At 33.5% G+C, this 144,179-nt stretch overlaps 1 protein-coding gene across 1 annotated transcript; it reads right to left on the minus strand.

Annotated features, from left to right (window-relative positions):
- Nucleotides 1-20,462: 20,462 nt before the first annotated feature.
- Nucleotides 20,463-114,554, minus strand: St8sia4 (ST8 alpha-N-acetyl-neuraminide alpha-2,8-sialyltransferase 4). Its single transcript, XM_047556582.1, is given in 6 exon segments — nucleotides 20,463-24,622; nucleotides 67,837-68,130; nucleotides 100,277-100,534; nucleotides 108,191-108,322; nucleotides 114,153-114,439; nucleotides 114,441-114,554. Coding segments are annotated over 6 exon segments (1,368 nt in total). The 3' UTR covers nucleotides 20,463-24,339.
- Between the last annotated feature and the right edge of the window lie 29,625 nt (nucleotides 114,555-144,179).

Consider the following 144,179-nt stretch of genomic DNA (forward strand, 5'->3'; position numbering starts at 1 on the left):
GAACTTTTTCTATTTTATTGAATTCTTATATCAGCATTAATTTAAGGGAGAGAGGAATGCTTTTAGTAAGTTTAATAGCAACTAGTTGTTTGTTGTTATGGACTGAATATGTGTCCCTCCCAAATTCATATGTTGAAGCCCCAAACTGCCATGTGATGATAGTAGTAGGAAATTAGCTCATGAGGGTGGAGCTTTCATAAATGGAATTAACACCCTTATAAAAGGGACCCTGAGAACTCCCTCTTTCTCTCTCCCTCTCTCTCTTCCATGTGAGGATACAGCAAAAAAGACATCAGTCTGCAAATCAGGAAGGGGGTCCTTACCAAATACTGGATCCGCTGCTTTGATTTCGGACATCTCAGGCTCCAGACAGGTAAGAAACTGATGTCCATGTTTAAGTCACACAGTCTATGGTATTCTGTTCTAGCATCATGAACTAACTAGTCATTATTTTTCTCAGCTACTCTATTAAAAATAAACTATGAAAAAGTAAGAGAAAATAAAAATCATACTGAAGCAAATTACAAGATAATCTAAGCTATGCTATTCATATTAAATAATGCATGTAATGTCTCTGACTTATTTGGACAAATATGGCAAATCACTCAACATCTCCTTGTCCTTAGTGTATCTTGCTGGACGTGAAATGCTAATCCTTATGTTATTTGGAGTACTTACTGTTAATATTTCCAACTAATATCATAAATACTGATAACATGTTTTGATCTATACATAAAAATGGCAGACACCAATAGAGAACATTTTTTATATTCTCATATGAATGCAGACATGAATGTTATTATTAAAAAATTGAATCCTTGCAAAAACAACTAGTAAATATTTGAGAAATTTCTATATACTTCCCGAATTCCTGACCGCCATCATTTCTCTCAGACCTGATAAAAGTGTCCATTTCTTTGAGTGTATTTAAACTCTTCTCTTTGGTTTCCCTAACATATTTTTTTAAAAGTTCACTGGCCCTGTATTCAACAACTCCTTGGTAAGTTCTTGTGAATTTGTCCTTGGTTTTTCTCCTACTGAAACACACTTTCATCTTCTGTTTTGGGTCTTCTTTGCCCTTCTGCTCCATAAATGCTGACCTGTGTCAAATTTCCATTCTTTTTCTACGCTTTCGCCTTCATATATTTTATATGGCTTCAAATTTTACTACTAAGTTGTAGATTTTTAAACTCATTGCTTTAACAGCGAGCCTCTCTTAAGATTTCTAGTTAAAGTTTCAATTCCCCATCCATAGGCTCTATTTATGCCTCCTATGTATTATTTCTAGCTTCCAAATTTTTCTAATCATTTCTACTTGGGATATATTTTTTCCTTGGTGTATTTGCCTTCAGATTCCTCCCTTGAATACCAACTACCTCTCTAATTTAAATATCTCAGCTCCAAATCAATATATTTAACTGACACCTTAATAGTTCTACATTAATGTCAAAAAGTTACAGCAACTAAACTCATACACAGAACTTTTGCTTTATGTCTCTCTCAATCTGACCTTTATCTATTATTCTTTGTCTCCACGAACTATATCATTTTGCACAGTATTTCACAAACCAAACACATAGACTTTCTCTTTGCATTACCCACATTGGCAGTCCAAGTCAACCACACAACTGATTTAATTAAAGCTACCATTATTTTTCTTTGTATCACCACACAACTTCCTATTTTCTCCAAACAGGCATTTTACTTTTCTTCTTTCCTCTGTTTTCTTCAATGCAACTAGAGCAAATCCTCATTTTCTTTATTTGTCTGAAATTGTATGTATTCTTAAAATCTTAGAGTTTGAAGAAATATTCTGAAGAATATTTGAAGAATATTTCTTCAAACTCTTCCATGATTCCCACTAGCCCTGAAATGATATTTTAGTTTTTAAAGTAGCAGTGTGATGGAAAGTGTATATGCTTTACTTATACCCACTAAACAGGGAAATCTAAGGCTTAAAAACAGAAATGATGTGCCTGAAGTCACCTATCTAGTTGGTAACATCAGGGCTGTGAAACCAAATTTATGTCACTTAAAATTAATCCTTGTCTAGATTGCTATGTTCAGTCTGGCTTCTTAACATTAATGTTACACAGTGATACTCATCTTATACTTCCATTCACTCATATTCCCACCTGAAGTAGAAACTCCTTGAGAGAGTAACCAGTGCTTCATTCACTCATGAACAAGTGCTCTTGTCCTAAGACCTGGGAATACTGTGCAGACAAATCAGATTAAGTAAATAGCAATTTCCAGCATAAAACATGACTTTTGGATGATCCTAATAATAATTAATAGACTAGGAATATAATCTACTTTTATTTTAACATTACTAATAATCTTTTCCAGATATTACCCTTCTTGAGTTCAGTCATTGTAATCTTGGAAAGTAACTTTTAGTTGTTTGTGATATAATTCAGGTTTTGAAGACACAAAGAAATATCCCTATAAAATACTCAGAGATGCAAGTAATTTTTGCAGATCCTTTAATATGCTATATAAGATTCAAAATAGATGGTACATTTAACAGTACACATTATAGATATTATCAGACTAAATTCTGAAGCAATTAAATAAATGGATGTCAGTATTTGTGAGATAATGGGCACAACTTTATTGTGAATAATGGAAGGTAGGTTCAATGACTCAAATGTTCAATAGAAAGCACTCTTGTTAAGATATGACATAATATAACCTTATGGGTATTCAGGATGACCTAAGGGGCTTTTCCTTTTCCCTTTGTCCATGGGAAGATAGAACAGATAAGATGATTTCAGTATTAGGGGAAAATAAATGTGTGTAAATAAGTCAAGTGTACTTGATATATCTGGACCATGAATCTGTCTAAGAATCTGAGTATATCTTCAATGGCTAAATCACCCATGCTTCACAAGTTTCATTATGTAAAAAAAAAAAAAAAAAAAAAAGAGTCAGTGCTTGCCAAGCAATTAGTATAGCTATGCTGTCAGTGTGTCATTAGTGGACACCTGTCTGAAGCGATCTGCCTGTCTGGGCCACAAGTGTGCTTGATTGTGCCATATGGCCAGACCATTAGAGTATCTCAATTGGTCACTGTATTTGGGAGATATGTTTGCCTGAAGTCATCAGTAAGTTCTTTTCCTGCCAGATGTTGACTATGCCTTTGTATCTTGAGATAAAAGTGAGTAGACTCTCTGGTGTCCAACTAGAATTTGGCTTGCACCACATAAGCACTATGACTGATATGACCACTCCAGTCACGTAGAGAAATTGCTAAATTCTCACAGCAAAAGGAATCAGCACCCTTACATCCAGTCTGTATCCCAGATCTCCTAAGAACAGGATTATAAGTCACCATCAACAGAGAGGTGATGGTTTTAAAATCAAAGGGTAATCAGGACAGTGACACACTCCTGTAATCCCAGAAGCTCATGAGGCTGAGGCACAAGGATTCCAAGTTCAAGGACAGCCTCAGCAACTTAATGAGACCCTGTCTCCAAAAATAAAAATAAAAAGGACTGTGAATGTAGTTTAGTGATAAAGCACTCCTGGGTTCAATCCCCAGTACAAAATAAATAATAATAATAATAAGCAAAAGGTAGATTCATCAGTCTTAACTTTAAATTTGCCTCTGTGTGAGAATTGAGTAGTGGCTGTATGAAGACCTGCACAAAGGATCTTATCATTTTCTAGGCAAGAGATTATAGTATCATGAATTATTAGAATGGCAAAAGGATTGGTGAGAATTTTATGTATTCAATAGGTATTTAGAATTGCAATGAATGATATTTGATTGAAGGGACTGAATAAAACAGATGACTCAGTCTTGGTTTGAGTAAGTGGGTGGATGATGCAACCATTTAAGACAGGAAATATTAAAAGAAGGAAAGGAGGAGAAAGAGTGGGAGAGTGTTCAAGTATGTACATTCCCTAAGTAGGCAGTTATTTATCAAAGCCTTGAAGTGAAGAGACAGTGTTGGGTTGAAAGATCAACTTTATTTCTGTTTTCAGTGCCCAAGGTTTAAACAGGGGTCTGGAACACACTAGGCAAGTTCTCTACCCCTGAGCTATATTCCTAGGCATATCAGTTTTTAAAGATATTGGTATAAAGAGGATACCATCAAAGACATAGAAATGGAAGGGAGTGCCCACAGAGAATACAAAGCATGAGAATAGAGGAGGGGAATTATCTTGTCTGTAGTTTGTGACTGGCACGGTGTAACCTGCATGTTCTCGGTACTCATCAAATCTCAAATTAAAATGTGATAAAAGGTGAATAAATGCCTCTAACTTTAAAAATCTTTTCAGAGCAAAGACAGATTTTCACATATTAAAAATGTCAAATTTGACATCAGCTTCCAATCAAATAGTCTTTCCCTGATATGCAGCATTTCAGGGGGATGGCCTAACTTCTTGCTATGGCTTTAAGGTAAGGGCACTTAAAATCTTTCCCCTTGACCTCAGCTAGAAGATCCTGGGGAAATAGGATCTTCTAGGCCTCTAGGAGGGGCCACTCAGAGAAAATATGTCCTATTAAAAATATAAGCTTATGATAGACTAATTATTTAATTTTACTAAGAGCTTACTGAGTATATGAGTACCTGAGGAAATCCTCTACTTTTTGAACACTGGAGTGGAGATTGAGAAAAATAGAAAGAAGAAATCAAAATTCCTGGAAGACAGAAGAAAATTAAATTATGTGTGACAGAAATGACAAGTTAGTTAGGTCCCTCAGACTTGAAAAACGTTAATCCTTGCATTTGAGCTATTCATCTTTTAGTGTTATTGATATTTTTATTATAAGAATGAATCTCTTTAATTAGAATCCAATGCTTCATTGCACATCAATTTTAATCACAATTCCTATTACCTACATGTTAAGTATTTTAAAATGCTAGAAACTATTCTTTGAAATCTGTCAGGTTTATATGTCGTCTCAGGAAATTTGTGTCTTGCTAGTTGTTCCATCTGGGATAATCACATCCTCCCCACGTGATAGTAACCTTTCTGACCTGATTATGCCACAGATGTCCTCCTTCAAGAAACAGTCTGTCCCTAAAGCATGGCTAAGGAGTGTGTCTGAGATACACCACCTATTGAAGATGGGTTTTCCTCAGTGAATTCACCTGCTTATCTCTCAATCTCGCAAGTGCACTGAAGTACAACCCTGAAATGGTAGGTGACATTCTGCTGCTCATTGTATTTTCACACAATGCAGCCTTTGATCATGTTGTCACTTCACATGAAGAGACTCAGGTAGAGAGTGCGTTGACTTCTGCTGTGTTCTCAGAAACGAACAAAGGTGCTCTCTCTGGGAGAGTCAGATCTTGAATTTTCTGACCTGATGGAGCAATATTTCACCTGACCACAAAGCTACCATACACTCCATACTTTCCATTTGCCTTTAGACTTGCTTAAACACATTCATAGACCAGAATGAGCAATAGAAAAAAAAAGTGTGGTAGGTGAAATACAGTCCTTTTCACACTGCCCCTTTTATTATTGTGTTATAAAAACCCAGGCTTAAAATAGATTGAGGTAGATTTATCTTTTAATGAAAATCGCTGGGAGATTTGAAGTCAAATATTCTTATCTTTTGCTCATGTCTCCAGTGCAGAGCTGACCTTGCAGTACCATCCTAGAGGGAGCTAACATGATTATTGCAGACTGACTTCCTTCAGAAGGGATACTTAAAAGAAACAATGGAGCCAACATGCCTCTTTTAAGGCTCTATTGTCTGAGGCTGTGCAAGTCAGCTACTCCAGAGAGCAAGGGCAGAAAAGTTCAGGGGCATTGTGCAAAACAGAAAGGAGTAAGTTCTCAGGACATTGTTAGGAAGCTGGCCTCAAGTGCTCAAGAGGCCATCTGCAGCACTTGTGCGGTGACTTCAGTGGTAATGTGAACTGAAGGCTGGAGGCAGGATGGGTCTGTGTCACACACCACACAAAGTACATTTCCACTTCCTCCACGCTACACAATGGGAGAGGCACAACAGTGGAGTCTTTGCAGAAAGCAACATAAATGGCTCTTTCTGTAATCATTGTGGTCTCAGGCACTGGAAAGGTGTTCTCAGAAATCTGTGTAGGATAAGAGTAATTTTACTCATTGTTTAGTTTTTCTTCCTAAATAGATCAAGGAAATAACAATTTTATGCTTTTTTGTTTGTTTGTTTTTAGAACTTTCTTGCATACTGTTATGTACAACTAATTAGAAAAATAATTTTTAAAAAGTCTACGGATGTAAAAAAATGAATTTCAAATAGAAATTTATAATATTTATAAATATTTATAATAGAGAAGAGTGTGATTATTGATCTTGAGACAAATGATGGGTCTATTATGTGCTTTTGTGTATTTTTATTTTTTCATAAATTCTACATATTTCTTTTTAAAAGATGTATTTATATAAACTATCACATGTGGTTTTTCATTAAAGATATAAAGAAGTAAACAAGGTAAGGACATTCAAGGAAATATTTATTTCCAGCTGGCATTTAATAAATATCTGCAAAAAATTAAATTGGGGAAAAACAGTAATGAGAAATTGCTGTCAAATAATGGTAGCAGTTTGCCTAAATAGGCTCAACATGAACAAGAATTCTCTTAATCAAAATTAGAAATAGATGGGGGCATTTTAATGATTTTTCCAAAAACTGCATAGCTCTTAGAAGTAATTCTTTTCCAGGATGAATGGGTCATAGAATAACTAGAATGATATGTATATGCTATGCAGAACACAATTAATAACACACTGATTTCTGAACTTCATGAAATGGAGAAGCAGTCAGTGTATCTGGTAGTAAATACAATTCTATCAGTCACAATGGACTGTTTTATATTTGCTGTAAATTACTATAAAATCACCTTAGTGTAAATTAATTCCATGTTCAAAGGTCAAAGCATACCTAAAAAATTTATTAGGACAAGTACATTTTAAGGTACTTAAATAACACTTAAATAACAGTGTCAATGAAATTGTATGCTACTTAGCATTTTAAGGAATTTTGTAAGTTGGTGAAACAAATATATCTGCTATAAAAATATGTTTATCTGGAACTTACTCTTTGTAGTACAATCTACCCATTACCATCACTTCCTGCTCAGCTTTTTCAGTGATTCACAGAACCACTTAGCATCCAAGGAATTGCCTTGTATCTATATATGGTTTTAAGTAGTATGGTAATTTTAGCAATAATAATTACTCCAAACTGTGTGCATAAATAACTTTCCATTTATTTATTGTCATTTTATTGTCCACTTTAATTTCTTTCATTAATGTTTCATAGATCTCAGAGCACAAATTTTCATCTCCCTGGTTGAATTTATTCCTAAGTGTTTCTTTTTTTAAATGCTATTATAAATGGGATTCTTTTCTTCATTACTATTTTTGCTAGGTTGTTATTTGTGTATAAAAATTCCACAGACTTTTGTATGCTGATTTTATATTTGGTAAATTTTCTCCATTTATTTATTAGATCTAGCAGGTTTTGGGTGAACATTTGACTGATGGAAAGTGTGGGGTCATATGGAATGTGGGAGCTACCATGCAAGTGTCCAAAGCCAGATCCATGATGGATCACTTAAGTCTTACTCTTTAGGAAAATCTGGAGACAATGGAAGGGCAGTGACAGCTCAGAACAAGGAGACTAGTATTTCTTGCCCCCTGAACTGCAGAGGCCTGAATTTTATGAAGAGGTATTGCCAGGAGCCCTTCTTTCCTGGCACTGCTTTATTCAGTATGTACAAGCAGAGTCTGTCTCATACAGGAGTCCATGATGTGCACTTCGGATCTAATTATATGTGTTATGGGTCATTTGCAGGTGGTTTCTTTCTATCTTTCTTTATTTATTTGTTCGTTTCTTCTTTTTTCTTTCTTTCTTTTTTTTTCCTGTCATTATTGAAAGTAAAGGAGATTAGATTTAAATACACTGTGAAATTTTTTCTATCTTTTCATGATGCCTGAATGTGACCAATGCCAGACTACTCCATAGGAAGATAACCAGTCTAATAGAGGCATATACTTTTTTAGGACTTTGTAATTAATTTTCTTACAAATGGATAAACACATCCTGAAGACATTTTGCTTTCTTCCAATTATTTTACAACATAATAGTGTTACTATTTTTATTATATATGACAAGTGCTATAATATCCTGTGGTCAAGGTCTCTAAAAAATTTACTTATTGTCTGACTAGAGTTAACTTGTTTTCCTGTCTCTAGTTTCAAAGATTTTCTTTGTGGATGATCTGGTATTATTTACCAATAATGCTTGTCATCAAAGTATCTTAAGTTCCTATGATCAAATTTGGGTTGTAGTAATTTGTGGTATTCCAACTAACTAATGGTGCATTAAATAAATAGTTAAGCGACTTATGTTGAGAATACAGATGTGACAGACAGAAAGGTTCCGGTCAATACCACTTGATAGTTAATAATTAGTGCATTTGCACCTTATTATTATATAATATACTAAATTTAAAATACAATAAGCATAAGATGATTTCAAACTTCAAGCACTTTCAACATTAACTTCCTTTTGATTTTTTTGTTTGTTTTTTATAGAACCAAAGACATCATAAATTATAAGACACTTCATCCTTTGGGTGAAATGGAAACATAACAAAACTTCCAGTTAATCTTTCAACAGTTCCTATGTTGTCTGATTTAACACCTCTAATGTTAAATTATTTGAATATTTATGCCTTGGAGTTGATAAAACACAGTGATTAAATTATTCATCCAAATAAAGGTATCATGAACCTACTTATATGCTAGGTGTTGTGATAAGCAGCCTGGTCATAAAGGGTTGAACTAATAAAATCCAACTTATGCCCCTAAACTATTAACAACTATGAAATATACAATTAAATAAGTAATAATAATAGAATTGTTCCCAGAATTCTAAAGAGGCAATGTAGACTGATGGTTCAGCTAAGACTCAAATGTTAAATAGATGCTATCTAGATAACATGGGAAATGGGGTATCAAGAGGGATGTTCTAATAGAAATAGATCAGAGGCAATAGAAAATGGATGGTGAACTTAATAGTTTAAAAAACAAAAAGTAGTATGGCTAAAACATGCTGGTTGGCCCTGATGAAGTTTAGGACACACTACCTCAAAATATGGCACCTTGGCATTTGAGAACACATTAGAAGCAGAGCAAGAAAGCAACTCTCCTTTCTCTCACTTTTCTTCTCTGAATCAAAAAACCTAGGAGAGTCATTCTGATTTCTCCTGCCTTTTTCTCTTGAAACAGATCATAAGACCTTATTCGGCAGGTACTCAGAGGAAAATAACATTCTTACATCTTAAAATACAGGTCTACAGAGAAGAATCTGAACCAATAGGTTGTACTGTGTCCTTCAGATCCCCACTCTCAATCTATCACCATTAAATCACACATTTTGTATAATCATGCTTTCCCGTGACTGATCACATATCATTAAACCTAAGTATAAAATATACAGGTTTCCCTGTTTCTTTGAGTCTTTATTTCTAAACACTCTTATGGCATGTAAAACATTTATTATACAATTTGCATACAGTTTCTCTCTTGTTAATTTGTCTTTCTTATAGTGGTCTCAGCCATGAACGTACCAATCAGTGAGGGACAGTAACCTTTATTCTCCTCTAGCCCACAAAGTTTAAGCATGAAGAAATGCAATGAAATATATGAGAGGACAGAAATACCTGAGGGATTAATGGAAAAGTATAAGAGAAAACTACATTTAGATCTATAATAGCTATCATTTAATACAGTCAGAGTCCTTGTCACCCTGAGAGCATTTTCTCCTTCAAATACCCTAATTCCTTTAGAGGCAATGGTTTTAAAGATTTGTGGCAAGGGAAAATGTTTACCTGGAGGATCAACCTGTAATTAACAGAACTTTTTGACTTGAGATATACAGGTGTGCACACGAAGTACGTCTTGCTACATGCAGAGAAACTAGCTTTGCGGCTGAAAAGTTGGAGCCTGGTTCATTTCTGAGAATTATTCTTTATTTGAATATTTAAAAGAAAACACTTTGGAATATATACTCATATAATGGGATCCTGGATAATGGTGAAAATGTATGAAATGGTGATACATGCATCAAGATAAAAATAGACCACACATGTCATAGTAAGAGAAATCTAGTACTAAAAAAATATGGTATAATTCTACTTTTATTGAGCTTAAACCCATTCAAAGTAAATCACATATCATTTAATAATATAAAAATGTTTATAAAGATTTCATGGAAAATTCAAGAGCCCTTATTGTATTTTGCTATAAATATGTTAATATGCTAATATTTCTGTATTCTATTTGTTTTGAGAAATGAGAGTCTTTCAACCATTTTAATATCTAGTATACTCTGCATATCACAAAATTATTTTCACATTTAAAATTATTTTCTATAAATTATTAGATCTCAGCACTTTGAAGTGTCAGAATCTGTGGGAGTGTAATTACTCTCTTCAGTTAACAGATGAAACAAAAATCAGAGATTTGGCCTTAAATGAGAAAGGGAGCCAAGACTAAGCCTTTTGCCTTATTATAACCATCATCCTTGGCCTACATAGACATAACCTGGTTACAGGATATAAAATTTCTTCTACAATTTATCAAAGAAGGAATGTGTTGAATTGTGCCACCATGTCATTAGCCTTATGTTGCTATAGAACACTATAAATGTAGTTCAGAAAAATTAAAAAATTCAATATTTGGCAAGACTTGTAACAGAATCTCATTTTTTCCCTGGGGGTAAGACTATGATTTGACATAACAAGTTCCTTTGGTTGAAAGTTTCCTTTTTTGAAGTTAAGCATTCCTTTATTTAGATGGTCAAATACTGGACTTGCTCAGCTTTCTCTGCCTTCTCAGTGCAGAAGAATGTCTGTGTTGTTGGCGTTAATTCTCTGAGAGTCCTTTTATCTTTCCTGTTACTCTTCAAATGCCTATTAAGTCACATTTATTTTTTTTACCTTATCTTTTCTCTAGAGCTTCAACTATTGATCCTAACAGTAGTCACTCAGTTCTAGTATCCTTACACTTACTATTTCCCCTATGCCTGTCACCTAACCATCTGAATTTATAGTTGTCACTTGTAACAGCTCAAAACCATTTAAACCAGTAGGTGTCTGTTTCACCTAGCAACATTGGTTAAATGAATTCCTCATTTCCAAATAGGTGTCATCATATTACTTGATTTTTCTGCCACCTTCAGCATTCCCACGAGTTGAATTTTCTTGAAACATACACTGTAATAGAATTTTTTAAGTTGGGTTTTTATTAGGGATTAATATCTGTGAACTAGATGGAGAAGACAATGACCGGGCAGAAGATGTGCGAGTTGGCTTTTCATGGAGGGTCAGAGGTGGTATGTTGCAGGCTCCAAAAGACTGAGGCAGCCCTGTCCCTGTGAACTGGTTAGTGACAGCACACATGGCCTCTCTCTTGGACTGACTCTGCTCACTGCCTGCAGCATTCCTGAGCAGATGTTTCACGTTCCTGGCATCTCTAACATCTTTAGGTCTTCATTCCAACTTTAATTACACTCTCACAGCTTCATGCTTCACATGCTTATGGCCTGCCTGCTTCCAACCGTGACGCACATTGCTTTACTTCACAGGACTATCTTTAAAACTTGGGTGCAAGAATCTGACCCAGTAACATTCATTCCTTGTGCCTACAAAACCAGGACCACACGGATGATGCCATGGTCTACTGCCAGCAGTAATAATAACTTGACCCACTTGGACCATGGCTGCAACAGCTTCTGAGTTCCTGCATAGTTGAATATTGTGAAAGAAATCCTGGGAAACAACTATCTCGATGATCCTATGTGCCCGACCAGGTGTTCTCAAAGAAAGCCTCACAAATCAGTTTTTACTTTTACATCCTTGAGCCTGAAGTTGGTAGAGTTGGACCAAGTTCTGAGGAGTCCTCAAGACATCTTTCCTATTGTCTCTGTAAAAAAAGTACTTATTTTCCCTGTAATGATACTAATCTTTTCAGCAATCACCCCTTCCTTGGCCCCAATTGTACAAGTGCTATTCTGGTCAAACTGCAAATCTTTCAAATATTTTTGCTATTCTTCTTGCTTCCAATTCTCACAGTAAACTTGACTAAAAACTTCCCACAATATCCATGCCACAACCTGGAAGCAGTACTTCCTTGAAATGTCCCCCACCAAATAAATTTGTCTATAAATTTTAAATTTGGCCTCATACAAAGTCTCAGGACATAGACAAAATGGGGACAAAAAAACCCTCCAGTCCAATTCTCCAGTCCATTCCCATCTAAAACCTTACAAGTACAGTCTTACTTACCTGCAGTTCTATCAGCATTCTGGTTGTCTGAGCCCCACCAGAATTGTCCATTAAGCTCCACTTACAGAATTCTAAGGATTATCTAGCCTGAGTCTCCAAACATTTCCAAACTCTTTCTGCAACCAGTTCCAAAGACTCATGAACCACAGGATGATATATTATTCCAGCAACAACCTCACTTCTCAGTACCAATGTTCTGTGTTAGTCACCTTTTCGAGATGAAAATATCAGACAGACAACTTAAATGAGAAAAAGTTTATTTGGAATCATGTCATGGTTTCTGAAGTTTCAGTGCATTGTTAACAGTCTCTATTGCTTTGGTCATGGAAGAAGATGTATACAGAGGAAAGCTGCTTACCTGGTAGCAGCCCCAAAGTAGAGAGAGATGTAGAGAGACACTAGGGGCAGGAGGAAAGGACCAGAGACAACATGTACCCCTCCAGGGCATGTCCCTGTAACCTGCTTCCACCAACCATACCTCACCACATAGTTTTCACCACCGTCCAGTAGCCCATTAATATATCAATGGATTCATCCACTGATGTTGTCATCTCATTTCCCAAAAGCTCCACCTTTGACTATCTGATGCTTTCAATACCAAGCCTTCAACACATGAAACTTTGTGGGACACTTCAGATTCAAATATAACAGAAAGGAAAGTCAAAATCTGTAAGAGATCCTCTGCTTATCCTATGGAACAGAAAGGGAACTCTAGAACTATCATCTAGCACAGTGGTCTCATATCAAGATATGGTCTCATAACTCAAGATAGTGGAACCTTTATATACTTACCTCAATTCATCCTTGAATGTGAGATGTTCTGATATTGCAGTGACTCTGAACAAGGCAGGTCTTTTAAGCTGAGGTAAACTCTAAAGTATTGGTGACCAAATCTGTCTGGTACAGCTGAGATAACATATCCCATGTCCTCCACAAAGATGAATATTCAGTTCTGTCATTCTCTTGAATTCCAGACTCATATTTCCTACTATCATCTATTTTTTTGGGGGGGTGGTTTATATCGGGGATTGAAATCAGGGGCACTTGACCACTGAACCACATCCCCAGTCCTATTTTGTGTTTTATTTAGAAACAGGGTCTCACTGAGTTGCTTAGTGCTTTGTTTTTGCTGAGGTAGGCTTTAAACTTGCCATCCTCCTGCCTCAGCCTCCCCGGCTGCTGGGATTACAGACATGCACCACCATGCCTGGCTCCTACTATCATCTTGATGTCTTCATTTTTCTAGAATTCTCAGGACAAAATCTGAAGCAGCGCCATTGATTAATCTTTAGCATGACCCAGGTGCAGTCCTGTGGGACAGCACTCACGGGAAATCTTCACAGTAAACAGTTAGTGGTATTCTTGGTCATTAAATTTATATTGAAGTAGCAAATTAATTTTTACCAGTTAGTTATATAGGGATATAAAGAGACAATGATTGGGGGGAGGCAACTGTGGAGTATTGTATGTAGATGTATAAGAAATAGAGCTCAACATTTTTGGATTATTTTGTGTTTCAAAATAATGTCTTATAGAGAAACTCTAAGGAGGAGGAAAATCTCAACCACTGGGTGGACAAGATGGCTTATTCTGATAAATGTCAGTCAGCTTATGTCTCAACTACTATGCTGTCTGTATAATGGGTTCACCAACAGGTTGTCTAAGGTGGCAGGGTCTATGCATGGAATCAATAGTATGAATTCCCTTTTATTAAATCTGATTAGTGACTGCCACTGCTGAATGGACAAATGACAGTTGCAAACTAACTGTATTTAGCCCTCTGGAAATATGACTGACCTCCAGCAAGTTGGTGAATTGGTTATGAATTGGAATTAATGGTGAGACCATGCTTATGCAAGTAATTCACTGGAAGGACAAAATCAAACTGCTCTATACTACTTTGCTTCCCTTGACCTCAACTATGATATCAGCCACTGATTCAGCAAACAAAATTGTGTAGATGGTATCTCATGTCTCTTAACAATGATTGAATGATTTTAAATACATAGTAAGGGATACCCTCCAGGAAGTAACTTAAAATTTACATGTAGAACCCAGAAGTTGAGAGATTGAATGACTTGTTGGGAAATTCTCAATTGAGGATAAGGTCTGATGGGTAATAACTTCAATCTTTCATCCCTTGTATTTTTAGGTCCACATCACCTGGCTCTTCAGTCCAGGTAAGATTGAATACCCATTATTCACAGAAATTGTCAATTTGAAACACATCTCTATGTAGGCTTTCTATCCTTTCCTATTATACTTTGCCTGGTTCCTCACTGCTTCTTCCAAGGAACATTTGCCAATTTCCATGTAAATTCCTTCAAATGGTGTTTTAAGAGTAACCTACAATAAGAAATAAGTATGCACACTTTTCTATGAATAGATTACTTGATTTTTCTTCTTCCATGTGTCCATATATCTACCAACATTTACAAAAGATCAAAATAGATAAGACTTTTAGAGGGGCAAAGAGAGAAGAAAAAGATTAAAGAAAAGTCTTCCAGAAGCACATTTTGGAGAAGAATATAAAAGGGGAATTCTACAGAGGAGAGACAAGTAATATTAGAAGGTTTCCAAATAATATTTTGAACATTTTGGCAGTTTGATTTGAAGGTTGTTGGAATCATACTAAAAGAAAACTTTCAAGAAACAACTTGTTATTTAGAATCAAGTACAAGACATTTTCTTTTACGGGGCATTCCTTTAAGCTAGTAACACAAAGTAAATATTAAGACAGTGATATTTGGCAGTAGAGGTATTACACAATGGATAATTTCCGAAGTACTCATTTAATTGGTTTTGGTGCAAAGTCCTTGGCTTAGAGTAAACTTCAGTTTTATTTAAACTTGTAATTCAGCAATAAATCTGAGAATTTATGGTCAGGATGGATGGTAGTGATTTCCATAAGTAGAGAATGTAGGGTTTTTCAATTTTCTTGAATAATAAAACTTTTAAAACTCTAATATTTAGATTAATAAATAAATATACATGGTTTCTACTATTTGGGTTTTGTGTTAATAAAATATTATTTTTCTTATTACTAGGATATTGTTTTTCTTGATTCTATCATCCAGCTACAAATATGCCCTGCTTCACCCATGTCATCTGCTCAGGATATTTCAAGATTCCAGAGTAGGTATCAGTGCAATTTATCAGAAAAGATGGTGCCATTCCACCAGACTCAGATCTTTCCTGAAATACTTCTGTTTCATGTCCTGACAAATCTTCTGCTGAATTCATTCAAGGATGATCAGAGGTCCTCTGTTGCTTGTTATCCCAACAACTGAAATAAGGCTCATAGATATAAATATTGCTTGCTCCTATTGTGTATGTGTCATAAATTGTTAATGAATAAGTATTAAGTTTAATATGTCCTTTAAAACTCAGTTCAGCAGCCACTGGTCTGAAGATGTTTTCTTGACTACACATTTGTAAAGACCAAAATTGATGGTTCCATCCACCAGTATCTTTTATATTCCTGGATATCTGGAACCACTAAGAGTAAAAAACTTGTCACCAAATGGTATTTTAAAAATTTCTTATACAGGTCATCCTTTAAATTTTGACAACCATGAAAAAAGGCATTCCAAATGTTTAATATTAGTAGGTAGTATCACTTGTATTACTTTATATATGTTGAATAAGTATAATTACTTTATAAGATGAATAAATTTTAAATTTTGTATGCCATCAAGATTTGCCAATACATGCATACAGCATTAGTTTATAAACTCAAAAAAGAGAAATATGTTTTAAGGATCTATAGAATTAAGTGAAATGAATGCATAAGTAAAGGCCTGGTATTTTTGATAAATAGGAGAACCAAAACTACAAATAAAGACAATTATTCAAACATCATACAAGAACACTAACTCAAATTACACTGATAACCACAGAAAAACAGAAAGGATCTTTTTCTCTTACTAAAGCTCATATTTTATCTTTAAAGAGCTAAGTAAATGTGTCTTAAAGTAAAATAAACTTCCTTTTTTTATAATTTATTTATTTTGATTCATTGTAAACAAATGGGGTACAACTTGTTTCTCTGATTGTACATGAAGTAAAGTAGTACCATTTGTGTAATCATACATATATGTAGGGTAATGATGTTTGTCTCATTCTGTTATTTTTCCTTCACCACACCCCTCCCACCCCTCTTTTTCCTCTATACACAATCCGTCCTTCCTTCAGGAGAGACTTTAGCAATGTTTCAACATATATTACAGTGTCAATATCCAAGAGTTGAACTTGCACTTACTCTGTTACTGTTCTATTCCTGAGAAAAAATGATCTGTTGGCCTTATACCCAACCATAGAGATTAACTAATGTAGAATACAAAGCAGCATAACTCCAGTGGTCTCGATCTTTCCTGGAAAACATCTGCTACCAGCTGAGTGTGTTTACATTTTGGCAGCCCTGGCAGATGTGCTAGTAGTCAGCCCATCTGCATGGCATTGGGAGACTGGGGCTAAGGAGGGCAGACAGCAATGAGCGAGCTTACTACCGTATGCTGAGTTGTTCCAGAAAGTGAAAATTAGTACCTCAAAGCAATTTTTTTTTTCTTCCTGTGCTAGTACTGACTTAAAGCTAACTGATTTATGTGTATTGCCTAGAATGAGCAATAGTGTTTAGCAGTGGGGACTTTATTAGAAATGTAGTCATGGTAAGATCAATATTTTAGACAAGTGAGTAATTGTTTCTACAAAAAATATAAAATGTTTGGAGAATAAATGTCAATTTTAATATTTTCCATATTTGTAAATATTATTCAGTCTATGGGAAAAGAAAACACTGAGTAAAATAAGTATCACTTTTTGCAAGTGAAGCTCTTATTTTGCTCTCTTCTTGCATTTTTGTTATATTTAGAAGTATTATCCAAAGCATGTTCTTTAAAAATTATTTTCCTACCTAATACAAAAGTTAGAAAAAATTTCAAGAGGAAGATAAATAGAGTTGTCATTTACTGAACACATTTTTTTCTGGAACATCATGAATTGCTACACTTTTTCTTTTACTGAAATATTTTACATTATTGATGGAGTCAGAAATCAACAATTTGGAAAATGTAAATACATAAATAAATAAGTAGTTATATATTTACATTGATATTTAATTCTTTCACACAGTGTAGTTATTGGAATTCTAGAAATTACACAACTAAGTGACTGAAATATTTTCCCTTACAGGGGAAATCATTAAACTGTCCCCTTAATTTGAAAATTAGGCACCTCCCATAACTAGGAAGAGAGAGAAATCCCAGTTTAAAAAGAAATCAATATCAAATTGATGAGCTTAGTCATCTTCAGAAGTTTAACCTTAGAGATTTCTATAAAGAGTTTCTAATGGAGATGAATGAAACCCTCAAATTCAAGCAAAATGTTTGATAGGAACTTCAACTTTACAGTGACTGTAATATAAAGAATTTTGTGATACATAAAATAAGATTCTAACTCAATGGAAATCCAGCATGCATAAAAAAACATATATCAAGAGTTTGGAGCAAGAAATGGCAGTATTTATCCAGCATTGTTCAGGGGAGAGACATTGACCTGGAAGGCATATATATTCTCATCATTAAAAATAATTGTGCTGGGGCTGGGGATATAGCTCAGTTGGTACAGTGTTTGCCTTGCAAGCACAAAACCCTGGGTTCAATCCTCAGTATCGCAATAAAATAAAATAAAATAAAATAATTGTGCTGTTTGAGACAGTGATCATTAATATTTTTCCAAGTCTAAGTTACATGTTCTTTCTATATATGTACCTATACTTCTCATCTGTGCTCATTAAATAATAATATCTTCAGTAACAGTTTCCCAGGGAAATTCTTACCAGTTAAGAGAAGGCAGCATCAAATGTGACTGTTAAGAGGATGGGCCCTGAAGTCAGGGGGCTCCAGTTTTGGCTGTCTCCCTTTTGAGCTGTGTGACCTCAAACAAATCATATAACCTCTCCCTTAATCTTATCCATAAAATTGGGATACTTGCAGCACTCCTGTCATAGGCTTCTTATTGAAATTAAATCATTCCTACATATAAAGAATTCAGAATACAACTGGTCAGAGTGTGAACAATTTCAGTTTTGTTAAAATAGGAGAGTTGTGAATTGGTCTCATAAAATTTTGGATTATCATGAGCGTGTAGTCAGTCTATTTTACACTAACAGTATAAACCTTAATACATCAAATTACATTGATTTAGTTACTTGGAACTAACAAAATTTCTTCAAAAACTTAGAAAGGCTTATTTCAATACATTGGCAGAATTTGTGCTTAATAAAATGAACGCAAATTATTTTGTATTGTAATACCTGTATTTTAAATTTATACAAACAAATATGGGAACAAGGAAATTTATTTTTATACAATGCAATAACAATAAATATATTATAAGGAAAATGTTTGCCTAGTTTTTAATTCCAGGAAAAAATTGCAAAAAAATGCTGTATGATTACACTTCTTAAAATATGTATTGAAGATGTAATTCATTTTGTTGTTCTTCAAAAATTTAATTTTGTAACTGTCCTACTCTCAGAGTTTGCAGTGTACAATAGTGTCTTTTTAATCCCTAAAAGTATTTTGAATTGTGTGAGAAAATGTCATTCATTTGGAAAGCCTGTTGAACAACAGCAGACTATAGAGAAAGATTATAGCAAATCTAGCCACAATCTCAGAGAAAAACAAACCTAAATCTATTCAAAAGAATAAATATTTGGGGACTGGTGGTGTGGTTCAGTAGTAGAGTGCTTTCCTAGCATTGCATGAGGCACTGAGTTTGATCCCTGACAACACAAAAATAAATAAATAAATATTGTATACAATATTTGACAGTAGGAAAAATAATTTTTAGTATTGTTTTTGGGGGGTTACTGGAGATGGAATTCAGAGGTCAATCCCACCCCCCCGGTGCTTTTTACTTTTTATTTTGAGACAGGGACTTGCTAAATTGCTCAGGCTGGCCTTGAATTTGAGATCCTCTTGCCTCATTCTTCCAAGTAGCTGGGATTACAAACCTGCGCCACCATATTCAGTTTAACATTGCTTTTTTGAAAACTAATTGAAAGTGACCAAAACTCACCAAAATCCTGAAAGATGTTCTGAAACATCAGTAAATGGAGTTCTACATGATGAGCTCTGATCATACTCCAAGAACAGAGAGGAACTGTCCATTGTTTATGGATCTTTGAAGGTAAAACATAATAACACACATATAAAAATAACATCTATGCTAATTTATCATTATTAATAGTTTCTTATTGGTCTATAAGCAAGTTTCAAAATTACAAAATACTGAAAGAGACCTCATGAAATTAGTTAAAATATTCTTTAGGATACAGTGTAGCAAATGAAAACATGGATGGGCAAATATGAAAAGCCATGAAAGAAGATTTAAGTATGCAGTCGTTCAAAAACATCCCACAGAAGGCCAACTGCAAAGAGTAGCAATTTGCAGATGAAATCACAAAAAGGGCAGTCCAAGAATATATGTATAAGGGATCATTGCCCTCTTCGGCCCTGAATCTGAAATGACTCAGTTACTTTAGTCAGTAGAGTATAATTTGGATATAAATGAATATCGTTTTTGTAATGCTCCATTCCCAAAACCACAAACAAAATGTACTATACAAAAAATTGTTAAGGATTTTCTGATGTTCGTGTTTCTACTGGTCTTATTCATATTCCCATGCACAAACCTTGATATAAAATGTTTAACCTAATTATTGATGACTGTGGCTGAAGGGAAAGGAAGACAAAAGCATCAATAAAAGATTATTAAAAATGATCACTCAATATTTACATATCAAGTGGACACAAGGGCTTGAATATAAGAAGCAAGAGAAAAATTGAAAAAAGGGAATTTAATTTATTTTACAATTTTACAAATGGTGAAACAATAATACCCAGTTGTTATACACAGATGATAGGAAAACAGTGTTGAACAGAATGAACCTGACAGAAAAAATCCTATCTCTTAATTCCACAAATAAATGATCTAAGAAATACTCAGTGGCAATTATCCTGTGCAGCAATGCTATCTCTGTAAACTGATATTTTTTCCTGCTATATACATTTGAAACACTTGTGCTTTTGCCTACACAAAGAAACAGTATCTATTAAAAGGTGCTACTTAAATGAGAAACACAAGGCCTGGAGTCACAATCTGAAAACTGCAATTCAAATACACTGCCAGCTTGAAGACCTTTTTCTTTTCTTTTTTTTCTTTTTCTTTTTTTTTTTGTTTTTGTTTTTGTTTTCATTTTTAAAAAGATTTGGACACACTAGTCCCTTATTTTAACTTTAGGTATGAACACAGATTTCAGTTTTAAAGTAGGTCTCTCTTAAAGCAGATTAGTTACTGAAGTCTCAAAAGAACTTCTTTATTCCCAAGTGGTCTAATATCTCCAGGGTTGTTCACAGTGCAGACCCTGAAGATGTTAATATAACACAAATCTAGTGTGTAAGTTTTACAGACTCAGTGTGTATACACACAAATACACATATATAACATTGTATATATGTTTCACACATATCTATTTGTACTATATAGATATACCTATAGCACATATATAATAAAATATCTATTTCTAGGTGGGCTTTATTGGGATTTTTAAAAACACAAACAATAACCCTCACTGAATTGTTTAAAACATTGATATATTGATAATGTTTGATGGGGAAACTTCCAAACTTGTAGCGATAACAACTAACTATACATAACTCTTCCCACACCCCTTCCACAATTACAGATAGTCCTTATGATAACCACATGAAAACAATTCTTTCATGAACCAAATACAACATTATGTGTATTATGACTAACTGAGTCAATTAGAAATAAATTACTTTGTTCACCCTTTTCCTGTATAGTAGCTTAGTAACGAGTTGGTATGTACACTACCCCTAGCATTATTTAAATTAATCACTTCTATAAGCATATATGTAAAAATTCCCATTAACAATTGATATACAATTCATATGATATACAATACATGAAGACATTTGAATGCCCAGCACCTTCTTTCAGTTAGAAAATCTTCCACAGTAGTTTCATCAGTCCTGTGGGCTTAATCATTAGATGTGCCCAGAAAATCTATTACTGACTCACTTGTTATTTCAGCAAATTAACATTAACTATAGAACAGGCTGGGTAATAATGATGAAATATTTCCATGGCCTATTCATGTCAACAGCACAGTAACACCATGTTACCTAAATGACAGGAGTATTTCACAATCAGCTGCCTGAGCATTGCCAGGTACAGGGTTAAATCATGAAAAACAAGTAAAAAACTTAAAGCTGTAAATGTAAGATAGTTTCAAAAGAAAAAAAACCCAGTATTTCAAGTATATATTTATAATTTGATTTTGCTCTGATCCCATATGCCCCCTTGTTGGTTAAATCTCAACTCTTTGTTAGTCTTGCTGTTAGTCTTCAATGATCTCCTTGCCTTATCCTTATAAGAAGGCCACAGTAGATATTGAAGGGGGAAGGCAGATGGATAGGTATATACAATAGGGAATGGAATACACTTGTGCATTTGCCTTCTTTGAACACTAAATACCTTTAATTGAATTCTTTCTTGAGTATTGAAAGTTCCCTGAGATGAACAAAAATAGTCTCAGTCAATACTGAAGCCCTTTTTTTTATGGTGAACATTTTCAGAACTGGGCAAGTATTTAGAGAACAGAAAGAGTAGGGTAACAAAGCAGAGTGAAGAAGCTAAAAAGGCACTACCCAATACATCTATGAGATAAACATTAATGCACAGAACAGTGAATGGCTGAAATATGTTGGCTGTGGCCTTAAAATTATTTAAGTACATTTGTTGAAAATGCAGTAAAAATGGCAAGGTACCTTGCTGTTACTTTTTAAGACATACTTTGAATGAACATCAAGTTGGATTTTACCTGTAAGGATTTACTTGTGACTTCTAGACTTCTATTGAATTCAAGTTAAAGACTACTGAAACAATTTATTATGTGCAAACCGTCCAAACTGAGATTCAATTCTACTTTTCATTTATTAAATAAGTCATACTTTATGAAAAGATTCTACTTTTCATTTGTTAGATAAATCATGCTTTTCAAGTTTATCTTCAAAACATGTGCATTTTTTAAAAAAGTTTCAGTAGATAAGAGATTGAATGATAAAACTACATTAAAGTTCTATTCATTTTTAGCTATGAATCTCCCATATGTGGTCCATTTTGCTTTCCTGGGGACACATGGATCCTAAGAAAATATAGTCTTCTGTATCCCAAAGTTCTACCTTGTTTTTTATAACAGTAACATATCATTAAAAATATTAAGAACTATACTACTCTGAATATCCTATACCATAATAGCATGAATATACATATATATTTGTGTATATATATATATATATATATATTATTCATGCTTTTATTCATTTCTCACATTGCCTTCCTAAGACAAAAACAAAACAAACATATTCCTCATGCTATTTCTTCTTTCCTCAGTGCCTTCCCCAAGAAACAAGAAGTCATATAAGTTAGTTCATGCCAAAGAAGAAGTGAGAACACAGTGTTTCTGCTTTCTGAAGAAACAATTTACCATCAGAATTACCTACCAGTGTAGTATAAGTTATAAGAAAACTAACTCACTGACCCATTCTGTTATATATTATGCTGTTTTAAATCACCTTATGAAAAACTTTAGTTTCTTTAAAAACGCATTCAGAGAGAATGTGATTAAATTTGCAGAAAACTAGTGGTCAATTGAATTCATTTTAAGTGCAAAACGCTGATGCAGTTTCATTGTTAAACCTCTTAACATTAATCATCTCTGCTATGAAAATGTTCTATTAATCATGTTATTTTTGCACTAAGTATGATACAAAGAGCATATCAATCTTTGTCTTTGAATCATAGGGGAATATTAAAGAGCTAGAAGTCACATTTCAGCTATATCAAACATTTATTCTAAAGGGCAAAATGTTTCCACACATTCATTACTAAATGAAGAAGGTATGGAAGATTTCCCTCCAATAAAAATAAAGTTTGACTTTGGAAATTTTAAAATATTTAGAGATAATTTTCCTGTTAGTAGCATAATAATATATTCATCTTAATAATGTATTATCTTCATGAAAGGAGAATGGTATGTTGTGTAGAAACACGAGTATAATCTTTGGTACCTAAAGTGCTTTTTTTTTTTTTTTTTCCTGCTAATTTTACCATTTCAGATGACCTGGAACATCTTTCCTTTAAAATGGTCCAGTAATACTGAGTGGTACAGTTTAGCTGGTACCTTCTACACCACTGGAAATTAATTTGGAGGTTTAGAGTTGTGCAAAATAAAACTTAAAAAAATAAAAACTGTGTGATTGTTCTTTAAAATTATGAGAACATTAGAAATGATTACTTGACATTTATTTTTTTCATTCATATGTATTTCCCATTTCTGTTTCTCAGAAAGGATTTCTGAGCATCCCAATACCTAAATCAAAAGAGACTTCAGAAGACCCCCCCATGCTCCCCCCCAAAAAATCTAAAAACACAAACAAAAACATAACATTCATGATCAGACTCAGAGTCCTGACTGAAGGCATTCTTTTGAGTTGTCTAATCTTACGGATTTCACTGCTCAAATTGTTCCATCTTGATTTCTGCTGATAAGAACGATTTAATTTCCCAAGGGCTGAGTTGTGTTCCTGGGTTCTCTTCTCATGTGCTTTGCGTTGCAGCGGCAGCCCAAAAGTGATGAACATATTTGCTTTGCTAATTAATGACAAATGCATTGTTTGATCTTGTAAACACTACTGATTATACATTCAAACTGTATTCTTAGTGGAAGTGGCACTTACTAGGACCCTTGAAGTCAAAATGTTTAATTTTTAGAGCACTTTGCAGGTATTTCATCAGCTGGTAGTGGATTTCACATGAATTTCCTTTATCAGTCTTTCAGTTAATTGGTGAATGCTGAAACCCAGACTTGTTTGGGATCCTGTTTTCAAATCTTCAGAAGCATCTTCATAAAAGAAGTGCATATTCAGTTTGCTTGTATGTTTTAAAATGTGCTTTATTGCTTTATACACTTCCCTGTTGTCAATTTTAGAGCTCCTCTATTATGTAGCACATTTAATGTTTTGAATTCTAATGGCATTCTGTGAGGACTCGCATTGGAAAAGTACCTATATTTTAAGTCATCGTAGTAATGATATTTGACAGCTTTTCCATTTAAATCCTTAGGGAATGGCCAGAATCCATACAGGTGAATTTCATCACAGAATCTTGTGGCAAGTGTATACATGAGGAGTCCTGTGCTGGGTCTTTTTATGGGAACTTTGTTTGTTAGCCAGTAACTGGAAGGAAAAAAAAAAAAAAAAAAAAAAAAAAACACAACAGAAGAGTTTAGAGAGAGAGGCAACATATTCTACAGCAAGTAAATACTACATAGAAAATTTTAAAAGCACCCCAGAGACTAATATTTTGAATGATTACTGAAAAAAAGTAGCATTTTAAACATTTAGAAATTGTATACTCTTATTCTACGGTTTCTTTATTTTCTTGCTTATTTCAATGTGCCTATTCTAGTTAGAGAATCTAAAATGTAGGTAAGCATTATTCTAAAATCTCACATACAAAATGAATTACTAGCAAACAATATACTGAATAGAATCTTGTCAGGGTTAAATCTAACTGGGAATATGCAAATGATTGGGTAGAGATTAATCCTCCTAGAAAAAACAATTTGAAACTATCACCTATATATTTCAACATATCTAAAAACCCAATCAAATAAATGCTTTGTGTGCATTAGGCCAACTGACTTTTCTAACTCCAATTATAAAAATCACACTTTAATAAAGCATACTAAAGCAAATTAAAAATATTTCTTCAGTTGAAGTCAAAATAACAAAAATACAAATAAAGCAGTAGAATAACTAATAAAATACTATACCACAGTTTAACATCTTGTAAATGTAGGTAAAATGTATTTCAATGTTGATAAATATTTTATAGTATCCATTTATGGAGGCAAAAAATTCAAAATATTCAGATCCATTACTTATACTAAACTTTATTGGCCTATAAAGCATGCAAACTCCCAAGTTAATCATCACTTCTGGAAGGCAGGGGGTTTCCAGTATTTCTTGGTATATTCATTTTCTTAAAGATAGTCACTAATGTGAAAACAGTTGAAAGGGGAAGAGTATGGATTTTCACTTACTTCAAAAGTTGACTACTTGCAAATACAACAAACTCAATATACACTTTTTAAAAATTTTCATTTTCACTGTTATCTCTTATGTGGGGAAATATATATCCTGCATACAAATATAAGTGGAGGAAAACATTAGATCCTGGTCATTGCTATATTTCATATACTTTGATTTCACATAAAATTCTTTATCTAGTTTTAAAAAAATTCTTATGAAGTTTACCAAAGGAACTTCGTATTGAATAAGGAAACTTTTGAAAAGTCATTTCACACCAATTGCTTATAAAAATATTTTCAAACCTCACCTGAAACATCCCAAACAGGGAGAACATATTTAGTCATCATGATACTCTTTTTTATAAAGCCATGTATTCCAAACAGGATTGACTTTACACATTTTCCATTTCTTTCTCATTTGAGAATGCAATGGACTAAATATTCTGAGCTCTGAAAAATGCCTTATGAAACTTTTGTTTTCACAATTGTTTTGAGAAAGCTTGTTCTCAGTAAAGATTTATAAGAAATGTTTAAAAATTTTCTTATCTAATGGCAGCTGAAGTTAAAATCACGAAAACCACAGACAGCAATTTCATGCAAGGAGCATAGTTAAGGTCCAGTTTGAAGACTTTGAAGAAACTAATGTGGGTAGAAGATCCCCTGGCACTGAAACATGTTCTTAACATGAAACTATTATAGGTAAGTTTTACCAAAGTAATTTGTGTATGGTTATAAACGTCCTGTGATGAAGTTGGTTAGTTAAAAAAGGCATCCATTTATAAATTTGTAAGTTAAGCTAAGTCATTTCAAATGCAAAAAATAAACATGATTATTTGATTATTAACAACATGAAATATCAATCATTGAAAATAATCTGGCAGTATGAGAGTTATGCTGAATTATTTCTTTTCTTTTCTTTTTCTTTCTTTCTTTTTTTTTTTTTTTTTCCTTTTTGATACTAGGGATTGAACTCAAAGACACTCCATCACTGAGCCACATCCCCAGTCCTATTTTGTATTTTATTTAGAGACAGGGTCTCACAGAGTTACTTAGCGCTTCGCTTTTGCTGAGGCTGACTTTGAGCCGGAGATCCTCCTGCCTCAGCCTCCCAAGCTGCTGGGATTACGTGTGTGCACCACTGTGCCTAGCTATGCTTAATTATTTCTAAAGGGGGAAAACAAACAAACAAACACTATTAGCAGGAAATAATATGGTTCTTCATTACTTGCATGGAACTCTAAGGTCTTACTATCATTAAATGATTTCCATTTCTTAATTTTACATATTTCCTACAAGTCCTCGTAACCATGGATGGATACTGACAAACAACAAAGCAACTTTTACACAGAATACAAAATGGTAACTGCAATGACAGAAAGAAATATTCAAAGCAAAGTGTTCATTTAAATTTTTCACACCAGTTTCAGAAATGTGCAATCACTCAGCCTTTTTTGGTCCATGGCATCTTATTAGATATCACAATCACAAAACCGGTAAAATGTCTTGGAAATGAAACTCTGGGGGCAAAGCATCCTATTTGAAAAAAACACATAGAGGAACTTTAGAAACTTGGAGTACTGTTCCAAATGTACCGATCTGTACATTTAATACAGGAGATAAATTAATCCAGCTTTAGAAACACTAACATAAGGAGAAAGTGAATTTTATGATGCTTGGCATGCAGTAATTTGTATGATTTCAATGTGAATCACTCTAATTCGGTGAAAGTGTTCTAATTTTAATCTCAAATTTATATATTTTATCTGGTTTAAAATTTAGCAATGTTTCAGCAAATAATTTAGCCATATAAGTATCAATTTTACGTAAATTGGTTTTGGAATTATTAAATCAATGTAGGTTTCCTGTAGATAATTTGAAGAAGAAAAGAAATGTATGAAGACAATTATTACCCATAATACAACCAGTAGAGATAATTGCTGCTATGGCATCTCTTTCATTTCACTTTTCCAGCTGATTTGGATCTTACTATGTATTCTATTCATTCATTGACATATAAGGATATTTTTCATCACTATGCAGTTTGATTTCTGGTATTATTGCCTTCCTTTCCCTCTCCCTTCTCTCTTTCTGCCCCCTCCTTCTTCCTTCCTTTCTTCTTTCCTTCTACCCTTCTCTTTTGCTTTATTATTATGAGTCACTCCTACTGGATGAAACAAATTTGCTTTGAATTTTGTGTGTAAATTGAACATTTGTAACTTTTTTATAAGTGTGGTATCCTCTATAGATCTTACTATTCCCAGCATGGAATCTGTGTACTTGCTAAGCCAGAAGTCTCATCTATTCTTCCTCCAATGTAATAATTGTAGTTCTTCCTTCAAACAAACTCAAACCTTGAAATGCTCTACCTACCAAATCATTGTGCATTAGAAGACCATGTTTATGGTCCGAAAACAAGGGTTTGGATCTGTCATGTGATGGCTGTTGGTCCTTGGAAAAGTTGCCTTTTACTGTTGCCTTTTACTGGACATTAGTCAACAATATTTTACTTAGAAGATTGTTTCAATAATGTAAAAGAGATGGTAAATGTAAATAAATACAGCATAAAGCTTGACACATAGTAAGTGACAATTGACTCGACATTCTCTATAACAAGCCATTCATCAATCCCGCACATAAATCCCACTTCTCACTTGCAAATACATATTGGTAGACAATTGTGGTCATACCATTGAACCTCAAAGAACACGTTTCCTTAGTTGAGAAACCTAAGTATTTGTTTCTATGTCTTGGGGTTTCCTCTAGCTATAAGATTTTCTTTTTAAACCAGGGATTGAACCCAGAGGTACTGAACCCCTAAGCCACATCCTTGTCCCTTTTAAAATTTTGAGACAGAGTCTTAGAAAGTTGCTTAGGGTCTTGCTAAGTTCCTGAGACTGGCTTTGTACTTGCAATCTTCTTGCCTAAGCCTCCCAAGCCACTGGGATTACAGGTGTGCACCACAAAAGATGCTTATTGTGGTTTAGAATCTCTTTTCTTCATACAACTGTAAAAGAGTTTTATTCCTCCTCTGCTTCCACCTCATCATGCGTTCCTTTACCTTCTTTTAGGTTGTATATCATGCAAAGCCAAGAAGGCACTTAATAAACCTTGATTTTAAAACCACTAATCTTTTAGGGTTCTCTTTTCATCATAAAATCAGATGATAATCACCTGATGAGCCAAAGTAGCAGATGATTTCAAGCAAGCACAATTTTAACAAAAGAAAAGCAAAAAATGTTACATTTAACAACACTGACTGTACTGGTGAGAATTTACACAGAAAATATTGGTAAGAACAAAGTATTAATTTGAATTCGTATTTATATAATGAAGTCTAAAAATTTAGAAATTATGTAATTTTCCTTCTTAAGATACAGTTGTTCTCTAAAATATGACAATTACTAGGAGAACTCAAATACAGAGGAAGATATCTCACCTTGCTAATGGTTATAATTTAATGTTATATTACATGTAAGTTTCTCTTCATGAGTTCAGAAATTCTTTCTGGAATATGAGACGAAGCAAAAAACAGTACATATTTGTGCCCTTAGTTAATAGAATTCCCCTTTATTTCTCCTCTTGGAACTTATATTTATATTTGGTTCCATACAAAACTCTGTCTAAGTAAATAAGATGACTTCCAACTCTAATACATCTATAGAAACTTGAGATATTATAAAAAATTAGCTTTCTACATTTATCTTTGTAGATGATACCCACATGTCCCAAACTCTACACTCCACCTCCAGAAAGTTAGTGTGTCCCATATCATGTCCCTTACCACTAAGAATGCAAGCATGGAGAAATAAATTTAATTATGTGAAATTTCATCTTCTTTCTTTGCCAATATATTTATTCATATGAGGAAGATTAGTGCATCAACTCTATAAAATAAAATGTAATTCAGTCAAACTCTTAAAATAACCCTTTAGCTGGGCACAGTGGCAAATGCTGCAATTCTAGTGGCTTGAGAAACTGAGGCAGGATGGCAAGTACAAAGCCAGCCTCAGCAACTTATCCAGCCCCTATGTAATGTGGGGAGACCCTGTCTCAAAATAGAAAATAAAAAGGGCTGGAATGTGGCTCAGTAGTTAAGTGCCCTTGGGTTTAATTGCTGCTACCAAATAAATAAGTAAGTCTTTAATTACATTCTTGGTCTCTAGTATACTACACAAAAGGAATGTTTTTAAGTGCATAAAGCAAGATTGTTTGGAAATTATTTGGGCAAAATTCATGATACATTTAGATATTAGATGGCCAACACTACCAAAAACCAAGGTTGACAATCAGTTCTTTAAAGAAAAATAGAAGTTCCAGTAAAGTGTTTACTGAGAATAATTCAACCATGAATTAATCCTTACATTATGCCAGCAAAGCAAGAATGGATGGAACTAAAATATTTTTCTGATGTAAGGAAACAAAGGGAAATGGCATATTTATTGTGACTTGGAAAAATAAGGGTAACAGGGGTTAAAAAGATAAGCAATTCATTAAAAGTGATGATAATAATAATTATTTGAAGTGGTCTAGAGACTGTTAAGAGCTGTACCTATGTTCCTTTCCTTTCTTTTCTTTTCCATTTACTTCTTAGCACAAACCTCATGAGTAGTTGTTATTTCACAAAGGAAGACACTGAGTCTTGGTGGACAGGGAAGTTTAAATAGGCAGATTAAGCTTCTAGAAATTGCAAGTCACAAGACCAGAATGTAAGTTTACACCTATCTCCCTGTAATGATTTCAATTTTCTCTAACAAGAATTTGGACTCTTCAGCTTCTTGAGAACATTCAGCATGAAACAGCAAGTCTTTGGTACTATTTTCACATAGTGTTCATTGGGTAAATAATAAAGATCAGTGTGGCATTATGGTGATTAATAGACTAGCATCAATAGTAAGGCTCTTTACACATAGGGCATTTTTTTTGTTGTTGTTTGTTTTTTTACAATTTTATTTCAGAGGTAAATATGACCTAATAGTGGACCCACTTTTCCCAATGCACACACTCAAAATTGTTTGAAGTCAGAAGAGGATTTTGTGGTTTCAATATATAATTTGCTTAACCACATTGCAAATGCCAGGGGCAGTGACATTGTATCAAAGGGTAAGAATTTCCCTGCAGATATGAATAGTGCTTCTTAAGGTATTTTGAAGTGTAATTACAATGAAAGCAGAAATTTATAACCTCACATGTCATTTATTGACATTTTTCCTGTGTGCCCTTTGTATGCAGAGCTCTGTATTAAGTAGGAAATAAAAAAAAATAGGCAGAAGTCCTTCATATAATAAAATTTTTATCAAAATTAGAAGCCAAATTCATCAAAGGTAGAGGATTCAAGGAATGGAGAAAGGACTGGGATACTGTTTTAGACTCAGTATTCTGTATACAGTCTAGATTCAAATATGAATTCTATATGACAGTCTATTCATAGACAATCTCTATATTGCACTTGGTAAATATGTAAACTATTTGATATCTACCATAGGAACAAAGCTTTGCTCAATTCTGGATTGGCCTATAGTGTATTGGTTTTACAAAGTGTCTCATATTTTATTAGTGAACACATAATTCTCATAATTATGATATTGATAATTATTTTTAATTATAGTTTCAAAGTACTTTTACCTGATCCTCAAAAAATCTTGTGATATTGTATACACAGTTCTCTATAGGATACCCAGTTCTCTATGCTTGATAGAAAGTAAATTTGTTCTTCAAGAAGTGGAATAACTTATCAATTTGCTCTGTCAATAAACTGTACATTGATAAGCCAGTAAGGGCTTAATAACAGACACTGAGTAGCAGGGAGAGAGGTCTACCAATTTGTAGCATTTTGCTTTCCATGGTGTGTGTATGCCTCTCACTGCTGATTTCAAACTACTAATCTACTTCAATGCACAATTCTTTGGAAAGAGAGGCACAACTGTAGCAAACCAGTGCAAGCCAGCTTCCGCACACCACTGAGAGTAGAGATAGGAAATCTTGCTCCTGATTGACCCATAGCACTATAATTTTTGAACAACAACAACCACAAAAATCAACATAAAGTAAACTTTTCTTACAAAAATTTTCACATATTGGTTGTTTACCTCATTTGTAAAGAGGGAAAATGAGGTGGATGGTATAACTGTCACCTTTGTAAAATAGCTTCACTACTTATTAATAGGAAGTTTTAACATTATCATCTAACGTAAATAGAGGACATGAATGATGCTTTTGTTTTTGTCTAATAATGTTTAGTACAATGCTGAATACACAGGAAGTACTTAGTATGCACTTTTAAAATTTATTTTAGCTGGCATTTTAGAGATTTATAGTGTTAGTAAAATGGAACACATACATGATTTGGCAATCTCAATATTCAGTTGTGGGAAAACATTGGAAAAGATAGAGTCTGGGCTTGCTCTAACTGTAACTAAATATGTAATATTGAGCAAGTCATCAAACATATTCAGTCTCATTTTACATAAAAATAAGTTTCTTAGTATAATATCACCACATGTAAAACTTTCATTTATAAGGAATTCAAATTCAGATTGTGGGAGTTTGGAGTTGGTCCGACTGTAGCAGGAATCTAATCTTTTTGTCTTGTTCCTACTTCCTAATTACTCCTATTTTATATGACATAACATGCAGTATTTTTCCTCAGTCACATTATACAACTATTTGATAAAATCATTCCTACTGAAAAACTTAACATTGTTTCCAGCTTCCTATAGTGCCTATAAGAGGTCATAAAATACCCTCTACTCAAAAAATCATGATAAATTAATTTTTTATTTTTCTAAAAATTGGAAAATGTTCCATTATATCTTCAAATACAAAGATAATTATAGAGAATGATGTAACAGGAAAATTGAATCTGAGAATGAGAGAAATTAAACAAAAATATCCACAGGGAATTCTCTATGCTTCATTTACATGTCAGAATCCTTAAGGGAAATAAAATGGATCACTCCAAACTACATAAATGATTTAAGTTATCAAATTTTGGCTAGATTTTGGTAAAAACCTTTTTTTAAGGTCATCATCCACAGAACAATTCTAACTGCATTTAAGAAAATATCTTTGGGGAGTTCTCAAAGATCATTCTTAAAAGCTGAAACTGGTCAACGGAAGCTCCAGCAAAAAATAAAATAGCTGTCAAGACCACAAGTTTTAATGACCTTCTCTTTTAGTCCCGTTTAATTTTAAGAAAAAACTAAAACTCATAATCTAAACTACCAGAATGAGGAAGTAGTGATATGCAAAAAGAGAACTTCTGGAAACAGGATGGGCATGATGCTTTAGAGCACGTCGAGGGGATTAAATGGGACTAACACTAAAATGGCTCATGCACATCACTCTTGTGTTATAGGATTGCTTTTTGAAAATCAAAAATTCTGGAAACTTTATAGTTTTCCTATTAAGATTGAAAGGAAGTCATGTAATCCATTCATCATAGGGCATGGAGTCCTACAAATATAGACAAAATAATTCAAGAAGAAAGGGGGTTGGTGTGTAGGTAACCCAAAAACTTAGTAAAATAGATTAGGTAGTGGAAGCTGGAAATGATAGGGGTGCTTATACATGTGGACACCCTGTTCCTTTACAATGAAATTTAGTCCATGCTGCTGATTTCAAACTACTAACCTGACCTTAGTGCATACTTCCTTTGGAAGAGATGCACAATCAACTGTAGCAAACCAGTACAAGCCAGATCCAGCACACCACTGTCAGTAAAGAGAGATTAAATCTTGCTCCTGATCCATAGCACTACAAATTCTGAACAAGAAATTCAACATGAAGTAAACTTTCTGTACAAAAATGTGCACATATTAGACTTTGAGATTACACTTCCACATTTCCCAGTCAACAAAAGGACAGCGTCCTAATAAAAGTCTATTTTATTATGAAAACAAAGTGTAAACAACTCTTCCAATGACCTCATTTAAAATAATCTCGTTTTAGTTCAGTTTTGACTGTTTAAAAATGGACCTGCCCAATTTACATCAATAGGTCAGGTTACATTAACCTCTCAGGTAGGAGTTGTGCTAAAATCATTTCAAAAGGAGTAAAAGGCTAACAAATGTAATCTATATTACAGTCAATAATGCAAAATTCTTGCTAACGAACTGTGCAAACATCAGAGTTCTCAAAACCAAGTGAAAGAACAAAATTATGATAGCCATAAGCAAATTCTAAGTAATTCCTTAAAGCTTTTCAGCAAGTGTAAAACTAATAGCATTTGAGGAGGGCAGATACATTTAGACATTATTCTCTATTTTTATTCTACCTTAAAGGATCACATGCTGAAGGGACTGCCTATTTAGATAACTGTGTTGTCTTTTGCATGACTTTGTGACTCGATTTCAGGGCTTTCCATGTGCATATAACTTGAGAAAGGGGCTTTCAGCTGAGGGAAAATCCCATAAAGGAATGATGCCTAGGCAGTGCCAGGGATACAGGTCTTGGTATCTAATTTACATTGCAACTCTGCCTGTCACTGGAAATACAGTAAATTCTCTTTGACAAGTTAATTAGGGTATAATTTAAGTTGTTACCACTAAAAACTTTGATGTGTAATATTTTTCAGTAAGTCAAATATTAATAAAAACACATTTTCCTATCCCCAAACCAGTCTTTATTTGATGATATGCCAATCTAATAGAATTGATATTAATCTTCCTCATGTTTTTTCTTTCTAGTCAATGCTGATGTCTTTGACATTTTTAGGCAGAATCACTTAATTTATAAATAACATTTATAAAATAGTTGCTGAATGGAAGAATATTAGTATACAGAAATTTTTTGAAAATAATGTTCTTCTGAAGAAAATATTAAACATGCAGCTGAAAAGACAACTGCATTATGAAATATGCTACACTGTGCAATGAAAAATTATAAAAATGAAAATAATACTGCAACAATCAGATATTATGTAACAAGTTGTACTTACCAGAGACTTCCCGGTATTGTGATATTTCTCATAATATTCAGTTAAAATGTATTGTTCAAAGAATAAAGCTGGACCCTTTTAACACTCTATATACAAAAGCTAAAATAGATCATGGACCTAAGTTCAAGGACTAAAACTCTAAGGGAAAAAATGAGGAGTGAAACATTGTGTCTTTAGGCAAAGTCTTCCTAAATATGACAACAAAAATTCAAGCAACAAAAGAAAAATAGATAAATTGGATTTATTCAAAATTAAAAACAAATTTTTGCATGTCATCAAAAAGAGGAGGAAAACTCATGGAAGGGTAAAACATTATTAAATCATATATCTAGTAAGAAACTTGCCTTCAAAATACATAAGTGACTTTTGTAAATCAGTAATAAGATATAAAAATGCAAATATAAAATGAAATAGGATATGAATATATATTTATCAAAAAAAAGATAAAGAAATGGTCAATATGAAGATGAAAAGAATTCCACTTATCAGACATCAGGGAAATGCAAATCAAAAACATGACCAGTGTAACTCCATATCATGTTCAACAACAAGAATAGGATCCTAATTAGAATAAATTATACTCCACATATATATAATATGTCAAAATGCATTCCACTGTCATGTATATCTAAAAAGAACAAATAAAGGGCTGGGGTTGTGGCTCAGTGGTAGAGTGCTTGCCTAGCACGTGTGAGGCACTGGGTTTGATCCTCAACACCACATAAAAATAAATAAAATAAAAGAACAAATAAAAAATTAAAAAATTAATAAAGCAAAAACCACAATGAGTTTCTATTTCATGCCCTCTAGAGTGGTTTCAATAAAAAAAATTTAAATAATAAGTGTTGATGACGATGTAATGGAATTGAAACCTTCTTGCATTGCTGGTGGGAAGGTGAAATGATAAAAGTCCTTTGGAGAATAGTCTAGAAGTTTCTCAAAAGATTAAAAATAGAGTTAACATATGATGCAGCACTTGCATTCCTAAGCAAAAATTCTCCCCTTGACTAAACTCTAGTTAAGCTCCTATAAGCCCCTTCTTAACTAAATCTCAACACTGGCCTTCCATGTCCATCCTTGCTGAGTCCAGTTGTAGCAAAAATCTTGCTAAACTCATGTAGTGAGAACTCCCCTCTCTTGATAACTGACCATGCATGATCTACAGTCCATTCCTCATTCCCTTTACTGTGGTATCTAAGTCCTTTACTTCTCTTCAGCAAGAATTCTGTTAGGCCTCTTTATTGAGAATCTCCCTACCCACCATGTCTCTTCTTAGTAATTTTTCATCCCTCACTTTGCTCCTTGGGTATAAATTCCCACTTTTCCTGCCATATTTGAAAGTAAGTGCAGTTATATCTACTGATATTTTCCCCTATTGTTTTGGGATTTTTTTTCCTCCTTGACAAGACTCAAGAAAATCAAAAACTTTATGTCCATCTCAAAATTTACACTCAAATACTTATATAAATATTATTGTTAATAGACAAAAAGCAATTCAAATTTTTATCAACTGATGAATGGATATATAAATTGTGGTATAGCCCTAAAATTTGATATCATGATGATTAAGATGAAGTACTTAGTCCTGCTAAAATACAGAAAATCCTTGAAAACATTATAGTAATGAAAGAAGTCAGCTACAAAAGAACTCACCTTATAAGGTTCCATTTATATTCAATGTCTGGAATAAAATAGTTCACACAGACAGAAAGTTAATCACTGGTGGCTAAGAACTGGAGTTGAAGCTCAGGAAAAATGGGGAATGACTATTGATGAATATAGTCTTTCTTTTTGTGTAAAGAAAATGTTTGAAAATTTATTATGATGATAGTTAAACAACTCTATCAACAAACTAAAAACTATTTAGACAGTTTAAATGGATGAATTGTATGGTATGTGAATTGTATATGAAAAAAGTTACTTTGTTATAAAACTACAATATTGAGTATATAAACCTTATTTTGGTTAACGAGATAAATTCTTGGATCAAACATTATTTTCTCTTAATGTTATTAAATGCTTTACAATATTCGAGAATTGCTTAATAGGGAATTATAATCCTTAAGCAAGTGAACAATAAATAGTGCTAAAATTGAGATTATCCATCTTTCAATTTTCTATCTATGTATATTATAAACATGTCACATGAATAATTTATTTAATATAAGAACATTTTTCAAAATGAGAAATGGAAAAATTAATTCAGAAGTATGAATGAATTTGACCCTATTGCACTGTATAACTTGGCAACTTTTGTGCATGAAAAATCCCTAGAATTCAGAATGAATTCAGCTGTTAAGAGTGCAAGCTGAGCCTCTTGTTTACCTTCAGAGGTTTGGCTGGTCCTTCTCATGTCTGTGTGTCAGACTCCTGATCTATAAATTTGAGTTAAAAAACCTTAACCTTCTGGAATCCAGGAGGAATCAAAGGTTAGCATAAAAATGACGGTTTAGTGAATTACCAATATACAAATAAAATTGAATATGTCATGTTAATATATGTACATTAAGAAAGTTCAAACTTGTTAGCTATGTAAACGTTCATATAATACTCGACCAGCAAATTTGAGTTTAGTTTAGTTCAGCTCTTGTTTTTGTTTAAAAATTTTAATGAATTACTGCCTACATTATACAACTAGGGCTTGAAAATCATCTGGAAAAACAAAACAAAACAAATGGAGAAACAAAAAACCCAATAGTTACTTCTTTTGGACTTGATGAATTTTAAATGGCAGGGAAACATGATCATGAAGTATCCATCTTGAATGTGAATTACAATTCAACTTACTACAGCAATCATGAAATTCATATAAACTTAGAGCACTAAGACAACCATCTATTTCACAGAATTTGTTTTCTTTCAGCTACACTGATATAATAGAAATTCAGCAATGAGAGCCACAAACTTTTTTCTCAGGCTCTTTGAATAAGAATATAAGTTGATGGCGATAATTAGCTTGAACTTTATAACAATAAACTTAACAAGGGTGAAACACAACTTTCTTCAAAATGAAAATGTGATTGAAATTGCTTTTTGTTATTTTTATTGTTCAAGAGGAATATTTCCATAATAAAACAGCTCAAATCCCTTGTTTGAGGATTGGTTCTACTTAAGGGGAAAAAAATCTGAAGACAGGCAATCTGTGGGAGTTGGCTTACAAAGCATGTGTACAGTACTCTTGACCATCTGTTTCCCTCTGTTAGTACATTCTTGTAATATTGTTTTGTAGGCTGACTCAAATTTATTGTATAAACTTCCATAGTGCATGAAACATGCATAGAGTACAGAAAACAGGAGATGAATCTGGAGAATAAAGAGGTTCAGAAAAAGAATACACACTGTCAGAGAAAAAATTCCATTTAATTATTGGAAAAAGAAATTAAACATAAAATATTAAGAAATCTCATATTGAATTTCTAATAGTGTTGCTTAACTAATAAAACATTTCTAAAAATCTTTCCATTGCTATCTTAATATCTGTCCTTTCAAATAAAGAAGATAAATAAAATTCAACACTACAGAAGGCTGAAAAACCTTAAAACTAATGGGAACTCTAACAACTGTCCAGAAAATCTTTCATTTTTTGCAATAAAGAAAGCCTTTTTAGTTTTGGGGTCATAATTGTATATCGAAGCTAACTCAGTAATTCAGGGAATAATTTATGTATCTAAGCAATATTATAGAAACTAAGGAAAATAATGAGTGAAGATAAGTCACCCCATCCAGTTCTTTAACTACAAGAATTCACAGAAAGAGTTCCACCAAATGGCATATACATGAGAGATCTTGCAAATACTATCATCATCCAGCTTATTAGAGCCATTGATTATTCCCTGAAAAAGGATTTAACACGTGACTTTCTAGAGTAGAAGTGAAGTTGTGTGATAAATATGGTTGTTTTGTTTGTGTTCAAGTTACACTATTTAACTTATTTTAAAATTCCAAATATTATTTTAAAAAGGCATAAAATTTCATGTTTTCAGAAGGAGGAAAGGCTTAGAAAAATTTTGAAGATGGTTTATGAATTCTACCTAATCTTATTTTGTAATACTAACATTAAACTTTCTAAACCAGTGGTGTTGAAATAAGGAACACAGAAATAAGAAGTGCATTGATGGCTATCTTTGATCATTCACATCTTGGTTATTAGAATTTTTATGTAGTGCATAAAGTGTCCAAATTCTCCAGTGTCCTGCAATTCAGTTATCTACTCTAGGCCAATTGCCAATTGGATTGGCCTCATAGGGAAGCTAAGAACACTTACTATGACAGTTCTTTTCAAATAAAGAATTACTAGGTCAGTAACAGACTTTAGAAGTGCAGGACTGTTACTAAACTCTAGACATGAAAGGGTCTTTAAGCTTTAAGAATTTTCTTGATTATTGTCAAGAAAATCATGCTGTTTATAAATGGGATATCAATTTATGAATAAGTATACATTTTCCAACTACAGAATTAAGATCTGTTTTAGGTAGATATTTTCGTCACTTTGTATGTTTTAGTTTTTGAGATGTGGTCCTTGTCATGTTTCTTAGGTTGGTCTTGATGTCATGGGCTCAAGTGATCCTATTGCTTTAGCTTCCAAAGTAGTCGGGATTACTGGTATATGTCACCATGCTCAGCTTTTCTGGCTTTTCTTGTATTTTGTATTTTTTTAAAAAAGATCATTTAACTAATTTGTAGCTTATAGAGAGCATTCTTCAATCCTGAATTTCCAGAAAGTCTCAACTTGAATTACTGTATTTGGGTCAAAATTACAATTTGTATAATTATATAAAATATAATTCAGTAAAATAAACATGTTTTCCAGGAGAATAGTTCATTTGTTTTTCTCTCACCATTTCACGAGCACTTTCGGCATTTCCAGTGCTCTAGTGCTTTGGGAGAATATTCTCACCAGAGTAACACACAGGCTACCTTACTAAAGGCTAGGGACAATTCAAAACTGTTTTTTATATGTGGTATAAACTAAAGAATTTTGGAGCACATTACAATACTAACTGGTGATCTAGTTTTTTTATTGTCACATACCCTGGCCAGTTTCCCTGTTTTCTGTTTCATTTCTCTCTTAAGAGCCGACTGCATATTTCAATGTGGGAAAACACAGGTCCTTTACATCAGAAGTTCCACATAAGTTTCAGTTTCCAGTTGATTCATCAAAATAGAGCTAGTTCATAAAGGGGAAAAATTACAAATTGCTTACATCTGTTCAACCTAAAATATTATTCATGATCTGCCAGTGATGATAGCTAAGCCATCTGGGGAATATGATAGGTGTTAAGGGGAAAAAAATCTGTCACACTGCATTGAAGAAATAGCATGTATAAAGATCTCAATGTTATTCAATAGTTCAGTGATGGCTTTCAGGTATTTTGGGATATGAAGTTCCAAATTTCTATTCACATATACTATAAGCACTTTTAGACTGAATAATTTCCCATAGCATGAAAGAGCATACTTTTAAATAAATTAATGAATTATTGGATTTAAGATTGCTGAGATAACTGAATCAAATAGTTGCATATTATCACTAGGTAATAGGATAGTTCATTAAAATTAATAAAGTGAATAGAGATATATTATAGGCTTACTTTTAAGTATGATTATAAAATATATAGCATGTCATTTTTTACATAAATAAACATGCATGATAAAATAATTCACAGAATAACATGTAAATGAATATAAAAAGTAAATATATGTCTACTGTTTACTATATGAGTGTGTATACACACATCTCTTCTATGCATATTATAAACTACATAAATGTCAGAATACATAATTGACAATGTTTAGTCAAAATAAAAAATAGTTTGGAACATTGAAATATTTTTATTTATAGTGTTAGCTGAATCGAGTGTTTCTCTCATTTCCTATTGGCTTAAGTTTGTTGGTCGACAGTGTATGTCTGCAAAATTCCAGATAAAACCTTGCCTAAGATAAGGAATTTTTATTATTAGATGTACTGGAACTACTGTTACCAAGAATATAAGTTTCTACATTTCAGGAACTTTTAATATGAAGGTAAAAGATAAGAATCTGCCTTCCAAATTGCTTCATTACTACTAATCTGGACACATCTGTGGAACCCTGAGTGTTAATTCTTTATTGGGAATATGTTCATATAATATGTTCATATAATCCTTAATCTTACTTGCTCATTATTTTGACATCGATAATACAAAATAGGAGTTTTAAATTTTTATTTTACTTTGTGCTAGTGTTGTAAATCAATAAAAATATGGGAATAATAAGCTCAATATCATAAAATACCTCTTTTTGTGATGTTCATTGAAATAGCTTGAAGAATCTATAAAAATTTTTCCTTCATTGAGGAAAGATAGCAACTGCATATCTTAAATCTGTATGTCTTCCAAATGTTCCCTATCCCTCTGAAATATAAAGTAGGAGAAATTTGCCTCCAGAAAAATGTGTGGCAATCAATGACTTGAAGAGGACCTGGGGTCACTTCTACTCATCTGCATATTTAATATAGAACATTATGTTGAAAAAAAATCACATTGAAATATGTTTGGAGCTGTGCATTTGCATTCATTCCACCATGGAAACAGTCTGAATGTTTTTCTCTGGAGACTTATGTATCAGTGGCAGCTGCATGGCCACAATATGCTGAAGTGGCTCATCTTGACAGGTCATATCCTGGATTTCACATTCTGAATGGCAGCTGGGAGATGCCAGAGAGTTTCTCACAGTGGGTTGGCCTGGTATTTAATCAATCCCTCTCTAGCCTCAGAGACAATCTGCACGTATAGCCACAAGTAACTGCAAGAAGTCCAGGATGTCCCTTTATCATTCTAGCTAGTCCCTAAATAGCAGTGACATTCATGGCAGCAATCTCTTCAGCTCTACAAGAACAGCCTGGAGTGTCTTTTAAGATCACAGATGTCCTGTGTTTTACTGTAGCACTCTACCTTGATACCAGGGGCAAAAACAGCATCATGTACACAGTTGATAAACACTGGCTAAGTTATTCAAGTGTCAAATTCGAATCTGCATTTGTATACTTCTCTGCATGTATATACAAATGTATAAAAAATAAAACATCTAATGGTTCTCAGAAACATCACCAATCAGAAACATCTAATTGTTCTCAGAAGCAAAAATAAAACATCTAATGGTTCTCAGAAACATTACCAATCAGAACAAATCTATGTTTGCGACTATACAACATAAGTCTACTTCCTTTTATTGGTAAGGAAATTATGTATCCTAGGAGAGTTTTTGATTCCTGGTACATTGGGGCGGATAGTTTTCATGTCATGGGAAAGGTATATTACTCACTGAAGCCTGCATAAGCCAAATACCTTGCAAAACTCTAATGAACAGATGGGTAATAAATTGCTATGTGTTGACTCGAGGAGCATTTCCCTCAGTCTTTCAGGTTTTCTACCTTGTACCTGGCAAGCAGCTTTTGAGGTCATTCACCCAGAGTGCCTGAGAGCATGACTCTGCTGCTCCTTACTGTCAGTGATTCTGCAGCATCTAAAGCTCCACTTTTCTTTTGAGATCTCAAAAAGCAATACTTCTTTGAAAACCTCTCTGAAAACTGCTCATACTGGCATCAATTTTTTTTGCGTTAGATGGAAACAGGTTGAGTTTAAGTACATCTTTGCAAAAAGGCTGCTCTCAGGCCAAAAGTGTAGATTGTGCCCTAGATTGCCTGCAGGAATCCAGAGGCATCCAGCATCACTTCCACTGCTTCAATCTGTACTTTGACTATTGAGAATTTAAGCAGAAAGTTTCCAGAATTCTAGAGGAGTCAGTAGTTTATATAAGGTCTGGTAAATTCTTAGTCCATAAGAAATATTTCAAGAAAGGTAAAATACTGCTGACTTAATTGAGCAAGGGAGGTGTTCAGTTTCTTCTAAGGCCCAATTCTTTGTGGCACTTTCTTATCAGGTCTGAGACTAAGAAGAATTTTCAATGACTGAATTACAATAGTTAGGAAAAGAACAAAGCCCTGCCAAGTGACCAATGAAATGACTATGAATTCTGATACAGACCACATTTGAGCCCTTTTACAAGCAGCAAACAAGTAAGAGGCAATGAAGCTCAGCAAGACGGATTCTTGCACAGTAGTTATGGTTATCCTTACTGGAGCCAGCCTGATGGAGTTCAAAGCCAGTACGATTACTTATTGTGTGAACTTTGACAAGGTACTTAACTTCACTCTACTTCATTCCATCAGCAATAACATTGGAATAGTGTTTAACTTAAACAACTATTATGGAGACTAAATAAGTTGACATTGGCCTAGTGCTTCAAATACTGCCTGGGACATAGTAAGCAACATGGGCTTTATTATGGAATACAACAGTCTGTGCTTTTCCATTTCAGCATCACATTTTTGAAGCCCAATTCACTTCAAACTTAAAAACTAAGCATATGAAGCAAATTGATATATACGACAAATATTTTATTCTTATGAATTCAGGATATGCCTTCAAAATCTCAGTAGACCTATTTAATGATTTGTAGTATCTTTGGATGGCAATATATTATATAATAAGCTTGCACGTGCAGTCAAGTAGTCAAAGACACATCATCACGAATGACATGGCAACTGAGTATTGTGCTATTTAGACACCTCCGAATGTGCATTATGTTTGTGTGTGCACACATGTGTATGTAAGTGCACAGATATCTGAGATGTATGTGTACAAATACAGCTAAAATTGGTCTCAGAAAATATACAAGGCTAGGGATGGTGGTGCATGTCTGTAATCCCAGCAATTCCGGAGGCTGAGGCAGGAGGGTTACACATTTGAAGTCAGTGTCAGTAATTTAGTGGGACTCTCAGTAACTTAGTGAGACCATCTCAAAACAAAAAATAAGAAGGGCTGGGGATATAACTCAGTGGTAAAGTGCCCCTAGGTTTAATCCTTAGTACAGAAAACAAACAACAATTTACATGCAATCTTTTTCTACAGAGGATTAAGCAAATAATAATATCTATAGAATTGTACTTGGATATGACTTCTAATATAAATATTATATCTTATTGTTTGCTTAGGTTGCAACTATGTACAATGTTTTCGTAACAAATTGCTAAAATATATTATGACCAATGCAGTGTATTAGTTCTTAAAATTTAGACCTGTAGTTTCTCAAAATAAATCTGACTATGTGTATATAGGACTTTGTATCAAGTGTCCATTGACAACTCTCTTTATTGGTACTAACAAATTGAAATTGCTGGTTTACCAATAAACCTTTAGCTACATTATGGTATTATAGTTAACTATATAAATGAATTTTAGGGTGATGTCTTTTTCATTTATTGTTTTGGTCCTCCAGCAACACTCTAGTTTTGAATGTTTGCTATTTGCCAGGCACTCTGCTGGGTGAATAAGCAAAGACCTGGACAGGCATAGTTATGACAAACTCCACCCCATAACTGAGGATTCACTGAACTGATCATAAGTTAAAAACACACTCTATGGACTGCCTTGAGGTCCCAGATCAAGAAAAGTTTCAAAAGATAACTACAGTAATACCAGGATTACTTCTTAAGAAATAAAACATTTTTCCATTCTATATACTTCCTATCTTGAACACCCCCAACCTCAATTCTAATTTTAAAAAGAGACTTATCAAACCTACTTTTATGATAATTAAAGGATAAGATACATGGTCAATAATCGGAACTGTTACTGCCAAGGTTCTTCTGCCCATGTAGACACACACCTCTTTTCCAACCCATCTTCCCACCTCTACCCACGTCTTCGAAGTCCTGTCTGCCTCCCTGCCCTCTGCTGCTCGGGTCAACGTCCCACTGTACTGGAGTCCTGTTCACGTTCCACTGCACTGGAGTCCTGTTCTCAGCTACAGAGTCCCTAGACAAGTCACACCCAATCATCTCTGAACAAGATTTAAAACAAAACACTTCATTTAACAAATTTCTCCATCTGACTATTGATCTAACGTTTTAACAATTTGGGGAGGATGGGGAGGGATGAATAGGTGATTTAAAAATTAGGACATGATAGAAATGTATATGTTTAAGTGAAAAATATTTGAGTAGAAAATATTTATCAATACTTATCAATCAATTCTAAACAGAACTAGTTTAAACACTTTTTACTCTTTGTTTAAACAAATGTCAAATGCAGTAACAGAATTGATATTTAGGCAGGGTAAATGTGTTAGGTTCTTTAATATTTAGAACAGGAACTTTGATACAAATCAGTACAAACTTCAGGTTTTATCTTTTTCTTTAGTCAGTTCCACATGGTTCTTGTTTTGGAGCTCTTTTGGGGCATCAGAGTTTTTGCAATTATAACTAAAATATGGAACTGCATTATCTGGGACATATGCCTGAGGGAAGCCTTCCCAATACTTACACAATATTGAAGATATTTTTGTATCACAGATGTTTCATTACTGAAGTTATTTTTGTATCACAGATGTTTCACTTTCAAACATGCTTTGGACCACAAAGAGTGCAATAATAGGAAGAAAGATTTCCTATCTCCATCAGTGAAATGAAGGGAATTGTTCTTATTTTCAAAGTGTGACTTTCCCTCTTTCAGCTAATTTAGGTGAGTGTACTAAAATGTTTTACAGAATTCTAAAAATGTAACACATCCATAGTTGGCCTCCCTATGGGTCTTTTTTTTTTCTTTCTTATCTTGCTTTCATTAGTTTGCTTTAAAACCATCATTAATTTGCACAAAGTTTAGTAGAGTAACCTCTAGAATATTCTTATGGGCTCCAGTTACTCAATAAAACATTAATTTTATGAAAATACGGCTCTGATCCTGTCATTTCTTGCCCAAAAATGTCTACTGAGTTTCTATGTTCAAAAGAAGAAGCTACTTACTACACCATTCAAGGTTTTTGAGAACTGAGTATCAATAAAGCTCTTCAGCAAATCCTCCCACTCTTCTCACTCAGGCCTCTGAATTTTCTACTCCAGCACTTTTGTTCTTCCTCCCTTCTGTATGTTATTTCATTTACTCTACTCCTCTGCCACCTTCCATGAAATAAATCCAATACATTATTCAGGGTCCCAAATGCCTCCATTTAATAAAATATTTCATGATTTACCCTTATGAAAGTGATTCTCCTCTTCATATGACATCCTTATATGCAGTTATTCATTACATCTTTAAGCAGGTTTTAGAAATGATGCAATGAATTCTAAAGTGAATAAGGTCAACTCTGCCCCGCCCCCCAGCACACACAGGTGTGTGCTTAGTTGTATTTGTCTTAGGTATTGTGTATTCCTATTCATTTACATGTCACTTTGCAGGGAAAATTGTCATCTCATCTCATTGTGGTCAGAGATAAAAACTACTTATCTTTTTTTGTTTTTTTTTTGTGGTGCTGGGAATTGAACACAGGGCCTTATAAGACAAGCATTCTACCAACTGAGCTATATCCCCAACCCTAAAACTACTTATCTTTATATCCCTAGTTCCTTAGCAAAGAACCTTGCAGGGGTAGAAGACAATGATTCTATGAAGAAGGGAAGTGAATTTCATTTTGTTGCTGATTTCTGATTCACAATAAATGACTCACAAGCTTTTTGGTGAATTGTATTATTTTGGCAGTAGTATATTGGTGTTTATAATAAGTTTACCAATTTTATTGGACTACAAAATGAATTCCTAGTATAATAAATTTACTTTTTGCTTTATTGTATTCCCACTGTTAAAAGTGGTGTTGAGTTGAGACAAAGTCTTCAGATTATGAAACCAAGTTGCTTGTCTTGGATCTTGACTTTGCCTTTTACTAGTTACGTACATGACCAAGTTACTTAACTAATCCATTTCTCAGTTTCTTCATGTGGAAAAATGAGATTAATACCACAACTAGCTTACAGAGTTCTTTACATACTGTGAAAATCACTCTAATAATGACTGGCACATAATCTTACAAGAGTGTTAGCTGTTAGTTGATATTATAAAACTAAATGATTATACAAAAGCATCTGGTTTTATACTTTTCATTTTTTTTCCCCTGAAACACTTCTTCCAATTCCTGGAATTAATTAAAACATCAATTGTTTCAGCAGGCCTTTTCTTTTAATCTGTCCCCACCTCAGTTCTGCTAGAAGTGACCCTCTATAGAGCATCCATTCCTGCCCCATCTTGCACTTATCATACTGCACTGTAATTTCCTGGTACTGATAAAATCATCAAGTAAGGTCAGAACCATATCTATTTAATCCACATTTGTATCCCAGATCCTGCAAAATCCCTAGAACATGGCATATGTTAAATTAATATATGCTAAATGAGTAGACAAACTATTTTAAAATATTGAGAAGATTATGAAATCACCTTAATAAAGCACTGGAAACAATAAGCTACTATAAAATTCAAATCAAATATACAATATATAATGTATATGTGTATATAACATACATAATATTCAGGTATCTTTTTTCCCTTCCTTCCTTCCTTCTTTCCTTCCTTCCCTCCTTCCTTCCTTTCTCTTTCTCTCTTTCTTTTCTTTTTTCTTTCTTTTCTTTCTTTCTCTTCTTCTTTCCTTTCTGACTTCTTTTATTTTCATTTTTTTCTTTTTCATCTCCTCCTTTCCTTCCCTCTTCCATTCCTTCCTTTCTTTCTTTCATTCTTTCTTTTTATTTTATCCCTAAGATAGATTCTATCTATGTTGATCATGCTGGGCCAGCACAATCCTCCTGCCCCATCCTCCTTAGTAGTGGGAATTATAGATATGTGCCTGCACTTACCTTTTGAGATTTATTTTTACTAGAATTATTAGGGTAGAAGAGGGAAATGACAAACATGCAATCCTTTGGTGACAAAAGGGTCAAACATTAGTTCGTTGGGCATGGAAAAAGAAGAGTGTTTAGGAATTAGCAATGTGTAAAACTTCATTTCAATATTAAATGTAGCTATTTCATGATTATGTCAAATTAAAAAAGAAATAATCTTATTTGTGACAATGATTATAACTTGGTATCTAAAGGGGCATTTAAAACATTGCTAGGAAATATTATCATGGGATTTAGATGGTTTCAAGTTTCTGGATTCTTTAATATTTTTCTTTTAGTTATTTCCCCTCTTTTTCTTACATTGTAATTTCTGATCAAATTAACACATTCTCTGTACATTATTTTTTTCTCAAAGACAGAAAACAAGAATGGAATGGGGGGAAAAAGAGAAGGAAGTAGGATACAGAAGTCTTTAAATTTATATTCTTGCTTTTCAGAAGTAGTCCTTTTATATCCCAAGCATGAAACTAAGTTGCTTTTTCTATTGAATACAAAATTGTCAATCACAAATTCTAAAGATACCCCTAGGTTCAGATCTATTAGCAAATGGCATTTCCATAACTATACAAAGGGATATTTCTCTCTTGCATTACCATATGGAGAATAAGAAAATTATTCATGAAAATGTGACATATTCTGATGGCCAAGCATTGTCTTCTATTTATTTTAAAATACATTGCCAGTTTCTCAAATATAACCAAATTAGAATATATGCACATAAACATGGATAAATGTGTAGAAAAATGCACAAGAAAAATCATTAATATTTTAATAATCCTCTTTCCAGCCAAAATCAATGTGGCTACTTGAAATTTTAAAATATCCAAAGGGTATAAAACATGAACATTGGACAATTCATGTAGTATTAAGATTACTGGTATTTGAAATGGTCTTTTCTACAAATTCATATTCACTCATAGCAGATTACTTGGTACTCAGAAGTTGTACTTGTCACTCATGTGAACAACTCAATATGAATTTTTAAATTGTAAAATAAAGTCATTAGGGATGCTGTGGTTGTCAAATAATATTTGAGAAATAACATGGTTAAAGACTATAGAGATTTTAGCATCAACTAATGTAGGGTCATTGCATCTCCCAGATTTGAAATAAATGTATCCCTTTGGGAAACACATTAGACATATTCATCTATTATTAACATCTACCAGAATGAAAAGATAAACATCAGTTGACTTCAGTCCAAATTGAGAGAGATATATAAATGGAAAAGAAAAGAAAATTATCCACCTGGAGTAGACTAATTTCTGAAATCAAGATATGGCAGGTGTAATCATAGGTTTTCTTATTTTTCATCCTAACCTAAACTCTTTTTTACTTATTTCAAGATACTTTATTAGAAAAAAATTGTGATTAATTTAAACAAAACAGTAGAAAGAGGAGATGGAGTCTGGAGAGAAGAAAATACCTTGAGAGAGAAATGAGTTTTTCTTAATTACTCAAAGGACAATTTACTGAATCCGCTTTTCAATGATGCACTAATTGAGGTTAAGTCTTATTTAGCATTTATGATGTGCCAGACACTGTTATAAGTGCTTTACATGTAGCTCAAGTGATCTTCTCAACAGCCCTATGAAGTAAAGCTCTCAGTAACTAAAGAGATGAGGAAACAGAAGATCCATGACAGCGAGTAACTGGCTCAAAGTAGTAGAACTGGTGAACTGCAGAACTAGGGCTTAGAAAGCAACCTGGTTCCAGTGTCAGTGCCCTGACACCAGGTTGAGATGGAGCTCTACAACAATATTAATTTGGACATATTTCTTTTAGATGGATTACAATAATTTTAAGTTTAAAAATAAAATCACTGTAATTATTGAGGGTCTATGTTTCATAGTTTTCTTTTCATGGTGGTCTGAGATTTGCCCTAACTGATAAAAACACACAGAGAAGCACAAACTCCTTCTAACATTTAATGGAGAAAATATTAACATGGTTGCTCCATAAAATATACAGTGCTCCATACTAAGTATAACCTGGTATTGAGCAGCTTTCACTTTTCTACGGCCAATGTTAAACTCCATGTGGACACCTCTATTTGATCCAAAGTTATCATTGCTTTTCTCCAAGGAGGACAGATACTTTTTAGAAATAAAAATTAATTGAAATATTCAACTTTAACTATGTATTATTAGAAAAATTGTATTTCAAATTCAATTTTTACTTAGATTTGGAAGAGTATGTTGATACCTGGGAAATAACAAAATCCCTCAAAGAAAATTGCTACTGTTTTGTGCTGACATTAAAATGGAATACTTTCCAATTTTCAGGTAGAAATATTCCCATGTCACTTATTATCACTATTGACTTTACTCATAGGAGCTTTAAAGGAAGTCAAGGAAATTTTCTCATTACTGCTTACACATGTGAACACACACACACACACACACACACACACACACACACATACATACACAAGGGAAATAGGAGACCATTCTGATTATTAGTTCTATTTTCCACTTATAAAATCTAAATCAGTCAGAGATGCTTCAGGGAATCAGTTTTGAAGTGGTTTGTAAAAGAAAAAGAGGAGGAGAGAGATTGATTCCTCCGACTTTATTTCTCATATCGCATTTTCTTTAAATTTGTGAGCAAAACAATAAAACAAGAAGCCAATTTAAATATCAGTCTCATGCAGATATCTCATTATCTTGAGGATAATGCTAGAAACTAGCACACAGACTATTTTCCTTTTATGTTTTTTGTTTTTTCATGCTTTTGCTTGTTTCAAACTCTAGGTACTAACCCTCTCCTAATCATTGGAAAAATAAATAAAAGTGAAAATGATTTCCCTTATATTATGGATTAAGAATAACAACTGTTTCAAGTGAGTCTCCACACACACACACACACACACACACACACACACACACACAGTGTTTTTCCTTTTGCCAGTCTTCACAATTCATATGTCCTGTGAGAATCAGCAATCTGATACTAGGATCCTATCTTTCTTGCTTTTGCTAAATCAAATGTCATATTGTCTATTACTTATTCCTTCTTTCATCCAAATAGGAAGGTTAGTGGAAGTAAAGTGGGCAGATTCTCTATCTGTAATATTTAATAATTCTTGAGCTCAAGGTAAATATTCACACAAGAAGGGTGAAGTATTTTTTGATGTAATGGTTGTAATGGAATCACATTCAATCATGAGAATGAATTTAAGAGGTATTGGATTACATCACCACTATTTTACTTTGCCTATACATTCCCACAACATCAGTTTTGATTAAACAATTTTATTTGATTTTAAGATTAATACTGGTAGAAAATAGAGTAATGATGATCTATGTATGGTCTTGACTATTGCTGCAAATATTTCCAATTCACTTTGGGAGATTCTTTTTACTGTAGAAAGAGGAAGACACATTATTTCAATTCTTAATCTAAAAAAAAATTTTCTGGATTAATAATGGAGAGGTATAATGAAACATCATAGGTGAAATGAGTTTTTCCCTTAAAAAGTTGAGCTGCTACATTGCGTAGAAGTGTCTTTTGTTTCTATTCAGAAGTGAATCTTAACCTGTATTGACAATTAGTTCAATAAAATCTTTTTTTAAACAACTCTTTTTTTTTTTACTTTATTTTATTTATTTGTATTTGGTGTTGAGGATAAAATGCAGTGCCTCACATGTGCTAGGCTCTACCACTGAGCCACAACCCCAGCCCAATTAAACCTTCATTAGAGTTCTGGAATTAGAAATTGAATTGGAAGCTCAATAATTGATGTGTGTATATATGCTATTTCTATATGTATATAAACTGTAAAATACATGCATGCACACAAATGTGTAAAAATAGATACACATGTGTATAATATTTGTCATAATATAGTAACATTATGATTAAAACATTATTATTATTATTATTATTATTATTATTATTTTATACCAGGACTTGAACCCAGGGTCCCTTAACCTGAGCTGCATTCTTTTTATTTAATATTTTTAGTTTTGAGATGGGGTCTTACTAAGTTGCTGAGGTTGGATTTGAATTTGCAATCCTTCTGAGCCTAGCTTTCTGAGCCACTCAGGTATGTGCCACTACACCCAGATAAAACTTATTTTTATATGAAGCTTTCATCACAAATTTTATCTCATCCTATATATTTAATTGTGACTAAAGGAAATAACAGGGTAATTTTACTTTATCAGATAAGCTGTGATTACTTTTACTAATGTCATCTTGGTTTTCACTTAAAGTGGTTAAGAAATCAAATTTTTCCAATTATATAAGTAAATTTATTTTACTGTGTGAATCAATGTCACAAATAGAAAGATTTAAATCCTGTCAACATTCTCTCAAGCATTTACAAGAGAGAAATTAAAATAAATAAATTGTGCCATACCATAAATATTATTAATAATCTCATACATTTTTACATTTTAGAAAAATGATGGATACTTAAGTAAATAATAATAGGTTTAGAATAAATATCCATTTCTGACAAACACTATAGAATTTGAATGTTATTCAAAAGTATTTAGCCAGACCTAGTTCAATAGCAGAGGGAAGAATTTAATTCTTTTTTTAGTCAATAACACTTAGACACTCCACTTTAAGGACTATTATATAAAATGTCCATTATGCATGCTTATATTTGATTAGTATAATAAACCAGAAGAGATGAATTAAATAAAAGGTATTGATTTGCTTTTATATATATCACTGTTGTCAGTGCATTTGTATTAGCCAATCTAAACTAATAGACAAGTAGAAAGAAGAAAATATCCTAATAAATGCGATAGATAGTTCCGATAGAGTTCTCTGTGAGATAGAAAGAAGTTCATCTAATAAGGCTGTACGTTAGTGGCTTTATTTTTTTTTTTTTCACTCAATAGAGACAAAAATTTCCTTAATCTTCATATTAGGGTTTGCTAAAGCTGGAGCTTATTGATTCATAAGTCTTTTGTTAAATTGTCTGAAATTTTGTAAGCTGGTTAATATCTCATCATTAACTTGAAATTGGACATGTTGGGAGTATTTACACTATGAAAATCAGCAAATGTTATGAATTCAGGTTTGTTTGTTTTCCGAGACAGTTCATTGTTTAACATTCACTAGCACACATTGCCTAAAAGGAACTTTCCATTGGTAAGATATTGCCTAATTTTCTGCAATTATTTAACATTTGTCATTTTCTATTGACAAAAGATGTTCATTTGAGACCAACCTATTGCATATGTACTTTAAAAGTCACTTAACTGACCCAGGATGTCTAATGTCATTATTTTAAAATGAGACCTTGATTAGATGTTATACAAAGTTTTCTCTACTTCTATGAGTGTCTTAATAAATTATTATATAAGTTTACACCTCTTTCTACTCCCCAAAGGCAGAACAATGAAACTAAGGTTAATGAGTTGGGGTCAGTGTGGGAGAGACAAAAGGGTTGTGAAGGACTGGATGGCAATGCCCAGGTCACAGGAGAAAGTACAGTTAGCTGTTATTACAAGGAAAGAAAAGTCTATTGTTGCCAGATCTTCAATTTTAAAATGAACTCTTGAAAATTGGAGATTCTGTTTGAAATGTCACTATTTTTAAATGTTGGTATCCAATTTAATTTTTAAATATATATGTTGTTAAGTAGGTCAGTAGACTTGAAATAAACTGTCAGTCATTACTTTGCTACTTCTATAATCAGGAAAAGGAACAGAAATGGCAGTAGGGTGTCCTACAAGAGAAATGAGAGAAATCAGGGATTTTAATAAGGGCCAATATTACATTACATAAAGTGCTAATAAATAGATGAGTGTCAAATAGATGCTCAATAATAAAATTATAAAAATCTGTCTCATTCATACATAGTATTTAACTTACACTTTTGTTATTAGGGTCTAGACATTAGTTAACTGGTTAAAAAGAACATGTCATATTAAATATTGAAAGTTCAACACTGCAAGTATTTCCTTATATACTTATGAGAATGCGATTCATTCAATCTGAATTTTTAAAGTAAAGTTCTCTCTCTCTCACTGTCTTTTTTTCTCTCATTCCAGAGAATCAACTGTCAACATTGTAAATACTTCAAATATATTCTCTAGCAGTTCTTCAAGTGTATCCTCATTAATATCAGCTTTGAAAAGAATAATAAACATGTATAAGGAAAAACAATATTGTTAATAGACAATGTCAGTATTCCATAAAATGGTGACATTATATTGCTAAAATAATGTGACCCATATTAAACCTTCTAGAAATATTATGTGGACAAAGTAGGTCCTAAAAACTAATGATGTTTTTTATTGTTATAACCTTTTACCAACTTTGAATGTGTAAGACATGGTATTTGGTTAAAAATGAATTTCATATGTTCTCTGGCCAAATACATATATTAAGACCTTATGTTGTTTCACACTTCAATTAAAATAAACTATTTATATGTAGATGGTTTGAGTTTTACAGATAATATGGTGCACCATCAATCAATTTTCCAGAAGAGATCTTGATTTTGCTCTGCAGATGTCAGCTGAAAGCCTGAGTAGATAAATGAACTTAAATTAAATGAAATGCTTCCGAACCCAGCTATAGAATTTGTGCTATCATTTTTAGAGTTGAAAAAAATTGCAATTCTATTTTAGAATTATTTAAAAAGTTTGGGCTATAAATCCATAGCTAGATAGGCAGTTTTATTTAGTTTTTTCCTCTTCTTGTCTTTGAAAAATAATCTTCTTTTTATATTTGTCCAGGAAACACAAGCCAGAAACAGCTCCAAATCTGTGATAACTTATAAATTGAAATGCATTCACTTTCTGAATATTACTTTGAAAGATTAAAATGTTATATAAATCAATACTATTATATTGAAAAATCATACATAAAAAGGAATGATAAAATGGCACAGATAGTTTATACCAATATAAAGCTGCACTGTTCTACAGAGGAATTGCTAGAGGAGACCCTGGAATCAGCAACTCTAGCTGTGCCACTAAATCAATGTCTATTCTTGATTGAGTCTGGGCCTCAATAGTTCCCTGTATAAAATAAGAAAATTAATAGATTATATCAGGGATCACTGAAATATTTTCATATATATTTATTAGTTATGCATAATCTATATATTTGTATGATAGTTATATCATTTTATTACTTTCAATACATATATAGTTTGTAAACTATTCATTCCTCATCCTGAACTTTTATATCATATCATATCATATTGGTCTCACCAGTGAGACACAGTAAACTTGTTCAATACCTGAAATGAAAATTTCCAATGCTTTTCAAGTGACTCATCTCAAGTGACTTAGATTGCTCCAAGAAGTTACAGATTTCTTTTGGCTTTTCAACATTTTTAAACATTTTCTATTTATATTTTGGACTATTATAGTGCTGTATTGCTTTCTGAAGTAGAGTGCTATTATTTAATCATATATATACAAATACATATGATCAATCCTAGAGTTTCCTTTAGGGTGAAAATGGGGGAATTTGAAAAAGACTATGAAACTAGTTTTCAATGTGTTGCTATAATGGAATAAAGAACAAGTTCTTTAAATGTTTTCTAATATCATCAAACATCAGCTTGGCTAGAAATTCCCTAGTCAACCATTAGTATTAAAAGTTTAAAGGTCCAGAGCATTCACAGGGATACAAAATTCCCCCAAGCAGTTCGTTTAGTCATGAGTCACAATGCTTGGTTAATGCAAAGTCATTTTCCTAACATATAAACTACTGGAGAGGAAACTGGATGTCACTATCATCTGCTGGTCAATATGGGCAACATTTCATTTTACTAGTTTTTCATCGGTAACAACCTCTTTCCCACTGAGCCTATGTTCACTCTTGTAACATTTCAATCCCTCGGTTACTTAAGAATTTAACCCCCCCCAATTCTTCTGAGTTTTCTTGCTATGGATATTCCAAAGAATAAAATAAATAGATAGTTTGTCCTTTTTGCTTTGTTTTCTTTGTTGTTGTTTGTTTTTTCTTAGTTAGTCCTTTTTAAATATTTTTTTCTTTCTGCTCTAGTCTCCAGTAAGTACCCCTTTCCCTGCCCCCACCTAATCTATTTGGGATCACAGTATGCTTCCTCATTACTACAAGGCTGTCACAGTGAGAAACCCAAGAACTTATTTCCTGTGTATACCAACTTAAATGAGAAAACCAGAGTAAGGGAAATGCCAAATGTACCCTACATCATAGTAGAGAGAGAAGAGACATTTATAAATCTATTTTGAACATGACTTTCATCATCTTGAATTATTTCTTAAAAGGTTACCAAAATAGACAGGTAGACCAATGGTACAAGACAAAAGACACAGAGACATACCCACATAACAGTTATCTCATACTAGAAAAAGGTGCCCAAAACTTACAATGGAGAAAAGATAGCCTCTTCAACAAATGGTGCTGACAAAACTGGAAATCCATATGCAATAAAATGAAATTAAACCCCTATCTCTCACTCCGTACAAAACTCAACTCAAAATGGATCAAGGATCTAGGAATTAGGCCAGTGACCCTTCACCAAATAGAAGAAAATGTAGGCCCGAATCTCCATCACATTGGCTTAGGACCAGACTTCCTTAACAAGACTCCCATAGTGCAAGAAATAAAAGCAAGAATCAATAAATGGGATAGATTCAAACTAAAAAGTTTTTTCTCAGCACAGGAAACAAACAATAATGTGAAAAGAGAGCCTACAGAGTGGGAGAAAATCTTTTCCACACACACACTTCAGACAGAGCATTAATCTCCAAAGTTTATAAAGAACCTAAAAAACTTGACACCCAAAATACAAAGAACCCAGTCAATAAATGGGTCAAGAAAATTGGCAGACACAGAAGAAGATATACAGGTGATCAACAAATATATGTAAAAGTGCTCTTCATCCCTAGTAATTAGAGAAATACAAATTAAAACCACCTTAAGATTTCATCTAACTCCAATTAGAATGGTTATTATCAAGAATACAAGCAATAATAAGTGCATGGATGTGGGGAAAAAGGCACACTCATACATTGCTGGTGGAGTTGCAAATTGGTGTGGCCACTCTGGAAACAGTATGAAGATTCCTCAGAAAACTTGAAATGGGCCCACCATTTGCCCAGCTATCCCACTCCTTGGTTTATACCCAAAGGACTTAAAATCAGCATACTACAGTGATGCAGCCACATCAGTGTTCATAGCTGCTCAATTCACAATAGCCAGATTGTGGAACCAACCTAGATGCCCTTCAATTGATGAATGGATAAAGAAACTGTGGTGTATATATACACAATGGAATATTTGCCATAAAGAAGAATAAAATTATGGCATTTACGGTAAAAGGATGAAGTTGGAAAATACGTTAAGTGAAATAGGCCAAGCCCAAAAAACCAAAGATCAAATGTTTTCTCTGATAAGTGAATGACGATATATAATGGGGGGGATGACTGGGGGAAGAGAAGAATGAAGGAACTTTGGATGGTGTAGAGGAAAATGGGGTGTGAGGGGGTGGGGGACAGAAAGATAGTGGAATGAAACAGACAGTATTACCCTATGTATATGTATGATTGTATGAATGGTGCAAATCTACATTGTGTACAACCTTAGAAATGAAAAGTTGTACCCCATTTGTGTACAGTGAATCAAAATGCAGTCTGTAAAAAAAAGATTTTAATAAAAAAGGTTACTTATTTCAGTCATCATGCTAACTATTTACTATTATTTTCTTCTAACCTTTGTATAACAAATTTCAGTATGCAGAATTATATGGTTTGGATGCTGAATCTATTCTTTTAAAGTGGGACCTTGACAATAATACTTTTTTTATTCAGGTAATAGTATACTGGAATCATGTTTCCTTCTTTCTCAAGATGACTGTTATGTAATATGTAACTATGACCCAACATGGGAATGGACAACACTGTACATTCTTGGTGTACACTATTAGCTGATCATTAATTCCTCCTGGAAACTCTTCTAAGAATTTTGAATTGGTGACAGCAGTATCTCCCTGAAGATACTCCAAGTGCTTGCTAAATACCTTGGGATAGTATTCCTAAATTACCTTGCACCTTCTTTATGGAAACCTTTGGAGTATCAGGCTGGGAATTATCACTGAGGAAGCACATGCTTTGATTGTCTTCTAGGCAGCGCCTGGATGAGCCCAGCACCTGGCACAGGACAGCACTCTGCAAGTGTCTAGTGAAGGGATGAATGTGCTGTGGCACATTCTACTTGTGTTTTCCAAATGTTATAGAGTTATGTGATTTCAAGTATTTTGTTGCTTCAATAAAAACATTTTAATGAAAAAAATCTGGATTTCAACTTTTATCCAGTGTGATAAGTATACCATGTTTTGTGCATTACTAAACTATTTGCATGAACATATTCTGGCCTAATGATTTCCTGTAAAATAATCAGTTTACTAATTTTGAAACTGACAACAATTCTGTTGGAGGCATATGTTTCAGGGAAAAAAAAGAAAGAGAAAATATTTGCCAGCTGAACAAACTTAAAAATGTTAGCAGCCCTTATTCTTCAAGCTGATAGTGACTTTTATCAGTGAGATCTCTGAGTGGATTATTTGATTAAAGTATCCAAAGATAGTTTCCACAAAATATTGTTTTCCTTCTAAAAACAATTCTGAATATTAAGAAGCAAAAATGAAAAATAAGAATTTTGATAAAGGTAAGTCATTTATAATGACCATAATATTTTCTCAAATGCTGTTGAGAAACGGATATTTTGGTGTAAGATCATTGTATCATTGTATCATATTGCAAATATTTTACATGTTACTACAGAACCATTTTGTAGAAATATTTTAGAATTCTACTCAGAGCAAGAAGATTAACAAGGGTAAAAGTACAATTTCAGAATGTAGCTGCTAATAATAATCTTACTTTAACTAAGATCCACTAGAGAATATGAAAGAGAAAAGGAAAAGTCAGTTCCTACTAGCTTATCAAAAATATCAATAGCATAGCATAGAATCCCTGGCATTTCAGATTTTGTTAAGATATATCTTGTATTGACAGGATGACTTTAGCTTTTTAACATCATTTGAAATTGTTATTTGTCCAAATATCATTATCTAAAACAAGGAAGTTCTAAATCTAAATTCAGTTGCTTGTGGCTACAGACTAATTCTGGCAAATTTCACTAAAATTATTTTAAAGACCAAGGAATGTCAGTTAAGAAATGTCACTAACAGAAATCTATACAAGTTATGCTCTTAATAATATGTACTTAGTATACTACCTCCATATGACTTTAATTATCATTTTACAGAAGGAGAAATGGACCCCTCTCTCATTTTATCATCTCTGGGTGACAAAAATGGGTAATATTTTCTTCAGGAGTGTACCTTAAATGATGGGAAAAGTAAAAAAAAAAAAAAAAAAAAAAATCTGTACTTTTATTATGAAAACAATTTGATGGTGTTAATGAAAATATATACTGCCTGAAACAAACCAGTTTGATCTTGAAAAAAAATTACTAATAACGTAGCAACTCCCAGCCCATTCTCTCTACAACATACTGCATTGGAGTATCCACATGGTCACTTAACAATGGTGTGGAGGATAAAAGTGGAAGCAGCATCAAATTCCTAAGATGCTGAAATTTGGCCGATTTTCTCACCAGTAAAATCTAACCAGGGAACATAGCTAAACAATACCATTGCTGGAGTAATGAGGACTTATGTTGAAATCTCAAGTACAAACATAAAAGCAGCAGGTGTATGCCCAATACAGAGTAATGATTCCTCTACTACCGCTTTTTGGTACTGAGCTTAACTGTGATGCCTAACTGGGAACCAGCTGCCTGAAGAGGCCCAGTGCCTGCGGTCACACATGCAACAGAAGGCAACGATGCTGAAGCTTCATATATTTTCCCCTTCTTGCTCCTAACTGCTCAAAGTCCATTAATTGGGACTTTATGACTCCTTTCTTTTAATCTCAATTAGTTTACTCTTAAGTAAGAATTAGCTCTCAGTTATTTATACCTAACAGCATATGTAAGATGTTTTGTTTCCTTTCTCATATATTTGAAGTTCAGGTGGCAATTCTTTTGAGGTATGAAGAATCCTTCATGACTTTTACAAAGATTTTACCAGATGCCTAATTTATCCACAAATAGTAGCAACTACATTAAAATCGAGAGCTACTAAGACATGATGGCAAGGACCCTTCCTTAGGTACTGAGGAAAATATCTTAGAATTTTATTTTTATTTATACCCCATAATTGACAGCCCCAACATAAGATCATTGGAAGAAAAATCACTGGATTATAACAATGAACACTGATCTAAATAAAAAGTGTAAGAATTCACATTTTATATAATGTGATTCCACTGAACAATATTTTCCATTTATATGTCAACCACTTACATACTATGTTTAAGTATTATCTCCCTAAGATCATTTTGAACAACGAATGCCCTATCTTGAAGGGAGTACACATTCACTTTTTCAGACACAAACAGGGACTGCCATTTGGCATATTTGTAGGAAACACAGAATAATACTGGCTTTTGGACACACACATAGATGAGGGCACTCTCACCAGGGTGTCATACAAGACCTCAGAAGTATGTTTTCTTCTCTTATCAATGAACTCTGGTATTGACCAGGCCTTTGCCATTGTGATTAGTTTCTTGCCTCTCTGAATGCTCATCTTGACTTATTTCATCTATGGAATGTGAACACCTCAGGACTAAATTCTGGAAGTCTACCCCACATGCATGAACTAAACAGGAAACTTTAAGAGATAGTGTCCGACTGGTGACTTGCCAACTTGCTTTTCAATCTCAGTTTTATGTAATTACAGAACTAAATGGAATTGTGGTTAAAAGGATATTAAAAATATTTTTGTAGCCAAATTCTTTAAACTTATTTTTGTTACAATATACTTTTACTCAGATTGTTTAATGATTTGGGCTAAGGTTTTAGAGGAGAGAGAAAAAGGATGAACAGTGGTGTTTCCTACCTGTTCCCTTTCTAACAACAATCATGATATGCTGGCATACTGGTCTTTGAAATAGGCAACAGCCAATCAATAGCGTGTTTCCTAACTGAAAACTCTAGTGGTCTAACCCAAAGTATTTTGCTTTATTCTTTTATTTATTACTGGCCTATTGAGCTGGTATTACAAGTATCAGTAGCCATAATTTGGACATTGTGGCCTGAGGCTATACCCATATTGTCAACCACATGAGGACTGATTGACTATGATCAATCACAAGGAAACACCTAATCTAAACTATTTCTGTCAAGCTAAACTACATCTAAATTATTTCAAGGAGACAAGAAACTGTAACTTTTTAAAGATTTATGAGATTCCTGATTCAATAACCTTTCTCAGCAACTCAGGCAGCATTTATTCATGCTTGTTGTCTAAAACGTCATTAAATATATTTGCCATTTACTTAAGTTCACAACTTATTATTTTAATATATGTGAGAAGTTAATATATGTAAGAAATCTCTGAATACCTGGACTTAGAATAGTTTTATGCAGATTAATTCAATAGAAAATTTTCTTATTGATCAGTATTCCCCTTTTTTGCTGAAATGTCAGAGAAACAGGGGATTTCTGAGGTTGATTGTGAATTTTCTGCTACTCATTAGAAAAGTGGGTCTTAAAAGCAGAAAGATAATAGAACAACCAAAAGCATATAGTGAATATAACTTATGCAAAGAATTCCTGACTATTTCCTGTAGCTCTTGAATATAGCAATATAAATCTTTGTCCTGCTTACTAAATTTCAGCCTTGAGATTTTTAAAAAGTGGTAAAATCAGTTTCCTTCCTTGGCTACTGTGTTTGAAGTAATGACTTTCCTCTAGAAAGCACCATGTTAAATTAATATTATTTAAAAAATTGATTCATAAATTAATCAAATAGACTAACTCTGAGCTAAACATCACAGTCTTAATTTATCATAGCTTTGTCCTTTTGCACAACTCCAATCTCCATCCTTTGCATAGATTCCAACATACCATACTCAGGAAATTTATGCTTCTTACTAGGTATATGCAGATAAGATAAATCAGTCTTTGCTCTCCTGAAATTTACCCATGGGGAAGAATATGCAAAACAGTGACATATTTTGATTACTGTTCTGAAAGAGTCATGCATCACTTGTGAAAACAGTATAAGTACAGTCAAGTTAATCTAAGGAAATTAAAGAGTGAGAAGTTGTGCCCAATTGGAAAATACTTTTAAATTGAGATTGAGGAAGGAATGGAAATGATATAGGTATGGAAGGGTAAAAACTGATTCCAAGGAAGAAAACCAGTATGCCAATGTTACAGAGGTGCCCTCAGGTTTCATCATTCCTACAAAGAAATTCTTGGACCATTGAAAAGAGTTTTCAACTCAATGGAGATAACCAAGAATTGGAAGATGTATTGGACAAAGACATCCTGCAAGCAGTTGTCCAGAAATTTATGTGAAAGCCACATATTTATGAATATCTTCTCAGGTACAAGGTCCTTTACAGGATCACATTCACAGTGCAATTAAACAAGGGGAGCTGGCAGGAAATACTACTGTATCTGAAGGGTGACCAGGCTTGCACTGTAGGGTAGACCTGCAGGGCCAGAGTATGCCTATGGGAGTCCTCCAGTAGCAAAAGGAATATTATACCATGAACGTGTCCTTTGGCTTAAAATGCCTACTATGCAGTGTCTCAGTAGTCAAAAGCATTTAACTAGGACACATGTTTTATGAAGAAGTTTTACAGCTGTGTTGCTCATAGGTCAAAATAGAAACCATACGGAAATGTTTTTAGCATAAGACTAATTTTAAAGCAAGTAAGCCATTTTCAGAAAACACTTGTTGTGAGTATTTCCATTTTCAAAGTTGCTTTTAAAATTGCATTTCCATATGTGTCTTCGAGTTGATTCAATACTCCAAAACAATCCATTTGAATGACTGTAATGAACTCAATTCCCTGAAGTCTACTGCTGATATATTTTGGCTTATAGTTTCACTGGGAACTCTACTGGGAGAAATTCTGATTCAAATTCTTCTGCAAGTCCATGACATTCACATGAAGTTAGTTACTTTTTCTTTTTTTTTTTGCAAGGGGGGGCATCTTACTTTAAAATAGTCATACATCTGAAATATAAACTCAGTTGAAATCTGAGAAATGGTATTTTTATGTTTGTCATAAAACTGGAAAAGGTTAATGCTATAATATGCAAAACTATAATCTATTTGTAAAGAGTCAAAAAATTAAATGCTTTAACAATATTTGTGTGCATACATACATGAGTGTGTGATATGTAATATGCAAAAATCTGATCTAGTTGTAAAGAATTATATAAAAATTAAGTTTTCTGAGAGGCTTCAAAATGTATATATGAATCCCAAATTAGAAAACACCACTGTTGGTAATTATGTAGATACCAAGCACTTCAAATAAAATTCTTAATTCCAGGAAAATATAAGGAAGTTATACAGTTGATTTATTATACTTGAACATTATTTCTGTAGTCATTCAGTTCAACTCTAAAAGATTGTAGGATTTTCCACAAAATGATAAGGAAGTATGAAGCCTGGGTTCTATCCCTAGCACCATGCACATGCGCGCGCGCGCACACACACACACACGAAGAATAAAGTATGTATTTAATAAATAAAATTTATTCAATAAAATTTTATTGGATAAAAATTTAGAAACTAGTTCTGCACTGAATTATGCATCAAATTGTGTTGGTTGGAAATTATTTTGGTGAAAATGTCTTCACCAAAAGATATTGGACATCTTTAAAATCATTACATTGGTCATAACATCACAGGACATTACACATTTTTAATAATGTTAATCACCTGGAAGTTCTCATTCCAAGCGTTTGTGTTGTTTAATACACAGCAGCAGCTTCTCTGTTCAATGATAACATAACCCCATATTATATTAAAATGAATTAATATTCATAATGTGATTATCAAATAAGACAACTATATTATTTTGTTATAATAGAATTAAATAAACTAGGGGGCATGTAGGCTTAGAAAATAATTGAGTTAGATATTTCATTTTTATTTACATATTTAATAATAACTAAAGATAATTGCCGTGATCATAAAAGATTCAAATATAATTGTTTTAACATTTTTTTCCCAAAAGTGATGACAAAGAGATCAACGTTCAAAGCAATTAATCTCTTAAATTTAAATATTTGAATATAGGCAAATAGGTTTAAGCCAAAAAATTCCCTCTACATTTATTAAAGTCTCCTTAATTGTGAAAAAGAAAAAATTATGTAAATGTATTTGTAGATGTATATGTGTAAATGCGTATGTATACATAGGCACAGACAATATGAATGGAAAAAATACAGTGCAAATCTTAACTATCATTACATCAGGGCATTGTAATTGAAAAGGAATTATGGCACTTTATATATATATCTATATCTATATACATATATGTTTAGAGTTATTAAAATGAGTTTACATGAATTTTATATTTTAAAATATACTGTTATTGTATAAATTTAATAAAACCGGAATTGTATATTTAAACTCTCTTTCTTTCCTTTAAGATAGCTATTTTTTAAAGAACAAAATACATCATACTAAACAACAACAACAAAAAAAAACATGGGCTAATATAAGATTCCACCAAACATGACTGGTTAAATATAGAAAAATATGCAATGGGGTAAAGTTTGCAATTGTAAAGATTGGGTTGTTTCTTTAAGTGTTGAGAAAACAACAGATATATCAATTTTATATAAACAAAGTGCAGAAGAGTACATATGATTCTATTTGTTGAACTACTAGCATGAATACATATTTCCTTTTATAAAATCTAAATTTTAAATATTCTTATCTATCCATCTATCTGCTAGAAAAATCCTTAAGAAATTAACCATGGTAGTTTTGTAGTGAAACTGAGACTCCACTCTGTGCAATGTTTGCTTTTGTGTTTTGTTTTAACATGGTGCAAATAAGAAAACAAAGTATAATAATTCCACTTAAAAAACTCATAACTACTTGGATATTATAAATCAAATACAGGAATTAGAAAAACATAACAAGTTTTACATAAAAAATATTTTTTAAATATATTTTGATTCCAAGTATGTTTTGGATTTAATTCAACATTATATAAAACTGTTACTATGTTAACATTTTTTGTTGTTGATGTTGTTTTGTTTTGTTTGTAGTGCTGGGAATTGAACCCAAGGTCTACCACTGAGGTACATCCTCAGCCCTGGTTAAAAGTTTTAAAGGAGATTTTGAGTTGTACATAGATTATTTTATTATAAATGTACAATGTATACTTTGAGTCGCATTTAAGAGTAATCCTAAAGTTTCAAAGAGTCTCTGTATTCTTAAAATCTTGTAATTGCTCGTTCTTCACAAAATGCTTTAAAAAATGTAGACCACCGGGGACTTTTAAAGAGCCTATAAAAAGTTTCAATTCCTTATCAGTTTAATGCATTCTCTTAAACTTGTGAATATCTATTTTATTTGTCCCTATTAGATTACCCTTTCTCTATTTTGCAAGACTTTTCTTAAATTACAAATCTAGCTATGTACTGTTCCTCCTGTTTACCTTAATATACCTTTCAAAGAATTGTACATTTAAGCATAATCCAAGAGGGCCTTTAAGCTTTGTGACTTGTGGTTTCATTTTTAGAGTTTTTAAAAAAATAAAATGAGTGTTTAAAGTTAGTAAGTTTTCATAATTTTCAGAGGAAAAAGTCGAAATAATGAAACCTGACTGTGTGATAATCACCTAAATGATCCTTGTTGTGTTTGGGAATCTTGATGTCCATTATCACCTAAAGTTTCCACTTGCAACCTCATTTCTGGAAAGGCCTTGGCATTCAGGCTCTGTCATCATGCCTACCCTTAAATGTGTGTGTTGGTGCTCTGACCTTTTATGAGAATCAAAAAACTCCCAGCAATCAACTGAGGATATGAAACTATTTTCTTAACAGCATTAACCACAGGGCTTCAGAGTGATAAATCAAGAGATATGAAACAAATACTTAAAGAACAGTATAATGGGAGTTTGCCCTTGCTTTCATTTCACCTAAATCTTCTTTGTTTCATTGGTGTTCACAAGTCCTATGCTTTTTCAGAGTTCTAAGAGCTTTTTAGCATACACATATTACTTTGGAGTACTATCTTGCATACATGAAACTAGTTCAATAATTCCATAAATAAAATATCCTTTTACACACACCATGTGTACTTATTTCTTTCTTATTCGAAAGGTGATAGGCCACTATGGAGCTACTAAATATTTGGCTACACTTTAGAACTCCATCCCTTCACTTTAAGGGAGAGTATATAGATATAAGAGGAAGAAAGTGGTGAAATTAGTTTTTTTCTGAAGAATTCAACATAAGTCTGGTCAAAAAACCTAAACACAGTAACCTAAAGAAAGCATGCCATTAACTTCACCAGTGGTCAGAGTTTGGCCCTATTGTTCTCAGGAATATAACACTAAAGGGTCAGCGCTGTACTTTATATCTAAACAATTAGGGAAGAAAAGTGAATAACATAAATCATAAAAGAAGAGTACTGGCAAATTACTCAAAGATTCTCCATGTTTTACTATTGAAAATGTCTAAGCCAGTTGTGGTGGGATGTGCCTGTATGCCAGGTACTCCAGGGGCTGAGGCAGGAGAATCGCCTGGGCACAGTTCAAGGTCAGCCTGCCAACAAAGACTCTTTCTCAATAAAGCAAAGCAAAGCAGAACAAAACGTCTATAAAAACCTAGATGAATCCACTGGGGTTTATCATATAGAATTCTATCTGAATCTTACCTTATTGAAAATACAATATTTCAGCCATGTCTCTTATTTCATGCTTCATTGCTTTTTGTTTTGAATTGAGAAATATTAACCAGAATTGAGCAAACCAAAGTATTAATTCAGCATACTGTTAAAATGTTTCATTTGTTTTCCATGGTTAGGGATTATACACTCATATCATTTATTTTTAAACTTATTCAGCTATCACTATAATGTGTGTATCTAAAATTGGAAAGTGATCTCTCCAAGTTTGTTTTCAGAACCTTCAACTTCGACATCTCAAAGAAAGTGTTCTTAATACATGCACTTGTAAAGTTGCTCTTTGATAAGAATATATCATAGTCAATTTTATTATCTAAAATACTTATAATTTAAAAAATAAGTTATCCTCCAAATGTATATATTTTATCTTATTTTGTTAAAATTTTCAAACACAAAGATAATGAGTGTTGAATAACCATGATCTAATTATAACAACACAATTTAACTGTGTGCAGTATAATACAATACAAAAAACTATCTGCAGGTTTAATCAGGAAAGGGAAAATCCTTGTAGGAAAGCATCTCAATACCAAAACAAATAATGCAAAACAACTTAGCCTAGTTCCTATTACAGTATATAAACAAGCTATTTTTAACTCTGGGCTTGGAACACTTGTCATTTTTAGGAATTCTATCTATTATATTTAATCGATCCTCTGAACCTGTCATTTCCAGTGTTTCTGCTCTACATCTTCATTAGCCTATGAGTAGATTAATCAAAAAGGTTAGTTAGCCTTTGTACTTTTAGTATGTTCCTTCTCTGAAGAGAATCTGGAGTTACAAGGAGTACCCTCTCAGTTGTTACCGTGTTTATACAGGCTAACACCAATTCCCTGCTTAATCAGACACCCACTTACTTTTCCAACTTTGTAGTCACATTTTCCACAATGGACTCCATTTTTCCATACATATACTGTACACTTAATCATTTCTTTGTGTCAGTTTCCACTAATGAGGCAGTAATATTTCCTTCTGATTGGTTTCCGTCCCCACTTTCACCTTCTCCTTTTTTGCCCAACAATGCTATGCTGTTTGCAAAGTCCAGTTCAAAATGCCAAGCCCACTTCCAACCTTCTTTGTGAACCAGAGGGACAAATTTGATACACCTGAAAATTCACCGGATCCTATGCTGCTAGAGTTGTATACACCTCTGTTTCTACCCTGTACATTCCGCCAAGCAGTGAGCTCTTTTTCACTTTTGTGCTGACAATATCTGACACTCAGCATGCATTCAATAAATAAACATAACTGTTTATCTACTATCTATTTAACACATTTACTAAGTGTATGACTGAATTTGGCCTTTTGGTCACTTGACATTTGTAAGCAAGAGATCATTTCTTATACTTGTTCCTTTGGAGTCTATGATGATAAAAGGGAGATGTTGACTTAAGTCATGAAGCTGGCATCTGTGACTTTGGGGTGAAGTGTTAAGCCATATTATCTCAGTCAGTCTTCTCTCTCAGTAGTAGGTCTCTTGGCTACAGATGGAACTTAATTGCTCCTTAAATATGTTTAACATTTATGTTTCCACAATATTACCCACTAGTCATTTAGCACTTCTGTTGTAGTTTTGTTATCCTAAACTCATCAATTTTACTATGAATTCTTATTACTTTAGCACAGAAAAATGTAAAAATCAGTAGTTTGTTCATGAGTAGACATCAGTAAGTGCCAAGTTCAACAGCTTGCTTTTATGAGAAAAGGATGAGTTAAAATAGTAAGTACACACCAAAAATTCATGATTGTGAACAGAGCAACCATTATAAAATAATGGAAACATATATTAATTTGGAGATTTTACTGAGTCTCCTTCCTGTCTAGCAAACATGTTCAGTTATATGTTCCCTTGTGCCAAGGACAGACTGGTCCTTTCCAGTCACTTACCCTCTGACAGCATGAATAAGTCTCAATGATGGATAGGCAGTTCGCACTTTCAGTTTATTCTTAAGGATTAATGCATTAACCCATTCCACGTGCTTCTCTCCTCCTTTGACCATGAAAGCAGGAATCCAAAGGACACTGTCATTCAGCATGGAAAGTCTATGCACAAATTTTTCTCTGTCACTCTCATTCCGAAAGCCTCCAAATGCTCTTTGCACAACTGATGGATTCATGGTAATGAAATCTGATTTAGTTCCTACATCTGCAGCAAACTCCACCACAGGAGCTAGGTTACACCTGAAGAGAAAAAAAATTAATGAACAAATGACAAATATATATGAAACATTCACTCACAAAATGACATATATGAAAAGAAGAATGAGGAACAAGCTTTTATTTTTTCTTTTTTCTTTCCAACAAGTGAAAAAAAGTTCCAAAGATAATCTGCATGGTAAAATTATATTTTCACTAAGTTACCACACATTCAGAAATATTGTTTTCAATAAAGATGTGCACTACCAATATAGGACTCAAATTGCCACTTGTATTCAATCTGTTGTCTAAGAATATGTTTTACTGTTATTTTCATACAACTATATGATATGAATTCACAGTAAGTGAATTTATGATGACAAATTCACTAGGGCTCTGTTGCCATGCAGTAGGCAATATAAACCATATGCTGTTGTGTAAGTAAGTAAAACACATTGGACTTGATAGCACAATCCATACGGCTTGTCAAGCTTACGTCTTTTCAACAACTTTATACATAACTGAAAGAATTCAACTTCTGTATACTCTGAGGTAAGGGGAAAAGTACAATTCCTTACCAGCATTTTCCACAAACATAGTCATAATTGTTCATCTGTGGGGCAAGTGGGGAAAAAAGTAAGAAAAATGGAGACATCGTATTTAATGTCTTTCTGAGATTTTAAATTATAAAGAAAACCTTTGATATAAGGTTAAATATTACCCTTTAGGTTTCTGTTGATGACATCTTAAAGGTAACTTCTTTCCCTGTTGGGCCATCTGCATCCCTAGAGAATGTACAAGTAAGAAAGGGACAGAACTTTTGGTTCTGAGCCACAGGGTCTTCAAAAGTGCCTGGACCTCATTTAATTCGTGGAACCAGGTTCCACTCTTGTATTATAAGGCGACATTGGAAAGCACCTTGAATGTGTCTGTAAGTGATTTGTGATGCTTCTTTGATTCCATCACATTAATTTTGGGATACTTGATGTAAACTACAGCTTTTTTAAAACTCACTATGTTTAATCTAAAAAGGCAGGTTAAAATCAGATGATAAATGAAAACCTAGATTTTTAACAAACATGAATTTCCTAAGAAAAAACTCATTTGAATTTATTCACTCTAAACCACCACAAAATATAAACACTACACCCTCCACACACATCCACATCCACATCCACACACACACAAACAGAGCTTCTCCACCCCCGCCTTCCTTTTATCAACCTTTCAAGGGAAAGAAACGTAAATAGGTTTTCTGTTTGGTAGTTTTGCAGGTTTGATTTCATTATGAAAGCTTCTCACATTTCTCTTTTTTGTATATTGTACTGCTTTAATTACATTTCCAATAGTTAAATTTTAATTAAAATTTAAGCATGTGTTTTATTAAAAATATTGACTTGTATATTGTTCTTATCTCTCTTAATTATTACATTTTATTTCTTCCCAAATCTTGTATAACACTTAGCTATTGAACAAATCTCTTTCATCTCACACTGTTAAGCTAATTCTATGGTGAGCTGTTAAGAGAAAAAAAAATAATGCCAAGATATTATCTATAAATTATAAATTATTATCTTTTCGATTTATATACCTTTGTACACACTGTATCATATGACAGAGTATTTGCTTTTACCTAAGATCTATGCCACTACTTGAGATAAGATATTGTTCATTTCCATCCCAGTAAGGATATTAGGAATAGAACTGCCCTGAAAAACAATTGTTACAAATGAACAGGTGTCAAAGTGAACATCCTATTGTAAAATTTGAAGGAGACTGAAGATTTTGGATTTTTGAAGTCCTAAAAACTGTGCTGCACACAAATATTAAAAATAGTCTAAAATTTTAATCAAGCTGATTATAACATGAATTTGAATACTGTGTGGGGAGGTGTATTCTGAATATCATTATTGCAGTTACTTCTCCTTTTTGATGTAAAATGTCAAGAACACTTGTTAACATTACAGTTCGTATGTTCCTGTCAGGGCAGATGACAGCATACATATTTTTCTGCTACACTGTAATGCTTAACGATTGCTTTCAGAGGGTGCTTACTGTAGAAAAATAGTATCTAAACTTTACTCTCTCCATAACCTAAAAATAATTAGAGCCACCCAGTTGAAGAGAATAAAAATTATATTCTGCTGAATTACTTTTCAAGAAACATCTACTCTTTCAAGATTAGATTACGTATATTTCTGACATATTTTTCTTGGTGTGCATCTTCTAAGAAGTAGCAAGATGTTCATCAGTTAAAGATGAGGGCTAAAGCTTGGTGCTTTTCACTTTGGAAACAAAAGGAAGTTTATCAAATATTTCTGGGGAATAGGATTGATATAGGAGACAAACACTTTTGATGCAACTAAAGAATGCTATTGAGTTTAATGACGAAGAAAAGAGAAACTGGTAATCAAAGAGTAATCAATTCGTTTTTATATGAATAGAACATGGAACACAGGGGATTTGAGCAAGTCCAATCAGGTCTTGTGAGTTATTGTAACTGAGGTATTGAAAACAATAAGACAGAATGACAAATCATAAAATATAGCCTGTAACAGTCTGGGAGTCCACTTGTCATGTTCTTGGGAGGGAGTGTGTGTACTTTCTCACTGGAAAGAAAGAGTAATACCCATGTCCACGTGTGGCCAGTAAATTGCTCTGTGGTTGAGTCAGATATTTCATCATATAATTAGCTGAATGTCACATAATCAAGGAAAAGAACTTAAGCAAGCCAAAATAAACAACCAGCTGTGCTGCACTTGGCAGTTCAATAAACTCACAAACTTGACAATATTACTTGCAGCAATATTGCTGACTGAGAAAGATTCTGAATGCATTCTCAATCACAAAATTTTCATCTTTTAAAAATTTTAGAGGTTATAATATTCCAAAGTAACTAAAATGTTTCTCAAGCATTTATGAAGTAATACATGATTACCCATATTATTCTCAACCTCATAAAATAGATGAACATCCAATTTTAAATAGTGGATTTTTGTGAGCCAGAACTACTGAGTGCACTTAATAGATTCAAGCTCTATTGTCTTCAACCAAATCAATTTTTTTCTGTACCATCAAACTAACTATTTGACAAATCAGAATCAAGACAATGTACATGAAAAATTAGATGTGGTGACCAAACCTTCTATTTATTCTAAACTGTTCAGTTCTCCATTTATTTAAGTTGATTTCCCACTGTTGATTAAACACCCGCAAGAACACAGGTAGGTCTCTTTATATTCTAGACCTCTGAATTTCCTTCTGTGCATATCATAGCATATCTCAACTTCTCAACATTCTTCACATGCAGATTTGAAGACATTTTCATTAATTTTTTTAAATTATTATTTTTATTTTTATAGTTGCATTTTGATTCATTGTACACAAATGGGGTACATCTTTTCATTTCTATGGTTATGCATGATGTAGATTCATACCATTTGTGTAATCATACATATACATAAGGTAATGATGTCTGTCTCATTCTAACATTTTTCATACCCCCTCATATCCCTCTACGTAATCTAAATTTCCTCCATTGTTCTCTCATCCCCCCACACCCCACCCCCATTACATATCCACTTATCAGGGAAAACATTCGACTTTTGGTTTTTTGGGGATTGGCTTATTTCACTTAGCATGATATTCTCCAATTCCATCCATTTACCTGCAAATGCTGTAATATTATTCTTCTTTATGGCTGAATAATATTCCATTGTGTATATGTATATATATATATATATATATATATATATATATATATATATAGCACAGCTCCTTTATCCATTCATCTGTTGAAAGGCATCTAGGTTGGTTCCACAATCTACTATTGTAAATTGAGCTGCTATAAACATTGATGTGGCTGCATTACTGCAGTATGCTAATTTTGAGTCCTTTGGGTAAATTTAAGGCAATATGCAACACTTATTTTAAAATTCATGTGGAAAGTAATGCTTGTTTCATGTAAGAATACTACAAGCTCATAGAATTTCCTTATAAGAAAAATCTCTTGAGTTTGTTAATGTTCTCTGAATTTCTCTTAAGTTATAATTCCAACATCTAAGCAAGTAGGTGGTCTCTCTTTCATTTACTTAACTGCCTTTAGTTAACATTCATTGTGCATGACACTAGGTGTTTAGAATACTTTTTCTAGTTATTTTACAGTTCATGCTATCTTACAATGATCGAAATCTGCCCCAAGTATAATCACAGATACTACTAACAATATCAATGAGATAAGGTTTATTCATTTAGCCATCTGCTTATTCATTCCATGGTATGTTTCACACATTTTTGAACTAGTTACCAAAATACTGATGTATAGGATACATAATGTCCTGAAAAAATTGGAGTTTGTACATTCTTAAACATTCACTATAGATTAAATGAGAAGAAAACAATCCTGTGTGTATTATAAACCAAACTCTTTTTTACCAACCTTTGGTTAATATTCAGACAAGTTCCAACTGTATAATTTTCATACTTCCTTTTTCTCCTTTGGTCAATCCACTGTGTCTTTCCCTGTACTAACACTGAAAACCTTCAACCAAAACCATCATTGTCAAAGGGACCACATTTGCTGGTACACTGGAAAACAGGAGTGTTTCTGTTCACAGAGGAAATTTCTGGAAGCTTGCTCTCTTCTTGCTCAACTTCAAGAGCCAAGAGATCAAATTTCTGCTACTTTTCTTTTCTTTTATTTTTTTAAGCCTTTTAGTTATCCTCTCAGACAAGAAGCTGGAATATGCAATCTGTCCATCTCTGATATCCTGAGGTGAAAGGTAGTAGGGCTCCAAACAGACCTGAAACCAACTATTTTGGGCTGAGGTCAGTATAGTAGTGTCTGCATATTAAAGGAAGAACTGCATTCAAGGGGATTAGGAAACATGCCCAAGGGCACGCAATTGTGAAAGAAAAGCACAATTAGGTTTGGAATGGCTCCAGGACTGGAGTTTCAACTAGCTCTGCTCCTTCACAAGATTTCTTTAGGAATGAGGGGAAATGTCTATATATTCATCTTCACACAGAAGAAAGCCTGCTTTGTCGTTCTGACCTAGGGTTTTTTTTTTTATTATTTTAATTTTGATTTTTTATTTTTTTGTTATAGACTTACCTAGGTTTTAATCTCAATCACCCCACATTAAAGCAAGGCCACATTATACAAGGCCGCGCTGTCATGACTCTCCCTAATTCTAAACTGTTACTAAACACAGGGTTTTAAATATCTATAATATTAGCTTAATATCTACACATCAGACCTTTGGATGGAATAGATTATCAAAATGTTGAAGTATTAAATAACTACTGGATAAGACTTTTTGACACATAAAGCACAGGAATAGAAGTTGATTTACATGTAGTATGGCATTATGTAGTAAACAACTTATAAGAAATGAAGATACAGATCATGTTGAAGATTTACATTCTCAGTATACTGGATGGGCACACACACACACACACACACACCTCACATATTATGACTGCTGTTAAAATAAACACTGATAAAATCCTCAATGTTATAAATAAATACAAACACCATATTTCATGAAAATAACAATGTGACTTAACAGGAGAGGAAATTTTTCCACAAACCCAGGTTTGTTTACTTTACAGGCGAGGGTGGGAAGAACACTGTCAGATAATTTCTAGGGAAATCCAAGAATGAAAAAAAGCCAAACTCATTTTATGAAACAGATATAATGCTGAGGAATATGTCAGACTATGTCATTACAGACTTTGGTCAAAACAGAAGTGGAATTAATGGTCAAATTCACTATAGCAGCAAAGATACTTAGATTTCAGGGGAGTTGGAAATGTGGGGAAGTACGCCAATGACTGGTATATGGTGTTTAAGTCAAATAAAAATGTTAAATATATACTTAGAATTCATCCAACCTCGGATGCAACTTTTAGGAATAAAAAGTGTCCAGCGTCATTTCTGTCCTTAGTCATCTCTAGCAGCAGCCATTTGGGCACTTATGTTGCCATCCTAATGTATGACCTCAGGTAAATTGCTTAACTTGAGATTATAATTCTTATTTTCTATTTATTGGGGTATAATTGACAGAATATTTCCTGGATTTACTTTTTCTTTAAATAAGGCTAAAACTGAAATGCTACTGAGAAAATGAAATTGTGAATTTCACCTCAAAATTCCTTTCCCTGTGTTAATAATGCTCACTAGATTAAGGTGAACCTTTTTATTTCATGCTCTTTCCTTTTATAATCTATTGTGATTGTAAATCTTTTGAAATGCATGAAGGTAAGTTAAAAGTCCTGTCAAAAAGGAAGATCATTCTGAGAAACAGTATGAGAAAGCCCAACCTTTATTACATTTAGTAAGCCATTTTAGGTGAACTTTAGTTTCAGTCTCCTAGAAATTAAGGTTTTAATAGCTGTGGAGTTTAAGTGCAAATATCTTAATTATTAAACAAAACAAATTTGACTCCATAGGCAGTATAGGAATTCTAATAATTCATAGTCATGGTCAATTGCATTTAAAAAAAGAAGAATATGACTCAAGTGTTCAGGAGAAGAAGGTCATCCAATTCAAAGCTTCATAATATAATGATTCACATATAAGACAACAAAAATCATTTGTTATGATTGTTAGTAAGAATTGTAGCCCAGTTTTCTTGAGCCCTAATTATGTGCCTTTGTATGCAAAATCACTTATAATTCTCACAATAAGCCCATGAGAGGGAGAATGAGACAGATATGTTATTGTTGTACTATACCACTGATAAGAAAACTGAGTTGCAGGAAAATTGTACAAGATTACGTAGCTTGTAAATACTAGAGGGAGATACTAAGCCCATGTTCTTAAGCACTTCTGACACAGAGGAAATGCCAGAGCAATAATATAGATAATATGGCCCGTAAGTATGTGGCTGTGACTTCTAGCACCTTACAGCTCTAATGTCTACTCTGAAAGTCTGTTTGGCCAAGGTTGAGGTTTATCCTTCCTCATTTTCCTATAATCACCCATCTTCAAAGGTGGGGTGTTGGATGGGAAATGTGTTAGTGAGAATGAGGAGTGAAGATTACCTACTGAGTTTAATACTGAAGTAAATAGATTGGAATATATCATCTTTTCTCTGTCTTTTATAGATTTCTGTTGTTAAAAGTGTGTACTTCATGACATGAACAACTACACATAAGCAAGTATAACTGCTGGAAGGGCAATCCCTTTACTATTGGAACTCAGACATTTCTTAAAATAATGAGGCTACTGTAAATTTTATCTCAGATTATTAAGAGGATACCAGAAAGATCATTAGTAGTTTTAATTAATTTAAATGTAATATCACATACAAATATATTCTTTGATACAAAACAATAGATTAAGTAAGGCCTAAATTTATCCCAAGATTTCAACAGTAACAAAGTCCTCTTTCCTATACTATTACTATAAACTCCAGTATGCCAATGGACAAGGGTTTGGGGAATCAGGAAAATCATCATATTTGAATTGTTTCATTGCAAATTCACATTTTTAATCAAGCTCAAGATTCACATTTATCAGCTTTCTCCTTGGAGCCTACTTAATTTTAAGTGGTTGACTAATTACAAGTCAGCACTTGTTTTTCAAGAAAGGATGAAAAAAATAAAGGACAGGGTAAAAAGAAACCTGGGAGGAGTAAATGGGGAAAATATAAGACATCATAAAGACAATAATTCACAAAGATTCTTTTCTCAATTAAAGGTAAAGTCTAACAGTCTCTGGCAATCAACACAAGACTATATGCACTAAGCAATGCAGAAAACAGTGCTCTAACTGTTGTTCTCAAACAACATAGAAGACAACAGCAAATTCTGAAATGACAGCAGAATGCAGGTCCTAATAATGCAGGGAGCTACTTTGTGTAGTTCACTATTATTTTCCCATCCTTTAAGAGTTTCATGAAGGTGTTCAATAATAATTTTGAGTGAGTTAACTTCCCTCATTTATTAAATTCCATAAGCAGCTGGGGTGGTGGTTCGTACATGAATTCCCAGTGGCTTGGAAGGATGAGACAGGAGAATTCCAAGTACTAGGCCAGCCTCAGCAACTTAGTGAGGCTCTTTGCAACTTAGTGAGAGTGTGTCTTAAAATAAAAAGTAAAGAAAGGACTGGGGATGTGGCTCAGTGATTAAGTAACCCTGGATTTAGTCCCCAGTACAAAAAAAAAATCCATAATCAGCAATATCAATAAAACCTAATAAATAACAACTGAAAGCTACAATGTCAAAATTTTATTCTAAAAATGACAAATTGTTAAAATCTTCTTTATTTAATTTGTATAATCTGTCTTAAATTTCAGTGCATCTATCTCTCCAGTTTCTATTCTTATCTCTTCTTGCTGCTTGTAACCAATAGCCAGAAATCAATTCTGGTTAATTGGGAAGAAAGGTGATTTGTTGTAAGGGTGGTTGCACACACACACACACAAAAATCACTAAAGAGATGGCACTACCAAACCACCTTTAGGTATAGGACATGATTCATGCTGCCATTCCCCATGACCGGAACACTGCTGGGCCTTGGTGTCCCTGAATCTTTCTCTCACTATCTAAGACTATAAACATGAACATCTTGTTTGACTACATTTTGCCACATTCCATTCTCTTGTGGCCTGGAAAAGGAGGATGAAAATATCTATTACATTATTCTTTCCTAATGGACAAAAGTGTCCCTTCTCAAGTACTCGTGGATTCTGCTCAGATAACAATTACAAGTGATCAGTCAGTTGTCAAATACTCAAAAAGGGCAGAAATGTTCAGTTAATCACTAGTTATCATCAATTTTTAGATGCTGATGTTTTCTAGAATTTCAGTACCAGTCAATTCTTCTATCTCAGTCCACACCTTGACTATTTGGGGAGTTCAACTACTCCCTTCCCTTTAGTCATCATGGTTAGGAAAACCTCCATCTCCAACTCTGCTCTTTTACCTGAGCTCTAGGAAGTTACTGAACTCAATAATCGCTCCAAAGACACTTCAAAATAATGTGTCCAAACTAAAAAATACCTGTAGTGTTCTCTGTTCTCTTACATAAATCTCTTCTTTTTTTTTTATTTCCTAACACCATGTTCCTGTTACCTCTGCCGTCACCAGAATTGAAGCATCTGAGAGACCTCTTCTACTTCTCTTGTTATTCCTCGTACCTATTGGTCACCGCATACTGTCTCATGTTCCCATTCACACCATCAAAATAGGAACCATTTTGCTTGGTCTCACTGACTTTGTTCAACTTACTTACATTCTACTATAGTCTAAATTGTTTTACAACCTATAATCTCATAGTCTTCTACTCAATCATGAACACTTGCTGCTTATGAGCTTTATGGTCCATAAGACTTAAAGTTAATAAAATTTAAAATCTGATATTCCAGGATATACCTCAATCTGCTTTGTAAAATATGTTTGTTTTAAAGTTGAGCATCCACCGTCATGGTCAATAGTAATTCTCTGGACCTTCAGAGCTAAGTACCTAGTTTCAGAATATAGAGTTTAAACACAAGTTTTTACAACAAGCTGTCTTGCCTTCATTGATACAAGGATAACATAATGTCTATCTCTCTCATTGCATTTATCACACTGTATATTAGTTACATGGTTATGTCAGTTTCTCCCAATGGACTGCAAATTCTTTAGAACATATCTAGTTTGTTTTCATGTCTCCAATGCCTGATAGTTCAAAGTCCAGTATATACTAGTAAGATTATGGTTTGGATATGAAGTGTCCCCCAAAAGTTCGTGTGTGAGACAATGTAAGAAGGTTTAGAGGAGAAATAGCTGAGTTAACCCAATCAGTAAATTAATCTCCTGATGGAGATTAACTAGTGGTATCTGAAGGTTGGAAGGGTGTGGCTGGAGGTGGACATTCGGGTGTGGTTTTGGGTATATATTTTGTATCTGGTAAGTCTCTCTGATGCCTTGATCATCATGTGAGTTGCTTCCCTCTGCCACACTCTTCTGCCATGATGTTCATCCTCACCTCAAGCCCCAAGTAATGGAGCCAGCTGTCTATGGACTGAACCTCTGAAACCATGAGCCCCCAAATAAACTTTTCCTCCTCTATAATTGTTCTGGTTGAGCCTTTTAGTAACAGTCCAAAAAAGCTAACTGAAAAAGTAACAAGGTAAAGAGTAAACTGAAAAATGTTGACATAAGTCAAATTAATGAATATGAAATACATTTTTTATATGTTCCTGGGGGATCAAACCTAGGGCTTTGTGCATGTGAGGCAAGCACTCTATTATTGAGCTACATCTCCAGATCATGAATATAAACTACATTTTTTAAAAATATATACAAACACACACACATTTACACACACACACACATATGAATGTATATGCAAGGTTGGCCCTTTATATCCATGATTCAGTTAACATCAAGTTGAATGTATTTTTAAAAAAATAAATCTGTATTAAACATGTACAGATTTTTTCGTCACCAATATTTCCAAAACATCGCAGTATAACAACTATTTATCTGGAATCTACATTGTATTAGGTACTATAAATAATGTAGACATGATTTAAAGCACATGGGAGAATGTATATAGTTTATATGGGAATGCCACATTACTTCATGTAAGGGAACATACAAACTATAGATTTTGGTATCCACAGGGAGACCCAGAACCAACTCCTCATGTAAAATGAAAGATGAACGTAATACTCACAAGTGTGCGAACACACACACACACACACACACACACACACACAATCATTTAATCCTCACATCACCACAATGGAGTAAAACCATCATCGATAAATACTTCAGATGAGTAAACCAAGGCTCAATAAATGCAGGATGAGTAACGTTCCAAGGTTATTTGGAATGAACCAAATGTGCTACAAATGTAACACACATGTGTTATAGCTGGAGCTCAAAACCAAACATCCCAATTCATGATTCTATACTCAAATATTTTTAACACCTGGACTAAATGACCAAATAAATATAGAGATATAAACAAAACATGTTTTATTTTGAATGTCTTGAACTTCATACTTTTCCTAAGCATTGTCAGAAAATTTTCACTATGTTGAATGAATTATCAAAGACACTATGGTCTATACACACAAGGGATATTATTCATCTATAAAAGAAGAACAAAATCATGTTATTCACCAAAAAATGGGTGAAACTGGAAGTCATCATTTTAAGCAAGATAAACCAGACACAGAAAATCAAGTATCACATTTTATCTTATACATGGGTCAGGGAAGGGGTAAAGATAACCTAATAGAGAAGAATAAGTTTTAGGGGTGAGGAAGTGAACTGAGGGTGGTCAAGATGGAAGGGTTAGGAGGGTTGTAGGGAGCATGAAATGAATGAAACATAGTATAGGCATATATGGAACTATCTCAGTGAAAACCATTAATTTGTATAATTAACATGAGTTTATATATATATATATATATAATAAAATGATTTGTAAAACTAGCTGATAAACATAAGATTATTAATTCTAAAAAGTAATTAAATATGATCTATTAAATTCAACATGTATCACATGTATTATGTAAAACTAAAATGTGGTTGACTGTTTTCAGTTTTTCACAAAAGTCAATACGGATGTATACATGATAACGAGTAATATTTATTTGTTTAGTTTGTGTGATTTATTTATTTTTATTATACATATCTTGTACCATGAAATAACACATAGTATTATTACCAAGTAAATTGACTGAATCCTTCCTTAGTAACTACAGATTGGAATTACTTTTATTTTTCTGAAGGGGTACAAGAGAAATTCTGTCAGTTTTTGAGAAATGCATGTTTATTGTCTCAGGCAAAATTTCACCATTGGGTTGTACAAGACAGGGATTGGGAATCCAAGAAAGAATTCTCAGGATATATTTATATACACTTTTGCAATAATTGTCATTGAACTGGACCATTTCATTGATCTGTGGTTGCTGAGCAGTTATTACTGTTTCACAAAAGGAAGAACTGATTCAGCGTGGAATTTATGTCCTCAAAAATTACGTTGTGCATTAAAAAGCAGGAAACGACATGAATGAAATATGATTGGTACTTTAATCACCCATGCTAGAAAACAAAGGCAGAAAATCTGTAATTTTTCCCTTTGCAATTCATAATTAATAAACTGTGTAATGGGATCATTGCATGGCCGGTAAGAAAGATATTTTTGAGTTCTATACCTTAGAGGTATTACAACATCAACACTGTCATAGCAACAGTGTTTTGCCATTTAAGATTCTATTTAAGAAAAATTTTTAAAACTTAAAACTGTTTTGATCTGCCATTGTTAAACTTTTCTGCCTGGTGTGGTGGCACATACCTATAATCCCAGGGGCTTGGAAGACTGAGGCAGTAAGATTGTAAATTCAAAGCCAGCCTGAGCAAAAGCAAGGTGATAAGCAACTCAGTGAGATCCTATCTCTAAATAAAATACTCCTGAGTTCAATTCCCAGTACCAAACAAACAAACAAACAAACAAATAAATAAAATGTTTGTTTTCATTTTGTTTTTATTTTTTAATTATTTATTTTTTAATTTTATTTTTTACAGACTGTATTTTGATTCATTGTATACAGTACAATCCAAAGTTAAAAAAATGTTTTCTAACTTAACTTGTGTGAATTATTCAATAATGAGTCTTGCAAACAGAGTATACTACTCAGTAGATTTGGCATTCTGATATCAATCAAGCATTCAGAAATATATCATAAGTGAATGCTTCAATTTCTGATATCACAAGGTAGGCAATGGTAACTTCAAATTCATTACATTGCTCTTATTCTACTGAGATCATTGTCCATCTTCACCCTTGATGCCAAAACTGTCTTATTCTCCACACTGATTCATTAGAAACACCTGAAAATTCCTTTTAGAAAAGTTCTCCTATATATATATATATATATATATATATATATATATATATATATCTTCTCTATTTTCTCTGCTGAACTGAGATATACCCATGTCTTTTAATATTCTTGCAATAATTTCCTAATTTATTTTCAAAAATTAACTAGACCCATTGGTGGGCTATGGATTACTTAGGGCATCATAGTTTAGATATTGAAAGAATGAAAAAGAATAGAAAATGGCAGTATTCTCTTCACATGCTTTTATGAAAATTTGTTTCAGACTTCTATGTGTGTTTCTGAAGAGAGTAATAATAGCAGTGGAAGCAATAATGGTAGTTGATAATGATATACAATACATACTATGTATCTTTGTTCAAACATTGAAAGACATTGATTTTCCAGTTCATTATGACAAGAACTTTTTACTTTATGAATTCTCTGTTTCAGAGATGGCATTGGTTGTTAAAATTTAAATTTGATCATGTTGTTATTCTTCCCAAAAATCTTAGGCGGCTTTAGTTAAGACTCCTAATCAATACTCATAACTTGTCCCTATCCATCCCATAATTTCTTCTCTATATATTCCATTGCTTATCTTACATTCAAATAACATTAGACTAGTCTATGTCTTTTTTTAGAAAATCTATGTTCCTTTATTTATGCCTATGTCTCTGTCTGAAATGACCTAAGCCAGTGTAGCCATTGACCTGAGAAAGCCCTATTTGTTTTTATATATTTAAGGTTAGACCAATTACTACATTTCTTATTATTTCTCAGGAAGACCTAATTGCTTACATTACTCTGGTCTAAAGTAGTTACCTATATCTTTATTCTATGGAGTATGTCATTCTGGCAAATTCACTTACTTGGATAGGTTTGATATCTGTAATAAATTAATAGAGCTAAACATAACCACATTTGGAGTTATCCTGTGTTTTTGTATGTGTGTGGGTGTGTGAACTGGGAATCTGTTCACAGTAGTTTGGTCTCTCAATCTTTCAGGAGTATTACCGGTACTCCAAACCAGGTCCTAGAAACACACAGGCACCTGAAACAGAGGGCAACACTACGCTACAAAATGTATGATTTTGCTTGGATGATCCTCACTATAGAGAAACACCAGCCTTTCTTGGGTTTCTGATGAAAATACCAAAGAAAACAATGTTATCACCAAGATATTCACCAAGGCTGTCAGCAAATATGTTGGTTCTATTAAAAATGTTAAATATATTTCTTCAGAAAACCTCTAGCATATTGTGGATTTGAGGAAGTAAGCTAAGAAAAACACCAAAGGTAAATAAATGTGTCTTAAACTGAAAACTGCTTTAAAAGTTACACTAACTAAAATGAACTAAAATAAAAAACCAAATCTTTGATGGTGGAATTATTTAAATTAAAAGTACAATGTAGTTGCTTTCCCTGATGTAAATATTTTAGATAACTAGTGTTTTCCTTAAGCAGGTCCAGGATTATCCATAACAAGTGAGAGACTAGAGAAATTTTGAAGACTGATGAAATATTTTTCACTCTGATTTTTACTAACAACTCAAAACCAAAATTTATTTGTAAGAAAAAATTTTCATGTAGGGATGATAAGATTTTACTATGATAGTAAAATCTCTTCCAATTGTTAGAATGCCTGCCCACTCTTCATTAAACTCTTACTGTTTAAACTTCAAGTTTAAAAAAATATTACAAACTCTGCATTCTTAATTGATGCAGTATTCTTTTTTCGTTAAATATCACATAAAACCTTGAGATATGCTTAAATGTCTATTTTATAATAAAATTGCCTGAGATTTTGAAAATCTTCTCATCAAATAATTGAAGAGTAGAACAAAAATAGCTTTAATATAAAAGGCACAAAATTAAATGTTTCAAATATTAATAATTTTCTTAAAATACATGTAGACAATCAGGCTTGAAGAATCTGAGAAACTAAAGGGCAAGGCATGTGTTTAAAAATAAAATGAGTTAAAACCAAAAAGTTGTTATATGTTCTTAATAATCTTAATCACTGAGGTTAAAATTCTTGAGATGTACATGCACATAATACTTGGTTAAGATGATCTGCACAAAGAATGAAGACAAGGAGAAGCATAAATACAAGACTTTCTTGAAAGGGAATGACTTTTTCCTTCCCTAATAGAACTACCTTAGCACTTAGTTTAATTCAACCTTGTAATGAATTCCTTCTGTATTACTGTCAACAATGTTTTCTCCTATTTTCTATTACTATGGTCACTATAATACATTGTTGTTCTTCTTTACATGTCTGTTTCCTCCTTCAAGGTACAAACTACAAGTAGACAGAACATGCAATTTACCTTTATATCTCTATTACCTACTGAAGTTGCACAGAACTTTCTCCCTGCTAGCAGTTCATAACTGTTAGTCGAATGAATGAAATACTTGTTGAATTAATGTAACAATGAATTAATAGAACTTATGCTTCTATTTCAAAGATGAATTAAATGTTTTTAAACATTTGAATTACCTTATTTCAAGGTTATACATTTATGTAAAGTATGATAGCACTACTCAAAAATTAATTATGAGATAATAATTTTGAATTTTTTCCCAAACAGTTTATAAACCATAGTACAAATTTAACTTGAAATCTATATATGGTCACCATGATTTTGACTTGACTGTGCTGCTTATTCTTATCATTTGTGTAATTTAGTAAGCATTAAAATTATCACTTAATCACTACCTTGTGCCAAGTACTACACATGTTGGAGTTATTCAAATTTTAAGGAATATCTGTATAATCAGGTATTATTAGTCACATTTCACGAATGAGGAGGAAAACCCCTTCAGTTTACAAATATTTACATCTGAGATTGAAAGAGATTGAATCAAAAACATTGAATTCAAAACTTATCAGTCAGTATTGCAATTTCAAATTATTGACTATGCAAGATATGATTTTTTCTCATGAAAATAAAATAAAACAAAATCAAAGAAGCAACAGCCACAAGTCACTGCCAGCACTTATGAGGGACTACGTAGACCTACAGTTTACAAAATCTCACAAGTTGAGTATTTTTGTGTTGATAAATGTCATGCTAAATTTCACTCAGTCTTGTAGCTGGAAGATGAACATAGTTCCCTTTATAGTCAGAATAATGTCACACTTCCCATTCTTCATATTTTTAAAATAAAAAAAAATTAATTAAATTTCTTTCATTCTCTCTTTTAAAACACTAAAGTATTCACTGCATGAGAATCTTGTAGGTTTGCATACACACACACACACACACACACACACACACACACACACACTGAAATCTATCCCCCAAAACAAGGTAAGTTAATTTTTAAATAGAAAACTCTTGTAAGAGCTCTTTTGAAGGATAAGATAATCACTGTTAGCATTGGTACCATAAGACTGCTTTTTTTATATATATAAAAGTAGTTTTAGGTTTTATATATACATATGTGTGTAGCTATATGCATCTATATAATAAAGTTAATTATATATTAACATAAATATATACATATATGTTTCCAGTAATAACATCAGTCAAATAATATTTAAAGATCACATTCTTCAGTTCTAGGAATGTGGGGGGTTACCAGTAAACCAGATATGGGAACTAGGAGGTCTTATCTCCCAGAAAGATGTCAGGGTCTTTTCTACAAATGAGGGCGAATGAGGGTGATGTAAAACAGCTTCTCTCTCTTTTGATAATAACCACTTACTGGTTCTCCTTTATAGCTCTTGTATATCCTGTGACTTCCCAAGACCCTGGCCTTATCATATTTCCAGGCAAACTCAATGACTCACATAAGAGTAAGTTTGCTTTTCTTTGGCTGAGCAATAATACTCTTCTGACTTTACATCTTAACACTTCCTTACACTCATCAGGAGGAAGGGAAATACCCCTGGACCAAGGGAAACAAAGGACCAGATTACAGGACAGAGCACTAAGTGGATAATGTTAGTTCTCCAAGTTCACTGATGAGAAGGAAATTTATTCACAAAATATGGAAGGGATAAAAAATCAAACAGCAATTGAAGTTGACAGCACCCACTCTAGAAGGCATCTACCAAATCATAAGAAAATAGAATCATAGAGTTTCAGAGACAGAAAGGTATTTATGAGGTCATTTATTTCAATTGCATCATTTGGGAGATTAGATAGGGAAACTGAAACCCAAAGAGGTTTGCATTATTTGTTCAAAGTCACACTATATTTAACTGCAATACCAGCGGGAGGATAAAGTTCCTTAACTATCAAATGAATATTTTTTTCAACTGTACTTCATGGGAGAGTATGTCCTGCTTAGTGATGATGGACATGTTTGCATTTTCTCTGTGCACAAATTATAAATATAACTTTCTCACTCTGAATATACTACAAGTTAATCCTAAATCAGAAGGGAGATTTGTTTTTATTGAATAAATTAATTTCTGCTATGTTCTTATTAGACCCTTTCCCCCAGATTATCTCACACACACACACACACATACACACACACACACACACACGGAAATAGAAGATATGGATTATTTTCATCACATTATAAAAGAAGATTCTGGGGCTTAGAGAATGTATTTAACCATTTAAGACTGCATTTATATTAAAAAAGAGCTAGCACTTAAACAATGGATTTAATTTTTCATCATATCTTTGATTAAGGTATGATGTCATAACAAAGGTCATAGTTTCCTTCTTATTCATCTTTAGGATGTTCTGATTTTTTATTTATTTATTTTTATTGTTTATTTTATTTAGATATACATGATAGCAGAATGAATTTTGATTCATTGTACACAAATGGGGTACAACTTTTCAATTCTCTGGATGTACACCATGTAGAGTCACACCACTCATGTAATCTTACATGTATATAGGGTAATGATGTTTGTCACTTGTTTTTGATGCACAGCATAGACTTGCTGGAAGAAAGTTCATACATCATAGTCCAGAGACCACAACAGGAGAAACTCTTTGACATTGTAACATTCAGTGTGTGGTGTTTTTGACTTTGTCTTTCCTTGAATTTTTTTGGTTTCTTAGCCTATGCTTCAGAGAATTACTAGTACCTCCTTAAAATAGCAGACCTTAAAATGGCATTCCCTCTTCTATCTTTGATGATAAGCTATTAAAATTTGGAATATATCCTGAGAGATTTCATGCTTAGGTATTTTTTATGTTTCAGAGTAAATATACAACAAAAACCCCTCTCCATTGAGAACAACTTTTTAAAAATAAACTAAAGAGATAAGAGTTTTTTTAATTTTTATTTGAGAAAATAAAATATTGGATTTTGAGTTGGAAAGAAGGATGCTGTTTTGTTGTTCTTTCACCAACTTATTAAGTACATTCAAGGAAGTCACTCAAAATCCTGTTCAGTGACACAATGCATTAGGTTAGTCTAAGCATAGCTACCTTAGAGAAATCAAGTAGAATCAGTGTGGATGATTTAAAAGTAATTTGCTGTTTACTGTCCGTAATACAACATGTCAGTAATTTTCAAAGCAGCATATTCATACAAATGCCCATGTGCACCTTCCATGTACCCTACCAATTCATATCACTATTGCCTTCTTGACTTTTACTCCCCCATCCACTGCCCATTCCCACCATTGCTATCTTACTTTGTCCTTCATTATCACCACATTCCAGCTGTTGTAGGTAATGTAGACTGGTCATCCATAATACAAATCCATAACTGAAACATTTCAAAATCTGTAGATATTTGAGGGCCAACATGATGCCACAAGTGATGTGTCAATCAAAATACAGTGTATGAAAATACTGTATAACATTAATTACTTCCAGACCATGTCTGTAAGGTGCATGTGAAACATAAGTGAATGTCTTGCTTAGACTTGGGTTCCATTCCCAAAATATCCCATTATGTTTATGCAAAAAATCCAAAACCTGATAAAAAAAAATCCAAATCACTTTGGATTCCAATTATTTTGGATCATAGATATTCAACCTGTACCAGTCTAATCTCCCTCTCTTTAATCTATCAGTTCAAAGATCTCCTGAAAATTCAAGTTTGATTATACCAATCCTTTACTTAATGGCACCCACAGTAATTGAAAAATGAAGTCCAGCCTTCTAACTGAACCACAGTGGGTTCTGTATTGTCTGTTGGCCTACCACTCCAAACTCTCTTGCTTCCACTGATCCAAGCACTCTTCTATTCTAGCATGCCGAAACTACTTTTCATGTCTATGAACATAGAAAAGTCACTTGTTTTCATGACCTTATCCCTCTGCATACATAACTACAATTTTTAATATGCTTCACTCTTTCTTCTCTCCTTTCTATATTCATCTTTGCAGTCTTCATGGTTCAATTCAAGCACTGCATCTCCCAAAGAAATCATCCTTGACTGTACAGGTCAGGTTTCCTCTTTGTCTTATCACATAGTTCTAATTCTGTAATTGGCTCTAATACAGCAATTTGTACATTGTTTGTTCATTAGTTTTTCTCCTTCCCTGGATATGAGCACTTCAAAAGTGAGATTTTCTCTCTATAACTGTGTACTTTTTAGCACATTGAAATGCAGGAAAATTCTAAAGAAAAATCAAAGTATATACACATATTCAAGATACACACATATATCTTCCAAACTATGTATGTGTATGTGTATATATGTATATACATATATATAATACACTACAAAATGCCATATAAATTCTTAACACCACATAATGATTCTTCATCTTCCACATTTACCATTTCCCTTTCCATCTTGTTCTTTTATATGAACCAAATAGTAACGTGATCCCAAACTCTGCCTTAATCCTAAGACCATGGAAACTATTTGTGTTTCTGTTTACTGGTTACAATGCCTCAGCTCTGTCTTCTTCATATGTTGAATAAGTAATCATTCTGATGAACATTATTTAACTTGCACTTTCCTGTTATTCAATGCTTTTTATATTTATGTAATGGTTCCCATTTGAATGAATTCCTACAACTGGAAATAGTGAGTAAAGCAATACAATTATGGTTAATGTTTGTGATAGGAAGTATCAACTTGATTTTTGTAAAGGGTGTATCAATTTGCATTTTAATGCACTTCACTGAATTGTGAATATCAACTCAACTCTGCTGGATATTAAAAATTTTGGAAATACTTGCTGAATCGATAGATGAAAAATTGTCTATATTTATTTTGGAAATGAGAGAACAATATTTTAAAATTTTAAATAGTTTAGTCCTTGTTATAGCCATTTTTTTACAATTATATATTATAGATAAAAATCTTATCTAAGGAGTGACATAATTAGAAAAACTAATAGCTATATATCACATCAAAATCTATAAATTTTATGTTTAGTTTTAAGATAAATTTTAACAGCCAAGAATGATTAGAATAAAATTTGAATCTTATTTGTACATAGGACATAGGTTTTATTGTTAAAGTCAATAGACAATAACCATATATTCAATTTTATAAAGCTTACAAAATTTCATAGATCAAAATCATGAATAAAATAGTAAGTTAAATTGTGCACAACAAATGTTATAAGTAATATAGGAAAAAGGCCAGTTTTCCCCTCTCCCAGAAAAGAATCCTTTTGTCATAAAAGAGTTAGCATTCATAGGTCAAGATTATGATTTAAAGTTTGCCATAAATTATTCACCAGTGGGGAATAAAAACATGATTGAGTTATAAAAATGTGTTGTATCAGTCAAGGGTAGTCAATTCCTCCATCTTTTTCTTTTGTGAAACATATCATTCCTTCTCTTAGGAATATAGATCATCATAACATAATACATCTTTACCATATTACTTTAGTTTCCCAAAGACATATGTATCTGCACTGCATTTAGATCTAATTTTATGTACTCAGATTTTATAAATTCTCCTATAATTTGAGCAATATTGCTTTGTCTTTGTGTATCATGTTGCTTTATATGTTATTTAGATTCACTTATATTCATTTGTTTTCTGTGAAGTTGATACACATTTCATAAATTTGGGGAAAGTTTGTCTTTTCATTTGTATTAGATGAGAATTTGCATGTCTAGCCAATGGACTTCCCTTTTAGCCATGACTACTGGGCAATGTGGCACCAAATTTAATTTTCATGCATAATTAATTCAAAAAATATGTGCTTTAGTCAAATGATTTCTCTGATAAGCAGAAGCTAATCCAAAATAAGGGGGGGATTAAAGAAAAGAATAGAAGATCAGTGCAGTAGACAAAGGAGAATGAAGGGAAGGGAGGAAGGAGGGGATTGGGAAAACTGTGTAATCAATCTGACCTAACTTTGCTGTGGTCATATATAAAATATATGAATATGCACAGTGAATCTCACCAGCTTGTACATCGACAAGACACCAATTTTTAAAAAATTATAAATAAATAGCAGAAAGATCAGTAGAATAGAGAAAGAGAACAGGGAGAGGGAGGAGGGGAGAGAAAGGAGAAATACTAGACTGAATTAGAACAAACGGCATTCCATGATTTTACAATTATGTCAAAATTAATGTATAACTAAAAAGACTCAATGAATTATATGCTTTAATATCATTCATCATTAGCTCAGATTTACAGTTTATGCTTTTCTCTACCAAATACTCCATCTGATAACATAGGAAAACACTGTGTTATTAATAGGCCTTTTATTATTAACCTCATTGGAAAGTGAAAATGATATGTATTTAATGTTACATTTCTAGTCATTGTTAGGAATCCAAGTTTTTATTCCCTATCTCTGAAATATTTTACTATATTAGCACTTATACTTGTGCATTTTCTGGTAAGGGGTTGAATTATCTTTGTATCTGACTCCTTTAAATATTAATTTTGGAATTCAGTAAATTATAAAGTCTAAGATAACAAATGTATGAACACAATCCAATTTGTATCAAATCTTACATTAATTCCTAATTTATTAATTCAATTAATAAATGCTATATATATCAGTGTACCAATCTTATTCAGTCCTAAAGTTACAGGGTAAAAAAATCAGATATGGTGTAGAGCTTTAGCTTGCCTAGATCGTTGTTTCTAGACTTTTTCCACATTAAAGCTTAATATACATTAAGAATCACCTAGGTACAGTGGTCATATGTCATTCTTACTTGGCAGGACTGGTTCAAGGTTTGAGATTGTTTTGCTAACAAATTTGGGGTCATGCTCATACAGTTAGTCCAGCACCCACAATTTGAATAGCATGTCTTTTATTACATAAATACAAAAATATTTAAATAGATCTCTTAATTGATCTCTCATTGCTCTTCTTGTTTTATAACAGAAAAAAAAAACTAATGGGAAATTAGGTGGCAGGGAGATATGGAGAAGAGAAGTTTCAGGACATGATTTGAAGATGTTTGCTAAGAAATGAAAAAGTGGAAAGATGGGAAGATAGCTCAGTGGTCAAGAGCTAGCCTAGCACATATGTGGCCCTCAGTAAAATCTTTAGCAATTAAAAAAAGATGAGTGAGTAGAAGAAAGACAGTGGTTTAGGATAGAGGGGAGATGCTGAAAACATAGAATGATGAAAGAGGAAGCAAAAAGGAGTTAGCAAACAAAATTAAGTAGAAAATCTAACTAATTATCCAGAACAGACAGATGAAAATATTGTGAAACTTTTTATTAACAATTTGTGAATTAATCACATCAGACTCACTATTTTTGGAATATCTGTTTAAGCAACATGAGGACTGTGAGAAGTGACATTTGATGGTCACAGAATACCAGTTACCAATTGGAATAGTAAATTACCCTATTCCTTTGAGTCCACCATAAGATACAAAGTCAGCACAGTGCAGGACTAGATTTACTTGCTACCCAATCTGGATATTTCTTTTTTATGAAAAGTCGGCATTGAAATGCTGCTTGATATTTCCCATAATCTCCAGCTAGCCCAGAGATTGGAAAGAACCCACACTTCACTCCCTGCCCCCACAAAAGTGAATAAAAAAAGTGAACCAGACTAGAAGTATACAAAATTATTTCACATGCATAAAGTAAAAATTACCAACAAATACAAACTACATTGTTGGAAGTTGAACTATTTCTCACGCTTGGAAAAGAATATATAATAAAAGAAAGGGAGCAAGGCAGGGAGTTCTGAGGTGCTGGTACTATATTTGTTCCTGTTCCTGGTCTGTGGGCTGTTAAGAGAGATGTGCTGCATTAGAGAATAATTTTTGTGCTGTACATTTATGAGCATGTTACCTCCATGAAAAGTTCAAAAACCTATGAGATGTAAAGTCATAACACAGTGAACATATTTTTAAAGAACTAATGTAAAAATGGGTACTATCCAATATGATGACTTATAATAGACTATAATTATAAATTGTGGGATTAGTGAAATAATAAACAGGGAAGCAGAAGAGAACAAAGAGATGCACTTTTTGCCTAAAATAAACTCTGATTGTATTCCAGGAGTTTATAAGGAGTGATGATTTTTCTGGACAAGCACAGCATTGCTAGTCAGACTTTCTGTCTCTCTCTTTTACATCTATTACTATTTTTCTATCTCCTATCATCTATCTCTTTCTATATATTTACCTCTAATATTTCACAAATCAGACAATCAAAATATAAAATTTAGAATATATTGATTGTTAGATTTTATTAATGACACTCTTGTGTTATCATTAGTTTTGTTTATGACATTAAAAAAGGTTTTTATTTAAGATAAATTTGGCTTAGTAATGGTACTCTACAGAGTTTTTCAAAAATTGTATACAAAGTCTAAAAGTACACTCGACTATTCTAAAATACAGCTAGAGTAGAAATAACCATAAATTTTGAGCTCTGTTGAATGTTATACATTTTAAAAGTTAATCAGTTAGTAGTTGACTATTTCTATAAGTTGTGTATAGATTTGCTGTGTTCTGCTTGGTATGTAGTTGTATGTTAGTTTTGGGAACTATCTTAATACTTTAAAATTATCAAAAATATTATCTTAAGATGCATTAAATGTATCATCCAAAGATTAATAATCTATTTAGAGCTATCCTGGAAGAGCTAAAAGACTAGGTAAAATATTGACTTTCAGCATTCCTACTGAGTAGGGAATCATATTTACTTCTTTTTCCAAACATTTTATAAATCCTTCAGTATTAGTTGACGTAACAGAACTGTCCATAGACAAATATTTTAAGTTCCACATGTGTATTTTTTTTTGATTCATTGTACCCAGTGGGATACAACTTTTCATTTCTCTGGTTGTACACAAAGTAAAGTCATACCCTTTGTGTAATCATACATGTACATAGGGTAATGATGTCTGTCTCAGTCCATTACCTTTCCTTCCCCCAACCCTTCCGACCCCACATTTCCCTCTATACAATCCATCCTTCCTCCATTCTTCCCTTAACCCCATGTGTCCTTAGAGATATTTATTTCAGTGATTATTCCTGATCCCACTTATTTCCATTCTTCCTTTAAAAGGAATTTAAAGATATTCAGGGGTGCACTGCTCATGACTGACCTCTGGTTGTCACATATTAAGGTTTATTGTATGAATAACATAAGAAGCTATTAGTGCTTTTGATGAAATGACTTAGTGTTTATCTTTTAACATATTATTTTAAAATGACTATAATAATTATAAACCAATGTGTTTTAGTTCCTATAATTATAATTAATATGGAACTTGGGTAGGAGAAAAATATTATGAAATTGTTTCTGGAGATTGCCAAATTTACTAATGTTTTAAGAATTAGCAAAAGCTACCATTTTGGTCATTTACAATTTTAGCAATACACATGTTGACTTTCTTTGCCTAGGAATATCATTGTTTTGATTATTATTATTGTTATCGATGTTGGTCGACTAAATATTTGGATTTTTTCTTTAAAAAAAAGAACTATGAATCCTAAAATTCACTTCTCTATACTTAACTATATCAGAGGATAGATGTTGTTTTAAGAATAGAAGAGATTATCCCTGAGAGGAAAAAGAGAATATTGAAGATGAAATTGTGCACAACACTGACTTCTTCTGTACAGATCGTGGTCTGTGCCTACTCTCCTGATGAGGAATCTAATCTTGTAGACATAAATCATGGTTTCCTACAGTTACAATGAAGTGCAACTTAGGCATTCAAAATTTCCATCAATTTTTGAAGAAATGGGTCTGAGAATAATACAAAAATAATATTTCCTCTCATGATTCCATTTCCTCTTTTTCTCAAGCAGGTGGGAGATTATATATAACTGATACATCAATGCTAGACTAAGTCAAAATTTTGTTTCTATAGAGTCATACCACAAAATCATTGACTTCATAAAAACTTTATCATCCTTTATGAAACTGCCCTTATCTGAGGAGATTTCAGGTCAAGAAAAAAGATATATTCAACTTTAGTCATTGATTTTCTATTATCTGAGTTTCCTTAGATGCATCAGGTTATTTTCTTACTAAGGAAGCATATACAGATATTTTGAGGTTTGCACATATTAAAAATAATTGATCACAGTGTCCTTAATACTGCTGTGTAAAACATAATTTTGAAAATTTTTACTAAGAAATAAAAATTTCTTCTATTCTTTATTACTTAGTTCAACTGTACTTGAGATTTAAATTTTGGAAATCAGTTAAATAGTCATTATGAAATCAAAATTAGATTTTAATTGATTTTCCTATCTTCATGATATGCTTCATTGTTTTTACTTTAAGCATCAAGTAATGATATGATAAGGACTACTTTTTGTTTAATATCCCACTGAAGCAATAATTTAACATAATTAATTAATGATATAAACAGTCACTGAGAGAGTGCCTTTTATATGAAAGGAAATACATTTCCATGTGCTGTCTGTACTTCTGGAAAAACATCTGAGCTCTTTTCACAGGCTTATCTTAAAATAATTTGTGCAGGATGTTAAAAATAGTTTTCAAAACTACACTTAAAAAGACTATAGTGCCATTGTTATACTCCATGTCCTCTCTCCCAATAGAAAAAAAAAATGTCTGGAGCAAAAAATTCCCATTCACAGACAATAACATATTCTGGTACACAGGTAAAAAAGATTACATTGTATTTCTTTAAATCTCTTCCTCCCCCCAAAAAAAGTCAAGCTAAAAATCTAATATTGAATGAAGATTTTATCCAAAAATAGTGCTTTACTTATAAAGTTAGAGGTTAGCTTGAACATAGTATCTGGATGAATCTGATCCTAGACATGTCACTGTGAGCAGACCCAATATAACTTAAATCTCCTTGAACAAAAATGTTGTCTAATAGGAAAAGTGGGAAACAAGTAAACCAACTGGAAACACAGGCTATCCTTGCATACAATGAACAATCCAACTCTATGTATTGCCAATCACACACACAAACAATACACCTCCAAAAAGTTAAGATATCTGAAATATTATAAATGTTATTATTAAAAGCATGTGATAATTTTAATGTGTTCAATGTGGATAAGAAACTTTTAAAAGCAAGAATCACAGTTTGATTAAATTTTTAAGCAAATACCTTCTGGAATGTCTAGGGTCTAGGAGACACATGCCATAATAACACATAAAGACAAAACCATGAAAGTCCACGTGCATTTAGGGAAGGAAAAACTATGGGCACACAAACGATGAGCCAGAATGTAATGGGAAGGGCAAGAAATGTTAGGAGGGATGGGAGACTGGCGTGATGATATATTATTGAAAACCCTGTGGCCATAATCAAGCAATTTATTTGTTGATAAAAAAGTTGTTAAAGAAGATTCGATTTTATTTTTTCAAATGTTAGCAAACCCTCAGATCATTAAAATGTAGCACAACTATGAAAATAGAAAATAATCATACTAGGGGAAAGGGTAATAACAGAGAAATAATCAAAATTCTATATGTTGAACACATATACACGTGTCTGGAGAACAATCTATTATTAAAATACTGCTAACTGGATCTTTCGTCTCTGCTTGCATGCTCGTATTTAAATGACTCATGGTCTTGCTTCCCACTTTTCAATTACGAATTAGTATTTCTGGGATGAAACCAACTTAATTTTTCTCTTGGAGAAAATGTGGATAACATTAGATTCTATTTTAGTCTTTCTTCCCTATTATGGCTGACATAATTCAGATATTCATATGTCTGTTAATGAACCTTTCAAAAGGATCTAACTAACAGCTAGTTTAGGCGGTGGGAGAATTTGGCTTGTCATTAAGATTGCCAGACACAGCAGCAAATTTTCTGGTTCACTGGTTTGAAGGATGTTACATTCTCAGGAGTGTTCTAATTAATAAAATGAAAGAAATGGTGTCACATTCTCTTTGGCAAGAAGTGACAGTCTTTATTCAGAGGTGACAAAGTTTTGACTGACATGCATTACTTATCTCAATTTTTTCCTCGTGTAGAATGATGACTCTTAAGTACAAGTTAAACTTTGCCACAAACCACTTATTGATAAACAAGAGTTGGAACTTTGCTTATTGCATCATTCAGTGGAAAAAAGAAGAGATTTTTCAGTATATGAGTATTGAGAAAAGCATCCATATATGTCCACTTTTGACTACTATAGAATATAACAAATAATCATACAAATCCAAAATAAAGATGATAAAATGAAACCCAAAGGAATGAATTCCCCAACTAGCAATTAAAAACAAGGATGGCGTTTCTGCAGAGATCCTTTCAACAAACAGACATTTCTAAAATATTTTCAAGAAAATAAGATTTTTTTTTTTTGTGGAAAAATCAGGACCAACTTGTAGTCCCAAAAGCAGTTTGGAGATTACTCAGAAAACTAGGAATGTAACCACTGTTTGACCCAGCTATACCACTCCTCAGTATGTATCCAAAGGCTTTTAAATCAGCATACTACAGTGATGCAGCCACATCAATGTTCGTAGCAGCACAATTCACAACAGCTGAGCTACAGAGCCGACCTAGGTGCTTTTTAACAAATGAATGAATACAGAAAATGTGAGATATATATATATATATATATATATATCTCACATTTATATATATATATTTATATATATATATTTATATATATATTTATATATATATTTATATATTTATATATTTATATATTTATATATATATATTTATATATATATTTATATATATATATATATATCTCACATATATATAATATACTCCCTTGTGTGTGTGTATATATAAACACAATGTAGTATTATTCAATTATTACAAAATGATTTCATGACATTATCCAGTAAATGGATGGACCTGGAGACTATCATGCTAAGTGAAGTAAGTCAATCCCTAAAAACAAAAGTCAATGTTTTCACTGACATGTGGAAGCTAGCCCACAATAAGTGGGAGGAGGGAAAGAATAGAAGTTCTGTAGTTTAACAAAGGGGAATGAAGTGAAGAGAGGAAGGAATAGGAAAGACAGTGGAACGAATCTGACATTATTTTCCTACATACCCATATGAGTACACCACAGTGAATCTCACCATTGTGTACACCCGCAAGAATGGGGCCCTAATTAGAATAAGATATATCTCATGCTTGTATAATTATATCAAAATGGATTCTACTTTCATAAATAACTAAAAGAACCAGTAAAAAAATAAAAATCAGTAAAACCTGGACTACATATTCTTAGTGCACACTTTATTCTAGAAAATCTCAAATTCTATTTTTTTGGAGAATGGTGAAAAATTAAAAAAAAGAAAGAAGAAAGAAATGGTACTTTTCTGGGTACTGAATATAAAATGAAGCAATGCAAATAATGTTTTTCTCTTATATTCTAATTTAAGAGACAAACAATGAAGTGATAACTGTGTAATGAATAAGTCGCCAAGGTCAAAGGGAAAGTCACAAATGGTGACGGTGGCAGACTCTTTCATATAGTGTAGGCAAGGAAAACTCTGGTTTCCAAATGAGGAAGCAAGTATGCCACTAGGATGATCAGTTAAGGGACTACTGCAAAGTTCTAAGCAAGAGATGTGTTAGGGTGGCAGCAGTAGAATTCATGAGGAATAATTAAATCCAGGATATATTTTGAAAGTAACATCTGTAGAATTGGCTAACATATCAGCAAAATGACACTAAACAGAGAAATGGATCAAGGCTATTTTAATGATAATTATTATTTCTCCCATGCACATTTAACATTAAATAACTAAAGATATGTGCGTAGGATATGTAGGTGTGTATGTGAATATGAAACCATGAAAGATATCCAGATATGTTCACTAAATTTCTACATTATAAAGAGTTAAGTGCTACCCCAAAATATGCCTTTGTATACTTGGCTTCTTACTATGATCTAAAATTTCTAGTCTCCTATGAAGCTAAGACTTATTTAGCAAAGTCATTAACAATGGAGGGTAGGTTCTACTACAGTGTATATTTGCAAAGGTACACATGAAAATATACAATGATATTCCAAAGCCATAAGTATATATTAAAACTCCATTAAACCTACTGGTTTATTTATAAACTGTGGTTTACATAACTCTTTAATTACAAATTATGGAAATAAGTCTACTACAAATTGAGATTATAGTATTTCTTGTGACATATATTCATATATAATAATTATCATTGTAGTCCATCTTAGGCCTTTTTTCTCTTGGAAGAGAAATCTCTTTGCCTCCAACAAGAGAAAACACTAAGTGATCAACTATTTCAACATTATTCTTGAAGTTTTCAAAGTGTTTTTGCATACTACTTTCTTTTTGATAGTTATTCAAGCAAAGCTTTTTACCTTTAAAAGTTTGTTGTATAAGTAATACACTCATGAAGTCTGAAAGAAGGCAAAGCATATATTTTTCATACAAAGACTGATGTTGAAATGTCACTATGAATTCAATGATGTTATCACAAAGGAAGTGGTAAAGATATTCTTCACACTGTCCTTCTAATGCATCTGTCCTATGTTGAAGGAGACCAGTGAACCAAGCATCAACAACATACCCTCAGATCCACCCTCTAGTTAGCAGATTAAGGACACAGAGTATAGACTTAAAACAGATAGATTAGTGTAGTGGATATTACTGGAGTTGGATTGCTGTAGGAATAATCAAAGAGTATCTCACAATCAGAGTGGAGTTTATTAATTTAAAGCAGAATATAGACTTTTTTTAATCCTAGAGAGAAGACACAAAATTAGGTGACTAAATAATTAAAGGAATAACACACACATTTGTGTGTGTGTGCGTGTGTTAACCCAGTGCCTAGAACCTCACTATTTTACTGGAGGAATCACAGAGTAGCTTAGTAGTGATCTAAATCCCTGGTTGTCCATAGTAGAAGACAGTGCTACCAGGTGGCCTTCTGTTCCTGCTTGGTCAGCAAAAAGGAAATAGTCCTTAGTTTTAGAATAAAAGAGGTGGCCAGTATGATTCAGGGAATCAGAATTTTATTTACAGGTAAATGAAGGTCCAGGAGTCTGGAAACCTACTTGACCAAAGCCCACTACAGGAGAGTGAGATGCAGTGCAGAATGTATAGCTTCTAGGAAACAGATGCAGGAAAAACGAAAATGTGAGTCTGTCTTATGAGGACAGTTACTAGTAATTCTTAGGACATTCTAAAAAGAATGTGGGAATCCACTCACTAGATATAACGCAATGCAAAACAGATAATTCTGGAAATTTTGAATTGGAATAATTCAAAGGACCCAGTCAGTAGAAACTGGAGTAACACAGCCAGAGCAGAAAATAATATTAATGAACTGTCACTAGACTGAGGATAATTGCCATCGGGCCCTTCTTATTATCCATAGATCAGAGGAGTCTTCATTCCAGTCAGAGGTAGGGCTGAATCTAAAAGCTTAGGACCCAATGTCAAAGCTTAGAGAAACACAGGAGCAAGAAATGAACAACATTTGGAGCATTTTCATCCAGTAATAATCACATTGTAAAATTTCATTCTTTATTTTGCAACAGTTTCTGATATACCTAAAAATTTTACTTCTTTATTTTAACTGACCTCATATTTTGTTCACTTCAGAAATCTAGAAGTCTCACATTTTCTTCACCTACCACACAGACACCTAAGTTTGAAACTATTTTCTTCCACTTACATTTTCATTTCCTAGTCTAATATTTTTCCTTTCTTTTGTATACAATTTTCTTTGCATATCTACATGTTGATAGGGTTCTCTTAGTCTAATCAATTTAATAGTTCATACGTTTAATGATCCAGCTCAGTACAAATCAATATCCGACCATGCAATCAACAGAGAAGCAAGACAATAAAATAAAATGTTCACAGCTATGTTTGTTATTATAAATTGTGCTCACCTGACAATGCTCAATGGAATTGTTTCATGACTACTATTGTTTTTTTTAAAAAGTAATAGCCTATTTATGATCAATGCATCTGTAATTAATTACTATATTTTTTAATTATATATAGATTTTCAAGAGCTACATTTTCACAGCATATTTTCAAAGGGCTTCAAGTATTTGTATACATGTCAACTCACCTTATTTTACTATCTATCTTTATACCACACTATTGCATATTTAAATATATATATATATATATATATATATATGCATGTATATATTTCAGGAATTTTTCTAAATAACTAAAACAAGTCAGAATACTATACAGATTCCAGGTTAGGTGGCACACTCCTGTAATCCCAGCGGCATGGGAGACTATGGCAGGAGGATCTAGAGTTCAAAGTCAGTCTCAGCAAAAATTAGTCACTAATCATCTCAGTGAGACCCACTTTCTAAATAAAATACAAAATAGGGTTGGGGGCGTGACTCAGACGCCCAGTGCTCCTGAGTTCAATTCCTGGTACCCTCAAGGAAACAAGTGTACAGATATAAGATTTGAAAATTAAAAACTACTAAGAGCTATGAAGTAATCATAATTACCTTTCTACTATTAAGTTTGTTTTAGTTAATAAAAAGTTAACCATAATTCATAAAATGTTTAATGAACACCAGTGAAGACCAGTCTTGCTTAATTATGTGAGAAAACTCAAAAGTTAAAATATGCTACCATGCACAAACACCACAAATAAAGATTAAGAGACAATTTGATCTGTCTACCAAATATAAACTTGCTGTTGTCTATATTCCTAAAATCTAAGTAAAAAAGTAAAAACAGCTTGCATCTATGTCATCACTGCAGAATAATAGTCATAATCTTTATACAATAAATGAAGTTATACAAAGCTAATGAATATAAAGATGAGAGATTAAGAAACCATTGTTGTGTAAGTTTTAAATTTAATAAAGTGGTTACTTTCCCTCTATTTCCCCAAGATGATGTGAATCATCGCTGCAGTGAGATCACCTTTTCTTTCAACAATGCAGTCATTTTAATATTCTATCCAAGGTAAATGTAGGTTTGGATATAATAAACAAAAAAAGGATACTGTAGATAAATGTTTGGGTTCTCAATACTTAATATTAAATTCAAACTTTTCATCAGTTTTCTATTCTTAAATAAAATGAGGAAGCTCACCTTATTACAAAATCATGACTGTCAATCTCCTTTCCACATTCACTGTCTAGCAGAATGCCAGAATTTCCAACAACTGCACAAGTCTTAAACCTGCGGTTTTTCATTGGTGAAACTTCAGGTAAGAGGCTATGTAGATCATGAGAAATATTTAATGTCCGGCGCCTGTCCAGCACATAGTGTATGACATCACCAGGTTTAAAACTGCTCTTGACCACTGAGACATCTCGTTCAGCATCTAAGAAACGAAGAATGTTCTTCCTGCATGTAAAATACAAGCAAGGTTTTACATTAATGACAACATATTCAAGAACTGGTGATGTCATTGGCAAAGTAACACGTGGAATACCAACTGATAAACCACTAACCTTAAATTGTCAAGATGGTAATCAAACCAACCAATTAAGTAGGTTTCATAAAACATAAAGTACATTTCTTAAAATCCTTCACGCAGAATGGACAATGGTTTTGGAAAGATAGATAGTATACACACCTATTTGTGGAGTGAAAAAATACTCCATTCATCAATATGCTAAAAAATCAAACTATTAAGTAAAAATACAGCTGTCACTTGTTTCTGCAAAACTAGATATTCTACTAGTGTCATTCAATTTTCTTTAGTCATTTATTTTGTTTAATGTTGTTTGGTTTTGAAAAATAGAAATAAGTTGAAGTTATTTTTATTTCTATCATAGATTACACTTAAGAAGTATACCTTTCCAAAGAACACATGTGGTTATTAAAAACATTTATATTTTACAAATAGTTGATGAAGAATTAAAACTATGGCACTAAATTCATATGAAAATTTTCTTCTAAGCTCAGGAACCCAGAAAGTAAGACAGGTAAAGTAAGGGAGAAAATGAATTGACAGAGCACTGGATTATATATGGCAGAGATAGCTTATTTTTTTTAGTGACTTTTCCTCCCATCTGTTTTTTAGTATTTGAACCTTCAAAGTTTAACATGTCACTGGATGGTCACCTAAAACATTTACAAGTTTTTAAATTCATGTATAGCTTGGTTTGGTCATAGTTAAGTTTCCCGAAGCAGGTTATGAGTGAATCCTGGGCATGATCACATGAAAGAGAAGTAAACTTCCCATCCAATTTGGTCACTGTATGTTGAGGTCTCTGTTTTATAAAAGTTTAGCCTATCCAATACCTAATCAATAAATTTGTCACAATGTGAGATGTTATATAAACCCATCTGTCATAATTTTAAAGTTGTGTTTTATATCTAATAAATGTGTTGTTCTTGGAAAACTGATTAAAAGGAGTCTATATGTTATACTGGTTTCTCCTTTTAGAAAAGCATTAAAAGAAGTGAATCAGGCATTAAATAGCTAACCTGGAACCTGAGATGAAAGGGAATATATCTGGGTCTTTATTCTGAAATGTATGAGAATCTGGTAATTTGGACCTCCCAAACGTTTCTGTACTCCATTTAGTGAGAGATGTGACTATAAATTGTAGACTTCTCAGCAACACAACAGATATTGCCTTTCCATGTAAGACTATAAACTCAAAAGGCATGAGGTAGGTATAATTAAATTGAGGGAAAGGAAAGATAGGTCAGAAGAATTAGAGGAAAGTAAAATATTGAGAACTATGCTCAGAAGATATTTGGAGTTATTTATATCAGAAACTAACTAAAAGAAACTAGTCCAGGATCCTAGTAAATTTTTGAGAAATTCTACTGTCAAAATAAGATTATGAACCTGGTGTTCAATAATCTGGCATTATTTGATCCATGGACTACCAAGCATATTCCAACAAGAAGTTCTCAGAAAACTCCACTCCTAGTTTGCATATTGGAGATTATTACAAACTTACATTTTCAAAGTGATTTTTTAAAAAAGTTAACAACTAGCACCTAGCACCAAAAGTGACAAAAAAAAAAAAACTTTTGTATATACTTATTAACTACAATTTATTTGTCTTTTTGGAAAAAATAAATAAATACTTTAACAAGTGCATTTCAACAAAAATTTCTCATTTCCTGTGAAAACGACAAGGCTGGCTCTAAAATAAAGACTGCACGGATGTGGTCAAATCATCTAACTAGATGATGCTATCATTTTCCTCTGCACATAATTTGAATAGGTTGCTGTAGATGTATTTAAAGATATAGTCGCACAAGTACTGGCATGTTTGCAAACTTGAGTTGAGTACATTAGAAGCCCACACATGAAATTCTGTATCACAGAAATCCAAAAGGGAAAACTCCTTTTATACCATGAAAAAAGTTGACACATGCATGTCAAATAGTAGTAAGAGGGACTTTCCAATAATGGTACCTTTTCTGTTTAACAGAAAATTGGCAGAAAAAACACTTTACACATCTTCTAAATTCTTAAGTATAATTAAATGTCTTTGTTTTATTCACTTTTAGAAAAAATTATACAAAAAGCAGACTATAAGAGTTGAGCAAATTTAAAATGTTCTTTTATCTCACAATTGGAAGAAAAGAGTGCTTAATAATGTAAATAATTATTAAGTGCAAGTGATAATATATTGTGTATTCTTCCAATGTTATTTTACAGATCAGCACTGTTTTTTTTTTTCTTAATGATAGCAGAATAAATAGTAGAAGTGTTTTTCAAAGCAATAAAAACCAAATTCATATAGATTAATCAAAGAATAAACATGTAGAAGTTACTTAGACAAAATTTAAAACAATTTTTGGTGTAGAACTTACCTCTTTAAACCAAACAAAAAAGAAAAAGAAGAGACCTTGAGTGACTGAAGTATGTTCTTTTCTTATAATGAACTACACTGAACCACACTTTTAATTTCTATTTTAGGGCTTTAATCTATGCATAGAAAATTATCTGACATAGATTCCTGATATAACTGTTTGAAAGACTAAAATAATCACTGTGAGTGAGTAATATTATGACTGAAGTGCTTAATACTCTTCAGAAACAGGAGAGGTTAGTTTATTTCTTCCCCGTAGCAGGCTGAAGGCATTTTTTTAGATTATAGATGTAATGGACCATAAAAAGCTCTGTGGATTTGCTAAGTCTAGTTATTATCTAGACTATAAATAAGTGAGGGGGAAAAAAAAGCAAAAACAATAAATAAATAAATAAATAAAACTAGTACTTACATATAATTAGCCTAATGTCATTGGAAGTATTAAAAAATCTTGTATTTAAGGTAAAACTGAAGCAACACTGTAAGTATTACCAAGGAGACATATATGCTTTTGTTCAGGCATAATTGGTATGAGTTTAACAGCAGGGTAAACAAAATTAATTCAGAGAAAAGAAAGAAAACTCAACTGAAAATCTGAACACTAGAGAAACATGAATCAACAAAAGCAAACGTTTAATAGGCTGTACCAGTACAAATTTTCCTAATATGTGGTCAAGTTACCACCAGGTATTCAAAGCATGGGTTGTGCTTTTGTGGGTAACTTCAATGAACAACAGAAGATTCCTCTTAGGTCTTCAGTTGTCTTTTGGTGATCCTAATGCAACTTTCGAAACCTCTTTAGATAAGTAAACATCTAGATTCAGCAACTGTTTTAATATTAAAGCTAACTGAAAGACTCTGAAACCATGTTTCACTTTCAGTGGGCCTAAAAATCTTAGTCATAAAAACTATTGTTAGGCAATGTTGGCTTAAACTGAAAGGTTGGTTTAGACTGTTAAACTGACAGGCATAGATTCTATACTGAAACTTTTCAACTGAAATTTCAACTAGAACTTCCCTTTCAACATCACCCATCACTGAAATAGCAGCTGCAGAGTTCTGGAGAATTAATTTACCAAACCTTGTTTTCACTTGTGAAATGTTAAATATAGCTAACCTATCACCAGATGCCACTCGTTCTTCTCTGTAGGTTTCTTGTCAACAACTATGTGTGCCATAGCATTTAAAATTCAGAATAAACAGCATTAACTCCATCATAAAGCGTTTTGTGATCAACCTTTCAGATGGAACACATTGCAAGTTGAAAAGCAAATTAGGTTATGATATATATATCAGGAATCAGTTTTTGAAAACTCTAGCCAATGACTCCATGGAACTCCACCCCCTTCCAAAAAAAAAAAAATCTCTGAATGAATTCAATTGGTAATGAAACAGTTCAGTAAAAGAAAAAAAAAATCTTAATAAATGCTAATGGTTTATTATGCCTACAAAAAAAATAGAACACACAATTTTTTTGTCTCAAAGCATTATTTCTGCAAGAAAATTTTTCTCATAGCTCTAAAAGAACTTTCTGTAGATAATTTAACACTTTTGAACTTGTCTAGTTGCTTTAGGAAAGATATTCCAGCATCAAAAGAAATATTCTAAACAATCACAAATAAATAAAATGCAAAATTGTCACCAAAGCCTTAAAGAAAAGTATTTTCATTTCATTTATACCTTGGGTACTTTTTGACACTTGACCCAGAATTTGATAATATTGAATAAATAATATTGTATTATATCAGCACAAAACAATGCCATGATGTTGTTCATAAAGATACATTCTAATTGTTCACATTTTTAGTATTAAAACGTAACCTTCCAAGCAATTTGCTTTATAACAAGACTGGTTCAATAGTCAGACAAGATAGCATTTGACTCATTCCTCAAGAGAACTAGGGAGAAGATGGTGTAATTTTTTTTCTAAAGCAAATCTATACATGCACTAGCAAATTTTTTTGACAGATAAACAAATATAAATTTGTGATCATGCTTAGTTAACCCACGTCTTATCTGTTTAGAAAATTTCATATGTATTATACTAAGAATTTAAAATATTTTCCTGACTAGTTATAGAACTAAGCTCCACCCATAAGTAACTAAACTCATACATTTCTACATATCTATATTTGGCATTTGTATTTCTTTATGATTTATTTGATATATAAAAATGAGAAAAATATAGAAAAAATGTCAAGTCAGAAGTACTGGACATAATCATATAAATAATCTCAGTGCAATGTTCACAGATGCATGTAAAACATCTAATGCAACTTAAACATGTCATTTCTTATGATAAAACAATAAAGATCAAATTATTAAAAATCAAACCAAGCTTTTAAGCCAATGTAATTATCTTAATCATTAAATTAGCTGCAAAATGTATTAACTCCTTAAATCCTGATAGCTCTTCAAAGTACAAAGAACTAATGGGTGACCATTTCTCTTAGACAACTCCCTACAGGAACAGTTGTTTCCTGAATATCTATAAATGAATACTTGATGTGGTTATGAAAGTGGCAGAGGGTACATAGGGATGAAATAATTAATAGTAAAAAAGAAAATTATGACTGAAAAATTTATCTTCAGTAACTATTGCACATTTTAATATAAATTAATAAATTATTAGATATGTTATAAGAACATTATAAATTTAATAAGATATTTAAAAATAGATTTTTAAGCATGGTTCAATCATGTAAGATGAAGAACAATTAGTTGTAATGCCTTAATCAAACATTTCAAAGTAGAATTTTGAAAACCTTGCACTAAGTAGACATCCACTCACAGACACAAACTGTTATGGTTCTCCTTAACTAATAGAGAGGTGAGGGAGAAACAAAGAATTATAATCTTCCAAAATACTTAATGATTACTTAATAGTTGAATTATATTTGCAAAAGCTAAGCCAATAATCAGACATTTTCATATTCTAAAATTTTTATTATAGGTGTCAACCTGATTAATATTCACTTGTCATTGCTGCTAGAGGCAATTATAATTTTTATGAACTGTTTGCACACTGTACCATAATGGTTTTACAAATTATTCTTTCCTTGCTAGGAAGCAACAATTTTGTATGTATTATTTAATATTGGTTCACTGTTTTATTGTTTACTTCTTTATCTGTTAAGGAGAAATGTATAAAAATATCTAGTACTACTATTTAATTCATATTATTAGCTGTTACAATTGAAAATAACTTACCCTCAAAAATATAAATGTAAAGCTTATTAACTTGTAAAATTGCAATAAGTGTATATCTTAGGACAATTTATGTTTAACACCTTTTCCTTGAATATCTTAGTAAGAGCAAAATACATCTATAGTGTCATAAACATCTATATGATTCATTTTTTGTAGACATTAGGAAGATACAGCTAAATATACTAATTAAACTGGTGTCAACACTTTAATTCACTTGGTAGATTCTAATTTACCCAGCATTACTTAGCTTAGCTAGATATGTTAGTTAAACTATCACTGTTTTCCTTTACCTGATCTGTGAAAAGTCCAAACTAACTTTTTTCTTGCTAAACCATTCAATGAAAGTTCTCTTTTCAGATATGCTTACTGATCAATCAAAAGTTTTCCTTTATAATTAACCATATTTCTGTGTTTCCATTGCACTCCCAAGAAATATGAATATTTATACTAAATTATATCTGGGCATATGATCCTATATTACTCCATTCCTCATAATTTTCTCACTTCTTGCAGTGTCTAAATTCAAATGTGGAGCTGGAGATCAGAAGCAGAGAGGAAAATAGTATGTAAATATCATGAGAGAACAGAGCCCAGGACACCAAACTGGAGACATCATGTTCCTCATGGTTTCAACAAAACAGCTCTTAGGAAGAATATAGGCCCATAGGAATCTCCTGAACTGCAATATTGGCTTGAAAATATTCTCTCTATACAGATGAAATAAATTTTGCTTGAAGGTCCTATTCTACCCAGGGGACAGCAGTTTATAAAGTTATCAGTCTCTATACATCTCCTCATTTTTTGTTAGACCCAGAAAATCTAGAAAACTCCCACTAAACTAAAAACAACTAAACATATATTATTGGATACTACCGTGAATTGATTCCTGTTTCCTTTCCAGTCACTTCAAAACCTTTAAAACAAAGAAGCCTAACCTCTCTTGCATTTCCTTGCCATCATTTTTTAAATTTCCAGACATTCTTTCAAGTAAATTTCAACTTACAGTGAGTGCTTTTGCTGAAATGCATTCTATGTCTGGCTATACATACTCTAAAGATGCTTGCAATATACTCTTCCTTCATATTGTTTATGGTCTACCTTGTAGGTAGTTATGAACCAAGAAGCGAGTAGACAAAAACCTAAGCAGATAGATCAGCTCCTTTTCTCTTAATGAATAAGCCACACTTTAAAAACTTTTGTATTAACATTTAGTCATTGTGTAATAAACATGTGATACTAGAAAAATTTAATGGTTTTACTATGTAAAGGATGTATTCTGTTGAACTTTTAGAGTTATGTAAAGGATGTAGTCTGTTGAACTTTTAGAGTCATGATTTATTTAAATGCTCTAATTCAGACATCATCTAACAGAAATGAAATGAAAAGATAAAGAGAAGTAATCTCCATAATCAGGAGATTTCTTACTAGTAATAGGATTACAATAAAAGAAAATAATTTAATGGATATATGTAGGCACTGAGATTTTTGCAAGTCTGTTTTAGCTAAAAAGCTATGTGTTACAAAGAATAAAAAGAAGAAAGTTTATTCTCTGGTTTTTATTCATTATATTCTCACGCAGATGTAACCATTTAAAAGATTAAGTCAAATCTATTTTTAATGATCACCAAAATAGGAGTTGGGTAGTCTCTATTTTTATCTGAATGAGAAAACACAGGATCAGAAAGAAGTCTCAACAGAGAAGACAGTATTGTCAAAATATATATCCCTCCTGAGAAATTAAGTATATTAAGTACAAGTACCTTATTGAATATTTTGTTAAATTACTATAAAGATATATATATTCAAAACTCACACATTCATCTTTAAATTTTTTACTATTTCATTTTATGGTTTCATGTTCTTCAATGAGCAGCATTACATACAGCTGTTTCACTCTTGTTAAAGTATACATACACTATAAATCAAATGTTTAATATTAGTTTGCAAACCCAATCTACTTGAGAACAACATGATGTGAAATGTATTGTGCCTTATTAAAGGAGCTCACCTTATCTCCAGGACCAAAGAGGAATTGATTTTCCAACCTTCTACAGAGTGCTGGAAGATTGTCGTTCCAGCCTTTCGAATGATTTTATCAGAACTATTCACAAGTGATCGGCTCAAACACAATTCGCCATCTCTGAAACAAAATAAAAATGACAGTTTTGTGAAAGTTAGAATTTTGTCTAAGCTGTACATACATAATTCGATTAATTATACTGATGAAAAATTAGAAACAATTTATTTCTGCAATTTAGAAGGAATATATAAGCGTGATGAAAGACGTTACAAGAATGAGGAATAAGTGTTCCTCTGTATAAGAAAATACTTTATAAGGCATTATGAAAATGCTAATTTTAAAAATGGGTTTCAAAACATTTCTCAACAATGAGATACTTTCCTGAGATTAGGTAGTGGTTGAAAGACAGGGACCCTAGTGGAAGAAACTCATTCAGTAGCCATTATTTCAGGTAATCTCTGCTCTATCAAAAAAAAAAAAAAAAAAAATCAACTATCCCCTTTCAAACAATATTGTCAGCTAGTAGACCATGGAGCATGGTGTGTTGGGATTCTGGAGATGATGACGATGATGCTGAGAGACAGTTCTGTTATCAATTATGTCATGTAGACAGAGCTAAACAACTTGTTTTTCAATATGCTGTTTTCTCGGCCCTTTATAGATGTAACTTAGATGTAAAGAAAAAGCCACTTGAAAAAAAGTGGCACATAAAAAAAAAAAGACATAGCCAACTCAGTATGTAAATTTATTTCTTTACATGTCACTTTCTGAAATTTAGAATCTCAAAAGCGTGGCGAAAAATAACATGACTATTCGTTCAATCACAAAGTCTAAATTTGTGTTTATTATGTAGGCAATCCTCTCCTGCTATCAATGGAAAGAAACATTGCTTGTGTAACAGCTGTTGGATGAATTCCATAATTGAATGCTGATAGTTTGGTATTTTGGTTTGCATTCTTTTTTAAACATGTAGTTTAAATTTGAACCATCTCAAAGCATCATATGAAGCCACTCCCTGTGAAATTTGGAATTCTATAAAAATTAATATTTAAACTCTCCTACTGATGAAAATGATTCATTTTGCATGTCTGTACATGGCTAATAATATTCATTTTACAGAGGTCATTTAGGATGGAAGGAAACAAGAGTGTGTTCTTCACTACTCAGTGGTCCAGAAGTCAGTCTTCATATTACATGTTTAATGATAATAATTCTATGTGAATAATAATGTGAATATGCATAGAAGTTAACCTTCACATCTTTGGAGATGTGTCAAGAGTATAGGCATAAATTATCATTATATCTGTGGAAGAGGGATCTTTCCAATTTCCACCTCATTAATAACTAGCCTATCAATATCATCTTTCTTACCACATTATGCTATGATTATAATTATTTCTGCTACCAATATATTTTCATAGAAGCACTTTTTTCATGGTTGCACTTTTTTATATCTCTTGGACATTGTTACATTGACATGTGGATACATTTTTATCTTTAACGTGATTGCTATGAGGTACTTGCTTGCATGGAGCCTTTTCAGAACTGCTAAGATTTCAGGAGCAATTTTAAAAGTTTAGATTAGTTTTATATGAATAAAGTGCTACTGTCCTACTCTGCCATTTGAATTGTTTGTATTGAACTGATGATAGGACAAACACCAGACTTTTATGACTAGGAAAGAAATTTGAATGGAAATATCTACAAGTAGTGACACTTTTCCTTTTAGCCAATGGAATTCATGTGTGAGATGGCCAATCTTAGTGCAGTCTGTGACTCTAGGGCAAATTTTTTGTGTATAAAGTTCAGTAGGTCCCAAGAGACTTTTCACATGTGACCTTGGTAGCATTCTGTCTTAGAAAAGACTTCCTTCCTGTGAATGTAAGGCATGAAGGATGTCACCACCCCCTGCTTATTTCTCATACCAGATTGGACATGACTTTTGAACAGCTGCACCACAAACATGTTTTGCATAGGGCTATTTACCAAAATATTCAATATGTTCTTTTAAAGGCAAAAGAACAGAACACATCAAATAAATCACTCATAAAGTAATATATTACACATTATTTTTGCTTATAACTGAGAAAAATCCAGGAAGATAGTCATCTCTGAGATGAAACTAATCATCACATTTGTAACCTAGTATCTACAAATATTTTTTCCCTTTGATATGAGTTTCCAGTCTTCACCACAATTTATCCTTTTTAGTTCATAACAAATATGATTAAATTCTTCTCTGGAAACCTGATCCCCAACACCCTACATTCAACCCTGATGGAACTTCCCATAATTCGGTTTTGAAATGAATATTTTCCCTTAGGTCTAGGTTAAACTTCCTCCCTAATTTAAAGTTTTAAAAGTCATTAAAAAAACAAAAAAAGAACTTGCATCAAACTAAGACTGAACACAAACAGCAGGCAATTTTGTGTTTTATTACCTAAGTGCCAAACAACTAAAAATAAAGATGAGATGTTCTACCTTAACTTATTGCTTATGGGTTTTGGCAGAATTGCAAATATAAGATGTGAAGTAAGTGCAAATTCTGGAATTCCTGATTTACAAGAGTATATTATCCCCGAGAATAAATTGGAACTAACTTGGCTGACAATAGTAATAATCTGAATATGAATACTTGTCTTCATCATCGATTTTATTGCCAATTTCAGAATACTTTTAATCATTTGGTAATGGGACCTAAAATAATTAGTCAATTAAAAAGGAAATTTACAGATAAGAAATGTAAGTTAAAGTGTCATTTATGGTCAACCAGGAAAATAGTGTGTAGCAAGTTTTAAGTAATAACAATCAAAACAAACATCTGTATCCCATTAAAGTTTGTTGCCCTTTTTGTCTCATTAAATGAGTACATCATGTATTTTATCTGTGGAATTCTTATAACCCCAGAAACACTCGGGTAGTTAAATTAGGTAAACTGTTAGTGCCATTAAGGTGGGCGTAAAAAGCCTGTCAAGAATAGAACACTAATATCCCCAATGACCTTTGACTTAAACTTTATTAATTAAGATAATAATCAAATAAGAAGTTCTTTGGAAGGAAATAGTTGAGGTATTCAATAATAATCACTTGACCTACTATAGAATAATTCTTTATTAAAAACATGCAGCTAGTGTTCCTCTAAATATATAAAAACGTGAATGTTTAATCGAAAAGTGTTCTGGTGTTCTTTTTCTCTCTGCAGAGAATGACTGTTCAAGATAGTAAATGCTACATTAACTCTAGATGCGACTATCCATTAAAGGAAGAGAAGGGTCCAATAGATAAAGGAACTGCTTACCTATGCGGGCGGGGGGCGCGTGGTAGCTGGAAAGCTATATATGAATTTAGTGGGATATTGTAAGATTAAAGGGCTATGGGAGCCCTGTCGTTGAAACTACTGCCTACCTGCAAGGCACGCAGTGCCCCCCAAAGGCCAGAAACGGACTGTTACTTCACTTTCAAATTAAGTACTGACCTGAGCTTCTGGTACCAACAACCAGTTTAGTTTAACGCATATATATATATATCAAATCGAATAAAACCTGGCCTCTCCACGTGGCTTGAGTAGAAAGAGTCAATGTCATGATTAGATAGTCTGATGAGTCAACTCCTCTACCAGAAGCAGTCTTTGGGATTTGAAAGGAAACCACGAGTTTGAATCACAAGCTTTTCCATTGAACGTTTCATCGCGGGGAAAAGGCAATGGGGCTCGGGGACACTAACTATCCTTCTTGAATTGCTCTGGGCGACGCCAACTCCACAGTCTGGGGAAGGAACCCCAGGCGGCGCGGCAGCCAGGGCGCTTCGGGGCAGGAGTACGAGAGCGACGCCCGCAGCCAGCTTTCTGCCTCGCCCCCAAGGACTGCAATTACGGGTTTTAATTAAGGAAGACGGACTGCGTTGCCCCTGAGCACTGAAAGTGATATTTTGTTTGTTTTAAACGGAAGGAGTCTGATCCCTGCAAAAACAGATTTCCCCGGTTTTCTCGCTCATTCTCCCACCCTCGCGACTAGCTCTCTGGGAGGAGGGGACAGACCCGATGCGCACCTCTCTTCCTGTTTGGTTAATTTAAGTGCCCGCCCCACGCGTTCTCAAAGGAACTAGCAAGAAAGCTCAGCCTAGCTTGGAAAGGGTGCGCAGGAGAGCTCAGTCCAGCTAGCCCAACCGCCGCGCTGCTGCCCGCCTCCTCTTCCTCTGCGCCCTGGGCTGAGTCCACCGCCCGCGGCGTCCAGGAAAGGGCCACGGAAGAAACATCTCCCGTGTCATGTGTTATTGGGTCCTTCAGTTCCCCTAAAAGGACTCATAGTGCACTCCTCCTTCCCGCCCGCAGTTTAGGGCGGCTCGGAAAGGATGCCTCCAGAGCATCAGGAGCCCCCCTCCCCAAGTCCGCCCCTCCCACTCCTGCTCTCCAGGGTTGCGAGCCAGGGTCCCAAACCCTCAGAGTTATGGCTAGGCTTGGCCGCTTTGTCTCCACATAGACTTAGACTCAGAGCCAACCAACCTGGAAGGGAACAAAGAGCCTCGACCTTCACACTCCAGCCTTGGCCTCTTATCCGAGCCCCCACGCGCCGGATCACCTCTTTGTCTGCCTGGCAAGCGCAGGTCACCAGAGATTTCCGCCCCCCGCCACCCCCGCAGACACCAAAGTCCTTTCTGACAACTGTCATGACTGAATTTTGAAACCACCTACTCCTGTATAAACGACCTCATATGGTTCTTTTATTTAATTTTTTTCTCTCCCTAAATGAATAGACCCTGAACACATTTGTTGATGTGTAACGACCATTCAGCCCATTCCTTATTTGCGTTTCATTTTTTTCAGTCTCTTGGCGGTACTACTGTTATCCTGGTTTTTATAGAATAGCAGTACCTTCTGTAAGGATAAACCTGCGTTTTGCTCACTTAAATGCTCATTACTTAGGGAGGAGCAGGAATATTAAATGAACTGCATGAAGTTCAAGGGTATGTATATTTTAGCAGTCCTATGCAACACACACACACACACACACACACACACACACACACAAGGTCTCATTCTTCGTTTCAGTTATGTCAGAGAAAATAAAAACCAGAAGGGAATCTCTGCTAGTGTAGAGTTTCCCACAGTGGACGCCTCCGGACTTGGGAGGATTTCCGAAACAAGACTTTGAACAGAGTTGACAACCAGGTTCACATCCTCAGAAAATCGCTTCCAAGCTATGTTCGCCACACAAAGTTGCACCACCCCCTGGGTTAACTTCAAAGGCACAGAGGCCAGGAGGAGGGAGGAAGGAAGTGTGATATTTAGAGAACTTAATGGGGTGGGGAGATTCTGAACTCATCTAGACAAACTAAAAAATAACAGAAATATTGCTTGTGAAGATGAAGTACCCAGTTTTTTTCTTAAAATTCTATCCAGGAGCCTAAGCGTTTTATCGTGGTGGTACTGGATTTACCAATTCAAATTAAAATAAACAGATCTTTCCAATGTCAAAAAAGAGTTAAAAGAAAAGAAAAGACGGATTTCCTCCTTAGTGGGCTTTAAACTTCATCCTTTCAGGAAACCAGCTTTCTCGTGAATCTCCCTAGAGTGACAGGGCAGAGAAAGAAGAAAGGGCAACCGATTGGTGAATAAAGATATCTCGCTTGAGTTTTGCCTACGGATTAAAAGGACAAGGGCACAAGTTCTTTGTTGACACTTCTGCAGTGACTTCTCCTTTGGCGTGCGAGCACCCGGTACGGATAACAATTGTCACTACCGCACAGGGCAAGTTGAACTCCTACTGGGAACAGCGTAGAGAAGCACACACACCTACCTCAACAGCAGCCTTTGTTATTTAAATCACGACACCAGCCACACACAAGCTCAAAAGAACACGCACCGTATCACAACCATCACTCAATGACTATATGCACATTTCATTTATGACTTCACTTTTGGTCATATCTTGAAATGAAGCTTTGAATTTACCCGATGAGTTGCGTCTCCTGGTGCTCCTCAGTTCTTGCTATTTCTTTTGTCTTATAAAAGATCAGGAGCAGACTTATAGTGCAGATCGTCCACCTCTTCCTAATGGAGCGCATCTTGGGTGCCCGCGAAAGTCCTGGTTGCCCCAGCTCCCGCACCTTCTCTCGATATAAAGGCTCCGTTTTGGAGAATTAGACCGGGGTGGGGGGTTGTCTGAAAAATGCTAGGAGAGCTTGGAACCGGGATCCTAGGATCAGGTCGCTAAGGTCCTCTGCGACGGAGCTGCCCCTGATCCTCCAGCGCAGCCTGGAGTCCTCCCGCGCGGTTAGCGCCAGCCCTGCCCGGGTCGCTCCGCGCCGCCTCCCTGGGGCTCAGGTTTCTTTTCAGATGTGACACCTTGTGCATTGGAGGTGGCGGCCGCTTCTGCAGCTGGGTTCGGGGGCGTCACTGGCCCTTCCCTCTTGCTAGCAGGGAAATGATGAGCAAAACCAGCCAATCACTGGGCTGAGTGGGCGGAGGCTGCAGTTGCCTCGCGTTGCTGGAGGCTGCTTGGATAGTAACGTCTCGGGCTCTGTCTGCACAGTGCCTGGAGAGGAAGCTCACAGTCTGCGCGCGCGCTCTCGTGCACACACACACACACACACACACACACACACACAGAAACACAGAGTCATACACGCACTATCTCCTAGGACACCAAAGCGTCAGCTCTATGGACCGGGAAGCTAGTCTGTTGGCATTTACGTGGAGAGAGCACCTCTACTGGGAACAGATTAGGGAAGCGTCCCGCCTGAGGAATACTGTGAATAGAGCTGGGGCCGGGGGCGTGGTGGGGGGGGGGGGGCGGTTGCAAGAGGGATAGCTTCTTCCAAGCGGCTTTGCTAAACATACAAGCGCACTTGCAATACATACCCTTTGAGGTAGTGTGAAACCGAGCAGGGAAGAGGAACAAGGAGGACGCTTATTATTCCATGCACAGCACAATCCAGAAATCACAAATACAAACGAGCCAATTAGCTGATCGGTCACTCAGAATAAGTGGTGGATGATGACCCTGGCTCAAGATGTTCAAGAAACAAGTGATGACAGAATTGTCATTAGAAACTTCATAGATATTTATGTGACTCTCCCATTGTCATTTGGAAACTCCTCACGAAACTCCAATATCACTTAAACTTCACTGCGGAGAAACAGGAATCTGAGGAAAAGTAGCTACCACGGACCTCTCTTAAAATCAAGCACACCCACAAACATATTCACATGCTCAGGAAGGAGGAAAGCTAGGAAGGAAAGAAGAAAGGGCAGGATCCTCTCTGAAGTTCTCATTGATAGTTGTTTGACCTCTGGTTTTCACCCTTTTCTCCTTCCTACCATTTTCCTTATTCTATTGTATTGTCAGGCAGACGCAGAGCACTCTTGGTCATTGAAATTTACATGTTTCCATGCCCGCAAATAGTGAGACCCACCACCAATCCTTTACCATCAGGGGATAAAAGAGGATGTTCTAAGTTACTCCTACCCAGGCAGCTTGAAATAACAATAGTCAGAACCTTTACTTAAAATTCCTAGGTTTTATGCGCTGGGGATGTAGATCAATAGTGGGACTCTTGCCTAACAAGTCAGGGAGGGCTAGGATAAGGGCGGGGGCCTTCAGCCAGTGCTTGCCATTCTCCACCCAGGGTTTAGGAAGTTAAGAACCTCAGAGTTCTACAACCCCTTAGCAGTAGAATGAACTAAGGGGTTGGATCTAAAATGCTCAAAGGAGCAAGTAATTACTAGCCTTTATTGACACTACAAGTGGCCCAGAGGGAGCCTTTCCATTTTATTGATGTCTGGGCAAATCCCGCTTGCATTAATGCATTTCTATTACACTGACTACTCAGCTAGCAGAAAGTGCAAGAATAAACCAGTTTCTTTTTAAGTAAAAGGGAACTGGAAAGATGGGGGGACCATGGTTAGGACATTAAATTCTCTGTTAATTTTTTTGTCTTTAATGAATATATTTTGGATTTTAAATAAAATGCAATTCTCTGATTAAGATGAAGCAATATGCATCATTTAATTAAATTCATACAATATTTCCTGAACAACTGCTATGGGTCAGGGAATGTATGAGGTCATGGGACCACAGTGATAAAAAAAAAAAAGTATCCTCTAAAGGATAGCTTTTAAAATAATTTTTAAAATGGTGACTAGAAGTGTCATTTGAAATGTTTACTTGATATCTGGGTAAGCCCCCAAGTCAAACAGGTCTTTCAGAATAAGGAAGGTGAGCTTCCTGCTGAAGGAGACACAGACTGAAGAACTCAAAGTTAAGGAGTAACTTTAGGCAGAGAAGATAGAACACTGCAAGGGGAAGAAAGAATCATGCATAACTTCAGACAGGAATAAAATGTTAGTACCTTAGGGAGCTTTGAAACAATTCTGTACTTTTGAAACAGGAAGTAGGAATGGAGAGCCATAAGTGTTCAGTGTGATCTTAATATTCTGCAAGTCCCTAACCCAGAATTGTCTTCTCTAATGGAAAGCCACAAGAAATTTTTCAAGACAAAAGTAGCTTTAATCCATCTATTTATCTTTAAATGACATTGAGAGAAACTATTTATCTGCCCTAAACAGAAAACAAAACAAATCCAACAGCAAAACTAAAGAACTCCAGAACTAGTTATGAGAATACATAAGACAAATTTAAATGTCCAGAAGAGAAACAGTGAGCTCTGAAATTTTGTTTCTGAATTTGACTAGGCATGGAATCACCTTATGATTCAGCTGTACCACTCCTCAGTATTCATCCTGAAGAATTGAAGTCATCATACTAGAGTGATACATACATACCCATGTTTATAGCAGTACAATTAACAATAGTCAAACTATGGAACCACTGTAGGTGTTCATTAACAGATGAATGGCTAAATAAAATTTGGTATTATACACAATGAAGTTTCATTCAGCCATAAAGAAAAATGAAATTATATCATTTGCAGGAAAATGGATGGAACTAAAGACTATTAAGCAACAATATGTCAAACCCCAGAAGGCCAAGGGTCATTTGTTTTCTTTCATACGCAGAAGCTAAAGAGGAAAAAGGAAAAGGTTAGAGCAGATCAGTAGAGGAAAGAGACCAAGGGGAGGGAGGGAGAAAGTGTTGGGGAGTGATATTGGTCAAATTATAATGTTATATTCTGTTCATGTATGAATATGTAACAACAAATTCCATCATTATGTACAACTATAATGTACCAATAAAAATGTAGAAAAAAAGAAATGAGACTTTTTATATGGAGTTGAACAATTTGAAAAGACTGCTAATGATTCTTTGAGACTCAAGGTATTTGCTTCCCATATTTAAGCAATTTAATATTTGGAGCGTAACTTAATGTCATGTGTTTAATATCATTGGACTGGTGAAATATGTGTTCATACCAATTTTCAAACTAAATAAGCAGATAAGCCAACACTTAAGTCAGTGTGGTTCATCTCAATATGTAATTGGGTAAAAAAAAAACAAAAAACTCTAAATAAGAAGTATTGTCCACACAATGGGACTTCTGGAATCACCTCCTATTACAATGACCATTTCCGTGACTCTCAGTAAACATAGTTTTTTTTCTAAATTTACATTCTGTCTTTGAACAGAAAGTTCTTCAATAAAGAAAATGCATTTGTCTTTATTCAGCACAATTCTCTAATGAACATTAGCTTATAAATAAATAATACAAGTAATGACAGTTGGCTTTAAGATACTGCTTGTTCCTTTAACTTAATGGAAATTCATATCTTAATTGCTGACTTTGCTGGCAAAAATGCATAGACATTTGTAGTCTTATAGTGGGATTTTTAATGACCAATGGCATTTTGAATAGATTCCTAAAGCAGTTTAGGTTTACAGAAAAGCAAGGCAGAAAATATAACATTCCTTCTCTAGACCCCAGAGCCTTGCCCATTCAGAGCTTCGGTCACTAATAACATTCTTCATTAGAGCAATACATATTTTTTTACAATCGATGAAGCTAGATTGACAGTTTACATTAGGTTTCATTCTTGATGTTGCGCATTCTACAGGTGGACAAATGAATAATGGCATTTAGTAATAGTAATAATAGTAATAATTCTCTGTGCTCTGGCTCCAGTCCTTGGCTACCACTAACTTTTTATTGTGTCCACTGTTTTGTATTTTCCAAAGTGCTGTGTAAGTGGAATCAGATTATCAGATTGGTTTCTTTGAATTAGTAATATGCTCATGGCTAAAAAAAAAAAATCCAACTGTGTTTTATCGTGACTTGAAAATAGATTTTTTTCTTGACACTGTATATTGTATGGCCATACCACAATTTACATATAGATTTAATTGCTGAAGGACATCTTTGTTGCTTCCAAATTTCATCAATCATGAATAAACCTATTAGTATCTGTGCACATAAAAAATTGTGGGTTCATAAAACTTTCAACTTATTTGAATATACAGTAAGATACATGATTGTCGCATTATATGAAAATAATTTTAGGGATTAGGGTTGTGGTTCAGTGGTAGAGTGCTTGCCTGGCATGTGTGAGGCAACCTGGATTCTCAGCACTACATAAAAAATAAATAATTAAAATAAAGATATTGTGTCCATCTACAACTAAAAAACTATTTTAAAAAAATAATTTTAGTTTTGTAAGAAACTATCAAAGTGTCTTCCAAAGTGACTGTGCAATTTACATTCCCATAAGCAATGAATGCAGGTTCTTGCTTCTCCACATCCTTGGCAGTGTTTGAGATTGTCATCACTTTGGCTCTTGGTCGTGTACATGGTATTACCCATTGTTGTTTTAATTTGCAATTACCTAGTAACATATAATTCTGAACATCTTTCATGTGCTTATCGTCCTTGAAGAGGTATTTCCAAGATATTTTTCTTGGTTTTTTTAAAGAAGTTCTCATATTCTTGCTGTTATTTAAGATTTTTTTGTTTGTTTGGAATAGTATTTCTTTATCACATATATTATTGGAAATATTTTCTCCAAATATGTAGCTTGTCTTCTCAGTCTCTAACAATTTATTTCACAGAGCAAAAGTTTTAAATTTCATTGAAGTCCAGCTTATCAATTACTTTTTCATTGATTGTACCTTTGTTGTTGCATTCAAAATCCAATCCTAGTGTTACCTAAATTTTCTTATCTTCTAGAAATTGTATTGTTTCATACTTTATATTTAGGTCTATGATCCATTTTGTATTACATTTTGTGAATGTTGTGAAGTGTGGATTATTCTTCTTTTTCTTCTCCTTTTTCTTCTATGTTATTTGTGAATGTCCAGTTGTGCTAGCACTATTTGTTGAAAGATTATCTTTTCTTTATTGTACTGCTTTTGCTTCTTTGTCAAAGGTAAGTTGATATATTTGGATGGGCATATTTTGGGGGTTCTAAATTTTGTTCTATTGGGCTCTTTCTGTATTCTCAATAACACATCACTGTCTTATTTTTATGTTTTATAGTAAGTCCATCAGTAGGGTACCATCAGTTCTCCAGCGTTTTTCTCTCTTTCAACACTGTGTTGACTGTTCTGAGAGTCATTACCTACAAAATAATGTACTAGAATTCTGATTGAATTTTGAATCTATGGATCAAGTTAGGAAGAACTAATATCTTGGTAATATTTAATCTTTCTGTACATGGAAAATGGCTATTCATTTAATTTTTCTTTGATTTATTTAATTAGAGTTTTGTGCCTCAACTCATGTAGGTTTTGTACATATCTAGTTAGATTTATACCTTCTAAGTATATCATTGTTTTGGAAGCTAATATAAATGATTTAATTTCAAATTTAAATTGTTAGCCACTTGTACCAATGACATTTATAATAATGCTGTATATTTTTCAGTAATGTTATATGGTGTATTACTCAGAATTCTCCAAAAAACCCCATAATCAATAGAAATTTGTATATATAAAGGGAAAAGAAGGATTTCTTTTAAGGAATAACCCATGCTATTATGTAGGTTGGCAATTCCAAAATATGGAGGGTAGGCTAGTAGGATAGGGGCATAGGGAAGAGTTGATAATAAAGTTTAAGTGTGAACAAGGTTTATAAGCAGAATTTTCTCTTCCTTGGGAGACTTCATTCTATATTTACTTAAGGCTTTCAACTGATTTCATAAGATCCACCTGCATTATGGAGGGTGATCTACTTTACCTATGGTTTACAGATTTTAAATTTATTTTCATTAAAATAATAATTTAATAGCAATATCCATGCTAGTATTTGACCACATATTGTGGTACCATGGTTTATCCAAATTGACACATGAAATTACCCATCACAACTGTGTTGGTTGAAGTTCTTGTAGATGATCTTATACTAGTGAGGATTATTAATGGTTGACCTTTTACCTATAAGTCAATGACCAGGAAAAGTAAGAAGCATAATAATGGGAAAATTCTGCTTTTTGCCTCTAGGTAATTCTATTTGTTTTTTTATTCCAGGCAAATTTTAGTTTTCTATTTTTTTCTAAGTTAATTTATTTTTCTTCATATGATTATCATATAATATTCATAGATTTCCTCCCCATGAGAATTTATTGGTCTTCTGTTCTGAATTGAACCCAGGGGCATTTGACCACTGAGCCACATCCCTAGCTTTATTTTGTATTTTATTTGGAGACAGAGTCTCACTGAGTAACTTTTGCTGAGGCTGGCTTTGAACTCTCGATCGTCCTGTTTAAGCCTCCCAAGCCACTGGAATAACAGGCATGCATCACCATGCCTGGCTTGTCTTTTGTTACTTTTTTATCTATAAGTATCAAGTGTAGTAAATTTTCAATGAAAGTGTGGCTTGACTTTAAGTAGAAGATATGATCATGTACAGTGTAATTTGGGGGACAAGAGGAAAATCCCATCATTGTTATTCTCAATTTTCCCCTATCGCTTGGCCCATTTCCCTTATAATATTGTTCTTTGCATTTAGTGCCCTGATTTCTATTTAAATGTGAATGTCCTTACAAGAGATGATTTTTAAATACCATTGATTCAATATTCCTCAAATTCTAATAACCATTTGGAAAGTTCTTTAAGAGACTTTTTAAAACTATTTCTGGTCAAATATATCCCAATTTGTAAAAGATCCTTCAGTTATTAAAAGTGAACATTTTAATTGCCTGTAAACCTGATCTCCCTTAGTTCTATAGTCCTAGCTTTTATTCTTTATCTCCTATTCAACAGCTCCTTTAAATGTTAAACATGCACAGATGTGTTATTCCATACATGTTTGGGGAAGTCCTTCCTCATTACATACTGAGACCTTTCTATGTTCTCTTTTAACTATGTTTCTCTGACTAAACACAATAAGGGCAACAGTCTGGTATGAACAGGACAGCCATCAGGCTACATGTTCCTCCTGTTTTTCTGTTGAATAGTGGTCATTCACTGGGCAAATTTTTTGTAACTACTCTAGGGAGTAGATTATTCAAGGTTGCAATGCCTTCAATCTCTATGGGCTTTCTAGAATTCTCTTTTGTTTCTGGTGTAGCCAGCTTCTTTTTCCTCTTAACATATTTCTTTTCTCACATAGCCCAGTTTAATCACCAACTTAATTTGTTTGGTGCAACCCACCTTCTGTTTATACTTTTTAATCCATCATATTCAAAGTAAAAGAAGAAATAATTATATAAAGTTTTCAAGGCTAAACTTTATTTGTGTAAATTTATCTATCTCTTTTGAGATCTGATTCTAGTACTACACAATGAATATTTGAAACATATTGCTTCAATTATTACATATATGCATATTTTGGATACATATTATTAGATAATCTAGTTCTTTGTAAATTGAATTTTGTAAACCATATAACATTTAAAAATTGTTTTTTAATATTTATTATTGGAGGACACTAAAAACTGCCATGTTCATTATTAGCTAGCAGACTAGTGATGAATACAGCTATCAGAAGACATGTTTTCCTGAACAGTAGATTAAAGTTAAACATATACATGTGCAAACAACACACATCATGAATGCACATATAAACACACACAATTAGTTGCTTGAACTCCAAATTTATTTTCAAAAACATCATAAGACTGCTAATTATCAGACTGACCCATTCTGAGAGTAGCAGTTAGGTGGATTTGAGTAGTAACTGAGTCATCTAACTTTCTGTATAACTTTAGTTAATTCCAGAAGTTTTATTTATTGTTTTTATCTACTTTGTTCCTGTGTTAAGTTGAGTTTGTAATTCCTAAAGTAAGTAACTATATTTGGGAGTAAAAACTTCATGGTTTGTCTGTATAATGGATTACTCTTATAGTATCTCAACTTTTGTAAAGTGAATGATTTAATGAATAACTAAACAAAGGTCTTATGAACTAAAAATTTGAACACAAAGCCTCAGGATGCCTGCCTGATCTGTCAGCAGGAGAAAACTTCTCTAAGAGAATGAATCAATAACACTTATTGGTGGGTGCTAGTGGGAATATGAGAAAAATTATGTCTTAATACACCTTTGCCTTTCCAGCATAATAAAAATAATTGATTTGTCCATTGCATTACCATAATCATAATTGCCTACATTCCAACAGAAAATTTTATGTCAATGCCTATGGGTAGCATATACGTTGTTGTTAAACATTCATCTTGACAAACACAATGAGTTTATGCAAATTCTGACAGTTTCTGTTAGTTGCAATTATAATTTTATCATTAGAAAAACCAAAGAAATATGTTTTAAAATTCTATCAGAAAGATGAAAGATATTGAACTTTATTATAAGTATTGTTTACTCAAAATTTCAAATTATTTACTTTCTGATCACATATGTTGATGGAAATATGAAGAAGAAAAGTGATTTATTCACTTTAATCTTTTTGGACAAAAGAATACATTTATAGTGAGTTCTCAGGAGTGAATGAATTATTATAACATTTATTATGTGTAAAATTATGTGGAGACAAATCTAGAATTCTAGAACCTTTGAATATGTGTCCTCAGTGTTATGCTGCACAACATATTTCTTCTGAGGTGAGCTTAAATGTTTGGTAAGCTGATGATTCTTGTTGTGGATGCTGAAATCTCTTGAAGATACAGTAACCTACAATGAAAAACTAGCCTATATTGACAATTCTTTCAGGTTATCAGTTGATCCAACTGCCCACCTAATCTCATGGTATAGTTATTCATAACCTGGGCTAAGGAGGGGACCACAATCCCAAAGGAGACTTTGGAAATCATGCAATATTACCCTCTCAGTTTACAAATAAAAACGACTGAAATATTACCCAGAATTTTTCATCACAGTTCATTCATTTATTAACCAAAAAAATTTTTCAGTGCTCACCAGGCATTGTACTAGGTACAAAGTATAAAACTGAACACAAATCAGGCAGACACCACTGCTCTCTTTTAATTATTCATTTTTATTATTTTTTATTTTTATTTTTGCTGTGCTAGGGATCAAACGTGGGGCCTAATGTATGTTAGGCAAGTGCTCTGCCTTGAAGTTACAACCCCAACCCTGCCTTGCTCTTTAGAAGTTTGATTAGATGAAAAAAGCTACAAAAGAAAAACAGGGATGAAAGTACATAATGTGATTAATTCTGTGAAGGAATCAACAGAGCATTATTACAGAGTAATAAAGGAATTCTTTGACGGTCTGGCTAGGGCTCTCTGAAGGGTGGTAATCTGAATTTTGACCTATAGAATAAGGGGGAGATGACCAGGGCATGAGCATTACTGTCCAGGAAAATAGTAAATGAAAAGATTAGGAAGTGCAAAATAACTGGACAGAAATGTCAGAAAATTAAGAATAAGCTGGGAGTGGTGGTGCACACCTGTAATCCCAGTAACTAAGGAGACAAAGGGATTGCAAGTTTGAAGCCAGCCTCAGCAATTGAACAAGGCCCTAAACAACTGAGTGAGACTGGTCTCAAAATAAAAAATTAAAAAGGGATGGGGATGTGATTCTGTGGTTAAGAACCCTGGGTTATATCTCCAGTACCCACCCCCCAAAAAAGAAAGAAAAAAATTAAGAATAAAATGGGAGCCATTATACTCAGCACAAGAAATTAAGAAATGTAAGAAGGGATTCATTGAAAGCAAATATATGCAATAGTTTCATCAAATCCCAGTAAAAGAAACTTACTTAGGACACATGATATTATTTTGGGGCAGTGATGCTATCTCTTTGAGGTCTGAGCTCATAGATTTAAAGAGGACTAAAGTAAGGTTATATGACTATTTCCAATAACATTCAGTTATGTAAATTTTAGATACAGAAAATGTATATACTTGAGTTTACCCATCATTGAAATTTTTCATACAAGTATGGCAAAGGGAGAGAATACATCATTGAGAGTACTTAAAAACTCCTTCTAATAAAGATAAATTATCAAAATGTAAGATTGTAAAAAGGAGAGTGAAAACAGAAAGACTATGCATAAAGTGTACAACTCAATAAAAGAATCTAAATTTTAAGGGGCTATTAGAGCAATTAAGATGAAAAGATGAGAGTTGGTACTCAGTGGTAGGTTTGCAATTTTGATTTATGGAGAAAATCAGTTACAGTGGTGCAAAAGTGTTTCCATGGGAATGGGAGACAAAATTTAGATGAAACCAAATTATGCTACAGATGAAGAAGTATAGGAGCAAGAAGAGCTGTGATTTTTTTGATTGTTCATATATATGATTATTTTATGTCACCGAGAATGATGATAAGGGTAAGTATATATTACATGAGGGACCATACCCTAAAATCTTTTTTTTTTTTAATCTATTGGTTCTTTTTAGTTACACACCACAGCAGAATCCATTCTGATAAAATTATGCAAGCATGGAATGTATCTTATTCTAGGTAGAGCCCCATTCTTATGAATGTACACAATGGTGGGATTCACTGTGCTGGTTTTCACGTATGTATATGAGAAAATTATGTCAGATTTATTCCACTGTCTTTCCTTTGTCCATGCCCCCTCCTTGAATTCTTGAGAATGAACAGGTGAATAGAGGACAGCCAGAGAGGTGGAGGGAGATGCCTCTGAAAGCATAATTGCTAAAGGAGACAGAGACATGTTATATATTGTGGAACCCAAAAGAATATCTTTCTTATACCTGGCTGTAACTTAGATGACACATCAAAGAAAAACCAGCCTTCACTTTGGAGGGCCTGCTGGACAACAAGCTCTTTCCTCAGACACTCAGAGGTGGTAATTAAGCTTTCTAGAAAGCTAGTTACTTAATCTTAAATTATTACCAAAAAAAGGAAAAGAACTCATAATTTTAATAACTTTGGATTCAGAGAATTGTTTTCTTCTTTTGTTTTAATGTGAATATCAAATAACTCTAGTCTTATTTTTATTTTTGTTTAATACTGATTTTTTTTATTCTTGACACATCATCTAAGATGAATTCAAATCTACAGTTTGTATTTATTGTTTAAATGTTTCATTTTGATCATTTCTAATATAGCAATGTGGATTCTATTACTTGACTTAATTAATAATAAACAATGCCCCGTATCACAGTGGTTACCAACAACACACATGGATTTCATATTCACAATTATGATAAGTGTCAGTGACTGTGCTCTGCTCCGCATGTCTTCATTCTCCAGGTTCTAGCCTCAAAGAGCCAGTAAAAGACCTGACAAAGTCAGGCATGAAGGCACATGCCTGTAATCCCAGCCACTCAGGAGGCTAAGGCAGAAGGATCATGATTTGGAGGCCAACCTCAGCAATTTAGTGAGACCCTATCTCAAAAATAAAAAATAAAAAAGTCTGGGGATGTAGCTTAGCAGTGAAGTGCCGTTGGGCTGTTTCCAAATACCAAGCAAGTAAACAAACAAACAAAGAAAAATACCCACAGCACTAGCAGAATCACTTTTTCAATTTTTTAATTGTTTTTTTAGTTATGCATAACAATAGTATTCTTTTTGGCATAATTTTAAAAGTAGGTAATATAATTTGTTCCCTTTCCTTCCCCTCATCCATCCCCTGTTCCCTTTCCTCTACTCTACTGATCTTTCTATGATTTCTTTATAGTTTTGTTTTTTTTTTTTTTTAGCCTCTTGTGGATGTACATGATGGTGAGACTCGCTATGGTATATTCATTCATATGTATACGTAGGAAAGTTCAGTCAGATTCATTCCACTGCTTTTCCCTATCCTCTTTCCCCATCCTTCTTCTTTCCCCTCCTTCACTTTCATCTACTCCACTGATCCTTCCTCTATTTTTTTTACCCACCCCCTTTTCAAATTAGCTTCTGCATATCAGAGAAAACATTTGACCTTTAACATTTTGAGGACTGACTTATATCACGTAGTATGAGAGTCTCCATTTGCATCCATCTACCCACAAATTCCATAATGTCATTCTTCTCTATTTCTGAGTAATGCTTGATACCTTCTGATTTTATTTTTTCTTATATGTTTCTGTGTGTTGTGTTCTCTCAAATTCCATTAACTCATAATGTACTCAAAGCTGAAATCACCTCAACAGCAATGGTGTATCTCCCTCAGGAGGTCCTGCATGCCACATGTCAATATATGAGCCAGGATAAAACTCAAACTCTTATTTAAAAAAGGAGAGAGAAACACACACATACACACAAACACACACAGGCTCTAATAATGCACACTAGATATAAAATCATAATAGACAAATTTTTTTTTTTTTTTTTTTTTTTTTGGTTGTGGGCAACTGAACTCAGGAGCACTCGGCCACTGAGCCACATCCCCAGTCCTATTTTGTATTTCATTTGGAAACAGTCTCACTGAGTTGCTTGGTACCTCACTTTTGCTGAGGCTGGCTTTGAACTTGAGATTCTCCTACCTCAGCTTCCTGAGCTTCTGGGGTTACAGGAACCTCCTGTACCACACTGCTCAGCATAATGGACTAATCTTTAAGAAACAATTTCATAGCTAAAATGTGGAACCAACCTAGATGTCCTTCAATGGATAAGTGAATAAAGAATATGTGATTTATATATATATATCATATATATGTATATATCATGTATATATACATATATATATACACACACACGATGGACTATTACTCAGTTTTAAAGAAGAATGAAATTATGGCATTTGGAGAATATCATAGTAAACGAAATAAGCCAAACCCAAAAAACCAAAGGCCTAATGTTTTCTCTGATATGCAGATGCTAATTCACAATAAGCGGGGTTGGGGGGGGGCAGGGAAGAATATATACTTTAGTTACTTTAGTTACATTTTGATATATATAAATGCATTCTACTTTCTTGTACAACAAATTAGAACAAAAAAATTTTAAAAGAAGGGAAAGGTAGGAAAACACTGTGCATATGCAAGAAAAAATGAAATAGGTAAAAAATCTTATTAACGAAATGATTTAAGTTTGGAATAAGTCATATACACTTGAAAAAAAAAAACAGAAACAATTTCTCAGGAGATAAATCCACAGTGGTCTCAAAGACATATACCTGTTATGAAAACCCAAATGCTGACATACTCTTTAGGGTCTATTAGAATAGAAGAATTAAGAAGAGAATACAAGTCAATAATATTGTTCTGCAAAAATCTTAAAAAAAAATTAATCGAGTAAAACAATGACAACCATATTTTCAGAAAAGAAAGGTCAGCTAGTTCATAGCTCTAAAACACAAAGTGGCAACTCTGTGGCAAGACTTTGTGACCCAATGTCTGGCCACCAAATTTACTGACTCAAATACGATTTTATCATCCCGTTATCAGTGCTCTATATTTTGAAGTTCAGACATATTATTAAAACTCATGAAGCAAATACTTTGTTTCATTCATCTCAGCATGGGGAGATTCTGCAAGCAACATAAGTGCATTTGAAAGCTGGTGGTCACAGCTCTCTTTCTACAAGACCACACTGGGCTAGGAGCTGCCAACAATTTTATCTTCAAGTTTCTTTTGCATAGGACTTACAGTTTAATCTTTACTCTTTATGATGTGCACTTTTATTCTGTAGCTTTGTTAATCTATGCAGATTGCATTTATGTATTCATAGCCCACAGCTATCTTGTCTCCTTTATATAACATTGTATCTCTGTTCTTTAATTTTAAAATTCCTGTCACAAAGAGGAACCACTATCCCTATTGCTTCCTAAAATGTTTGGGATAATCTCATTGTACTTCCAGAGAAACAATGTTATGTATACATATTCCTGAATCTTAAACTCTGAAAAAGACTTTTTCAAGATACATTCAACAAATTGATAGATTCAAGAAATTGATAATGTCTATATTTGAAAGATAAACTTCAAAACAAAATTGAATACCAAGTCAACAACCCAAAATATTTCACTGATCAAAGTAGATAGACTTAAACAGAGAACAACTAGCTATGAGCATAGAGGTTCACAAAACCATAATAATCAATTTGGCTATTATTTTATATTGTCCAATCTGAAGTTTAACCAGAATCATTCTTACTTTCATTGGGTCAATAATTTATATTCAGTGAAATGAACTTTTCTTAAGGATACACTGCTATAAGTTTGGAAAAATCCATAAACAGTAACTAGCACTCCGATTAGAGCATAGAAATTTCCATCATAGCAAAAATGTCCTTTGTTCCTCTCTCTAGTCAAACTCTGTCTATAATAGGCAATGATTCTTTATTGTTTATCTCACTCTAGATCAGTTTATCCTATTTATGAGCTCCATAAAAATGAACTTATACCATATCTATTGTTTCATGACTGGTTTTGAGAGTGTTCAATGATGTACTTATTGGTGGTTCATTATTTTAAAATATTGTTTGGTATATTACAAGTAATTTATCCTAGCCTATGGATTTTCATTTCATTTTTTTAGAATTACTTAAGAATGAGCAGTCATTTCAAATTTGAACAAGGGTGATTTTTAATTTTTTCTTCTATACTTACTTCTCCTTGTGTCCACCTTAGAAATACTTTTGCCTTCTGCACAGTTGTACATGAATTTTCCAGTATTACTTTCAGAAGTTTTAGAGTTTTAGTTTCAATAGTAAGGTATAGTATAATTTAAAAATTGATTTGGGGGTATTGATTGAGTTATTGATTGAGATAAACTATCCATATGAACATCCAGCTTTTGTTAGGACAGGTTGACAATAACTTCTGTTCTCCATTAAATTGTCTTGCACTTTCATCAAAATCTAGTTGATCACAAGATATCCTGTATTCTAATCTATATTCTATTTCATTGATTTTTTTTCTAGTATTCTATGACTATTAGACTTTTTTATTACTATAGCCTAATAAATAATTATTTGTCAGTGGAATAAATCCTCAAATTATTTTTTGTTTTCAGAAAGATTTTTTTTCCACCCCTGAGTTCTATGTATTTACATATACATTTTAAATCAGTCTGTCTGTTTCTTAAACAAATTTTTAAAAGTATTTGAATTGGGTTACGTTGCTTGTATAAATTAATTTAAGAAGAAAAGTCACCAATGTCTAACGATAACAATTGGAAAATGTTTGCTTTGACACATAGTTTCATAGGTCTGTCTATGGTCCACTGACTGCCTTTCTGGGCCAGAGGTGAGGCAGAACATAATGACAGGAGGGCAAGATGCAGCGAGATTCTTGGCTCAGGGAAGCAGTGATGGCAAAGAAGCACATGGGACAAAATACACATCCCAAAGGCATGCCCTGGTAGACTACTTCCTCCAGTCACATTCTGCCTGTCTATAGTTATCACCCAGTAGTCCATTCTAATTATTAATCCATAAATGCATAAATCCATGAGAGTCTCATAAACTATTTCACCTTTTACCACTGCTACATTGTCTCACACAGGAGCTTCAGGATATACCAGTTATCTAAAACACAACATCTCAACATTTCACCTCTTAGAAGCCGTAAACATGACATTTTTCTTTTAGGTCTTCTAAACTTTATCTCAACTATGCTTTCAAATTTTTAATGAAAAGATTTTCCACATTTTATATTAAATTTATGACTAAATATTTTACTTTCTAAAATAAGACTATGAATCCTACTTTTTTATTATTAAATTTCTTGTTACTATTATATGGAAATACAATTAAACTTTTGAAACATGAACCTTGTACTAGCAGTATTGCTAAAGTTACTTATTAGTTTTTAGAAATTGTTTCACACATATTTTGTAATTTCTACATAAACAATTCTATTTTCTGTAGGTAAAGATTGATTAACATGTTTATTTCAAATCTGCATTTATTTTTTACTCCCTTTACATCACTGACTAGGACTTAATACACAGTGTTAAAGACCCAAGAATGGACACTCGAGACATCCTAGCCTGATTCTCAATGCTAGAAAAAAGTCATTCAATAGTCCACCACTGCATTGGACCTCTCCATTCTACTTTGTTCTATAAACAGCCTTATTTCATTATAGATATTCCTTCTGCTCCAAGTTTGCTGAAAGCTTCTCTCTTTAAAAATTATGAATGGATGTTTGATTTTGACACATGTATTTTTACCTTTACTGAGAAGATCGTTCAGGTCTTCTTTATTCAATTTTTGTAATAAATTAGGTGATTGATTTTTAGATGTCAAACTGTACTCCTGGAGAATACTAGTTGCTTAAGAAATATTTTTTAAGTTTATTATTGAATTTGATTTGCTAATATATTCTTCAATTTATTACATCTATCTTCTTCAGGAATATTAGTTTTTAATTTTATTATTTGGACTGTTTTTGTCAGGTTTTGATATTAGGATTGTGTGGGATAAAAAAAGTTTTTTATTCTGATATTTAAACAAATTCATGCAGGATTGGTGCTATTTCTTCCTTATGTGTTAGATAGAATTCACTAGCTTCCTTTGTAGAAGTGTTTAAAATTACACATTCAGAGATATAATAAATGTGAAGTTATTCCAAATTTCTATTTCTTCTTATATGAATTTGGTAAATTTTGTTTTCTAAAGAATTTGCTCATTTTCATATACAGTGCCAAATGTATTGGCACAAAGTTATACATGATGTTCTTTTATTATGCTCTTAATGTCTATGGGTTATTAGTGACATCTCATTTCACTCCTGATATTGAGCATTTGCAATTCCTCTTTTTTGATCAATTTTGCCACACATATATTTTTTTTCAGTGTTGAAATATATTTGAGAATTACTTTATTCCCTAACATATAGTCTGTCATGATTAACATTTAATATATACTTGCAAACCTTGTGCATTCTTTAGTCATTTTGTGTAATGTTCTATAAGTGTAATTTAGGTCAAACTGATAGCTTGTCCAAAATTTTTTATAGTTTTGTTACGAAAGAATAAAATGTTCTGAAAGAATAGCATTAAAGCATGGAATTATGATTGTGAATTTGATCTTTTTTTTCCCTTTAAGTCTGTCAAATTTTGTTTCATATATTTTTACAGCTTAATTATTAGGTACATAAGCATGCAGTTTTTACATATTCCTATTGAGTTGTCTCCTTATCATTTTGAAATGTTTCTTTTCATCTTTGGTAACATTCCTTTTCTTGAAGTTTGTTTTGTGTGAAATAGTAATACATAATGCTAGCATTTTTATTATTACTATTTACACAGCATAAACTATTTCTTCTTTTATTTTCAGTGTAAATTTGCCTTTAAAAATATTCTTTTTTTTTTTTTTTGGTATCAGGGATTGAATCCAGGGGTGTCTGATAATTGAGTAACATCCCCAGCCCTTTTTAATTTTTTATTTTGAGACAGGGTCTCCCTGAGTTGCTTAGGGCCTCTCTAAATTGCTGAAGCTGATTTTGAACTCTCTGTCACCCTGCCTCAGCCTCCTGAGATGCTGGAATTACAAGCATGTACCACCACACCTGGCTTTAGGAGAATTTTTTAACAGCATATAATTGGGTATTGATTTTTTAAAATCACATTTATACATTTTTCATTTTAATTTGATTTTACAGTCTATTTAATTTCTTTATTCTGTTTAGTTTTAATGTTAATTATAATATTTTTGTTTAAGCATACAAAGTTAATATAACTTATCTATTTGATCCAGTTTTTCCTATTTTTTTCCTTTCCTGCTTTCCCTATCTTTTTTCTTTAGATTAGCACAATATTTTTGTTACCATTTCAAGTTACTTCCTTTATATATTTAGACATATTTATATATTTTAGTTTTATAGAGTGATACCTATAAGAATAGTTATTCTTAGCTTAAAGCAATTAATGCTTTGAAACTTCAAGTGATACCTATAAGAATAGTTATTCTTAGCTTAAAGCAATTAATGCTTTGAAACTTCATGTAATTGTCTGAGATTCTGTCTTCCAAGTGATCTAGTCTGTTGGTGATGCTTTCTATTCAATTTTTAATTTGGTTTATTGTTTCCTTCATTTCAAAGATTTCTTTTTTTCCTTGTATCTCTATCTCTTTATTGAAGTTATATTTTGCTTCTTGCATTTGTTCTCTCATCTCTTTATTGAAGGGATCTTTTGTTGCCTGCATTTGCTTTCTTATGTCATCCTTTCCTTAGCAGATCATTTTAATTATGTACATTCTGAATTCTTTCTCTGACATTTCTTCTACTGTGCTGTCAATGAATTCTTTTATTGTGGCATCTTGGTTTGTTTGGGGTGTTTCCCCCCCCCCTTTTTTTTTCATGTTATTTGAGTTTCTTCCCCTCCAGCAGTGCAGATTCAAGGTATTAAGGTTTCTATCCTACAGGTTTATAATGCCCCTGCAGGTTTTCAATACCTTGCCTTTAAGGGGGAGGTCAATATTAATAGCACCCAATGCGAACATATGCACCTTTAAATCAGTTGGCCTCTACTAAGACATTTATACTTTTGTCACAATAAACAAAATTGATGTGTTTGATTATTATCTACAGTACAAACAGTAGGTTTGCAATAGTGTCTACATTTTCTAATGTAGACAAAAAGAGAATGTGGGTGGGTGTAGGGTGTGATGTAACTTCATGTAAAATACAAGTAAGTTACTAATATACAGTTCCATTTATTAGCCTTGTGTTTTGCATTGTTGTCATATATTTTCCCTTTGTATAGTTTATAAATCCACAAAATAATGCTATTGGGTTTGCTTTCATTAGTTGACTTTTAAAATTTTAAGATAATACAAAATAAAAGTTCTTGCTTATATTGACCCATATCTTTGCCATTTTTAGGGGTTAACTTTTTTGTGCAGAGATCTGAATTTTTAGGTGGCATCATTTTCTTTCAACTTTGAATATGTGCTTTAGCTTTTTTTGCAGTTCAGGTCTACTGGTAACATATTCTCCATTTCACCCTACATTTTGAAAAATATTTTCAGTTGACAGAACACTGACTAGATGGTATTTGTTGTTCCTATTCAGCACTTCACAGATTTTGTTTCATACTTTTATCTCTTTTTCAATTTTTAATTTTTTATGTGAAGTCAGCTGTGATTCACAGGTTTATTCCTCAGAGTCTTTTAATCTAGCTTTCTTCAACATTCCTTTTCTTGTTTTGAACAGTCTAGTTATTATGTATCTAAAAGATACTCAATCATCTCTCTAGAAAGTAGATTTTATTTTTCACATTTTGTAATAGTTTGGGATGTAATTCTTGAATTTTTTTGTTCATTATTTTCTTTCCTCTTCTATATAATTCCAATGACATTTATCATGTCACTTGTCACAGTAACATTGGTCACCAAGCTTTTATTTTTTCCCCTCTCCAATCTGTTTCCTCTCTACTCCTTAGGACTGGTCTTTTGTACCAGATAGTGTTCAACTTCAGTAACACTTTCTCATATCGTGGCTTGTCTCCCATTAATCTTGTTCAGTAAATTTTTCACTTTGGATACCATAATTTGTATCATTGCATTTCATTTGATTCACTTTTAGAGATTTTTTTAAGCACTTTTTTGAGTCTCCATCTGCTCATTCATTATGTCCGACTTTCCCTGAAATAATTTTATTATATTTATTATTGTTATTTTAAAGTCATTTGGATAACTCTTAAGTCTGGGTTACCTTGGAGATATGTCAATGCAATTTTATTTGATTATTAGTCACATGTTTTCCATGCCTCCTATTTTTATTGTGTGCTGACCACTGGAGATAATACATTTTAGAAAGTCTTGGATATGTTGTGACTCCACAACCCACCACCTTCACATGACCTATGGTTTCTCCATTAGCTTTCACCCTACAGCAGTTTCTCTCTGTTGGGTTTTATTAAGACTCACTGCACACGTGCAGTTCTGCCCTTAATTCTTAAGGTATGGGAAACTACACACAGAATTCTGGAACAAACAGTCTATGTATTGCTATTCTTTCTTTGCTTTGTATCCTGGAAATTTATTGGTCTAGAACTTCCTATCTGCCTTAAAATTCAGCAGATCATATTGTGTTTGAACTATAACTTCCCAAATTTCAATACATAAAGTGTATTCAGAAACTAGTATGACATTAAGCTTACTTCAAGCATTTCCTTTCTATTGGATTTACACAAGTGTTAGTTCATTTCCTCTGAGAAGGAAAAGTCAGTGTAGAATTGCACGCACAAAAGAAGCATCATGTGAGGAATAAGGGGAAGAAACCAGAGGACAGAGGAGAACCATCAGATTGGAACTCAAGTCATATTCCTGTAAAGATAGAGGGAGGAAAGGAGATTGAGGCGAACATAATCACAACTTTCAGTACAATTCCATGAGAGCTCCATTCAAACATTTAGAGAACTTTTAGTCAAGATTGCCCACGAGAAGACAGAAGTCTTTAAACCATAATCCATCATAGTTTGGAACACTTCATATGAAGTTTGGCTTTGGTGGGGAAGGAGAGTAGATTCAGAGTGTACATAGGATCCTCTATCATTTATGCTTTCTGCAGCAGGACATCTGAGTGATCTGTTATTATGGCCTTGGCACCTGCCGCACTCTAAGCTCTACCACACCATATGTACTCAAGTAGCAGCTTTACTATGATTCTCATGGGCTTATATGTGTGAGAGAAAATTAAATACTTGACTGAGCAAACAGGGCCCCTGTCACTATTGTTTATTGTAGTCATCACCTCTCTCCTCCTTTGCTCTCAACTGTCACCTCTGTGGGATTGGTAGCTTACTTGATGGAGTAACCCAAACCTTCATTCATTAGTATTCTGACCTCTTAAGAGTAATCATAAACTTTAGTAATCATAAACTTCCTAGGACAGTGTTGCTGAATGTGTCTACCCACAATTATGTTAGAGAAGAGGAGTAACAAGAGTGTCCAAGTGGGTCAAATGCATTCCTTTCTTCTCCCACTGTCTTTATAATATGTGTATTATTGTGTCTGCAGTGGTATTCTCTTCTACAAGGACATTTTTGGGGGTCATAACTGGTGAAATATTTAGAAGCTGAGCATCTCTTAGTACCAGTGTCTCACCCTCTATTCAAGATTGCATCTTTTTTCCTGCTGGGTAGTGAGAGAGCCAAGCTTAAAACTTGATATTACTGCCTGTACTTTTGAACTAAACTTGTAATCATTTGCATTATTTTACTTTGTCTTAGAGGCAGACATCAAGACAGGATTAGATTTATTTTCATAAATAGAAAAAGATTGTCACAAAGAAAAGGAAAAAGATCCAGGACTGATAAGGGGACTCCTGTGAAGAGAAAGGGACAGATGGAGGGTTTGGTAGTGTTTCAGGTGAAACACATTCTGATAAAGTTCTGGTCAGGATAATGATGAGTCCTTCACTCATTGTTGTCTGGCGAGTCTTTTGTCTTGCAGTGAAGGTCCAGTCATTTTTCAGGGAACAGTTTTTGAGAAGCATGACCTCAGTGTGGACATGACATTGGTCTCTGCATGCAGCAGCTGGGACTGTCAGTCAATTATAATTCCTACAGCAGGAGATCTGAGTTGTGCATTCTCATGGCTGCTGCAACAGTTCTTTTCTGCCTGGATACAATGCTTGCATATGATTGCTTTATAAGTTTTGTTTTTTACTGATATTTACTTTGAGAAGGTGATTCTGGTGTCTGTTACATCCATCATGGCTTGAAATTGGAATCTACCAGTGTTTGTGTGTATGTTCTTTTGTGTTACTTCAAATGTATGCTCTAGATGACTATGGGAAACCACAATTGCCATGAATGTTGTTATGGTTTGGATGTGAGGTATCCCCCAAAAGACTACATGTGAGATAATGCAAGAAGGTTTAGAGAAGAAATGTTTGGGTTGTGAGAGCCTTAACTCAATGAATGAATTAATCCCCTGATAGGGATTAACTGAGTCGTAACTGAAGGCTGGTAGGGTGTGGCTGGAGGAGGTAGGACATTGGGGGCATGGCTTTGGGGTATATATTTTGTATCTGGTGAGTAGAGTCTCTCTCTGCTTCCTAATCATAATATGAGTTGCTTCCCTCTGTCATATTCTTCCACCATGATGTCATGCTCACCTCGAGCCCCAAGGAATAGAGCCTGCTGCCTATGAATTGAGACCTCTGAAACTGTTGAGCCCTCAAATACTTTTCCTCCTCTACTATTGTTCTGGTCAGTTTTGTAGTCACAGTGGCAAAAAAGTTGACTGAAATATATGTACTATGGAACTATTTGTAATACATATTACATATTTGTAATAAATCATACTCTTCCTTTTCTTTCATTCCCCCTAGAACCCAAGGGATGATTATTCAGTTATCTCTCCTTCACAGAGGCCACAGTGAGGATTGAGAAGTTCATCCTACCTCTCCTTAAGTCTTTCCTACTTTTTCTTTTTAGTAGTATCTTCCCAATAAATTTCATATTCATCTAGTCTTATCTTAATATATTTCTTTAAGACAATGTGAGTAAAGAAACAGTGCCAAGTGCATGTGGTGCATGCCTGTAACCCCAGCCACTTGGAAGGCTAAGGCAAGAAGATCACAAGTTCATGGCCCATCTCATCAACCTAGTGAGGCCCTAAGCAAATTATTGAGATCATCTCAAAGTAAAAAATAAAAAGGACTGGAGATGTGTCTCAGTTGTTAAGTACCCCTGAGTTCAATTCCCATTACTGCTAAAAAAAAAAAAAAAAAAAAAAAAAAAAAAAATTAGAAAAGGGTAGCAAGATTAATCTGGTGTGCATATAGAAGTGACAGTCTCCACGGACACCCTTATGGATCAACTACAGAGTCGTAAAACTTTCTTGGACATGGTATTATGGTTTAATGTGTGTGTTCCTCCTGATTTCATATGCTGAGTTCTTAATAGGATGGTACTGGGAGGTGGGGACTTTAGGAGGGATTTAGTGTTCAGGGTGAGGCCCTCATGAATGAGGTCAGTGCCCTAACATAAAGACCCATAGAGCTCTCTCACCCTTTCTGACCAACACCAAATCTGTCAATGCCTTGATCCTGAAATCTCCAGCACCCAGGACTGTGAGAAACAAGTATTTATTGTTTAATCCTCTCAGTCCATGGCCTTTTTGTTAGAATAGTCTGGACAGAAATGCTTTATTGTTCTTCTTGGTAAACTGTGAGTGTGTGACTGGAGTTGGAGAAAGGTAAGAAATAGGTCACTAAATTGGATAGTGGGAGGGAAAAGGCATTATCCTGGGGAATTATAAATACTTACCAAGTACTGTAGTGTGCCTGAAATGTGCCTTTATATTCAGTTATGATCACTATATTCCACTGGAAATGGAAGACCAGGTATCCAGGAAATATGACTGGGGCAGTGATGCTAGAGTGGATCAGAACCCTACCTTCAACCCTGTTCCTAATGTTGTACCAGAAACCTCCAAGCCTTTCTGGACATGAACAAATTCCATTATCCTGTTGAATAGTTAAGGTCCAGGCACCAGGCTGAACTAAAGATAATCATTCCATTCTTATGTTAGCTAATAAAGACACTCAGAATTTTGTGCATGCTATTTAGTACAAGAAACAGACTTTGAGATGAACAGGTGCATGTAGAAAAGTTGTCATTGCCTTTGACATCTGTGCTGGTGTCAAGGACGTGAGTTTGTGTAGAGAGAACATGAACTGTCATTCAGTCTTAAAAAGACTCAGCCCGTTCATTAGGAAACACTGAATCAGAGAAGGTCTGTTAGTATTATGCAGTCTTGAAACAAGTGGATCAGGTTTTAATATTCTTTTATTGACCAGTTGTTAGAAGTGAGTTCAAGATAGCTATTATCTTGAGTCAGGCAGCTCTCTTCGACTGAAGGCAATTCCTGTAGAAGAATGTGCTAGGGAACCGTTACCTACTGAGAGTGCTGAAGGGGTTTCTAGGGTGTGCACCATAATATTTACTATTGTCTACCTTTGTAATATTTTGATCCATTTCTATCCTAATTGTGCACATTTTTTATGATTTTTGTACATTGGCAGTTCAAGAGAAACTTAGAAGTGTAAGGAGAGTGGGATGAGTTACCAACCCTGCTTCTGCAATTGGTCTTAAAACTGAAGATTTACTATGCAGAGGAATTCCTATCATTTTTATCTTTCAAGGTCTCTCCTAAATGGGACCATAATATAACAGCAGATTAAGTTCAGTCTCTTTCCTCTTCCATCAAATGGACAAAAGAAATCCCTATAGTGTAATAAGTGAAGGCAGAGGGGTAAGGTGGGTACAAGAGCAGTGGTATTATGGGAGTCTGGGTCACTTATTCCTGCTGCTTATGTTTTTTCTTCAGCCTGAACCTTTCTGATCTTAGCTGTAATATTCCCATGTTACAATATGTTTTTGGTAGACCTTCCTTGTTTATGACTTGTTGGATTTGATGCAAATAAGTTTAGGACTGGTAGTATAGATTGTAATCAATTGTATGGTTACTTAATTTACTCTGGTTATGTTCTCTTTTTTTTTCTCTCTTCCTATACAAGGGCCTGGTAAAATACCAGAAACAAAGTTTTGGCTTTTTTTAATAATGTAATATTTTTCTACTGTGTCATAAAAACATTTATTTCTCATTATATAAACTTCTAAGACAGTAGAGTCTATGAAGTTGGCACAGAATTTACCATTTTTCTCTTTATATACTCCAGAGCTCTTTCCTGGTCTGTCTCTACTCAGAGATGACAGCCATGAATGCCATTTAGTAAGTTATTCCTAAGTGTAGAAGATGTCTTTCTCCCTCCCTCCCTCCCTCCCTCCCTCCCTCCCTTCCTTCCTTCCTTCCTTCCTTCCTTCCTTCCTTCCTTCCTTCCTTCCTTCCTTCCTTCCTTTTATTCTTTCTTTCTCCCAGTGGGTTCCAGGTATGAAAACTAACTCAAGTAGAGAAATTGGACCAGAAGGCATGACATCAGGTATTTCTCTCCCTAGTGCATCAATAATTGTTTTGGTAAATGGGGTGCCTTCCAGACTGCCCCTCAGATCATTAAATTGTTAATATTCCGGATTCAAGTATTATATCCAAGGGCATGGCTGCTTTTGTGAATTTTTAAATTTGTTTGTTAAGCATGCCAAGTCAATTTTAACATTTCTACTTTACTTACCGTGAGCTATCATTTTCTCCAATTTTCCAAGAGTTCTGTCAGTATCTTGGCGATGTTCACTGATGTTTATGTCAGGATGACAAATTCTTTATCCAAGGATTGTTTTCCCTTATCAATAAATTGATTAGTCTTTATCCAAACTCCTGCTCTAACTTTTTTGATACAGGACCTTCAGGATACAAACCTGCTGCTCATTCTCCCTCATCTGTGTCCAGCACATATTGACTAAGTTCTACAGACCCCAGTAGCTTATTGAGAGATTCCCTCAGGTGCTTTGGGGATGCAGTCTGTTATCTCCCTTTGCGTGACAATCACTTCTTCAGTCTGAAGGCTAGTTAAGAAAGTTGAGTTTAGAAGTTGAGGAGTGTTCATGATGTCTCATTAGGCAAAAATAATTGCATCATTTTCAAGCAATGGGTGCATACTAGTTTTTACTAAGAGGATGTGAAAATTTGCTTTAAACCCAGAGTATTCAGAGGATCTAAAATTAAAGTTTTTTAGTTCATTATCACAAATAATCCCAACTCAGTGTTCAGAGTTCCAAACCTATCATTGGCATTGTCAGACCTTGTTTGGGGAAAACATGAGAATTTAATCTTCAATGGAAGGTTCTCTGGTAGTATTTTAAGTGATTCCTGAGTCAGATTCTCAGTTTTTTCCTGATCACCTATAAGCTTCTATTGATTTTCTCTAATGTATCAGCGTCACTCAGTAAGAAAGTCTAATGTGATTTCCTTCTGAAAAATACTTCTTTCAGTCTTTCAAAAGCCTGATACTGAACTTTTGAGGGCGTTCACTTGTACCAGCCTATCATTCCAAATCTCCAGAAGTGAGAGCTTTGAATTACACCGCTACAAATGCAGTGCTCCACATTCTGCCAATGATGGTACCCGGCTGCCATGTCCCATATTAAAACCTATTTCATTAGACCACTCCTGATGCCAAGTGCCAGAAGACTGTATCCCTGGAAAACTGCCTCTGAAGTGGAGATTTGCATGCAGAAAATGTGTTACTTGGTACCCTCCATGCCAACATTTTTTAGAAGTAAAGACAATAGAATTGGGCAAAGGAAGAGTTAAACTTCGAAACAGTTACACACATGGCCTCATAGGCTTTCATGAGACGTGTTTGAGCTGGGATAGCCCTTCAGGGTTGTCTTGCACTGAGACCAGTTAGCACGACTTAATATTCCTACACTGACAGTGGGTAGATTGCACTCTGGGAGGGGCTGTGACCTGAGCACAGACCTGAGCACAGATCTGAACTTCAGCTAAAGGAAATTTCTAGAGAAAAAATTAGTTCCTGACATTACCAAATGGTGGGAATATGAGTTTTGCAGTCCAGTAAGAAGAGTCTGGGTAACACATTCTATTATCTATTACATAAAGTGATTGAAGATGATATTGTGTTGCCTATTCCTGATTTTATATTCATCAGGAATATAGGCCCTTTCCCTCCTTGATTCCAGCATAGCTTCTGGAAGTAGTAAGACTGTTGATACAGCATTATGTTTGTTCTCTTCTGTCACTAGTGTTGATATAGGTGCTTCCTATTTTAGGGGATATGTTCTAGAGTTTTAGTTAACATTTTTATGAGGATTACAATACATTTATTTCAAGAAATCCAGAATTTTACAGCAAAAAGATAGTTTATTTCCGGCATCTGTTTCAAAGGTTACCTTCAGTACACCCAACATCTCTATAGATTTTAGAAAAACAGAGTTGCTTAATTAATTCTTGGAGCCCTACCTTTTTGCCTTTAAAGTAAAGGAAAAATAAATGTCACCCACAGTTTTAAATGGATTCTGTTCATCTTGCTGTTTGAAATATCCCATCATAAATTTTGGATTTATTTTTGCAATATTTAACTTTCAGATCACCTTTAATGCCACCCAGATTTATTGTCTAAATGAAACAATCAAATAAGAGACAGTCATAGGAGAGGCAAGCACCTCTGCTATACTATCTTTTTAAAGCTGGGTAATAAAACTCAGGTCGGTTGATCTAGTCACCACTGTGTAAGCATCATATGGCTCATAGCACAAAATCCCAAAGATGGTATGTGCAGAATCAAACACTAATAAAATATTTAAAAGCTCCATAGTAAGTTAATGTATAACATTATGGTTTGAAGAAAGTATTTTTTAGTGAGAGATTGCACATTCAAACATATTGAATGCTCAATGTGGCATTTATTTGGATGAGCAATGAAAAATTCATATAAATGTTCACAAATGATCACATGGTTGCACATAATGTTCAGTAACATTTACCTGAATGTTTTCATATTGCTGTGAGACACATTCATACACAAAGCCTGAAAGCACACATTTGAATGTATCATTAACAAAAATACATCTAGTGGATATTATTCTAGCATCATCTACTTTCTCTAATATTTATATAGATAATTGTATTGTCTTCATGTATAAAAATAAAATGTGATCTGAGAGCTTTAAGAATGTTTTACAGGTTATTGTTAAATAATTATAGCATAAAGACACAAATTAGTAATCATTTTAGTATTTTTAAAATTTTAATAAAATGTAGACAGACTTTTTAAGAGAAGTTTGGTAGCCTGTGAAAATGGATGTGTCTTATTTACCTTTGAGTACCTGTACTGCACTATTTATGTGCTGTGTTTGACAGAAAGCATAGGATTCTGCTTCCTGGTTCCCCGAGTTCCACCCAGTGTGATTACATTGCACTTAGCTGCTTTGAAGGTGTGCATTATTGCCAAGAGAGCATAGCAATTTTATACATTCTAGATATTCTGGGGAGGGAAAGAAAGGAAACCCAGTAACTTGGGATAATTCCTCAAAATCACATTCATTCTTTCCTTCAACCTTATCAGGGTAAAATGTTATATATATTTAAGGTGTATAACATGATGTTTTGAAATAAACAGACATTGAAATCCACAAACTGTTTAACATGTTTATTACCTCACATTCTTATCTATTTCTGTGAGTGTAAAAACATTTAAGATCTATCATATTAGAACATTTCAAATATATGTCTTTAGCTCTGGTTAAAAGGCTATAAATTAGTTCTCTCCAACATATTCATTTGCAACTAAATCCTTGTATCCTTTAATCACAACCAGAGTTCTACTCTCTGCTTCTATGAGTTTGTTTTAGATTCCACATATGAGGGAAATCACACAGGATTTGTCTTTCTGTGTTTGGCTTAATTTACTTAGCATTATGGTCTCCAGGTTCATTCACGTTGTCACAAATGACAGGTTTTTCTCCCTTAAGGATAAGTAATATTCCAGTGTGTATACACACATATCACAAACACACATGTATATCACATTTTCTTTTTCTATTTTTCTGTCAGTGGGCATTATAAACGTGAGAGTACATTTATCTCTCTGACATACTGCTTTCATTTCATACATATATATAAAACATATATATGTATGTATATACACAGAAGTGGTTTGTAGAATTATACAATAGTTTTGTCTGCAGATTTAAGGAACCTCCATACTTGTCTCCATAATGACTGTGTAAATTTAAAGTTCTGTCTACAGCATATTAAAGTTCCCTTTTAGCCATATCCTCACCAACAGAAGTTACCTCTTGTCTTTTTGATAACCTTCCTGAGGTGATAATCTCATTGTGGTTTAGATTTGCATGTTTCTATAGGTTAGTAATGTTTATTGCTTTTCCATACACTTATTGGCCATTCGTATGTCTTCTTTTGATATACGTATATTCAGGTCTTTTGCCCATGGCATCACATTTCCTGATTTCAATATAGGTTATAGGTATATAACATGGTATGGGGCTGTGATAAAGAGGACATAGAAACCAATGGAACAAAGTAGAGCACTCATAAATAAATCCATGTATCTATGATCAACTGATCTTTGACAAGGGCCCTGAAAAAATGCATGGGTAAAGGAGGCCTCTTCAATAAATAGTGCTGGAAAAACTGGATAGCTGTATGAAGAAGAAAAAAATTGAATATTTACCTCACACAATATAAAAAAAAATCAGCACAATATGGATTAAAGTCTTAAATGTAAAATTGAAAACTATAAAACTACTAGAAGAAAATATATATCCAAATATATAAGAAAGCCATAAAACTTAATAATAAATAACCCTAATATTTTTAATGGAAAACTAATTCTCTGGCTCTTGTTTTAATAATGACTTAGAGAGCAACAGAAAAAGACAAAATTAAATAAATAAACAAGTAAATAAATATGATTTCTATGGGTTGGACACCAGAACAAAAATCTTTTAATAGAGTTTAATTATTTAATTACTGTTTGGTATAATACTGCTTATTATTAATATTTTTTGAGAACATTTACACCAAAGTTTGAGGTTGAATTTTTTCTAATTCCTTGTGTGATTGAAACTGTGAATTAATTATCCACATGAATTGTAGGGCTTTCACATATTATTCTCTGAACTATCTGAAGTCATTAATGCTCATGAGCCTCTACAATTTCACTTATGTTATTCCTTTGAGATAACACTAGGTACTCTAGAGACTTGATAATAAAATACAAAAATACTCTATTGCCTTTCATTATCTCAATTTTCTCAGTGTTTCCAACTCTAAAACATTTTTCATAATATATTCCTTCCTCTCCCCACACACCATTTCCATTATATCCTATAAAACAGGCATTTCTTTCTTTGTCTGTCATATCAATTATAAT

This window comes from Sciurus carolinensis, chromosome 6 (genome assembly GCF_902686445.1).
Source record: "Sciurus carolinensis chromosome 6, mSciCar1.2, whole genome shotgun sequence".
Lineage (NCBI taxonomy): Eukaryota > Metazoa > Chordata > Mammalia > Rodentia > Sciuridae > Sciurus > Sciurus carolinensis.